The 134,461-nt window shown below is 40.1% G+C and overlaps 1 protein-coding gene across 1 annotated transcript; it reads left to right on the plus strand.

Annotated features, from left to right (window-relative positions):
* Positions 1-29,363: 29,363 nt before the first annotated feature.
* Positions 29,364-114,626, plus strand: LOC110967111 (roundabout homolog 2-like). Its single transcript, XM_022216623.2, is given in 31 exon segments — positions 29,364-29,917; positions 33,675-34,001; positions 77,306-77,463; positions 77,627-77,747; positions 77,903-78,041; positions 80,964-81,100; positions 82,987-83,111; positions 84,140-84,311; positions 88,011-88,103; positions 88,106-88,156; positions 88,159-88,214; positions 90,966-91,047; positions 91,169-91,334; positions 91,802-91,968; positions 92,058-92,179; positions 93,892-94,047; positions 94,050-94,094; positions 94,097-94,127; positions 100,113-100,237; positions 100,333-100,504; positions 101,627-101,803; positions 104,492-104,518; positions 104,634-104,673; positions 106,257-106,384; positions 107,007-107,279; positions 108,136-108,298; positions 108,608-108,865; positions 109,721-109,917; positions 111,847-112,008; positions 112,130-112,384; positions 113,121-114,626. Coding segments are annotated over 31 exon segments (4,182 nt in total). The 5' UTR covers positions 29,364-29,862; the 3' UTR covers positions 113,123-114,626.
* Positions 114,627-134,461: the final 19,835 nt, after the last annotated feature.

A 134,461-nucleotide genomic window follows, 5' to 3' on the forward strand; every position in this document is an offset into this window, starting at 1 on the left:
CAGGTAGGAGACTTGTAATCCTGAACTCAAAGGGAAGAAAAATACTTTGTCAAGCCAGTTTCTTTTACTTACTACGACTTTAATTTAGTTTTAAATCGACTAATGCAGAAATCTAAGTTGAAGTTACACACAGTATTAAGCCAATGCAAATACTAAAATTATCATGTCAACCCAACCCATCAGTCAGTCATATTCTTTGCAACTAAAAAAGGTTTATCTGAATCATTAAATTTGAATAGTATTTTGTCTCGCAGTTGTGTATTTATTTATTGGTGGGAACAAGTCTTGTAAAAATATTTTTTAGACTGTTGTAAAGCATTGTTCTGGTCTCTTATTTAAGCCCAGCCAGGAGGAATACTTAAATTGGCATTAAATAGGGCACACAGAGAAAACATAGTCTATTCAGCACAAGTGTCTGTGGGCCAGTGATGCCTGAGATACTGTATATAGATATGAAAAAAAGATTTTAAATATCTTGATGTTCTTTCTCTCTGGCTCTTAAGAGTTTGATTCAAACTTTGAGGCAGTTTTGTGGAGATGAAATTTGTAGTTTCGAAGGCTGTTGATTTTAGGTGGTAAATGACTTTAGGCTCAAGACGCCCCTAAGGTGCTGCACCAGCATTTTAACAAGGGTTCTGGTTAGGAAAACACAGTGTTGTTGTAGCAACTGCTAGGTCATTTATCAAGTGTTATCTACTCTGTTAAAGGAAAGGGCTGGGATTCACATGTACCTATCGGTGCTTCCTGAAATCTGTGTTTCTGTCATGTCGTGCTTGTTGAATCAAAACAACAACGGCACCAACAAAAATCCTCATTTGCTTACAACAACATGTCTTTGCCATGGACTATTTGTGCACTGCTGGAAGGCTATCAAGAAAATGATTATCAAGAAACACCATGAAATTTGTTTTGAGATTGCAGTGTGGGGAACCGTGAAGAAAGTTATAATTATTCAGAAGTTATCATTAGTAAAATCTATCCCTCTCATGGATGTAGCATAAAGACACCATAAGTTGTGTGAGTGTTTAATATTTAATCGTTTTCTAAGCACCTCATGCAGTCAATATGACTGTATAATGTAGACATTCATTCCAAATGTGGACAGCGATTATACATTCATACATAAACACACACCTCATCTACTTGTTTTTCCAGCACTGTGTATGGAAAATGCCAAAAAGAATGGAATTGTAACATGGTGAGCTTTTGATTGCTGCCATGAAAGAGTTGATTGCTTTTGTTTTGGCTTTTTTTTTTTCTGCTGCATGAGTTTAAGTGCACATTACCTACAGTACACACACAATTTAATATAGTCTGATTTGCAGGGTGTGGTCTGAGTGAAGGCTAAGTACACTATAAAACACTTCCACATTGTTATGTTCCCAAAACAATGTCAAAGAAAATGACAAAGCTATTAATGCACAATGAAAAACAACATCAAAAATGTGGTAGATAACGAGATGGAGGATGCCGGGTTTGTTGTCACACTACTCTGTACCATTTGCTACATCTCACAAATTAGGTTTCAAAAGGACACTCAGAGTGCAGTATTCTCCAGAACAAATTATTGCTGTATTTTTCGGTTGCATGTGTGCTCTTTTGTTGTCCATATTTCACTGCACAGTGTGCTTTAACCCTAGGTTCAAATATCCTGTGCTGAAAATTACCATAGGCTTCTTTTCTACTCTAATTGCTTAAGATGCTAATTGGACTGTGGAAATGGCCTCCTGAGTTTCATTTAGGAATCCCACACCCTGAATTCAAAAATACGAAGCAAAAAGGTTTTCCAGTTGCCACAAGACATCTGGATGGCCTTGCCCTGAAAGCATATTCATAATTAATACACAAAGTCTGGTGGAAGGTGGCTTTTTTTGATTGAAAGGTCTTCCTGCATTACGCAAGCTAAATATGAAAAGAAGATGTGAATTTAGCATGCAAGAATATGACATTTGAATTAGAACATGCAGCATGTCTCATTAAAATTAAAACATAGAGGCAAGATGTAATTTTTTCTGTGTGCAGCCTTAACAGTCCATTATCATAAAAGCTCATTACAAAAATCTGGTCCACTCTGTATCGCTCAAGATTCTGTGACCATGTATCTCAAAATACTCTAAACATTAGTATAGTAGCCAGACTACCTAAACCAAGACCAAATCATGACCATACAGCCTACATAAAAGATGGATGTAGCCTCTCAGTCTGAAGCATGAAACCAATGCAGAAGTGCCTGCATTCTTTCAGAGAGCCAGCAGGTGGTGATTTCTCTGTGTGCAAAAAAGAAGTCAGACTCTGTAGAAGTCTGAAAGAAAATTACTTTATTTCTCATTTCATCTCTTACCTCTGCAAACATTTCCCTAATGAATTTGTGGACTCAGTGGCTACTTTCTGGTGACCTTCAGTACAACGTAATATTTATTTTGTAAATTATGGTCCTATTTAGAGCAAAATAAACTATAGTAGTATACTATAGTAGTAGTGTGTGTTTTAGGGCAGGGCTACCTTGTGAGTGACAGGCTGCTACCATATCTCCATGCGTAGTTCTCCAAACAGATCTGATTGCTTGTTACAATGACTTAAAGAAGACAAAAAGACCCAAACTGCATGTCATACTTACAATAAAACAATAAAATTTGGAGCATGCAAACTATTGCACTGTACCACTGAAACTACTGCCTTGAAACTTAAAGTATTGAAGGCTAATATGTAAAACTAATAATTGCTATGTCTTTTCTACAATTCTACAATTCTACAATTTCATTTAGCAGACGCTTTTGTCCAAAGCGACGTACAACACAAGCAAGAATTCAGACATAAGGAAAAACCTGTAGTAAGTGCAAAAAGTGCTTCAAGTGCAATTGGTCAAAGGTGATTGCCATCAAGTTGCAGAAGAATTGCCAAACACCACCCCCACCCCCCCTTTTTTTTTCTGGTGAAGGATAAACTTTTTCACCAGATATAGACTTTGGCTATAAGGCTGCTACATTCACCTGTCTGATGTTACAGTTTTCAGAATCAGTTTTGCTTTTGGAAACACCAACAGTACACAACAGTAGTATCCTGCATGCCGAAAATGCCAAGGTTTGCCAAAGATTTGGATTGATGCAAGAAGGCGGCCATGTTTGGTTTTGTTCATAGACTGTATATATAGTGGACGTAGCATCTGGCTCCAGAATTGAAGCCAATCCGGAGGTGTCAAAAACTTGCAATATCCCGCCGTCCGCTAGGGTTGGCTCCAAAAAGCTTTTTCTCCATAGACCCCAATTCATTTTTGGAAAAAATAAAATTTGATAGACTGATGTTCTACAGTTCAGGATTTTTTTTCCCATTAGTTTTAATGGTCAAAATGAGAGATCAGTTGGCCGATCTTAAAATAAATCAATACTGAATTTTAAATAAATCATTAAAGTTGGCGGAGCCAGGGGGCGTGGCTATACTTGATGGACAGCAACAGAAGCCTCTGCGGTAAAACGTGGGCGGGATAAGAGAGTCTTCAGCCAATCCTTTTACGTCACTGGCTCCAAAAAATCCAAAATGGCGACCAGGAAGTAGCAAAATCCGGGCTTCATTTTCTCGGCGTTGAAACCAACGGGTGACGTCACGGTTAGTTTACGCCTGGTTTTGTTCAGTGAATTAGTCATTTTAATGACTGTGCAAATAGTCCACCTAAAATAGTTCATTATTTTGCAGGACCACTGCATTCTGGCCTTAGCATCGCCCGGAATGACTGTAATTGGTTAAATACATTAAAGCCATTTTTTTCCCCCAGTAGCAGAATGGTAATGAGGTGCAGCCAGACCATTCTGCAAAATGCTGACTCAGTTCTGTGGAGACAAGTCTGGCTATGTAAGATTAGGAATGAAAAGATTTCTGAAAAGTTTGTATACAGAGGATGAATACTAACATTAGCTAGCTAGCTTTAATGGTATCACTTACACTTACCTTTTCTTTGTTTCTTTTCTAAATGTTGGTAAAAGTTTGATGCACTCTAACACATCTCAGTAAGGACAGCACTGCAGCATTTACATACTGCAGGCTTCTACGGTTCCAATCAAGAAATTATAACTTCGAAATTAGGCAGAGTATTGATTGCATTTAAAGTAGGGAATTTACATTCGATTTCAATGAGAACGTCAACAAGTAAATCAGACAATGTGTGGTCGTGACTGGCCTTAAAAAATAAAAGCAATGAAAATCTCTCATTGTCTCAGACCAAGGCAAGACAAAGCAATGGAGTCGATTCTGAGATGAGATCAGCATAACTAAGACCGATCTCAGGTACTAGCACTGCTAAACACAAAAGTTAGTCCTATATAAAAACAAAATTAACCTATTTGGCCTACACTTTGTGCTTGCCAACATTTTGTACCTGGCTTTTCAGTTCAGTACTTTAATAACAAGCATACTGGAATAAAGCAATGGCCTTAATTCACTTTGCAAACTTTAAGGTTTAAATGCAGAAATAATGTACAAATCAACAGAAAGGAAATGTTTTCTCTGTTTGAAGTCTCTGTCCTTGAAATTGTAGAGAGCTAGTCAGGAAAGAAGGAGCAGGTCAATGGGAACGTGTTGCATTTGTATGTGGAAAGTCGTGCAGCCTCAGACATAAAGGTCATATGGTGTTGTGCTGCCATCGTTACGTTTTGAAAAGTGTGGCAATCTGAAAGCGATGGCTGCCTTGAATGACTATGTTACAGAAAGGCAAGGCAGCTAATGGAGACAAGCTCTTTCCATTAGAACACCATCTGTTCCACTGAACAGTACTGCTGGCAGCTGCACACATGTTGGAGCTAGACCTAGAAACCAGACAAAGGTCTGAGTCCCTGTGCACTGTGACGACCTGACTGAGAGTTATTTTATGGCAAAGATTTTAATTAGCAGAGCTGGAACATCTTTTGATTCTTTTGCCCAGTGTGTTTCGTGACACCACACAATGAGCAGCCTTTTTAGATGCTGAATTTGATTGACTAAGGTAAGTTGTCAAAGGCAGCAAACAATTATGCAGGAATATTAATATTTGTTCGACTATACGGATGTGGTTAGCCAAACTAATTGGATGATTTTTATTATAATTTGTCACCATTGCAGTAAAACATGACTTATATAATTTAACAATGTATTGTAATGTGTATGTGTGTTCCATATACTAGTACATTTTTCTCACTGCTACAGTAAAATAAATGAAAGCAATAAACTGAGGCTGTTGATTTGGTCAGAGGGATTCACCATGAAGCCATCCTTCTACATGAAACATTTATTTCTCCTAATTCTCCTTGCAGAACCTTTGAGTGGTAATAACATGTTTCTTTCCGCTTGGTCGTGCCAGACGAGCGACAGGAAGACTGTAGGCCATAATTATCCTGTTTGTTCAGAGGCCCAGTGCTTTTTATTATTTAAATCTCCTAGGGCTGTGAAAGTGCTGGGAGGCAATTCTTTCTCCCATTTTTCGCCATGCTGTGTTAGTCAGTGTTAATGCCGCTCTGTAATTTTTTGATGTTCTGTTTGCACAGTGTTCATCAAGAATGTGAACGATGCCTTAAACAAGAAAAAGAAGTGGCATGACAGTGTACACAAATAATTTGAACAAATTGCTTTATACAGACATAAGTACTGATGATAAAAGACAAATCAAATAACCCTACTATTATGAAGAATCAACTTTTGCTCTCAATGCACAATGAACTGATTCCTTTCAATAGTGCAAACACAAAGGGCTAACAAAGGTGGCAGAATAGCCCCCCCCCCCCCCCCCCCCCAGACACTTGTCGGTTTATGTGATTGTTCTGGTGCAACATTCATGGATTCCTATAACAGATGCGTCCTCACATGTGTTACCATGAAAGTTTCATATGTTGGCAACATGTCATAAAATGATGAATTTCTTCATTTCTTTCGCCACCTGCTGCCATGAAAACGGGTATTTACTCGTATCAAATTAATGGCTCAATAAGGCCACCAAGATTACATGACAGAATACATTGTTTGTTCATGCCCTCCAGATGTTATGCTGAAGATTCGGTCGATTTAGGTTTGAAAATTACTTCTTTAGGTTTTGGCTTATGTTAAGGGAAAAGGTGATGGTTTATTATGAAAAGACGTACTTTGTTTTCTTGAGGCAAACATTGTAGGCTGATTTAAAATTACTGTTGAGGGGACATCAGTCATCACGGTTACAATAAACGTGGCTAAAAATGACAACGCAAATAAATGACAATAACTGCTGGTTGGAAGCACAAAACAAACAGCTCTCCCCTGTGTTTAAATCAGAGCTTCAAAAAGTCATCCATTCATGCCAACATTCATCTTTCACACTGTTGTTCCATAATAGTGATCCTCAACTCAGGGGCCTGATTTAGCCTGAATATAGGGTGCCGGTACAATGAAAATAAATTGATTCACAAAGGGAATTTTTGTTTGTTTGTTTGCTTATGTACTGCAGTAAATGTTTAATCATGCTCATTGCCTCTACTCATTTAATATATAAAAAAACTATTTAAAATCTAAATGAGTTATGGGCTTTTTAATGCTTATTCATTTATCTGATATTGTTTGTTTATTAACTGGTCCCTGGCCTCTTGTCATTTGGAAATGTGTCCTCTGGGCAGAACAATTTGAGTATCCCTGCTAAGTTTACCTGATTTCCCCCTTTACTTTGCCTGTACTGTGGCTGCTAAAGGGCTTTCTCAGGAACATTAACATAATGTCATTTTGTGGCTTTTGCTGACATGACCGATGCTGCCATTCTTCTGAGGAGGACAGTCTTTAATTTCACTTGCTGACTGTAACCTAAGGGATTGTCATGTGGTTAGTTATGTACTTGTGTAGCTGTACATTTTTGCAATAATAACGGATATAAAAACAGTAACTAAAGTCACAATATTGATGTGGTTATATAATTTCCAGTCATACCTCTCCGTTTAAGCCAAATTCTTAACTTGGATCATTTCTTCATACTTTTCTGTTATGTTTTTGACTTAAATGGGATTTCTACATTGTCAAGAAAAAAAAAATAAACAAGAAAAGCACTCAGAGAGCGCAGTACTCCTCCAAGGCTGCTCAGTCGTTCTGACAGCTGAAATCTTGAAAAAATTCATGGCAGAAATCACAGCAACATAGATTGTGGCCATTTAGCATAGATGTACCCACAAACAAAATGACCTTGCGCTGAGCACAGGCATGTGTTATGCATGTGTACGTTATGGACGGATACCAAATTGCGTGACCTAAATATGTTGTAGGCGGCGGGAATTGATAGGACTTGGAAACACCCCCTCAATTTAATCAATTGTTCTTGCATCATTTCTAACGGAAAAGTCCCGTTACAATTCTGCCATTGCACATCTGGAATGGCAGATTTGTAGTTAAATGACAATCTTGTGATCTTCAGCAGACAGCTGACGTAGTGTTCACTTGTAGTCATAGTTATAGTGACACTGTGTCGCCATCTTGCGATGACATAAAAATCTTTAACAAATCTGTGTATCGAGAATGTAAGCCGCGTCACTGCCAAAATCTAATCACTTGGTCCTTGTGTCATTTCTGACATTCCCTGAAAATTTCATCCAAATCTGTCCATTTTTGAGTAATGCTGCTAACAGACGGACAAACAGACAAACGTACTCCATTCCTTGACGAATTTATGTGATGATAAAAGTAAATTCCTGCACACATGTCTAACCTCTTCATCAATTTATTAAAAAAAACAGGTCAATGTTCTGATCACAAGAATTATGATATTGAGAAAGGTCCTCATAATGGGAATGTGGCTTACTCTTTAATAAATCAGTACAGAGGATAGACATGCAGGAATTTACTCAAAGATCCCAATTAAGTCAAAAACGTAGCATAAAAAAAGCATTAAGAAAGAATTGTTTTAAAATAATTACATTCGTATAATTTCATTCCCTTTACCACAAGAGAGACCTAGCAATTGAAGTGCATTGTGCTTTCTACTTCACTGGCATCTCTGCCTCTGATCTTAGATGTATATGAGCTAGTATTCCATCTAATCAAAAATTTCCTTGTTTCATTTGAATAACTGTACAAGGCCAAAGACGGAACAAAAAAGATTTCAATGTATCAAAAAGGCAGAGACAAATTTGTGTACGAGGACTTAAATTCCTTCATTTCTCACCACTTAATCATCTAATGACAACTTTGATGTATCATGCAACCATCAAGAGGGCAAACTCTCATAGACTGAGAACCAGGAAACTACACTACTGTATATAAAATATTACAACTTTGCTCATTCCTGATCAGTAGAATGCTATTGTACAAATACATTGACTCATTATTACAATCTAAAATAAGACACCTTTTCACAGTGGCCAAGTCTTACTACTTCAAAATTGCATCTACATTTCGGTACACACACCTTTGAACTTGTACTGAAGTAAGTTTTACTAAGGAATTCTTTTACTTACATTTATTTATCTATTTATTTATTTTCACACTTCTGTGTTGATCTGAGCGCCTTTTCCATCGCTGCCCTGCAGTGGCTCCACAAAGCCACCAAACAGTCCCAGAGTCATATACATAATGTCAAAATATGGTGACAAAAATCTCAAGCGGCTCATGTTTCTATTTTTAACATTTAATTATCTTCTACAGAACAATCCACAGAAGTCCTCCCCGTGACTGTGTCTGTAAACACATACTGAACTGACACTACTAAGCAGCACTCTGAGACACTTTAGCTTTTTGAAAAGTCCCCATCGTTTTATGACAATATTTACTCCACACCATTAAAATATTTCCTTCCTTGGTGTCAAATTCCCCACAGGCTTTCTGTGAAAATTACTTCAGAGCTGATAGTGGGCAGCCGCGCTTAACACACAAGCCCATGCAAGACAACTGTATGCCAGACAACTGCAAGAGAAAGAAGCCAGGGCCTGTGAGAGCAGGGATATTTGAGCAAGCCTGAATAAAGCCTTGGTGTGGCTTATGGTGCTTGGAATAAGACCCGAGCAGGGCAGTGCGGTATCCTCTGTTAAGTCATGTGTGCACCAGTAAGGAGTACGACATTAAAGGTGCATTGGTTAAAATCTCCCTGTCATTTCTAGCCATGTGTGTCTTCCCTCCACTCGGAGTGCAGTTTTAGTCCTCTCCTGGCGACACTTTGCTTAAGTTTTCAACAAACTGATTTCAGCACTTGTTCAGCTGTGAAAGGAATTCATGCTTTGTTGCTCCTCATTAAGGGCTATTCTACTGTCTCTTGTCTATATCAGAGTCTCACCAGTATCAGCTTTTCATTACACATCAGTCAATTAGTGTTGCCGAGATTCCCCTTTACACAAAAACAGTAAAACCTGTAATTAAATTGCAGTTTATCACATCAAAGAATCGCTGGTTATGTCTCTTCTATGTTCCATATTTCCATGTAGCAGTGTGGTGATAAAATGCACACTTTCTCCTTTGTCATTTTTTCGCTGGAGTTTGGAGAACAGCCCATTCTCATATTTTTCACACACCTGTGTTGGGCAAACAGATTTTGCTTGTTTGTGTTTAATTAGAGGATTTGGATATTTGATATGTTTTATTTAAAGATGAATTCATGGGTTTTGCTTTTTTTTGTTATTTGCAAAATACATATTTTAGTTGTGGGCTCCACAGTGGAGTTGTGGTTCGCACTTTCACCTTGCAGCAAGAAGATCCCCGGTTCAAATCCCGGCCTGGGATCTTTCTGCATGGAGTTTGCATGTTCTCCCTGAGCATGCGTGGGTTTTCTCCGGGCACTCCGGCTTCCTCCTACAGTCCAAAAATATGCTGAGGTTAATTGGTCACTCTAAATTGTCCGTAGGTGTGAATGTGAGTGTGATTGTTTGTCTGTATATGTAGCCCTGCGACAGACTGGCGACCTGTCCAGGGTGTCCCCTGCCTTCGCCCGAGTCAGCTGAAATAGGCTCCAGCACCCCCCACAACCCTAGTGAGGATAAAGCGGTGTATAGAGAATGGATGGATAGATATTTTAATTGCATGGAGAAAATGCCACCTGAACTGCCATCTAGTGGGTGCACACTAAAGCATTTGACACTAAACAATTGTACAGCATTATCCTAGCGGGTGTGGTCACAATTAAAATATACTTTTGTATCCAGCATGATTAAATATTATCATAATATGTTGAAACTAGGTGGAAATATTGGGTAATTTACCAAAGAAACCAAGAATCAAGAGTCTGAACTTAATGAATCGAATAACTCTTGACAAAGGATGTCCTCCTGTCTTCTTGACCCTTTTCTTTGCCCGTTCTGTGAAACTGTCTCCAAAATGATACCAGCCTCATATTTACAACCCTTAAAAGCCATTTGACAGCTCACCGTAAATTAATGAGACATGTTTATCAGCAGTACCAGGCACCACCTGGCATATTAAATAAATAATCCTCAAAATATACAGATACATTCGCTATGAGCATAGGACTGCGCTTTGATAATTAGAATTTTATACATCATATGCATGCAAGTGGGGAAAAAAAACTGTATTCTTCTTGATTTGTGCTCTCATATCTCTGCAAATGTAGCAAAGTAAAATTAACCAAACCGTAGCCTTCACATTTTCCAACAACAGAGAAACCGACATGACACAAAATCTGAGAAGTGATATGTGTTTGTCATTTGGATACCAGGAGAAGCATAATTCTTCAGTCCTAAGACGGTAACTTACAGTATGACATTAAAGTATAAGACCTGAGGGTAGCACTGTCCTTTGGTAAATGCTGAGAAGGCACAATACCATCTCTTTCCCTCCAACTCTGGTTGTTTACAGTGGGCTGAGTAACAGAGTTTGGGATTTATAGGCAGTTGTGATATGGGCGAACACAAAGACATGAAAATGTCACAGTTTGTCAAACGGCTTGTGACCTGAAAAAGAGAGCGCTGTTTACCAAGCACAGGGAGCCAGTACAGTGTAACACATATGATCACGGCTAATTATTCCACCCTTTTTTGTTCTTGTTTTCAAATTGAAAGCTCACGCACACAAGTTGACATTGTAGATATATTTTTTGAAGCTGTTATAAATTTAAAATGTAGAAAAATACACATAATAGATGTAGATAAAAACAGTCATGCGGTCTTGTGAACAGCAGCTCACATATACTGTAACTACTAATTCCTTCATGCAAATTTCTTTGACTTTCTTTGCATTAACATCTATCTGTTAATTTCACCATTTGCATCGCAAACATACAACAGAACAATGAGAATAAAACTGAACTATGTACATACAAGAAAAGCACTCAGAGAGCGCAGTACTCCACCAAGGCTGCTCAGTCGTATCATTTCTGATGGCTGAAATCATGGCAGAAATCACGGCAACATAGAATGTGGCCATTTAGTATAGATGTACCCACAAACGGAAACTTGCGCTGAGCACAGGTATGTGTTATGCATGTGTATGTTATGCATGGATACCAAATCAAGTGACCTAAATATGTAGTGAGTAGCGGGAATTGATGGGACTCAGAAACATCCCCACAGTTTAATCAATTGTTCCTTGCATCTTTTCTGATGGATAAGTCCTGATAATCTGCAATGGTGAATTTGTAGTTGGACTGTAATCGTGATTGTCAGCAGACAGCTGACCTTGTGTTTACTTGTTGTCATAGTTACAGTGATGCTGTGACGCTATCTCACAATGACAAAGAAATCTTTAACAAACTTGTGGATCCTGACTTTAAGCCACATCACTGCCAAAATCTGATCAGTTGGTCCCTGTGTCATTTCTGACTTTCGCTAAAAAGTTCATCCAACTCCGTTAATCTGTTTTTGAGTAATGCTGATAACAGACAAACAGACGGAAAGACAAATGTACGCTCATCGTCACAAAACTCTGCCGTGTTCTTTGGCGGAGTGCTAAATGGAAATTCTGTATTAATAAGTGACTTCACATTCGTAATACCGTATGTAATCTTACATTCAGTAAAGATTTACTGATGGGATTTGCTGCCTGTAAACATCTGTTCCCTAAGCTCAGTGTAGATCATGTTCTTTCTCTGTATGTGCCTTTACAGAGACCCTGTTGCCACTTTACTCCCCTTCGACCTGTGTGTTGAAGTTGTGCAGTACATTTAGCTTGGTGATAGCAACCTCACACGTTAAAGTAAGCGAATATATATATTTATATATATATATTTAGACTATGTACATAAACACACATACACACACACACATATATAGGTACAAGGATATATGTCTGGTGCTCTGAAGAAGCACAGATCAGAGACTGTGTGTCTCCCACAGACAGAACGACGGCTCTAGAGGCCGGTTGTTGGAGTAATGTCTGCACTTCCACACTACAGCTTTTGTGTAACCCATCCTCTCCTTAGCTTTGGGGGTAAGTGACATTCTAAAAAATAAAATCCCGACAATAACAAAACACTGCATCATGAGTAGTAACTGTCTTGATTTCTACACAAAGTGCCAAAAGAAGCCATCATGAAGAAAACTTTGATGTAACTGCTAACCTCTCGTTGGTGTCATAAATGTTCTGGCATATTTCTTAATTTGCTTGTTGTGCTCCAATATGGTTAATGAATCTTGCTGAGTGGGCTGTGGAACTTAATGGGAGCCAGCTGTGCAAATCTTCAGTTTTAATAGCTGATTGTTCAGATGATTGTTTGCTTGCTTTAAAGCATGTCATTATTATAGTTGTGTGATGTAAATATTCAATTTAACATTTCCCTTAATTGATTTTAATTAAGTTTTTGTGAGAATAGTTTGGAATAAGGAACTGTTTCGTGTCAGATCTTGGAGGGAGTTGTGTGTCGCTTGAACATCTCAAGGACGATTATGAGCACTAAACATCACAACAATGGGGGACCTTATAAGTTTGAAAACCAACTGGCAATGTTGGTGACTATGTCATGGGGCTGCCGAGCAAAACTTTGATATATACTTTCAAAGCAACATGAGCCAACAGATAAAGCAGCAAACAGAGCAAATCCTCAGTAGCCAACCTGAAGAAGTCCACCTGTAGTGCTTTCATGAAGTATTTACATTATTTTGTCTACTTCTGAATATTCCCGGTGTAACATTTTTAATAGGGCAATATTTTCAGCTGTCGGCTCCAATTTCTTCTTCCCCCCTATCGCCTCATCCTTACATCTAAACCAATTACCTTCTGCGTCCCATTTGAGTTTAAAGGCAATTAATCGTCGTGAAATGTACACAAAGCAACAATCAACCACCTAGTTATGAACACTGTCCTCAAGGGAACACCCCTGCCGAATATTTCCCTGGATTTGTTCCTTCTTGTCAACAACCTTTGCCAGACTCGACTCCCACAATGACGTAGCATTCAATGATATGAAAAGATCTGTGCTGAAAGGTCAAGGCTACATGACTGAGTTTCATAAGTTTTTATTATACCATCAAGCACACGGTCAACAGTCATAGCCCATTTTGTGCAAAGCAAAAAAAAAATTGAATTACTGACTTTTTTTTTTTTTTTTTTTGCTATTTCATATCTATTTACAAATATACCGTGACACTGAGCAACATAAAATAATATAATTCTGCGGTAATGTATGTTAATATATGTATGCCGAAGACAAACAATTGCAGTTGCTTTGAAATTTGACTAATATATCTTTGGTAACTCGCATTTTCTTGTCAGTCAGCTGCAGTCTCAGTGGACATGCTTGGCAAGGTCAGCGCAGAGGCAAGGAGGGTATAAGTTCAAAAACATTTGAAATCTGTGGGTAGTGGAAATGTGAAAACCTACGTGTGTGCCAGAGCTCAAAGTAGCACCGCTGCAAGGTTTGGCAACACAGCTCTCTTCAGAGTTCAACAATGGCTCAAGCTGCTGCACAACAATTCGGCATTGACACTGTGCGTTGAGCCTTGATGTTAGTGGAGCTGGAAATGCTATGTTTTAATCATCGGTGTGGGTGGAAGGAGGGAAGGGAAAAGCTTACAGTGAATGTGGATATTCTAACCCTGAAAATGGACAGGCAGATGTTGAGCGAAGGTTGTTTGTGCACTTCCAACTCGACTCGTACTCCGATCATGCCCTAGATTCAAACCAGTCACTGCTGCATCCGTTATTTCTTGAGTAATTTCAGCCGGCTGAGCATTCAAGAAGTGAATTGTGACCTATAGTTAAGTGCACCGTTTTTCAAATGCAGAGCACAGAAGTATAGACTTGGATCTTTATTGCTGCTTAACAGAACTCAATTATGAAATCAAAGTCAATACTGCAATAAATGAGGCACATTTGTTATCTATAATGCAATAAGATGCTCTTACCAGGAGATGGCAGCAAAATTCATCCATACGCCATATTAAAATCATTTTCCTTCTCTCACTTTGACTGGTCTGCAATAAGAGATTGGCTTTATCATTATTTATTTTTCCATTTACTGTTTATTTTATTCAGATTCTACAACAAAGTGGTTTAAAGAAAAAAGGCACAGCACTGCTGAAACAGTCATGTTGAGTAAGGCTCATCTTTCTACTAATTCTTATATAGCAACATCAAACCACATCTCCAGAAATGTAATCCTGTATGACTCAGCTTTTATGCTACATTTTACTTCATCCCTTATCCAAAATATTGCAAGCTTACAGTTTGCCTGCATGATCTCCATCCTAGTATACAAGCAAGCTGTCACATTATATTACATTTTTCCTCTTTCCTGGTGGAATATTTCTCCAGCTTCCTTAAACGTTCTGCTCTGATTTGAGTTTAAGATATCGATATAGTGTATGGATCATCTGGGTCTACTGGAAAAGCAATATACTGGGAGCTGCGAGCACTGAAATTGAGACTGCAAGAACAATGGTTTTGTCTCGTTGAGCAGCACTCACCCAAAACACAAAATGATTGCCTTTCACCACTTGATGGCAGTGTAACTGTGGACATTTGTATTTGCTTTAGATGATGAAAGGAAATTCGCCTTTGCCGTGGAGAATGCTGCCCAGGTTGTATGCAGACAGCCAGTGAAAGTGAGCAGAAAAGATACACTGTGTCCATTCTATAGGTGAGATAATCCCACAAACATCATCATATCATGGACTAACATGGAAAAACAAAAGACAAGATAAGGTCCAAAAGCACCTCAAGAGGCCTGTATCTTTTGCACCTTGCCACGAGAAAAAGAGCATAAAGGAGAAAAAAAAAAAAAACAGTAGTGCTGTCAGCATGAGAGGCTCTGCTCTTCTACAACCTATAGCAGACTGCAGTATTTCTTAAAGCTGAGAAGCAAAAAGACAGTGAGTAAATAAAAAATAGCAGATCTGTAGGTGTCTGCATATTTGCCCAATGTGTCACCGGATGCGTGTGCCAAGTGTTTGCTTATTCCATGGCAAATAAGTGTGTCAAACAAAAACAAATGGCTTTAAAAATGTCAGAAGCCGCATATTTACCAGTATATTGTAGTATATTCAGTCTTTCCTATTCAGTAGAGCAGGAAGAAGTCCAGCTGACAGCACTGTTTGAAATGGTAAACAGCATGTTGCGAGACAGTCACCATCAGTGTTATGGAAACTAAAGGCAGCCTGCTGGCGAAGTTTTAATGTTAAACAAAGCACTGTGTACTGTGCTAAGATGAATATTTTATTATGAATGTCACAGCATGCAGTGAGATGACCCCGGCACTGTATAAAATCACCAGCATTCTGCGGCTATCTGGCCACTGCTTTGGCAGGGATAATTAGATGAATTTATGCCCTGAAGATGTTGGGTTGTTCTGGGGTCAAAGTGGTGTCCAGTCCGGTGCAAGATGAATATAATATAATGTAATTATGTCCCTAGTATGCAGTCCAGTGAATGTTTTTAGCTCTTGACATTCCTAAGTAGGCAACCCATGGGCATTTTAAGGCCACCAGCTTCTCAGCCATGCCTCCACACCAAGCCAGAATGTATGTCCTATACAGTACATGTCACTTTTTGGTCCCTTAGCCCTATTTAGACAATAACAATAGCATTAAGAAGACTAGGCAAAGCAAGCAGTCCTCCCCGAGTGATTATTTGATGTTTATGCAAGTGAAAATATCCTCTTTTTGCATTATATATATCTTCTGTTTAGATTCCCTGACATCCCTGATTTAAGCTGTGTTAAAACTATCTGCAAATGAACTTTTCACAAACTCTCCGACAGTGTCAGTCCAAGTTAGGCGCTTGCGGCTGTCACTCAGCGGGGAATGCGGTGAAGCTGTACAAGGTGTGTCAGCGAGATACAGCAGAGTCAAAAGCCCGGGGCACACTGTGTATTAAGGTTAATTTGAACTGATTAGATTAAGCAGTGGGGCTGTTGCTGTGGGGGAGCCAGAGCGTTGTGGTGTGTCCTGCCGTGACGGGTGTGTGTACCCTGCTTTATCTCCTCCTCCTAAGTGAGCTTGTAAGGGTGATACTTCATGCTAAGGGATAGCAGGTCTCGGGAGTTCAACTCTTTAGGTTGCATATATCCGGTAGCTTGTCACGCTCGATGGGTCAGTCAAATTGGCAGCAACAGGGAAAGCACTCTAGAGCAGTTGGTAAGCGCTACTTTTTATTATTAGTACAAACCTTGTCACTACTTTCCTGTTTCTGTTGCACTGATGTTTATTACACTGAGTTGTGTTTACTTTTCTCTGTATAGTGTCCTGATATTATGTGGTCTTTACAAGGTCAGGTCAAGTAATTTCCCATGTTTTCGTTCCTTTTCTCATTTCTTGGTTCCCGGGCTGCCGCCAGAGACAGAAACTAAGCTTACCACTTTGCCTGTCTACAGGTATGTTCGAGCCACAATCTGTTTGTCTTCTCCTCGGTGTTATTGCTGCTCATTGGATGCTTCAAAAAAAGAAGGAAAAGGATCCCCCGCTCTTGTGCAGTGTTTGTCCCTGGGCTTTTCGGAAGCCTAATTTTCCCATTGTCCGGTATTTGCACTATTAACACACTGCGTGATAAAAAATAAACCCAAACGGAGCGACCACAAAATCAAATATTTTAAAACTACATTTGGCCTTAACGGATTACAGAAACCCTTGATGGTTTCATAAAGAAAGAAACTCGTCTTTCAGAAATCCAAGGTAAAATGTGTCCAAAAATGAGTGTGCTGGGCGCTCTGTGAAGCTGTACTTGGGAGCAGTAGTGCTTTAAGCCTAAGCCTGACGATTTTATCACAACTAATGTTCAGTAGGTATAATATTTAGTAGTCTTAGCTTAATGTGTGCTTGAATTTGGTATACTAAATACAAAAGTACAGCTCAAACTAATGTCATTACTTCTACAGGTATTGGATCAATTAAACATTAATTCATCCTGTGGGGAACATGAAGATCTGTAACAATTTCTCGGCAGTCCATCCATTGATTGTGTTTTTAAGAGAATGTCTGCACCGAAGTCGAGGACCAACTGACAGACTGCCCCAAAAAATTGCATTTCTCATACACTAGCCATGATTCAGTGACCTAGAGAGTTATGCTTTTGCGTCCAGTATTACCTCAGAACTGTTCATTTGCATATTGGAGCAAAGGAGGCAATAAAGGCTGAGACAGCTCTGATTAGCATAGCTCAAGGCTGCTTTTCACAAATACTTGTGATTTAACTCATTAATTGATGAAAAATGAAGTCCATATGTGCACATTGTAACGCGTATTTGAAGTAAAGATAGGTGCAATAAAATAAACATGGGGAGAATAAATGGCAGCTGGTGCAAAAAGCAAAATCTGGAGGGAAATTATGGTGTCGGGGTGATTGTGTGCAAGCATCATGTAGAAAAAACAGATGAAAGGAAGGAAGGGAACATTTACCTGGTTTACTTAGACATGCTGCTGCGGGGAGGGGGGTGGTTAAGCTGACAGGCCTTGATTCTGTCTGTGCTGTTGTTTAGATATGCAGATTTTTCAGTTAAGAGGATGCGGCAAAATACTACCTGGCTGATTAAAAGGAAGTAAACAGCTGGCATTAGATAAAACAGTCGCAATTATGGCGCATCCAGATGTGATGCAAACTTCGGAAACAGACAGTTCGTCTGAAACTACCTATCAGATTTGGAGTACTTTCAATTTTAGCAACCTAATTACAAGTACTAGCACTTTTGCTTGCTTCAGGTGGGGAGAATGTGCTTTTCTGCATTTTGATGGGTTCATTTAATTAAAATGATTATACTGAATATGTATGGCAGACTTTCTAACGTACCACATAACGACTACAGTTGCATGGTAACATTTTGATGAACCAGTGGCTACAAGGCTGTTAAATAAAGCAAAGTAATTGAAATATGTGTGTCCTGCATAAGGAAAAATATGCTACTGAGAGCTGTATATAATGTTGCATAAGCTCCTGTCCTTATTCCTTCGTAATTTCTTGCCACTCTGATGGCATTTTTTCCGCAGGTAGGTTACTCATCTGCAGATACATACCGAGCTCTATGCCTTTGAGTGCCAACTTCAATCTGAATTCAAATATATATCACCTCGAGAAAATTAAATCTCATGGAGACATGGCTGGATATGGATGGTACACTTGCATTAATGTTAACATTGTGCAAAATTACATCAGCCAGGAATGAAAGTGTCTACATCTCCTTTCCAATTAAGCTCCCGTTACTACATATTAAGTGCTCAACTTAAGCTGCGGGCAGCAGAGGATGCATTTCAACGGAGCTGGATTTCCTTTCATTCCGCTGGCATACTGTATATGTGAAGAAATTACTAAGCCTCACAAGATTTTAGTTTTTTGGAATAAAAAAAAATAAAAAAATACCGCAGCCAAATTGAGACTCTCTTCATCTGTAAGCTCCTTTAAGCCTCACTAACGGCTTAGCTTTTCCTTATTAGTGTTGGCTGCTGTGTATATTCAGCAGACTGCCCCATTTCCCTCTCCTTGCCACCCATCTATTTACCTTTGATGCAACCTTGTGCACTGACAACTTCAAGCAGACGCCTTAAGCTCACTCGTCCTGTCACTGAGTTGCATGTTAAGTTCAGAGCACTGAGGTTACGTGATTATGACAAGCAGATCTTACAGACTGTTTGTCCAGCACATGTTTTATAAATATAGCTTTCAGCTTCACCTGACTGCACTGAATCAAAATATGTTTTATTTTAATCATATGAGCAATTTTATCAAGGAAAATGGCAAATTTGTCATTTTTTTTCACAGTGAATATTTCACCATTGGAGGTGACAGTACGGTGGATGAGTATTCCTCCTTCCTGAAGACAACACCATATTTTATGCATGTGAAGGAACATCTTTTTTTTCTGAATAATCTAAGAATAGGCTGATTTTCCAGCTAGATGTGCAGTGAGCAGCACCTCTCCTGGGAATGAATGCAAATGTGTTGGATATATTCCTTTGTAGCTTTGCAGTCTTGAGAGTGCCATCTATTGTATATTATGTATCAGCTTTTCTCCTGTCTGTTTGACACCCAAAACAACAGCACTGAATGAACAAATGTCTAGAGGCTGCAAGAGACACTGACAGCTTCTGTCATTTTTACTTTTGTACATTGTTTGGAATAGAATAGATGATTTTTATGGAAATGGAAAGATATGTCTGAAGTCTTGAATATTTAAAAACTGCAAACAAAGTCTACAAACTGTTTTCTTCAACTTAGTGAGCATCGGGGTGGTAGAGGAAGTGAATGTGTAGCTTTTTAGAAACAGATGTTTTTTCTCACCAACTGCATTCGCAAAAAAAAAGCAGTGAAATCCCTCCTATAGGGTTTGTTTACCGCAGACTATAAGTAGGGGGCAGCAGTGCAATACAGACAATGGTTAATTGCTGCATTGGAAAGGCGGTTATCAAAACAGCAAAGGGAGACGAGGCTGAAGCAGAGGTTGGACAAACACCGAGTGTGTTGCAACTGAAAAATGTAAATAGCTCCTGAATTTGCTGCCAAACTAACTGACGGACTGTCATATTCAAAATTGGCCTGCAGAGAAAACGTTAAGCTTTGTTTATAAATATATGCCACTTTAGAAATCCACTCACAGATTAGTGGAAAATATGATTTGGTCCAAATACGGAGGGGGAAAAAAAGAACTATAAGCCAATGGTGGCAACAAATATTTCAAATAAGTACTTCAGCAGCTGCCTAGCACCCACAGCTGTGCAACAATCTCTTTGATTACCTCCTTTAATCTGTCTGTGTGTTACACAAACATGTTCCAGTGCTATAACCATACAGTAGGTCCAGACGCATTCTAACTTGTACCGACTGCACTGTAAATTCACTGTCATCTGTGGTGCAGAACCGAAAGGTGACCAAGCGTTTGCCAACATTTGGAAATGAAATCCTAAATGAAATCCTTTGCTGTGATTCCTCATTCCTCACATTTGAATCATTTGACTTGCCATGCTGCACCTGGCCAGCACTAAAAATACTTGACAGTGCTCTTTATCACTGAAGCCAGCCATAGAAGCTGCCTCTGCCATTCACTGCTGGAATATCACTATAGCTAACTCTACTGTTAGGAGTTGACAAATCAAGTTATAACAATAACTGAGTTCAGCGCTGAAGATTCATATGAAAAATTCCGCTTCTCATCCCAGCAGAGACGTCTTCTTATTAAATGTCTCTCGTTTATGTATATGTTGCCAGTCAGACTGCTTCACAAGCACCTTTTATTCCACCTAAACCTAATCGCTCTCCGGGCAATCTAAGTTTATTACCGGATTTAGCCACAAATAATGAACTTCTCCTTGGGCATTGATCTCTTTAATGAAGACCTACCAAGACCTGTCTAATCCCCTCTGACTGTTCACCATACTCAAGCCTGACTTTCCCGATTAGGTTCTATTGGTACACATTTCCCCACAGAGGAATATGAAGGAGAATGAAATGAAGGAAGAGGGGAGAGTATGATGTGCAATAAAAAGTAAAAAGCCTTACTGTAAGCCACAATCATTTTGGTACAGTTTAATAACAAAGTGATGGATCAGCAAGATGAGAACATCGGGGAAAAGAAACTTTTTTTCTTGCTGTTTCTTTGCTTCTAAATGAAAAAAAAAGAAAAGAAAAAAAGCTGTGCCTGCCCTCCCAGCCATTGATCTTCTTAAATTTATGCAATGTGGTGAGAGTCAAAGATCCCATATGGTGGGTACCATAACACTGATGAAAAAGCTGATGTGTGATATTTTAGAGCTTTCAGTTGTAGAATAAACCATCTTCTGCCTATTAACAAGGGGGTTAATTGAGCTGTTTGTTCCATGTAGAACACTTACTGATATTTAGAATAGACACGTTATACAACGTAAAGTGTGGCTTCAGCCAGTGTATTGATTTTAGATGGTGCATCCTTTTCGAAATAAACTGGGCGCATTTAAAATGAGTGGAAAACCGCAGACTCTCAAAGCACTGCCTGACACCTTCTAGATCACTTCATCTGGTGATAGAAACCTAGAAGTGTGCCCTCTGTGAATGACTTTGATTTGAGCACTTAATTTGAAGTAGACCAAAAAGTGCTACGGGTGTGATTTTGTACCTTCAGCACGTAAAACTTGTGTGAGCTGCAAGTAATATAAGTTTCGAAAAACTCTGCAGGCGATTGTAACTCTTGACTCTCTTTCATTGGATGTGTATCGATGTGCTGCATATGCAAACATTACACAACTATGTTAGCACAGTAAGCATATGTCATCCCCTGCACTTGAACCCCATCAGCAACTGTGAGATCAGAAATAACACGGTTTAGTGTTGAGGTGATGCAAATGTTTAAGTAAGTTTGGATCGTGTGGCAGGTGAAGGCCAGCCGCAGACACAGCAACACTAAGCAACACACTGTCCTTGGCTGAGTGAGCCATTATATTTTCAAACACTGCGAGTCCAGAATGTTGAATTTTTCGCACCAGGCTTGTGTCAACTAGAAACTAAGCTCTATCTCATTCCTATGTTCAGTCATCACTTGATATAGGCTGTAATGTAATTCTTCAGCTGCAGTTATGACAGACTTGCTCTCTGCACCAAGATACTATCAGTGACTCCAAGATGTAGTGAAATAATACATTTTGAAAATGTAATTTAGAACAGGCTAAGGTCATATGTTGCATGTGATTTTATTACATCTTGTGCACCAAGCAGTCCTTTAATGTACGATCATGTTGCCTCAGATAAGTCATCTTAGCCTCCTTCACCCTTTTTTGCTGGAATGCATTTTTTTGTACAACTGTGAGGGTGAAGGTGACCAGCAGTTAATACGACATTCTTCGAATACTCTACACTGGAGATTGTAGCCTTACTTGGACAATTGCTTTACTGTAAGATAATTCTAATTTCTTTTCAAGTCAAGTAGAAATCAGTCAGCTGACCAAGATCTACCAGTGAATGCTATATTTACAAAATTCATGAAAATTAAATATTATTTGGATTCCTAAACCCTTCAGGTGACTCTTACCACACCACAACTGAAGCAATAATACTGATATTGTTGCTTGAGAAGCAAACATAACAATGCAACATTTTGGGAAAAGGGCTTAATTGCTCGCCACTCTCGTGTTCCATCACCCAGCCAAGAAATAGCATCTAACCCTTCATAAAACCACAATATGTTTTTGTTTCACTCATTGGTTTCCATATGGATTACACTAGCAAGATATAACATGGCAATTAGAGAGCTTTTGAGGTGCTTTTGTTTTCCTTGGACAGAGCCAGGGAAGCCGTTATCCCTTTGTTTTCAGGCTTTGTGCTATGCTAAGCTAGCCCACTGCTGGTTGTGGTCTCATATTTACCGTATAGATGTAAGTGGCATAAAAGAAGCAAAAAGTTTTTTTCCTCTTGGGATGTGATAGCAATAGTCTATAAAGAAGACTTACTTTTTTATTATAGAAAAAAATGTTTTCACAATATTTCCTACTGGACTGAGGTTGTTCAGGCTGCGCCCCAGGAGGTTTCCACCAATGTGAAGGAGCAACAACAATACCAAGGTCCTTTTGGATCACTACATCCCTCACCCTGTCACGCAAAGCGAGACCTTAAACCCTCAGTCACTTGTATCCACAAGCTCCTTCTCTCGGTCACTACCCGCAGACCTTCATGATTGTAGGTCAGTGACAAAGTGAAGACTGACCAGAAAATAGAGAGCTTCAACTGATGCGCAAAATCAGCCGTCGAACTCACTGTGCCTCTTACTCCCACTTCCTTACACACCTGAACTCTTCTGCAAAGATCATATGACCCCATTAATGGAGCAGCCCACCATTTATGCAGAAGAGAACCATGTCATCGGGAATGTAGGCGCTGCCTGACGCCTGACAGTATAAAATAAATGTATTTTTCCCCTCAAAGAAATTCAAATTTATGCAGCAAAAGTCCTCCAAAATCTAATCAGATCATCTACTACAGAGGGGTGCATGACAGATTTCTAAGGGAAACCTGTGGTGCAAGTATGAGGTTTCTGGCATGTATTGTTCTTGAGTTATTATGTCCTCAAGACTGTGCCCACACATACCACATACAGATGGCACAATGACGCATAAAGTCCCACACCTATTGCACTGGAACAAGAAACAATGTGTAGCAATGATTCCTCACATTATTACCACGCATCTATCATCAGGTTGAGCGCTGCTCTGCTTATGAATTGAAATCCTCGGGCTATATTGGTCAATAAAACTGTCAGACTAGCACTGTTAGGATTTGAGCAAAAGCATAGCCTTTAAATTTCTTATTATACTAATGAGTACAGAAGATAATAGAATTGCCACCACTCACTTGAATTATTATCAAATAAATTCATCTAAATGCAGAAAACAGATGATGAATGATCTTCACTGAGATCAGAAAAAACTATGTTTAGTATCTTTGCTTGTAAAAGTAATAGGAAAACTTTGGTATATTTTATGATGTAGTGTCTGTTTGAGTTTGAGCATTAAGCCTCATTTGGAGAATGTGGCTTTGGATGATATGCTAAGTAACAATAAAACATATTAGTTTTCAATTTGAAAATGACTAAATATTTGGCCATGGAAGCACTAAAATGAGTTATTGTTCATATCGTTCTCACAAAAGTAGGACAGGCATCTGCTTAACTCATATCCTGGTTAGCATTTGCATAACAGGTTGCTTATCTAAAATAAAATAATAATCTGTACTTCTGTTTTCTGAATTCTACAAGGAATATATTAAGGATTTCAATATTGCTATTTATCAACTGATTGGATTTAAATGAAGAGCTTTTTATGAGAATCAGAAGCAAGGTTATAGCATCTGTGTTCACCCAGTTGCTATTAAATATCCTATAGTTATTTTTTTATTTTAAAATATTGGATTTGCAGGGCAGTTATATGCAAATATAAGACTGAATTGCTCTCAGCTTCTTAATATTTATTAGACCTCAGCAAAGTGACAATTTCTAAATGGAACAATTGAATAAACGTTGGTATAAAATGAATTAATTTAAACATGACTTCTTGCCTATGGGCTGTCATTTCTATCAGACGAACTTTTATATTAAAATAAACTCTTATTGATTAACAGTTTCATATAGGTTGAAGCAGAGTTGCCAGCACTGACACATGGTTTCTGTCTCACTGCGTTTTTCTTTCTGTTCTTTTAAACCAGAAAACCAGTGCCATTTTAGAAACATCTAACAAGATTAAGAGGTGAGTGCCACATAACTCTCTCACCCATGGCTACCCGTTTGAAACACAGAAAGAGGCCATTTCTATGGAAATGCAATGTTTACACGCATGGGAGAAGTCTATTATCTGCCATTTTAAAAATGCTATGTGCACAGGGCTTCCTGGGGTTTCTACCTCACATTGCTCTCAGCATTTTGTTCCTTGTTTTTCTATTTTTTTCCTCCCCTGTGCTCATCCAGAGGAAAAACAAATGGTGTAAATGTCCTTGCGCCTGATTAAGCACAAACCTTTTCTTTCTCCTCCACATCTATCGCTAGAGAGATATCTCACTAGTGTCCCGCAAAGTACCTCTTACAGGAGCTGAATGGGGCCTTTTTCACCTTGAAAGCATTTAAATGGAGTTGGTAGGATTGGGCCCTTCTCTCTCTCCACTCTGGCAAGGTGTGTCAGGAGTTCAATGGTGTTTTGTGGAGCGTGAAGCTTTACAGAGGAAGCAATGTGTCCACTGCAAGAGAATAAAGTGATAGTAATGCATCGACAACACCACTCGTCTTCAGGAAAGAAAACTGTGTCTCTTGAGAAGAGACATCTTGTGATGTTTAGCTTTGATTTTAAGGGTCCTTCAAAAGTGTCTCAAGGGCTGTGGAGCTATGGGACACTTGGAGGCTTAAAGTACAGTTTTGTTACAGAAAAGCACAGGAGCACAGGAGCTCGGAAGAACCTATAAAATAGAGGCAGTTATTCTTGATGCTCTTCTTCCAAAGGATACTACCTGCCTTTGTAAAGTCAAAGATACACAGGGTAGCATTTCACAGTGAGGGGTCAATACCCTTTGCCCTAAAACAGGTGGGATGGCAAACAGTGATCTCTCCACACATGTGGTAGATGACAGCCTGTTCTGAGCTGTATGTACTTGTAAACAAATTCTGCAGCCTACTTGTATGTGCTCAATATTGAACACTCGGATTTGCAATTACTATCACCATCCTTGATGAAATTAATAGATGTAATTAAGCTTTAAAAAATACGAATTTCTCACAATTTTTATGTGTAATAATGAGGCAGCGGTCGTGTGATGGTAAACTGTTGTCGACCTACAACCTTTTTTCTGACCTGCCGCTGGAATACAGTGACCCAGCTTGTGTTGCTTTTTCCTCTGTGACATATTCCAGCATTAGAGGGATACCATCCAAGTGCAATAGTTAACCATTTGACCGTCGGTTCACATGGTTTGGTTCGAAGTCTGCTCCAGTGTGTTGTGTTGGCAGTGCTCAAGCAGAGATTCCCCCCAAAGGGATTTGTTTCTTGAACAGTCAGCTAGACCCTTCACAACTCTGCAGTCGGCTTCCACCATCTCGCTTTCATCAACCCCTCATGCTGCATTTGTGAGGAAGCTCAGATCACGTTCTTCTGACATCAATGAAAACACGCCCACACATGATCCTAATAACTTATGGAACTCAGCCAGCTGGAACAATAGGGGGAGACGACGGAGGCAGAAACTAACCACAACCATCCAAGTCGGTGCTGCTGATGGATAATACAATGTAAGAAATTACAATGTAGCATAAAACAATAAAGCTTCATGTATCTTCTACAGGGAAAGGACTCAGTGATGAGCATGCCAAAATGAAACCAGTATTCTAGGGTGCTGATCCTCAGAAGGAGCAGTATTATCAATCTATCAAATAAATGGTTTTAATGTTTTTGTGGAGTCTTTTCCACTGACCTGTATTTGATGGCTTTCTTTGCTGAAAAAAGATATTTAAATGAGGCATAAGAAATATAACAACGTAAAACATTATTAAAAGAAATGCCCCTGAAAAGGTCAATATTCCTGAAAGGTAAACACTTACTTAATTGGAGTACACTGCATGTCAAAACATGGCTAATTGGCTATTAATCTGCTACCTAACTAAAACACTGTGCAACCAACACACATTTGAATCTCCAAAACTGTTTTAATAAAACAGCAACAAGATAAAAAGCTCCTTGCCTCTTGTTTTGCACATTGCATTAGCATGGGAGCAAGTCTAGCATGAAAATACTCACTGGTTTGAATTTCAAGACATCACCACTGAACTGAGCACCCTAAGCTGTTAGACAGAGGTTTGGCACTTGTACGCAGGTTTGGACTTTGTGGTCAGGACACATGTCTACACTGTCTACTCTCAGTCAGCCTGAGCATGCCTGGTGTTGAACACACTGTCACACACACCATCTGTTACCCCCCAACACTCCTGGCTTGGACAAACACGCCTATGAGTAGGTAATGGTGCGGACAAAACTTCTGACCTTGACACTGTCTCCTATGTGTGATCAACACAGAGAGGGAGGGTAGATTGATGAGAGTCAGTAGTCCTTTTGATTTTGGTTCGTGTGAGAAAGGCTGCAGAATCCTCACGTTGCCTGGATACCCGTCTATCTCAGCGTGCGATGAAAGATGGGGTCTTTCTCTGCCTCTTATTCAACTTCAAAGATAAACATCAAATCACCTCACTCCATAAATGCATTTTCTTTTTTGACCTTATGCTAGGCACCAAATGCCACCACACATTTACCTATGCCACATGCCCTTTTCGCATGTGTTTTTATCTATGTAAATGCCATTTTAAATCTTCCATTAGGGATGTATTTTCAGATGGTATGTTTATTAGTATTGTATAACTGAGTTCTGTATCTATTCTGAGGATGATTTTTAAAATACCACTTTGAATTGATATAGCGTAGTGTTGTATACAATTCCAGTGTTACAAGAAAGTAAAGAGTGGTTTAAATGTCACATATTTCATTTACTTTATGCTTCACCTAGGCAGTATGTTTTGCATCATTGCTCAGAAATGTCATACTAACTGTAATTCAAATGATCTGAGATGAAACCACACTCCTACACCTCCACACCTGGCTTCTGACCTGTGATGGGAGATTTTTGCAAATCCGCCATTGCTTTTCGCCAATGAGATAAGATAAACAGTCACAAAGTCTGCAGAAAGAGCAGGATGTGATGGTGCAATGGGTTATGTGGAGGCCTTTCACGCGGGTGCAAATCCCAGGTGAAGCAAAAATGAAAGCTGACTTTGAGCTCGACCGTCTTTGCACGTTTGAAAGGCGTAATCATGAGGCGGGAGGGGCTTAGAACAGAGGGAGATGTATATTTTCAAATTACAGTGTTTGTTTTGCTTTTTCTAGTTTGTGCCTACTGCTGCTTTAGCATTTTAGTGATTATCAGCAGCATAACACAACACAGGTGATAGGTTAGGTTTGCCTTATTCCCCCTATTTTCTGTCAGAAGAGGTATACAATTCATGCCATTTTTCAATGCAGTCTAAGTGTTGATGATGAATTGCAGCATTACTGGGCGTCAACTCATTAGTACCATTAGCTCTAACCGTGTTCTTGCAGATTCCTTCTCCTGTCATTAAAGTTCACCTTGATGGATTTTGTGAGGTTATTAATTTCTTGGAAAGCCTATTTATTATCTCCTCATTGCACTTCTGAAAGACATGACTAGCAATGGGCTAAGGTCATGTTCAGCATGAAATCTAAATAAAACAGCCATTTGATATCAAGCCACTTAAATCTACCACTTCATTGAGGATTCAACAAATGGAAATATTTCACTGTTTATCCCCATTCATGCCCCAGTTTTGTTTAAGGTTTGCAATATTTGAGGCAAAAGCATATTGAGTTTAAAGAAAGCTCCCCAGCACCATGAGCAGAGCTGCTGCCATAGGAAAAACCCGACAGAATAATTCTATTGAACACATCATCGTCTGATGGATGAGATCCATCCAATTTAAATGAGTGTTCATTTTACCCCCCACTTCATACAGGCTGAATTTAGCCATTGTCCACAATTATTATTCGATCTACTGCTGTGAACACAGTGCCAAAAATGGTTTAATTTCCCTGTCTGGATCAATAGCACCTGACACAGCCTATCTCACTCTCATCTCACGTTGAGGCGCTGCATTTATAATGCTATTGACAATATTGAGTAGTATTGACGACAGCACAGGATAAGCACCTCAGGCGGGTGGGAAGGAATGAAGTGCCATTTCTTTACAGCTGTGCACCTTTGTTATAGCTTTTTCAACCATGAACATGAAAATAAAATGGCAGCCAGTAAAACTGGAGGGCTTTGTTTAAATTATTTTACTCAGCCCATTGTGTTTTTGGCAGGATAGTGAAGAGCTCTCAATAGAATTTAAAGGGTTAAGGCTAATAGGAGAAATAAAAGAAAAGGATCCAGCAGCTTTGTGAGATCTGCAAGATGAGAGGATGAATGTTTGCTTGCTGGATGCAAGCTTGGATGCACATATTGCAAATCTTTTTTTTTGGATATAAATTTTCTTTTCATTGAATTGTTCTGATTTACTAAATGTGTAATGGTTAACATTTCAGGTTTTGCACTGTACAGCATCCTGATGGTGCCTTTTTTATAAAATATTAGGGGCAAGTTGGAAAATCACTGTGAGGGAATCAAAAAGGAATCAAAATGACGGCAGGAGTTGCAATTAAATGCAGTGAAATAATAATTACGCACATCTACTATACTCTTCCGACGTTAGTCTATCCAGTGAACACTTAATGCCTGGATGAAGGAAAACGAAAACAAAAGAAAAAATGGCCAAAACGGCAGACTTTCATTTACATACATATTGATCATGCTGCAAAGACCGTGCCTAGTGACTACATCAGCAGTCTGCGTTAAAGTGTCTCCTTGGAAAAACTAAACAAAAGGGGAAACAAACACCGATGGGTCTCTTTATCACAATCCAATTGTCCAGAATCTAAAGTGCTCCTGAGTTTTAGTGTTCAGATTTATTGTGTATGTTCAATTCGACTCTCCCAGGGCAGAGCAGCGGGGAGGAGGGGCTGAGCTGTGCTGCACAGCGCAGCGACTCACCTCTGACTGAATCCCATCCCCACCTTTCATCCCTCAACTTGTCCCGCGTCAGGATGGATGCGTTTGGCTGTCGTCGGACCCGGTAAAAAAAACAAACAAAAAAAGTGTCAGAACAATGCGGTCGGACGGGAGAACCGTCAGTAACTGGAGCGTCTTTGGGCGTCGGTGATGTTTGCAATTGGTGACTGCAGAAATTGCCAACGTGTCCACAGCTTAGCTGCTGGTGCGCTCTTGGAGAGGAAGAACGGACATGTGAATGAGAACGGCTTCCCTTCAGCGCCTCACGTACCTGCCTTGCTTGTTTTAGTTCACTAACTCGAAACAGTAAATTGCCACAAAGTCGCGCAACTGAAAACGGGATCGATCGATTAATTGATTGCTTTTTTTTTCTGCTTGAGGAGGAATTCATGCGCCGATAGCTTACGAGGCCAATATGCCAGAATGGGTCCTCTACAGTATTTATTTCTCAGTGGACTTCTGTACACCCAAACCGATGGTAAGTTTATGAATGCATTTATTATTACTTTACATTATGGTTTCAATCATGTCCAAGCTGCAGGAAACACGCTGGGATGTGACCTGAAGCGTAGTCGACCCTCAGTCTTTCCAGCTCAAGAAGAACCCGACTCCTGACTCCTGCACATGATTTGCTATCAATTTGTTGTGTCTCCTGAATTCTTAGGATGCACCAAGTACTAGTTGGTTAATTTAGTCCTGATGTACGGGCTATTGTTCTGTGCCAACTACTGAATGGCTTTGGTAGACGAAAGTTGCTCATTTATTTATAAGGGCAGCCCTAAGTGAACACATTTCTTAGTAGAATTAAACCCTTGAGAGCCTTCAAATATGGGTGTGTTTTTTGCAGGTAGTGTTGAAATGTCTGCTGGCAATAAAAATGAAGTCAAGGCAGCCAAATAGATTTTTTTCTGTATTGTCTAAAAGGGAAAGGACATTATTTATTAATCAATTGGACTCCCCAAATCTCATATTCTGTTTGTCTTGTTCAGCCATTCCAAGTAGTGTTGCAAGCCTTCATTTATTCGGGCATAGTTTGCTTTAATTCTCTTTATCTGACGTCAGATCTATAGGTTGCCCTACTGTTCAGGTTGCTCAGTTAACTTAATGAAGCTTACTCTGTGTGTTTCATAACTGAAATTGCAATATGGATGGTGGTTATTCGTATAGCTTGGACATTCCCACCTGACTGTCTACGTCTGTAGGCTACACTCACATTTCACAGTGTACAAACACAAGTGTACCTGCACCTAAGATTCTGAACAGGAGGCGATATCCTTGTCATGAAGTGTTTTGTACTATTTTTTTTCCCTGCTGCAGCCCATAAAAACGTGAATGTGTGTCAGTAGAGTAAATGCGGTGCAGGTGTAAGCACTACATGGCACATAAAGTGGGTGTGGATTTGGGTGTTTCCTTGACACTGGAACTGCTGAGTTACTAGTTTGTTTGGCACAGCGTATCAGTGTGATCTAAACAAAGCAAAGAAATTATATTTATCCCATCTTTATGAAGCTCGTAGGGCTCAGTTTTTTGTTGACTTAATGTCAAGGGGCTGTTGATTGAACTGTGAAGTCATTTTGAAGGCTGCAGCTTGTATTGAACTGCTGTTGACAGGTCTTCCAATGTTTGGCCCACCGCGCTTCCCCATATATTTGTTGACAGTGTCAACAGAAACTGAATATTTAATGCTTAACAAACACAGCGCTAATTACAGGGCTGCTGCACTGGTCAATATCAGATTGTGAAGCTGTATGTAACAGACTGGTTGCTCAGCGTGCATTTCCACCTATTCAATTTTACTGTCAAAATTCAGTGAAACATCTGTGTGAAGGAGACACAAGTAATCCCTAATTGCACTTGTCTGACTGACTGCCTGTGGAAAAATACAGGCAATCTGTGATCTATTAGAGAGCATAATGATAAGAGTTTGCAGCTTGAGCACACTCTTATTTTTGATTCATGGAAAAGGTGCCTGTCTTGCTGATTTCAGTTTTGCCATGAGCAGACTAATTTTGCGATTTTGACATCCCAAGCTTATACCTAAAAAAATACCTGAATGGCAAGTGCCCTTTGGTTGACACTCAAATTAATCCTTCAGTTACAAACCTGAATTGAGTCCCGCTGAACTTTGCTGATTGAAAGTTGCCACCCTAAATTGACTTTTATCAGAGTTGCTCTCGGCTTACAAGCTTTTAAACGAACAGTTTTCTTGTTGCAAGACCTTGAATTTCTGCTTCAGCACCATGGACAGATCCCCATAAACAGGCGTACTTGTGGAGAATAATAAGACGCAAAGACTGATGTTTAACAGTCTGAGGCAGTCCTCCACTAGATAAGCCACATTTTGGCAACGTAAATATTTTAATTGTATATAAGAGTATAAAAAAGTCACTTTAAGAGTCTATTGAAATGTATATTGACTTTGTAACCCTCAGAACTGGACTGTTCAGCTGGTAAAATGTGCAGTTTTAAATTAAGGAGTTACATGAAAAAAATCCAAATGTATTCCTTCTGTTCCCACTCATTTATATTCAGGGTCATGGGGCGGATGGAGCAAGCACTGAGCAGAAAACAGGCAAACCCCCTGGATGGGATGCCAGTCCATCACAGCGCCAAAAGACTGACAGGACCCCACAGGACCTTCTTGCTGTTAGATTAGAGTACCAACCGCTGAACCAGTTTGCCAACCGCAACAAAAAAAAATTATCTAATTTAAATTCTGTTGTCTGACAGTACAAGTCTCGAACTCTATATTAGCTGCCGTGGAGACTGTGGGTAATGGGACAGCCAATTAGAAGTCAGTTGTCCACAAACTGCGGGTTTGTTTGTTTGTCATTATGAAACCACACAAATGTTATTACTCAAGAGACGTATGTATAGAGGGTTTTAAAAGCATTTTTAAAACACTATGTATCACCACGTTTGACGTGTTGGTGCCGGCTAATGGAATGCTTTTTGTCAACAAACCTCTTACATTACAAACTGTCATGTCAATTTTCCTCACATTTGCGACTTTATTCCAGTTGTTGTGTAGCAGCCAGTCATCATGGCTGCCTTTGCAATTTGTATGATTTGTCACCATCAAAGGCAAAAAGACAAGCCACCGTGTAACATCATTTTCACTTATTTATATCTTATTTATTCGTTTGCCTTGTGACAGTCCAAAAAGTCTGTTTTGGCAACTCTAACATCACACTCGTGGCTTGTTTGCATGCGCACGACAGAGAAGGTAGACCTTTTAACACAGTTATTATAATGTGCTCATCCACCATGAAGCAGATGAGAGTTGTGATGCTGTCACGTCTGTAAATAAACACCGTGCCACAACATTTGGGTCATTCCACTGTGACATTTAGAGGTGGAATTTATGAAACAGCACTGACTGGAGTTAAGGTGTTCACATGGCCAAATAAATAGAAAGAATAAGCAGGGTAAAGGTTGCTATCTGGGTTGTGGTTACACAAATTATGACATTATCCTTATCACGGTGGTCAGGATTAGGCATTCTTATGACATTTGCTCAAGACTGACTATCAAATACTTGGGTTCAAATTGAACTATTATGCATGCTAATGTAATGAGGTAGCATTTAAGGAGGAAAGAGAAATGCAAACTTTGTTTATCCTCAGTATTACAGCGTAAAGTGAAAAAACCAAATGTAGCAGCCGCTGTTCTACACCCACTGAGACAACTTGTTTGATGATGTCAGTGTTTGATGGAACGTGTTAATGAAAAAGCTAATGAGATATAATGAGTCTTCAGCTCCTGTCTGTGAAAGTAAACATGGAAGCTTCAGTGTAGTAACAGAGATTATAGCTCAGCCAGTAAAAAAAACAAAACTGATATTAATCAACTTTCCTTACAAGGACTGCAATGGAATTACACTATACATTTTATTCAGAGTCATAGTCACAAATCTGAGAGTGAAAGCATATTGCTAGAGATATTTTCTGAGAAATGTCTCCAATATGTCTGTCTGCTGTCTTGTGTTAATTAGCAGTTATGTGGTAGTTAACAGATTCCTTTTGGTGCACTTTTGCACTTTGCACTTCGAGTGTCTGTTGAGGGAGTTCAGTCATACTTGGCTTTGCTGCTCATGAACAGTTACTTGCGATTTTCACAAATGTAGTGCTGCTTCAGCGAAATCTGTTAATATTGAAATGCATTATTTAAGTGCATTTATACATTCTGATTATTACTTCAAGAGAGTATTTGGCTTTTCTTTCTTTTCCCTTCAGGGTCTCGCATTCGCCAGGAAGACTCTCCTCCCCGCATTGTTGAGCACCCCTCTGACCTCATTGTGTCCAGAGGGGAACCAGCCACTCTCAACTGTAAAGCAGAAGGCCGTCCAGCCCCCACGGTGGAATGGTACAAGGATGGGGAGCGTGTCGAGACGGACCGTGACAACCCCCGCTCCCACCGCATGCTGCTGCCCAGTGGCTCCCTCTTCTTCCTACGCATCGTCCACGGACGGCGGAGCAAACCGGATGATGGCAGCTATGTGTGCGTGGCCCGAAACTATCTGGGAGAGGCCGTAAGCCGGAACGCATCTCTAGAAGTAGCATGTAAGTCTGACTTTTCATCATATCCCGCTGGGCACAAAGGTAATACCATGGTCAGGGAAATCTCAGTGTTGCATGACAGAAAAATTGTTATGCAGTATGTATTGAGGTTGGTAACCTTTTGTGGGGTAGGTGAAAATGTGAAAATGCGTTAATGTTGCATCTGATAAAGGTAGAGCTCATGTTAAATTAAGCATAACATTTTGGGGCTGTTGTGCTACGAGATACATATATAACATGTCATCTGTCACAATATGTGCAACGTCACCTTTCCACTGAGCCTACAAGTGTGTGTGCGTGTGAGAGAGAGAGCATACTTAGCTGTGTGCATGGCATGTGTGCACATATGTGTGTGAATATGTTTTTCAGACTGTTAGAGAGACCTGTTTGGATGACCTGTTTGAGTAATGTATGGGCAGAGCTGTGAATTGCTCCAGGGAGGGAGAGAAAAGGGGGCAGGATTTTAACCTAGCTAACTCCCCTTCACTGTTTGGATTTGGAAAGATGCAGCCAGCTCCCAGCCAGTTCTCTCCCTGTGTGGGAGAGAGGCGCTCTGGGCTATTCGCATTTCCATTATGTGCTAAACTGAGCTGATTTCTTGCCATGAACAAGATGCACACACGCTCGGACGCACACACAGATATCCATGCGTGCACACATAAACACCCACAGTGTCTCTCCTGCTCTGTGTTTGTCATCCTCACAGATAGGGAATTCCAGGCAAAGAGTATGTTACAATGTGGTGATATATTTACATGATATTTATCTGCTCAGACTTTCTTTTTAATATTCTTCCCTGTTATTAAATAGGTGAGTGTAAGAATTATTCAAACTAATAACTTGACTGTGATGTACTATATACTGTAGTGATAAGAAGAAGAAGCCTCCCAGTCAGAATTATGGTTTCTATAGTGCTTTTGTGACTTCAGCTGATTTGTCACCCACTCTGGATCTGTAGTTTGCTTTATGAGGAAATCATGGAATGGAAAGAGAGAAAAAAATGGGGAAATGGAGATAAGAACATGAACCTAATAGCAACTCAGCCGAGACATTATCTGGGATCTTTATGCTTTTTCCTGCACCACATCATCTCTTTGTCTTTTATTGGCGTTTCCACATTAGACACTAGTGTTTCTGTTGTCTGCTTTTACTGGTGATTCCTCTCCTTTGTTTCAAACCACAAGTAATGAACTGTGTGTCTGTCTGCGTATGCATGTCTCAGAGGATATAGCATTGGCTTTCACATACAAAACGAGACATTGTGGTGTTTGATATTGCAGCTGATTGCTACAATAGCAGCATCCCTGTCTCCCTGTAATCAGAATTTACACTGCACAATACAGTGCATTTACATTGCACATCTTTAGCTGTACAGTTGTGTTTGAAGACGGTGAATAATTCTCTCTCATAAAGAACCCAGAGACCCAAAACTGTCGTTATAGTGTCAAGAGACAAATGTTATGGCTGCTTCACTGATTCCCTCGACTGAATAGAGGCCGACTTTATGAACACAATGACTGTGTCAGAGTGATTTTGTGGGGATTTTCTGGTTCTCCTTAAATACAATAAAGCTCATTTGTATTTAGTAGCTCAAACAGGCATTCTGAACTCATTTTCCCAGTTAATTGTCACATTCTTTGTGACTGTAGAGCCGCAATTATTATTGCCAAATAGTTTTTTTCCCCCTCTATTGTGGGAAGCGAGATCTGCTATATGTACCATCAACATATATGGAGGGAAAAATAACAAACGAGATATTGTATGTTGTTGTAAATGTGAACTTCCTAACATACAGGAGCTAAATTTAAATGTCAGGAAATAGATATGGAATGTGCTTTAATCTTCGCTCCACTGCAGCTTTAATGTTCCTTGAAATGCTGTCATGTGAGTAATGGATGATGTATTGCCTAATATTGGATCGTTCCTGAAGCCATTCCTGAATGCAAACCGTTTGGTTGCATTTGCTTTTTATATGTGAGGATAGTAGTCCCATAGTGTATGAGGACATCCATAAGGATAAATGTTTGCACAGTGAACTACATCTCACACTTTTAGCTCTGAATTCCTTTGCTTTTATATGAACCATGCAGACTCACCTAAGCCTAATACACCTAAACGTGAATATTCCCATTTCTAATACATGCAAATTCCAGTACCTGCTGTCTGACCACTGTGAAAATATTCTCAGTTGCCTCATTGTCAGATCTCTTCTACAGCCAAATATCTTCCTCACAAATAAAGCTATTTCAGTGTTGATCATATTTGCCAGTTAAAAAAAAAAGCCACTAACCTATTTTTTTTCCAGTGTTGTTTATTCATGTGCAGACAGTGTCAATAGGTTGATTTTTCTGGAGCTTCTCTTACATAAAAGACAGTATGACCAAAGCAGCCTTTAGTCTTCTTTGTGTAATTCAAAATATCATGGCTACAGGGATGCGTAATCGCATGACTCCTCCAGGGGCTGCAGGTTCCTGCCAGTATTGCTGCAGCCAAAGTTGTCATGCAATGCTCCGGGTGGGAGCAAGTGGGTAGATGAAAGTGCTGTGGGGAGGATCTGACAGTGAGTCTAGCTCAAAATGGTCTGTTTCTTTACGAGTCCACACACATCCTCAAATTTTCTAATGGGCTGTAGCATTGTATCTCAACCAGTGGCTTAGAAAATGTAGATAACTAGAGGGGTGCGACTCCCTCGGGTACATTTGTGCTGTACAAGCTCAATTTTGGTGGTTCGTCATGCATTTTGTGAGCTTCGGTCTGACTGAAATCTGAAGAGGCATTATTCATTCCAAACACTTCAGCTGTTTAAGATGGCAGCAAAGCTTAAAATATGTAAATTATGCAGATACGCCAGACAAATCTACAGCTGGCAGTCTGGCAAAAAGCAAATAATATACCTCATAACATTTGTTTGTCTTATAAATCAGCCACTCCTTACTAAAACGTTTATCTGTATGCATTTATTTTCACCACACGTTTCACTGTGGAGCTCATGACAAAGAATCAATACAAAGCAACCTAGCAAAATCATACCGTATGTCTTAGTTTGCTATTGATCCTCTAAACTGGCTGTGGGTAAGATGGCAAACAAGAACCAAAAAAGAAATAAATAGAACAAGCAACACACCCAAAATGTGAGTTTTCCTTAAATTTTAAGAAATAATTATATATATCTCACCATGTATTTATTTCCCCTCTTTTTTACTTTATTTTCCATTAACATAACTGCTACTATTTTAAAGCCATTTTGAATTCCCTTCTTGCGTCTGATCATCTTGCTTCAGGGTAACTTAAAACAAACTAACTATGCTGTCTGTAGGGACAATATTAACATATTTTTCTTCCATCTGCATGTTTTTGTTCCTCTGTGTTACATCTTTTAGCACATTGTAGATGTTGGATTTCCAAGGGAAGTATTTTACATTTAATACATGGCTTGCTTTAGCTGAAAAAGAACGAAGTAACCCGAAAGTATTCTTGACCCTCTATTTCTCTGACTGGAAATAAGAAAACCAAAAGAAAAAAAAAGACACTGGAGAGAAGCAAATTTGATCCTCGGGCCAATCTGGGAATATTTACTGTATCAGCTGGTAGTCCATCACCAGGCACAAATCTGAAGTATTTTCACCCTCGTTGAAATTCTATTTCCTGAGCAGTCTTCTTGGGTGGATATTTGACACAAATGATAACATCAGCCATTTCACCAAGAAATGAGGCCATGTCTGTTTATTATTAGAAAGGTCTTGTATTTTTGCTTGACAAACAGGACTCATTGTGTTGCCGCTACTGTTGCCGCATGTCACTTGATTTTCACAGCCAAGTATGTGATTTTAATAATCAACAGTCACCTGCTGTCAATGTGTACAATCACACATGGCCAACCACCGAGGCAGCTTTTCACATCTGTCTGTTAAGTCAGGCGCTGCAGCTGAGCGCTACTTCTGAGCAGCGTCGACAAACAACTGTGCAACCTCCAGGCCACCAGTGGACTGGCACTAATCATCAGAGTGAGTGGCTGCTGATGGAATTAGAACGGCTTCCTCAAACTATTAAGAGGGGACAGAAAGACATAAACAGTGATGTGTTGAAGGGAGGTGTGGGCGGAGGGGCGGCGGATGCAAGGGTGTTCATTAGCACAAAACTCAAGAACAAGATGAGTGCCCCTCTGTTCGACTGTGCTAAGAGAATTAGAAGTACAGTCACTCAGCCAGACAATCATCAATTAAATCCTCCCAGTCGCAGACAAACCAGCAACCTAAGCAGCCATAATGCTACATAAATCTAGTGTCTTGGATTGGGTTTGGTGGTGCACTATGGTAATTATTTCTGATGAAAGATTAAACAGAATGGACATTTATTTGGTATTTTAGCAGAAGGAATAGAACGAAAGCTTGTTATTCATTCTTTGAAGTACAGCTATGCCTTCTGAGCCAAGATCTACAAAAAGTACATGTACATCGCTTGAATGTAGTCACAAATTATGTTGTCAAGCTGCCAGTGCTTGACACGCAGAAGAGGAGTTGGAAGCATGAATTAAATATCTAAAACCTAGCCAAGTAAAACCCAGCAACACTAAGGCTATGTTCCAATATCCATACGTCCACACTTTATGGTACACCAGAAAAAAAAACATTTAGTTTGTCCCAATACATAGTACGTCAAATGCAATATGCAAAAAATACCAGCATGTCTTATTACATCCAGTCAGATTTTGCAGTATACAAGCCAGCATGCTTTTTGGCCATTCTGACCTACAATCCGCTGTGTAGTTACAACACATACGTCACGGAATCTCACGGAGTTTAAATAAGCTTAAGCCACGAAGAGGACATGGTCAAAAAACAGCTCATTTTGCACTGCAAACTGTGACGGTCAAAGCTTAAGGCGCAATATTACTGCACAATACTGCACAAAACAGGACATATGTAAAGTAAATATATAAAGTATGCAATTTAGAATGCAGCCTCAGTCTACAGCCATGCTAGTGGCTCTGTGAGGCTTAAATCTGCGTATAACACATGACATTGCAATTTATTGGATAGAAAATGAAAACTTGCAGGGTTTTCACTTTCCATGACTAATCTACAAGAGAAGTCAGACTGGCACAACATAACTTCCTCAACGTTAAGGGTTCTTGGATACACACAGATTATTTTTTTAAAATCTCTTTTTATGAGACACAGAATAGGTTGCACACATGTTGCTTAAAATACATACTCTGCTGATAGAAGACTCCAATTGGGTATATGTGACATTAAAAAGCCTTATTTCACTATTTTTTAAAGTAATCGCTTGTCACTAACATGTCTGAGCCGCTGTGCTACTGTAACTGAGTAAGGAGACTAGAGGCTTCTGTGACCACAGATGTCAAACTAATGTCCAGAGCACCCTGGCATTTAGAGAATATCTGGAAATTATAGTGTCTAGTGATAAACCGATGTTCAGCAAGTGAAGTAATTTGCCATTAAGAGATTAACTGAATTCAGGTAAAGAAAACCCAATTTTATGTCTTATTCTAAAGTGAAAGCAGGATTCTATTAATTTAAATGTGAACACTCAACACAAATGTTTTGTCTAAACTCAGCAATTGTTGTGGTACATTATCCTAATCTCAGTATTGATCAAAAATAATTGTGGCTATCATTCTGGCCTTAATTGATGCTTTAGATAGTTGTATGGGGATATTTTGGCTAGAGAACGGATGATGTTGATCAAAAACAGGTACTCTATTGGCAGTGTCTTGCAGTTGTTGGCACTCTATGAAGCAACACTAGTTATTTGTTTGACCATTTAAATCAGCACCACCAAGCTTTGTGTGGCAGTACAAAGCCAAATCTGAATGCTGTCCAGTAAAAAAAGACTATTTTTTCAGCTTTTATTAATAATATTTTATTTTCTACCTAGATGCACTCCCCTAGAAAACCACCCCAACCATTGTACAGTGACCCGTACCTGTAGACACTGTGGTCCCTTGAGCTAACTGCTAACAACATGCTGACACAAATACAGTAAAAGCACTCAGAGAGCACAGTACTCTGCCAAGGCTACTCAGTCGTTGTATCATTTCCTATGGATGAAATCTTCAATTAAAAAAAACTACCTTTTGGTGAGCACAGGTGTGTGTTATGCATGTCTAGGTTGTGTATGGATACTGAATCGTGTGACTTAGATATGTAGTGGGTGGCAGAAATTGATGGCACTCAGAAACGTCCCCACAATTTAATCGATTGTTCTTTGTATCATTTCCGACGGATAGGTCTGCATCGCTCGATTTGTAGTGGGATCGTGATCTTGTGATCGTCAGCAGACAGCTGATGCAGTGTTCATTTGTTGTCATAGTTACAGTGACGCCGTGCTGCTATCTCGCAGTACAGAGATCTTTAACAAATATATGGATTCAGGCTATAAGCTGCATCACTGCCAAAATCTAATCACTTGGTCCTTGTGTCATTTCTGACCTTCCCTGAAAATTTCCTCCAAATTCGTTAGTCCGTTTTTGAGTGATGTTGGTGACAGACAAACAGACGGAAAGACAGACAGACAAACAGCAGCACAAACGTATGCCGCCACGTTGATTGGCGGAGTAATATTGTCATGATCATGTTCATCAAGTGGAGCATTTGTCATTTCACCCACCTGAGTTTAACATCTAAGCATGCTAAAATGTGTTTCTTAGCACAGAACACAGACAACAGCTGTAGATGACAAGAATGTCATTAGTTAGCAGGAGATATAAGATAGAGAATCTGAAATTTTGACCTGTAGGTAGCACAACACATTTGTCTGTATCGAATGATAATGCATCCATCCTTTAGATGTTGACATGTTTCACAGGTTAAATGAAAACTCTTTCATTCTCATGGCACTAGCAGAACACTCAATGTTATAATAAGGTGTGGATTAATCCTTTGAGAATCATGAATTTCTGTCTGTGGTGGCAATCGCACTCAGTGTAACAGAAGGACTGATCAACAGACAGACACTGTCATCCATACAAACACATCACTTACATGGTTGAATATAAACAGTGACACCCCACAGATCAGTGTTTAAAAAAAAATTCATGCTTTATTTTGTTTATAACCAGTGTTTTGCCAAGTGTGGACTGTAGTGTAAATTTCACTTTGATCTTTGGGCAAGCAATTAACAAGATCAGGTTAAATGAACTACAAGTGATCGATCTAACAGCAATATTTATGACTTCATTCGGCAAAGTTCAGCACTCGCTAAAGATGACATGTCTGTTACCTGAGCATGTTATATGTGAGGCTTTAAATAAAAAGAACACGCATATAAACAAACATATTGGGAATTACTATGGCTTAAAATCACTGATAATGAATGCAGAACAAAACTATATGTGTGAAGGTTATGACTGGTAACATAAAACTGTTCCCCGTCACTCAATTTATACATTTCGCCAATCAAAACAAGCAGCACAGTTATGATCCATGCCTGTGCAAGCATGAGCAGGAGTCCTATAGCACTGAATTCGATCTCTCATTCCTACACCTATATGTGTACTTGAAGGCTTAATATTTCACAATATCAGCGGGGATTTTAGCACTCACTTACAATTAAAGGAATCAGAACGCCATTGCCATGCTTATCTAGTGTACTGTAAACTGTATTGGTAACTAATAAACATTGCTAATCTCCACATGCAAACTACCTGTGTGGAAAAACATTACTGAAAATATTTCAATGTAATACATTTCAGGCTGTAAATGTTATAACCTATTTGTATTTGGCCTCTAAGTGTGGTGTTTCTTCTCTGCTTCCTTGTCACTGTGTCCTTTTCAATGATGAACGTTCCTCTAAGCCATTCAGCACTGTGCACTATACAGTAAACAACATAGCATAGTGAGCCTAATTTGAGAGCCAAAGTCATGCTTCCTCCAGGCATGAAATATTCTTCTCTCACAGAGTGCGTCACATGGATGGAATAATTCATCCCCCACCCGACGGACTTGTGACTGCCGTAAACTGCACGGGCAGTTGATTAGAAGGTGTCTGTGTTTCCCCCCCAGCATCCAATAGATCTAGGCATGGGTCCTGGGTGAGTTTTTATGTTGTGATACCAGGAATGAGGTGGTGGTCAGCCATTACTATTACTAAGCACTTAGTGGTGGGGATCCAAAAAAAATCCTGCAGTACATCACCAAAGGTTCAGCCGCCTTTTCATTGGGCGACATTCTCTTGTGTTTTAGAAAAGTGGCTAGTTGGCATTAATCCTGCATTTCACTCTTACCGTTTGACAACATCCAAAGTTACTTCCTGCCAGCCCCGTGTGTTCCCAGGCAGCCTGTCAGTGTTTTGTATGAGTGGATAGGTTGGCCACATTGCACAATCTGTTACCAGTCCAGCAGCCCCCATGTGTACCTTTCCCCTGTTTGCCTTCCTCTGCCTTGCTTTCATTAAGCCAGTACAGGCTACTGAGCTTTCAAAATCCAGCTGTTCTGACAGGATCTTTATCAGCTGTTGAGTTGAAATTTGTGTTTTACTTATTTTGCCATTATTACTGTATGTCTTCAGCACTATGTCAGTGCAGTTCATTTACAATACCATTAGTAGTTATCTTCACATCTGCGGAGCCCCTTTCGGCTAAAAAATTTTAGAGATATTGCAATAAAAATGCTAAGACATATCATTCTTCCATGTTTTATCATAATTCAATCAGTGGTATCTGATCTTGTAAATGCACAGAGAAATACTGTATAAAGTCTCCAGCCTTGAGTCTCAGCAGAAGCATAAGGGGATGATTACACTGAAAAAAGTGATGCTTTCCACCCCCTACATTTGTGATTCCAATCACAGTGATGCTTTTTCTCTTTTGCAGGCGGGACATCTTGCTGTTGCTAGGCAGCCTGTAATCAGTCATCAATTACTTGTGTGCCACTGAGCTACATATAACTATTTACAGCTGCTACATTAAGGCAATCAACAACAAAGCAGGGGCTAAAACACAAACCTTCAAATTTACCCAGAAGTGCTCCATTAATGTTCCTCTTAGTGTGATGTTTGCTGTTTATACTATGTCAGTTTTATTCGTTAAATCTGATCATGTGCCTTTGGGTGCTCAGTACTACTCGCCTTTTTCTTAATATTTGTTGTTGACAGTGCAGCTGGGAAGGCCGATTCCTGAGGTTTTGCAACTGGACAACAGAGAAAAAGCCGAAACACCCTACAGCTTGGGTCAGAGTTGATGTTTTTCCAACTTAGGCCTCATTTCTATCTTATTCGTAGATGCATAAAACACCACAGATGTGCGCAAAAAAGCATATCATACCTTTTGAAATTGTATAGATAAATATACTGTCCAGAAACATGCCTGATGTAATTGAATTCTTTGATTAAAACTCTTTGGTTTGACAAAGAAATTACACTTTGAAGGCTTATATAATTGTTGGAATTTGTCTCATCGTTTGTTTTTGGGTCTTTGTGTTACTTTAAGACATTACATTTCATGGCATTTCATTCATCCGGCCAGTGGAACTACATAGACTTGTTTTCCTCTGCTTAAGGCAGTCTAATTTTACAACAGTACAAATATAGCGATGGCCAGGGCAGGCAAGTAGAACTAATTTATGGGTATTTTTTTGGCTGAAGACAGTGAGATATGGGGCTAGCATCTGGTGCTAACTGGACCATGCTCACTCCTTGGAGGTCTGTGCATTTTGAGGTTCGGTAAGTTAGCTAAGGGCTAGCATCTGGTGTTAATTGGACCATGCAAACACCTTTAAGAGCTCTGGTGCACTTTCTTACAGTTGGTTGGAAGAAACATATGCCTGGCGTGAAGAGGCACACTAACTCAATTTCCTCTGTTGAAGCTTGTTGTAGCTTTCTAATTTCCTTTTAAGTAGCAGCTGTATGAATGTGGAAATCTGAGATAGAATTCAACATGTTACATTTTCAGTATGTGTCCTTTTACTGCATTTACTCCAAGAGGTGTACTGAATTTATGTATTATACCCTGGTACTTTTAGAGCAGTTATGCCATTCTCTTGAGCATAAATATCTGGAATTCATCACAAATGTGTAGCAAATAGGAAAAACTTAATGAGAATATTTAGAGTTTAATCAAATTTCTCTCCATTTAAACTGGCACTCATATTTATTTATACTAACCTTAGGTAATTCATGTCTCCAGTTCGATTGATGTGCCTATTGTATTTTAGTTTCTAAAATACACCAGTTCATTGATACATTTGCTCCCACTTCAACAGGCAGTTGTAACCTTGTCAAGAAAATCAGTGACAACAAAAAATATTTTTGTCAAGAAACAAAGAAACAATTAGTCAATGACATACTTGAACACAACTTAGATAGAGACTATGTTTAGAAGCAAAAGAAAAAATAGGTGTGATTTGGATCAATTTTGTAGTCGATTGATTTGATTACATATGATTGTACCTTCCTGTATATACAGTATTATTGAATACATCATTAGCTTAGGGCTGCTATTTGCGTTGCTTTAAAGACATGGGTATGGCTAAACAGTAGTATCTGGTGAAAGGCAGTGTAAAAGAGTTCATACTAAAATTCAAAATTATGATAACAGATCGTCCATAGTTCTCAGACTGACAGTAGTAAGAAGATCAAAAGTGAGTGAGGTTAACAGTTTTTGGGTCAGTCTAATGACAGCAGCAGTCAGCATCATCCTTTAGCGGAAGCGATTGTGTTTAGAAAGTCACTGGCCAATCTCTGGTAAAGGTCACATTGGGTCAAGCTATTCACACCCACCTGTCACAGCCTATGACTGAGGATAGCTGTTATGAATAAACCAAATCTTCCTGTCCACCCACGGCGTGCTGACCAAAGATTGAAAATCTTCCAGCAAAATTGTGTTCAAGGGTGTGGCTGCTAGTTCCTCTAGTGAGGAAAAAAATATGTTTACTGTTAAAGTATCTTTGAGATTTAACGCTTAAGTTGCACTAGACAAAGACAAAGCTGTGTTGGAAAAATGTTTCTTTTAAATACAGACAATTAGGTAGCATCTATCTGATAGCCTTTGTCAGAATCATTCAGCCACTCTGCGCATACATTTCATTGTGTTCACGTTTTGGTTTGATTTGACAAAGACCATGCCACAAAATCCATTTCCAGTATGACGGATCACAAAATGATTCATTATGCACCGCTGTCTACTTTTCAAGGTAGTATATTGTGATGCCATGCACAGTACATTATTGGCTATAATTTAATGTGGTCGTGTTCCAACATTTGAATTTGAAATATGGGTATACATCTCCTTTTAGATGAGTTGGCGCTGGCTTAAGCTACTCCATTAGCAGACCTTGAATGAGGCCTTCACACTATTACAGATACAGCTGTAACTTATTGTTGCTGTCATCTGTGGAAGCTGAAGCTGGGTGTAGCCTTCTTCATTTCAGACAGCTACATCCGGCTATGTTCACTAACGTTTTATAAAATCATGTATTAATATTTGGCTGCACAGAAGGCATTTCCATCAGAATAGCAAAACACAATTAGTCATTTTTCAACTGACCCCTGGCGTGCTCCTGTGTTCACACCACGTGTGTTCTGCGTCTGTGTGCAAGCAGGAGTTTCTTTACTCGTGTGATTGTTTGTGCAACGGAGTGTGACAAAGCTAAGGCGTGTGTGTCTTTCAGCAAAATGATAATGGTTCATAATTGTAGCTGTGCAGTGATTGATGTGCAATCACTGCAAAAAGTCTTGATTTGGGTAAGAGAGCATCTTCAGGCAGATTTACTAATGGAAAAACAAGAAAACACACAGGGACTATGGAGAATTCATCAGAAATCGTATTAGAATATATTATAGTCACCCTTTTTTTGTTTGTTAAGCAGGACTGGGAGCTGTGTTACAATATCTGCCTTTTCATATTGCAATATGGCTAATTTGGGTATGCTTATCCACTCCCTTTAGTGGTGTACAGTCTGGCAGGGGTGATGAGACTGAGGAACATCACCAACCAGCCAGAGGGGCTCTGTAGTTGGTTTATTATTCATGTGGCCTACCCAACATTCCACCCAATCTAGGCCAAAGCGCTGTTATAGCTACTAAGTGTCACATCCGAGACTTCCGTTGGCCCGTTCATTCACCTCCATCGCATCAGTCTACGCAGCAATCATCAACAACTCCATCCACCTTATCTCCTGATTCACAAGAAGCGGAGAGTGCTGGAGCCAGGGAAGCACTAAAGTGACATCAGACTTCCCCAGTGCACACCTCAGTGAGTAAAAAGGAAAGGGAATATCCGGAATCTTGATTAATTCATGAAATCCGCTGAATGTGGTATCTTTCTTTTGTACAACCTCAAAAGCCACACACTCAAGCACCTGTTTCCTCGTGCTTTTTTACCTGGGTTAGGTGAATTCATAAATAAATGCTATCTACAAGACAGAGTGAGCACTGGTATGTGTACTGCCGCTGCCTTTTATATCAGCAGATCTACAAAGTGCTGCACCCCGACGTGTGTCAATTCATTCTCCACTGTTGTAAAGGGTGCAACTGCAACAAGGGAGCAAATAACATTCCATCCTATCTGACATGTGTCTGTTTGTGTAAAGCAAGCGATGCTTACTGTTTGTGTTGTATGGACAGAAGGGTTGACCGGATGGCGGACTCAGGGCCAGTGTGTCAGGGGTCTGAAGGGGGATTCTGATAATCAGACAGCTGCTAAACATCCTGCATGGCATGCCTCACTAATCAGAACCTTAGTGTGCTGTACTTTCTGTCCTTCACACCAAATAGCCTGTTTAGATTTTCATTCACAGAGTCCTTCACATTCTTCTCAGTAATATATGCTCTTCATTCGACTCTTGTTTATTTGCTAGTCTCCAACGCATCATGTCCTTAATTGTCTTCCCTTGCTATAATCCACAAACCTGCTAGACTGTGGCCCTTAAGCTTAGATGTTTATTTCTTTTTTATAGACTTTGGAGCCAATTTAGTTTCTCGGTTGTTGGATGATTGTGGTGCCTTCTACTTTTTGGATTTGAGTTGCTGCTGTACTGTCTTTTGTGAGGACTCTTAAGTCCTCGACTGCCTCTGTAAAAAACCCTTATCTGAATTAAAAGTGGTAGGAAACACATGTCGTGAGCTACAGGGTCTCTGATGGCTTAACTTCATACTTAAAGACACTTTACACTAGTTCACAATGAGGGATGGCATGCCGTGTAATTGCATTTTTTGTAGAAGTGAAACATTTTATTGCCAAAGACTCTCTAGACAACCAGTGTTTTTTAGTCTGACAAGAGACTGGCTCAGCTGCTCTAGACGGTAGGAAAGGGGCTATTGTAAGCCGAACTGACTGTAACTGTGAAACAGACACAAAAAAGGCTCAGAGAAGACTGCACAATAGCAGCATTTATATAGAAGCCACAACATTTGGTTTTTTCCTCTTCTTACCATCTACCTACAGTCACCCTTTTGCCTCCCAGCAAAGACTCGGAAAAGGGAGAGATGGCACATGAAAACTTTGACAGTGAGTCCAAATTCAAATGCATCACGAGGAAAATATCAAAACAAAATTGGTTCAGTAATAATAGATGGCATTAATTTGATTATACAGAATAGAAGCAATTCAAAAACCTTTTTTTTTTTTTTTTCTCAAAGCAGTTGTGTTCCTGTGTACAGCATGATTCTCCCATGGTTAGTGGGTTGGTCTCATGCTCCAGTAGTTAATGTGCACTAGGCCATCGCTGCAGATGTTGTCCGCATGGGGACCGGAGCTGAAGAGTGACCAACAGAGCTCGACATGGGGAGGGATGGACAGCATGTTCCAGAACAGATGTTTCCAGCCTTTGTGCGTTTGTCATTTGGGCCTTAATCTGGTCACTGAAGGGCATTAGAGTATACAGAAAGGCAAAGGGGATGGACGCCGCATGAGTGGGGTCCACAGCTGTCAGCACCCTTGAGAGAACACCCTCCGCTGCCACCCACCCCCACCTCACCCTCCACAAATCCTAAATTCACTCCCACGTTCGAGGCCTTCCCACAGCACGCAAACCAAACACCACGCACTTAGTAATTGGCTCAGAATTAGGGCACATGGTGTATTGTTGAACCTGCGGAGATTATGCGTTATGCTTGAATCTGTGGAGATTATGCAGCGCTGGGATATTATGCCTCCATTTTCTCTGATTGCCTCTCTGCATTATTTCCCTGCTTGTGCCATGGTGAATATCCCTCTCATTTCATCCTTTTCTTTCCCTTCTCCCCCCTCACTAATATTGCACCTCATTCTCTTTTCACTTTCCTCTCAGTTCCCTTCTGTTCTGCACCCTCCACTCCTCTCCCTCTACTGTTCTCTTTCATTCTCCTCCTCTTCAACCCCTCGCCTCCCCTCACCCTCCCCTCCCGTCCGCTTCTCCTCCGTAGGGCCTCTGGCTGTCTCCCCACAAGTGATGTTCTCCTGGCCAGATGATGCATGCATATCTCTTGTGTCTTCTTGATGCTAACTCACGCCGACGTTTGCACGGCATTGTGGGATTCTGCTCTCGGTCATATTTCATGTAATGATGGAAATGATGATGGTGATGAGGAATCAGGGAGAGGCGGGGCATGTGTGAGGGGTTTGGGGTGGGGGGGGTGCTTCTATTTTCTGTCCTTGTCTTTTCTTCAATATCAATCAGCGCTGCGAGATAAGATGGAAGATAATGGTCACAGAAAGAGTAGCCTGTGATAAGTTTTGGTTTGAGTTTGAATGAGTTTCTTTTCACTTTCCATATCTCATGAGCAACCCCGAGTGTTATACATCAGGAAGCGGCTTTCATCATTATTGGTGCTGTGCATCAACCTTGAATTGTAAGCTGCACCTGCAAAGCCCAGGGTCAACCGTTTTTGTTTTTTTTTAGTTTGCTTCAAGAGAGACTGATGTTTACTTGAACACCGTGTTCCGATGAAGAGACAGGAAGCGAAAATCATCCCTAATAGAATAGCATTTTCCTTGCAAGTGCACTAACAAGGGGAAATGTGTTCTAAGCAAAAGCAGGGTGAGAGGAAAACAGGGAGGATAAACACATTGGGTGGTATCATTATTGGATGAGTCGGAGGCCATGGCAGACTTTTGGCCCTTCTGCAGTGTCTCCTGTCTGTGTATGTGTGATAGATTTAATGCATGTCTGTTAGAGAAAGAGATGCTGGTGGTTGTGTGCACATTTTAGGAACCTGCCGGTATGCAAAGCTGTGTCAGTGGATATAGCATCTATGGAAGAGAGATTTCTTCACAGTCTTTGCTACACCCTAATTAATCTGCTTAAACCTGCTAGGCCTGTCTCCAGCACTCTTACACATCAGAAAAGCCAGGCAGCTCTGAATCCAACCAGGATTTTCTCCATGGATGCCAGTGGAAAATCACTCCAGCCTCACAGCTGACAGCTTTCTGTCAGAGTGTGCAGAAACGCATGTAAAGTAGAGACAAACATACACCTCATCATTTCCTATGATGGATGTTGGATGGGGAGGCATTTATCACAAAGGGTCATGAAGCCCCTGAAACAATCAGGTTGTTGGTTTATATTGCCTATCTGCATCCTCTGCCTTTTAGATGACAGACAGACGCCAGATGAAGCAATTTATGGGCAGTGGTGTTCTCTCAGCCTTGCCCTAGGCCATGGCTGTGATCTGGGTTTGAAAAAAAAATAGCAATGACAAAAGGGTGACAGTCATTTTTTTCATCTCTTTCACTCGCTGTTACCACTAAAGCTGTTGTAAACAGCTCTCCTGGAATTTCCTAATGCAGCCAAATGTTTGTGAAAGCTGTTGTCAGGAGCTGTCCAAACTAAACTCAAATCCAACTTATTCACCTAGCTTCATTCAAGTCAGCTAAGCAACATGCTCTTAAAGAGTTTTTGCTTAGCGCTTTTTCTGCATCTCTTGCCTTCTGCAAAATCCCACGCTGAATATCAAATTGGACATGGGAGATAAGGTTTCAGGGTTTTGGTTGCACTTAAGCAGATTACAGTGTAACGATTGGTGAATAAAGGACTCCTCGTTGAAGCAAAAATGAAATGTCCAATAGTTTCTTGGCAATGTGCTACAGTATCTACAATATGTGGACTAATATAATGAAGTGCATCCAGGGATTCAGCAAATTAAACTTAATTGAAACGCTGTACAGAGTAAGCAAAAATATTTACTGTTCAGTTATTTAATGCTGCAGTGCAGTAATTTCTCTTGATGATTTGCTCTTGATGCCTACCTAGTAAACAGAGATATTGGATATAACATGTTGTAACAGTAAAAATTGTCTTTGCAGCAGTATTTCATGTCAGAGTTTGGATAGTCAGTCAGATACTGGACCTAATATGGTGCAAGTCTGAAATAATAACCCAATATGCTACTTCTTAGCCTGATAATATAATGGTTTTGGTATGAGATGTCAAATTAAATCAAATATATGAAACAAACATACATGTAGCATGCCGTTCAAAAGTGTCGGGTCATCCAAGCTATTTCATGTTTTCCAGGAAAACTCACACTTTTATTCATGTGCTAACATATTTGCACAAGGGTTTTCTAATCATCAATTAGCCTTTCAACACGATTAACTAACACAATGTAGCATTAGAACACAGGAGTGATGGTTGCTGGAAATGTTCCTCTGTATCTCTATGTAGATATTCCATTAAAAATCAGCCATTTCCAGTTAAAATTCACCACATTAACAATGTATAGACTATATTTCTGACTAATTTAATGTTGTCTTCATTGAAAAAAGCTTTTCTTTCAAAAACAGCAACATTTCTAGGGGACCCCAAACTTTTGAATGGTAATGTACATACACACATGTACACATACGGATGCATAACCATTTGTAGTAATTCAAAAAAATTGCACTTATAAGTAAGGGCTATAAGTGTTTTGTAAATCAAAGCAATTTCCTTTCAATCACAAGACAATTAACACTTGTGCTGATTTGGAATTTAGCATCCCTTTTAACTGTTTTGATCCTGAGTAATGAAAAAAATGGCACAAGCATTTGCAATCATACTTATTAAAGTTTGAGACAGCGTGCTTGAGCTTGATTAGCTAATATCAGAGTTAGACGTTGAAGTGTTTTTGGTGTGTTGTGAAATGACGAATCTAATTTAGCATGCAAGTGTAGAAACAATTTTTGCACGTCTATTATATGGAAGGAACACAGACGCAGTCCTTTTTGGGTTCTTAACATAATTGATTTCTATTTTGAGGTATGCCACTTGTTGAGTGCAAAATAGATGAGAAGATTAACAAAATGACTCCATTCCTGCAATTTGCTAAGCCAAAAAGCAGTGTTTGTGTGGATTTTAGTGATGTATTTAGCAACCTGCTTAATGATAGTGCGGTTAAACAGTAGTAGCTAAAGGAAAGGGAGGAAACAAACGCTTGAAAGGATATTTTTCTCCGCTTTATAGTTTTGTTACTTCGATTTGCAAAGTACAACTCTTTAGTGTCTATTCTCTGTGTGGAGAAACCGATGTGAATCTTTATGTTTTAGTGTTCAAAGGTGATTCAAAACGGACACTTCCATGTCATTTTTTGTCAGTGTGTGCTTGATTTAAAGCCTGACCACCAATTATTTCATTGAAAACTGTGGTAAGAATTCCTGTGCTCGCCAAAATGGTAATAATTACTACATGGATGCAGTTCTTTTGTACTATGACCATTCAGTCGTCCAGATTGAAATCATTTTGTCATCTTTGTTTTATGCCATCAAAGTGCACAATTGATTGCGCACACTTGTTATACACATATGACATGTCAAAGTGAAAAATAAGCTTTTGACCCAAATGAAAACGAAATGGTAAGCATGACTACATTGCAGTTGTTGACTTCTTGACATTGCGATTTATGATATCTGGTAGAATAGAGGTTGTTGATGTAGGGAGATGTGAGCCATTGTAAATACAGCAGACATATTGCTGTCTTTTATACCTTTAATGAGCTGAGTAGATTTCAGTCAGACTCCATCTAAGCTCCAGATAGTAGAATACAGCTGACAACATTTGACAAAAGGGGCTTTTTTTCTTACCATTTAACGTAATGTCTACCTTCCATTGTGGAGTTAGGGTTTCTCATGAAGCGCAGTTAAAAGTGTCGATGTAAAAATCTTTGTTTACTGCTCAATAAAACTTACAGGCAACTTATAGATGCCACGCTTTGCCTGTTTTTCTGTCCAAACTGAAGATGATGCAATAGAAGGTCATGACCGTTGATTGTATGAAAAGATGGACCACCTCTCTGTGACATCACACATAGGCTTTCTAAAAAGTGGCTTTGTAACTAGCTTAAGCTGTCCTCATTTTGATTCGGCGCAATTCCCGTCTCGTGCAAAAAAATCAGCAATGAGGTGGAGCTTGAGAGGAGCCCAGGTGTGTCAAAGAAACATCTCTGGGTCATCGACTGTCCTGTCATTCAAAGAGCCACACCTTTAAAAATGTATAATTTTAAACCTTAGTAGAATTTAAACAGCCAAGTTACACAAAATCACCATCTGTACAGTTATTACTAACAAAGAAATTAGCTATAGAGAACAGAACCATTTTATGCACCTGACTGTAGACATGTATATTTCTAGTGTAAATTTGGATATTTTAACACGGGCGTTCATAGAGATGTGGAAGTTTCTGCTTGGTCATGACTCAAAGATCGCCAGTTTTCCAAGATACACTCATCAGAGACATAAAACGTAGAATAATCACAACAGACGGAGGAACTGATATGACCCAGTCGAAAATTCTCCAGAAAGAACAGTTGGTTTCATTGGTACATACTTAGAAACTCACAGACATTGCGGCTTTGGGTTCAGGTTTGTCTGAGTGCACTGTTAAAGAGGCCATTCCTTTTCTCTGATGGCATACCTCAGTTTGCCTTAGATAACCAGCCTCTGTCATGACTCAGCTAAGTCTACCCTTGTGCAGTCATCCTCACATTTTTTTTTTAATCATCAAATATGAACATATTTTCTTGTCTGGTTTGCATATTTTATTGAATTAATTCATGTTTTCATGAAGTATTTAAAATATTAGAATTTTCAATGACACAATTACACTTAGTTGAGTTCCCTGTGCCACACTGCTGGAAAAAAAAAAGAGAAAAGTGTGTAAATATGTAGTTCTGTTCTTAAACTGGATTCAGGCTTAGTGGGACAAGGGACTATTATAAATAACCAAAATAATTATTCTTGCTTGACAAATTTTGTGTCGTTTAAGAGTGGGCGCACTTGCAGAAGAGAGGATTATTAAGATAATTTATGTCTTTTGTTGTGACCTAATTTTGCTAAGAATTTTTAAAGCTTGGTTAAACCAGTCGAATAAATATTTCTCACATTTGGAAATCACAACAGTTTCTTTTCAGAAGGCTCTCTTATCTGTTCTGTCGTCTCGTTTAAAGGCCAGAGGTGATCAGGTCTTTGACATTCTTTCCAGAATGCCTTACCGGTGGCAACTTAGGAGGCAGTGTAAGTTATTCTCATATTGACCTGATGAACATACAGGCTTATAAGTAGTCGCTGATATTTTTATTTTTTTATTGGGCAATCACCTTTTGTTTTATTTGCTCAATATCTTCTTTTGTTTCATTGGAAATTAGCTGAGATGGCAGTATGCTGTGACTGTTCTTGCAGCTGCTCTCTGGAGAAAATAGAAGTCAATACCATAAAAACAGGCCTGTGACTGCAAACAAAACCTGGTTAAAAACCCTTGACCTTGAAAACAGTAGCTGGCAAAACAAACTCAACTCAAGGTCCACCTACTTGTTTTCTCTGAAGCTTTCCGCAATATCACATGTGTGCCTGATCAGTGTTTTCTCTGTTACTATGGCACTGTAGATTTGAAATATGGACACACGGCTTTGCCACCGCACTCACAAACAGTTATATTGAACAGGCAGGCAATCAATTAAATGATGTTTTAATTGGACTTAGGACAAATGCTAAAGTAGAACAATTCCAAAACCATCCTTCTCCTTCTGTGTTAGCTCAATTAATCCCTGATTGGGGCTAATTGCTTGTGCAAAGTCTATTTGAAATAACGGTGGATATAAAGTAGGCTGCTTGGCGGTGTCTCCTTCGCTCTTTAATGCAGCCTTCCTGCCAAACAAACCAAATATTTGATGACGGAGTGTCTAATTGCCTCCTTTCTATCTCACTCAGTCTCTCTGCATTTGATTAACAAGCACGGGCAGGTGCATACTACAATGATGTGTGTGGGGTTTAGATTTACATTCACACTCTATGGTTTATACGTTGACTCTGCAGTAGTCGTTCTCCCATCACTAAATCACCACCCACCAGTCCAATAGGCATACTTGCTGTTTTCTAGCCATTAAAACACTCTAGTCTGGCTTCACTCAAGCTATTAGAAGCTGTTAAGCAGGCTGAATAAACTGCGAGCTAATGACGAGAATGCATCTGCGAAATCTGAACTCCATAGCACCACATTTAGCAACACTTAATTAATCTTAATGGATTCTGAAATAAGCCAGCCAAACAAATATCTTATCCATAAATTACTTTTCTCTGTTCCATACCACGTATTGCCACAAAGCACTCCCCTGGGATGCTGTAACTCTCACAAATTAATGTATACGTGTGTGGTATATATGTGTGCAAGCAGAAGGACTTACACTAGACACCACATGAAACACACGTCCTCTCCTCCGAGAAAAAAATTTTGTTTACCCCGATATTACCTCCTTAAATCAACCGCTCTCTCCCATTTTTCCTTTCTCATCATTTTCATTCTCGTGTTTTTTTTTTTCCTTTCCATTTCTTACGCCATAATTCTCCGTCTGTCTCCTTGCGATGCTAGGGAACAGAAAGAGTTAGAGTCTGCACCAGTGCAGGCTCAGTTATTTGAAGGGCTGCCATTTAAATTCGGTGTTGAAGTTGAATGAACAGTTTCAGTATTTGCAGGAGTATGTTTATTTGTTTGCATGCGTGTGTGCACATGTGTGTGCAGCGCCTGCCACAATGTTCTTATCACCTCCTCACACACCTGCTTCCCCCGAAGACTGAGCCTCCCCTCTTCTCATGCCTCCTCATCAAAGCCAGATCCAGCCACAGTTGTCGCTTCCCTTTCCCCTGCATGCATTCCCCTCCCCCGTCTAGCTGCTTTGGCTTGCGTTCAACAACCACCGCTCCCCTTGTATCACTGTGTTGTCCAGGCAGTCAGACCTTGCTGGTATCATACCATCCCTGAGAGGAAAATTCATGTGGCTTGGCGGATGTATGTACTGGTGCTGTAACTGTTGGAAGGGCTATTAAGGATTAGGAAGGATGAAAAGCTGCTAGTGCAAAGCCTTAAGTTGCTGACGCTGGAGGGAAGGACATTTTACAACAAACTACAGGTGTAAATTAGATGCTTTAGCTAACAAAGCTGCTGTCAATTCATGTGCAAAACCTCATGTAAACAAAAGAAATCGAAGAAAACAGTGTGTGTAAATGAATGTTGGACAATGGGTTCAGAACAAACCAGGAAATTAGAAGAATAGAATTTTTTCTCATTCATTTTCCTCATTTTGGAACAATCATGGCCCCTGTGTAGAATATGCTACAATCTTGACATGTGTTTTTCCCCGAAACAAAACCAAAACAGTCACGTGGTTCAGCCCTATATCTAATTAAAAGGCATGTGTGTAGGTGGGAAAATTTTAATTGGGTTTCCAGTCAACCTTTGTCCCTTGTTGTAAACAAAGCCTCTCATAAACAACAGTGCATTTTAGAGGTATGGCAATGTTTAAACGAAGCCACACATTTAAACAAATCCATAAGGAAGCAAATTATACTCACCTGTAAATTGCATAAACTCATCTGAAGGTATTTCATGTAAAAGTGATTCTTTAAGTCTCCTCTAATAGCCGCATTTCTGATATTAATGTACAGCATGACATTAGCATGTGCAGCTTGCGTCAAATGGAGACCAAGGTTCAAGGCCGTTCGTCTTCACAGCGACATAGAAAGGATGCATTCACACAATTAAGCTATTAAGTTTTTCTGCTCCTGCTGAAGCATTTCACACCATTTTATGGACACAGTGAGGGGTTCATATGGGTGGAAATAATGCAAATTCATCTTCGTTCTGTAGCATGGCAACATATTTAATTCTTTTTTTTTTCCACTTCACCTCTGTCTTTCACCGAACTGACAGACCTTCAAACAGCCAACCTCTAATTGCCTTCCTGTCTGCCATTACTGTACATGCAACATGAACGCCATTAATTTCACTTCATTTTCAGCCTCTTTCACTCCTCTCCTACTCTTGTGTTTATCTCTATGTACATTTTCGTAGTAGTGGTAATTGCGCTCATTCTTAATTAACTCTGCCAAAAGAGGGAATGTCTTTGGATTTCTAATTAACCGATGCTGAGGTTTGAGTATATTAGAGAAGTAAAATGAGAATCTCATTTTCTTTGTTTCCCCCTTGAGGCTAGGATTTTAGGAGCAATTTTGTTGTCTCATCAAGCATCTAGTGGTGGGTTATTGTATCCAGGTACTCACCACTTTCCTGATTAGTTTGATAATAATGTGTCTTTTGAAGGGATTACTTTTTTGGGGTGCATTTGTCCTCACCTAACGGAAGTTGTAATTTTCTTGTCGCTGAAATAATGCAAACCTCATCCACGCATGTAATATAAACAATCCTACCTCCAGTCCGAGCTTTTATACCAACATCTGTATGTGTGGTGTGCGTGTCCCCCTCCCTCCCAAGCTGCCTGCTCTGTCCTCCCTAGAGAGCTGCAGCATTAATAACTGTAAGTGGATAATGCCCTAGCTCGAATTCCGATCAAGGTTTAATAAGAGCATGATTCAGTCGGCCACTGGCAGCAGGAGGCACTTTGTGTGTGTGGGTTGCGTTTTCAGGAGTGTGTGTGTGTGTGTACGGGCCTTAAAGTAAAGTGCATTACTACTGGTGCAACCAAGGGTTTTGGTGGTAACGTTCTGACCTTTTGCTTCACATTGAAGCAAACCTAAATGCATTTCTGTGTTGGAGTCAGACTGTGGTCAGTAAAAAATTTGCAAGCAATATCATGATTGAGATATGAGCCGTTAATAGCATAATCTAGAAGGAGGGGATAGATTTGCGCGCACACACCTGTCCTTTATGTGGTTTCTAATCACTCCAGGACCTTGAGTCTACATTCTGGGCTTGTGCCAGTGTAGCAGTAGGTGACTAAGATGATTTTATCAGGGCTTGTTCCTGTGTCTAAACATTGGCTCCATGCGTGCAGCTGGAGATGAAGCATTCCTGCGCCACAGTCGAACTTCATATATAATCAACCGCCATGCAACTCAGCATATACAGTTTCCAGTGAAGTACAAATGCAGCTCAGAGTTAGTTGGAGCGTTGCTTGGATTCTATACGGGCATCCCTTCAACAGTCAGTTATCTAATACTAGCAGACTGGTAGGCACTGTAACACTGAATAACATAATACATTACAGCAACACGAACAGGGAAGTTCAAATGTACTGCAGTGTCACATGGAAACACTTTAGAATTATTAATGTTTTTTATGTATTATGTAATTTTAAGTTCTCTGTGGAAGCCAATGGGCAATACGGCTGGAGCATTATTCATGTTGAGAAGACGCGTGTTTTGCTGAGAGTCGAAGCCATTAAACATGCTATCTGTTCATTGCCATTAGCTGCAAATGCTCAGAGAGAAAACCTGACTTTGACATCTAATCCTCTTACTCGGAAGAGGACTAATGCATGCAGAGGATGTAGTACATCTGACAAACAGATCCATTTTTCATGTGCATACGTTGAATGGCGCAGTATCGATGAGAGGCCTATTTTTGTGGTCTCCCCGATCTCTTTTGACTCCTCGTCTCTGTTCTTGTCTCCCCTCCTCCCTCCCCCCCGCCAGATGGCCTCCCTCTAACAGAGCATTGACACCAGATGTGCAGTTCCAGTGTCAACTCAGGGACCAGCTGGGCTGAGTGTGCCAGTGGTTCTGTTAATGAAAATGGCTATGCTGTGTGTGTATGTGTGTGTGCGTGTGTGTTTGTGTGTGTGTGTGTGTTGTTTACTGTGGTTCAGTGGCATGTGACAGTTGGGGAACTCTCTGTGGGTGAGGGTTTTTCAGAGTGAGCGACAGCGAGTTGCACTGCAGCTCAATTCAGCCGTGTAGTGCTCAGCAGCACACCCACCAAGGTTGGAACTATACAGCTACCCATCCAGAATAAACCCTCTCTTTCCCTCTCCATCTTGCTTTTTTTTTTTATCTGTAGAACTGTCTGTCACAACCTCCATCTTACTTCATACATAATTATATATTCTTTCCTCTAACCTATTTAGTAGCAAGGGGATCACTGGGCTTATTACTAATTCATACATACTCCTCAAACAAAGAAGTAAGAGTACACAGTGTCTAGGGTGGAATTTTTCCATCTATAACTGCCTACAATGAAATGCGTCCATCTTTTAAGAAAAATTATGTTAATTTGGATTGGTCGCAGATAGGATCATGAATGCAAGGTAGCACTATAATGAACATTTCATTCCGATAAAAACCTCAAGCCCCAGCTAATGAAGTTGTTACTACATGCTGCGCTCTGTCATTTATGAATTTGCTCAGAAACAATTCATTATTACAGATCGCTCTGCTGATCAATTAAATGATAAGGAAACAAAGAAATAGTGTTTGCTTGGCAATAATTCCGACAGCCTCCATAGGATGAAGACAAATTAGCTAATTGAAAATTCTGTAGTTAAAAAATCCTTTTTTTTTCAAGTTGTGACTCAAAAATGATAGATGTGGAAGCCTACACTTCTGTGATAGCCTAGTTATCTGAGCTGATTTAGTTTTGCCCCTATCTGCACAGCACAGAGTATGAAGGGAGGGGTAGCTTAATACCTACACTGAATGGCATTCGAGTTGGATGAGATTCCTCAAGCTTTAGCATGGTCTGAAAGAAGATTCTTGCACTTTCAGGATAAATCATAGGCTTTTGAATTTCTTGAATAGAATGTGGAGCCCGCTCACCTTCGTAGTGTAATATTTTAAGCGTTTGTTGAGCCAGAAGTGGTTCAGCAGAGTGACACAGGAGTGAAGGTTCCCATAGGATTCAGTCCATTAAGCCGATAGGGCCAGAGATGTGATTCCAGATATTGGACACTCTACAGTAATCTATCTGGCTGCACCACAGCACATCCGTGAATAGTTCTCAGCGGACTTTTTCTGATGAAAATTCCCCAATTATCTTTAAACCGACTGGTACTTATCACACTCCTCAATCAATGGAAGCATGTCGTGTTGATGTGTCAGTCACATTACCAGCCACAGCTGTGAAACATTTGAGGTGAGTGCAGACATACATGACGTATAAATCGTATGCACAGCAATCAGCCACAATATTAAAACCACGGAGAGGGGAACTGATTAACACTGATTATCTCATTATAATGTAATGTTCTGCTGGGAAGCCTTGGGTCCTGGCAATAACATGGATGCCTCTTTGACATGTAGCATAAACCGAAATACTGCTCCAGAACAAGCACACCTCCCCATGCAAATCACATTCCCCAAGAGACAGGAAAGGCTAGAGAAACACGACAGAGAGCCCCAGGCATTGACCTGGAATTCAAACTCCCCAGATCCCATATGACTGAACATCCACCGGATGCACCAGAAAAGGCCTGATTCATTTAGGCACCATGCCGCAACCTACACCACCCAGAGGTTCCAGTGCCCAAGTCCCAGTGCCAGACACCACAGGACACCCTCAGAGGGCCCTGACCCGTGCCCCGATGGGTCAGAACTCTTTTGTCAGCAAGAGGGGATCCAACACAGATTTAGGCAGGGAGTTTTAATGCTGTGGCTCATGGGCCTGTACTTTACACTTCCTACTCAGATGTTCTTGAATATTCAGACAATTTACAGCAGTCCTGAAACTCCAATGCAGACCTTAGTGTCGTAGATATCCTAAAAAGCTGCTCTTGTTAACGGCAGTAAAGGCATTGTGTCTCCTTCCCACAGTAATTTTATATATTCCTACAGACTGCTTGTTAAACATAGCAGAAACTTAACCAGCTTACATAAACCAGCCATTTAGCAACAGCAAAATACTTGACCATCATTAACCTCAGCAGTTACATTAATTTACTCCATAATCAATCAGTCAATTACAGGGTCACCACTTCTTGATTCGATTGTTAGCACTAGTTTTCCCTGGCCTATGGCAGTTGCATGAGTCATCAAAAACACTTTCAAATTTTCACAGTGTAGTATAACTGCAACAGTTGCCCCGTGAGGTTGTATAGAGACAATCTGAGCAGAGATTTGGGATGAGGAAAGGTCAGTAAGAATGCGTGCTCATACTGCCAAGGTGTAGTGTTTACTACGTTCAGCACCTCAGCTTAGAGAGTTTGCCTGCTATCATTTGCTTGTCACTAGTAAATAGGTACTACACCTGGGCCACTTCAGGGGTCAAGTGGTGTCAGTTTCACAAAATGAAACATCTGATCTAGTAATGGTGCAAGATGCAAAGGCAAAGTTTACACCCTAATCTTGGGAGGGGCTTAAGTGTCATTGCAATCAATCCAGTAGTTGTTGAGATACTTCAGTGGTGGACAAGCAAACAGAGTCCATGGAGCCCATATTGCTAGCGTGGCTAAAAATAAAATGATACCAAACCTAATATAAAAATGATTTTTCAAATTGCCCTTTCTGGTTGGAGTCCATCCCAGCACACATCTTGTGTGAAGCACGATGGTTCACTCTGAACATGCCATCAGTCTTTTATTAGGCTAATACACATAAGATTTGCAAATGCATTTACACCTACAGGCATCTTAGAGTTTTCAAGCCACCTGACTTGCATGCCTGTAGACTGTGGGGAGGAAACCGGAGAACCCAAAGGACTAACACAGAGATACAGGAAAAACATGCAAACTCACTTCAAGCCCAGTTTCGTCTTGCTGTTGTGGCAGTGTTTACCACTTAGTGCTTGGGCTGCCCCAATAGTCTTTTTTTTTTTTTTTTAGCAAAGTACACTTTTGACACATTGCTCACCCTGTGGATGTCATTCAGACATAAACCTACATAAATATCACAACTTTAATACACAAACACTTCATTTTCATGTAGCCTTTGATTCAAAGAATTAGAAAAAAACAGCATTAGTGATATATTGCTGCTTAAGACCCAGTGTGTCAGTCTGAAAGATGATTCCTCTGCTGCTGTGTGGATTAGACTGTCTCCTGAACACACTTTGAATGCAGCTGTGTTTACTCACATCACTGCCTCCAGGAGAAGTGAAATGCTGAGATGTGTAGGCATTAATCTTCACCCCAAAAACTTAAATTGTTACAATCAAAATTAAGCCCTATGTGATGTTTTTAGACAAAAAAGAAAACAGAGGTTCGACTTGTGTTTGCATATTTTCAACAATAGCATCTCTGTGTTATAATTTAGAGGATATAATGACAGCATGTTACGATATAGTCAGGGACCAAATATCACAAAAATGGCAACCAGGTAGACTCCACACATACTGTAAGCCAAGCAATAATTTGCTGAGGGACTGGATGCTCCAGTGGGTGTGTTGTTCCATGGTGTCTCATCAATTACATTCCCTGAGAGAAAACACCCGGCTGTTTTCTGTTTCTTCGGATGCCGGGGTTAATGGTGCTTTTCTCAAATGCCTCTGCCAGCCAGTAATTGGAGCAACTTAACAATCATAAGTGGAGTCTTTGTAGTGTAGGGAGCACAGACTGAATGCAGCTTTATTAAGTATAAAAAGCAACCTTATATTGATTAACCCCTTCTTCATTCCTCAGTTCCTTGAAATCTATTGCCCTCGTGGCTTTTGTACTATAGATTTTTTTTTTTTAAATACCCCCAACCACAAAAGAAGGATATTGTAATTTATTATGTTCCAGTCCTTTATAACAGTGGTTCTCAACCCTGTTCCTCAGGACTCCATGTCCTGCATGTTTGAGATGCTTCCCTGCTCCAACACACCTGATTCAAATGATCAGCTCGTTATCAGGCTTCTGCAGAGGCTTTATGATGAGCTGATCATTTGAATCAGGTGTGTTGGAGCAGGGAAGCATCTAAAACATGCAGGACATGGGGTCCTGAGGAACAGGGTTGAGAACCACTGCTTTATAAGATGCATTTCAAAGCATCTGAGTGCTTCCAGACTGTAAAAAAAAACAGCAAAAAAACATTTTCATTGGTTTTCTGATTGATCGAGTTTTGTGGTTTTAAATCATTTTTAAGGCATTTTCCCACCTGCACATATCAAGTAAGTTTGTCTAAGCTAAAGATTGGGTTAATCAGTGTCATCCCATTTCACAACTGCTTAATTACATTTAAATTTCCATATAATCTCTCCTCAATGAAATTAAACCAACTGAAAGTAAACACAAGATACAGGGAGCTTGAAGGATTTTCCTCTGTCCACTTTTGATGCCACAGTTTTGGTAATTATCTTTGGATTTCAAGCGTAAAATAAAGAAGAGCCTGTTGACGACAGGGTTCATTTTGTTTGCTCTACTGTCTGTTTGTGTGCTGTGGCGGTATTGGTTGATTTTTCTTATCCAGAAGATTGAGACGGGATTGTCAGTTCCTTCCGCCTTGTACCTAGAGAATATAGGCTGGCATCCATGTCCGTGCTTCCATCTGTCAGTCATTTATTGCACGTCTTACACTTGTGACCTTTCTACTTACTGATACGTGACACAGATGCTGTCTTGTCTCTTTCCGTCTCTTCTTCATCTGACCACAGACAATTGGGTTTGGCACATGGCGTCATATGCAGATCAGACAGTAAAGTCAGTGCAGGCTGGCTCCAGTGTGTCAGCAGCAGACAAGTACAGCACTTCATGCTGCAAAGTCAGTCTCTCACAGCCGTCATTTTCACCATGATTTAAAGGGTCTTTACATTGCCTTCAGGAAGAGGACCATCCCCGTTGTGCACCGTATTTCATCAGAGGGAGCACTCCGTGATGAATGATAGTGTGTCAGTTTCAACTTTGATTGACAGATTGTGAAAGCATCAACAAATATGATTTAAATAAGAAAGTCAGATGAAACACGGGACTACAAAATCAAATGGGTGTGATCCTTCTTTATATGGAGAACATCTGAGCTAACTGTACTGATAGCACGTCATGTGTAGTGTGTGTTTACTTCCAGAGCTATGTGCTGTGTCTGCCTGTCTTAAAAGGATTTTCTTAGTATTTGCAATATAAAGATAGGAAGAAAGAGAAAGAAACGCAGCTGATAAATCATAACAATAGTTTACTAATTAGGTAGGAACAGCTTGGTTTTGTTTGTTGCTTCATTCAGTCATATGTAGAGAAGGTATATATTGGCTGTGGTATATTCAAACTGGAGCTATATTTCCATTAACTATTATTATGGAAATAGTGTGACCTTACAGTGTAGCAAATGTAGCTTTTTAAAATCAGCATCTAATCTATAGCTCTGTTTCAACTTTGTATTCCACTGCTGTTTATGGTGAATTTAATGTGTTTTTAAAGAAGGATGCTTTTCACAAGAATGTACTGCATTTTTATCACCCGCTCCTGTTTTCCGTTACAACTGGGCTCTCTGTCAGGACAGGCGTATGTAACAGCTGTGATAAAAGAACAAAATAAAAATAATATTGCAGGGATTTCAGAGTTTTGGTGTGAGATTGTAGCAGAGCCAGCAATATTTAGTCAAAAGGCTGTGTGATGCGCCACAAAGACTGTGCTGTTTGGAGCTGCGCGTCAGGAGCCACAGATTCACAGCTTATCATGTCTAAAAGTGAGCGTCAGGCCAGTCTGCTGCCTTTAGCCCACTTGGCAGCCTGGTGGCTGTTGCTCATCTGTCCCCAAGCCAGTGTGAGCACATCACCGATCTGGACCAGGATTAAAGGACCTAATACTAACAGCTGTGCTGAGATTAGCCATGTCAGTATTTACAGTTATTTTGTCAACCAGCGCACCACACACTCTGCTCAAATAACGAACAGTGATATTTAAATTTACTCCTCTGTTACCTTGTCATTAGATTCATTTTGCATACATTTTTGGGTTTAGGTTGAGATGAGGGAAGGGATTCATTCCACATAGTTTGGTGGAGATTGACAAGTTTGATTTTTATGAAGGAGAATGATGGTTGGAACTTATATTGAGGTATGTGGATAAACAGAACTGTCTGAGGAGTTGAAGGAAGCCATCTCCTTTGTTTCCACAACAGCTGTACTAGAAATTGTGGATGTGAGGGAAAGACAACAGAGAAAGAGTGAGAGAAGATGAAGACAGAAATGATTAACTTGAAACGTGAATGGCTGCAGTGTCAAGATGTTGATGGATTGAGGAGTTTTATCTTTAATGTGTGTGTGTGTGTGTGTGAGAGAGAGAGAGAGAGATGTTCGGTCTGATTGTGTTTGCACACGTACCTCCCTGTGTGTGTACTTTCACCAGCAAGCGCATGAATATGCATGTCTGTTTTCACACAGGGAGCGACGTTCTCTCTCAGTGGAGACTGATCACCCCATGATGGGCTATCACTGGGAGATTGGATTGATTCTCCATACCTATCTGTCAATGGAAATATCATTTATTAAAAATGGATGGCATTTTCTGAAGTGGCAGTGCTGTCTATCCTCTGATATATGGTGCTTTTTAATCTACTCAGAAGCTTCATGTGATGGAAGACATAGAAAGAGATCCTGGGAAGGTGTTGGAGGCAGCAGGTTGGTCACCAACAGCTGCTCCTTTCTGGTGTCTATACCTACAGGATGTGTGCCGGGTGGCCTTGAGCTTACCAGGGGGTGTGCATAAATGTGATTAACAGAGATTTGGGGTGAATAATCTTCTAAGCTGCTCAGTGGAGCATCGGTGTTGGGGGCTGGGGTGGAGATTGGAGGAGCTTACAGTTACTGAAAGATATACCTGGATGACTATCCTTCCTTGTGGAATGTGACTTTTGACTTTTAAATGCTTAACTAAGTCCTGATCAATATATCTGTATGTGGATAGCCAGTCTTAACTCATCAAATTTATTGAGTCGGTCAAAATATAACCATTGAATAACAAGAATTTGTGTTTTCCCACCTGGCAGCACTGAATGATTTATTTTTCAGCTGTTAAATGGCTAACACAGTCCATATTTTGGTGAAAATTCTTAGCAGCTTAAAAGGAAATTGAAGCATGAGGCATATTTTCAGTGGAGTGCCGTTGCCGTGGATACGTGCAAGTGTGTGTTAATGTTTAGAGGAAGACAGACGCAGTACATTTTCTGACTGAGGATATTAAAATCAGCAACAAGCTCATCTGCTGCTACTTGGTCAAAACTACAAAAGTGGAAAAAAAATACTACAAGTTTGACCTGTATGACCATGTAAATAGGATTTTTTTTGTGGTGTTTCGGCCAAATTACGTGTCACGTTTCAGATACAGATCTTTTCTGTCCTTAGAATATGCAACTGCCTGCACCGAGCATTTGCTTTCATTTCCTTGCAGTCACAAGTCAGTAGTGCTTTATTTGCTGCTCAGTTTGCACAGAAGCAAAGGGAGGGATGAAAATAACTGGAAACACCAAAAGCATTTAAGAGATCCATATCAATATCTTGATCAATATGGGTGTGTGACTAGTGCAACCTTCAGGCCACATGGACCTCATGTATTACACTAATACTTGATCGCTTCAGCTCATTTTCTCATTTAGAGATCAAAGGTCAAATCAGCGCAATCAAAGCCACAAAGCCTCCCACATATTATCAGTTAATGTGGTAGCATGACATTACCATATGAATTAGTTTTCTTTTGTGCTGAATGCCAGCAGTGGTAGAGGAGCTGTGCCCTGCTTCATAGCTCCGAGCATTTATTCAGATGCATTCATACATATCTATGTACTATCCAAACATGCACATATTGTGGCCCATCTGTATGTACCCATGCAAAGGCGGCTATAACCAGGATGTTGTGGTAAACACAGCTCAGTACCACCATCTCTGGTGGCCATCATGAGATGTGTTTGATCGTGCTAGATGGTGCAGACGCGCACAGATTATCTCAGGCATTTTTTTTTCTTTCTGTATCATCACTTTATTTCATTATATCCCCGGAGAATCAAGGCGTCGTGGAAATACCATATAGCGCACTCCAGCAGCGAAGATTCTCATACAGCATCACTCAAGGCCACAGAGAGGAGAGTAAAAGTGGTTGCTGGAATTACAGGAGAAGAGTAGAAAAACAGATTAAACCTTTTTAACCTTTAAAGGTCTGTGAAACAACACGTCCATTTTTATTTATTTTTTTGCTTTCTACCATGCTCAGCATTGTGATGATGACTACGATGATGACTGTGGAACAGAGCAGCGTGCATAATTTCAGTTTCAGAGAAGCCGAGAGCCTGCAAGAAAGCCCTCTTTCCCTTGGTGATCGCTGCCTTAGTGAAACAAGGCGGATAAAACGCTATATTCTGATCCCTGACTCATTTTCCGGCTCATGTTGTACATCTCCACAATATTGCTGTAAGGGCCTATGATATCCTGGTCTTTGAGAAAAAAATAATGTGATCAACCTTTTTGACGCTTTTTTTTCCCCCATTTGTCTTTCTCCTTATTCTTCATATTCCTCTAGCAGCTGCCGAAGCAGTATGAAGGTTTAGGAATAAGGGACACATGTACCTCCCAGCACCAGATTTGAGAATACTCAAAAAGACAGAACATTGCAATTAATGAGTAGAAATTAAGCATCAATATATGCAAATTCACGAACTGAAAGCCATGTACAAATGTTTGCATGATGCTGTGCACACAAAAGCACATCTGGATTTATAGGTGTACATAGATAAGATTGAGACGAAGAGGCTGGGGAGCAGAGAGAAGCAGATTTACATAGGTTAGTCTGAGAGATAGAGGAATGTGTTCTTGTGAAGAAATGCATGGAGACAGGAGTAATTAATTATAGATGTGGCAATGTGGTCTGAGGGAATGCTGTTACAGTAACTAGAGGCAAGGCAAGTGAGAGATGAGGGAGTGGAGATGTGAGGAAAGGGAGGAGGGGAGAACCCTCCTATACCATCCACAACTTCAATTTACATTACATGACAAGAGAATGGAGGCTAATTAAACATGACAATGGTGGTGCGTTTATTGTTAACCCTTCGTGAGAGCTGACTGGCTCCTGACTCAAAGGCCAAATAATGAATATGTGTATACATCTAAATATAGATCCACATTCAAGCACCTCATAGAAAGGAAGAATATGAATATATGTGGGTAAAATGATAGAAATTTGGATATAAAGAAAAAGAACGGACTTTAAAATTGGTCTGGAAAACAGCATTCATTATTAAATTCTGCCAGTGCTAGCTACAGTTAAAAAAAAATGCAACTGAAACTCTGCTAAATTTTGTGTTGCCACAGGCGCGCTCACATTTCAACGTGCATCTATTTCCAACCTTCATATTGACGCTAATTAGACATGACGCTAATGATGCCACAAAAGCAAAACGAAGCGGTGCTAGGTTTACGAGCTGCCTCAATATACTTTTGGAGACTGCTGACCGTGGAACTCTCAATGTTACACTGCTCATGAGATTTATGTCTGGTTTCAAAAATGGAAATGAATTTGGGTCATAATTGGTCTCAATACTGTAGCAATCTGTGTTAAATAGATTTGAATAAAATAAGGCCATGTTTTACCAATGCACACACTCAAGCAGTGGCTAAGAATCCAAATTTGAGTTGGAAATTTTGCATATACAACCAATAAGCTGTTTCTTTTAATATTAACTGTGAGTTTTCAGAGTATTCACTCATTCTAAACCGATGCAGATTGTCATAATTTTCCATGTTTTATGCCATAGATATTGTCATGTTGGAGATAAATGGCAACAAATAAAATGATTCTCTTTCTATATGCAAGGTACCATATTGTTTATCTAAAAGTGGGCCTTGATTTGCGCATGTTGCGTCCTGCTGTTGGAAAGGCAGAATTATAATAGGTAATGCACGTCTGTGCTGGGTTCTTAGCCTCAGGGGACATTGTGTAAATGCTCCTCATCTCCCTGCTGATCGTAGTCCTGACTGATTGCTGATGACTTTTTTAGGGCACAGACATGCTAAGTTGTTTATTTATTCAAAAAAAGAAAAAGATTCCCCAGTCCAAATAGCCCTTTCCACTCTACATTTATTTATTTATTTTTTGTCGGCATATCTGTCTGGGCTTCTGTTACAGTCTCTTGAGCAGTGATGATGTGTTGTGGTCATCAGCAAAGTTTGTGATATAGGAACAGGGCAGCTGTTTCTCTGTTTGTTTGTTTATGTGTGTGTGTGTGTGTGTGTGTGCACGCACGTATGTGTCATTGTGCATTTTATGCATGTGACAGATATGGGACATCCTTGAGTGCTGTTGAGAAAGTGACACACCCCTACAGGCTGTCTTGTTCAAAAAGAATTTTCAGCAAAGTCGAAAACACAATTTAGCAGACCACTGTCGTAAGAAATCACTTAACTGTAATGCATTTTCTGACTCTGCATCTCTGACTGTATAAACCCATGCGATATTGTTTTGGTTATCTTCACATCCCAGTTTTTGACAGTATGCTCAAACACAATGCAGTCACAGGAAGAGAGTTGCTATTGTGGCAATTTATATAAAAGAAGACCAACTTCAATCTGCATGTTGCCTGTATGTGGCAAGCTTTATTTACATGCAGCGCCTCACTTCTTCATTGCATCTGTGATTCCCAAATGGAGACACAGCCATCTGTTACACACAACAGCTCACAAGGTGTTAGCATCTTCATCCCTCCTCTCTGCTCATATACAATTTCCCCTTTGTCTGTGGTGCTGCTCTGCTATCACCACAGTTTTCTTTTTGGTGAGTTTGTAAGTTCTTTATTCATTCACTGGACCACTAGCTAGTTGCACAAACATGCAGTTAAAAGGCACACTGAAGTATGTGCAAGAAAACAAGCAGATTGTGACAAAATCAACAGGCTGCTGGCTGAGTTAATTTTGTTGTAATTTCATCACCCATCTCCATCTGTTTGTCACACCTTGTTTATTTACCACTTTGGATAATGAAGAGAGCAAATGTCATTTTTGATTAACCAATGCTCTGAACTGACTCAATTGTAGAATTAGTAGGTCAGACATGATTAGAAGATGCAACTCTTTATGTCAGAGTTAGCAGGTTTTTGTTTTTCCAAGTTCTTTGAAATGATTGAAATTCCTTAGATATTCCAAAAATATGTAACTATTTATCTAATTTTGGTTGAATTACAGACCACTTAACAGATTTTCTAAGCTTACTTGGTCATATTGTAGTGGCTTGGCATTACACACGTGGACAAAATTGTTGGTACCCCTCAGTTAAAGAAGGAAAAACCCACAATTCTCACTGAAATCACTTGAAACTCACAAAAGTAACAATAAATAAAAATTTATTGAAAATTAAATAATCAAAAACAGCCATTACTTTTGAATTGTTGATTAACATAATTATTAAAAAAAACAAACTAATGAAACAGGCATGGACAAAAATGATGGTACCTCTATAAAAGATTGAAAACTATTTGACCAGAGTGACATGATTAACTCAGGTGTGTCATTTAATTGACATCACAGGTGTTTCCAAACTCATAATCAGTCAGTCTGCCTATTTAAAGGGAGACAAGTAGTCACCCTGCTGTTTGGTGAAAAGGTGTGTACCACACTGAACATGGACAACAGAAAGCGAAGGAGAGAATTGTCCCAGGACATCTGAAAAAAAATTATAGACAAACATCTTAAAGGTAAAGGCTATAAGACCATCTCTAAACAGCTTGAAGTTCCTGTGACAACAGTGGCTCATATTATTCAGAAGTTCAAGACCCACGGGACAGTAGCCAACCTCCCTGGACGTGGCCGCAAGAGGAAAATTGATGACAAATTGAAGAGACGGATCGTTGGAATTGTATCCAAAGAGCCCAGAGCAACCTCCAAAGAAATTAAAGGTGAACTCCAAGGCCAAGGTACATCAGTGTCAGATCGCACCATTCGTCGTTGTTTGAGCCAAAGTGGACTTCATGGGAGACGACCAAGGAGGACACCACTGCTGAAAAAAACTCATAAAAAAGCCAGACTGGAATTTGCAAAAATGCATGTTGACAAGCCACAAAGCTTCTGGGAGAATGTCCTTTGGACAGATGAGACCAAACTGGAGCTTTTTGGTAAGGCACATCAACTCTATGTTCATAGACTCAAAAACCAAGCATACGAAGAAAAGAACACTGTCCCTACGGTGAAACATGGAGGAGGCTCAGTAATGTTTTGAGGCTGCTTTGCTGCATCTGGCACAGGGTGTCTTGAAAGTGTGCAAGGTACGATGAAATCTGAAGACTATCAAGGCATTCTGGAGAGAAATGTGCTGCCTAGTGTCAGAAAGCTTGGTCTCAGTCGCAGGTCATGGGTCTTCCAACAGGACAACGATCCAAAACACACAGCCAAAAACACCCAAGAATGGCTGAGAGAAAAGCGTTGGACTATTCTAAAGTGGCCTTCTATGAGCCCAGATCTGAATCCCATTGAACATATGTGGAAGGAGCTGAAACATGCCATTTGGAGAAGACACCCATCAAACCTGAGACAACTGGAGCTGTTTGCTCATGAGGAGTGGGCCAAAATACCTGTTGACAGCTGCAGAACGCTCTTTGACAAATACAGAAATCGTTTAATTGCAGTGATTGCCTCAAAAGGTTGTGCAACAAAATATTAAGTTATGGGTACCATCATTTTTGTCCAGCCCTATTTCATTAGTTTGTTTTTTGAAATAATTATGTTAATCAACAATTCAAAAGTGATGGCTGATTTTGATTATTTAATTTTCAATAAATTTTTATTTATTGTTACTTTTGTGAGTTTCAAGTGATTTCAGTGAGAATTGTGGGTTTTTCCTTCTTTAACTGAGGGGTACCAACAATTTTGTCCACGTGTGTATATGGTTTAAACTTACAGTATTAATACATTGATGCAATACCAGTGCGTAGTCCGCATTGTTTGTCACCATGTACACTACTGTTCAAAAGTTTGGGGTCACCCAGGAAATTTCATGTTTTCCATGAAAACTCACACTTTTGTTCATGTGCTAACATACTCACACAAGGATTTTCTAATTATCAATTAGTCTTCCAACACCATTAGCTAACACAACGTAGCATCAAAACACAGGAGTGATGGTTGCTGGAAATGTTCCTCTGTACCCCTATGTAGATATTCCATTAAAAAAATAACTGTTTACAGTTAGAATATACATTTACCATATGAACAATATCTAGACTGTATTTCTGGTTAATTTCATATTATCTTCATTGGAAAAAGAATGATTTTTCTTTCAAAAATAAGGACATTTCTAAGTGACCCCAAACTTTTGAGTGACAGCGTACATACTTGTGAGGTTATATTTGTGATGCAGGTGAATGTCATGGAAAGATCACTAGTTTTTTTTTTTTTTAAGTTCTCAAAGTGTCCGACAGTAATATTTTAACCTGAATATGGTGTTAGGAAAAAAATCAGAGAAGCCAGAGTTTTTATTCATCCTGAGGATGTTTGTACCAAATGTCAGGGAGTTCATCCAACTGTTGTTACTGTTTTACTCAACCAAAAATGTCAGCCTCACGGTGCCGCTAGAAGAAAAGTCAGGGGATGACCAAATTGATCTCCAGAGAGAACACTGTGTGCCTGCACCAAATTTTGCGCCAATCCATGTTTTGCATGTTGACATATTTATACGCAAAACCTCTTGCTGTTGTTAAAATTAGGGGAGGATCAGCGTCAGTGGGGCTCATCCTCTCAGCAGCACATGTACCAAATTTGATTACAACCTATCCAATAGCTGTCAAGAACTGATATTTAAAAAAACAAAACAAAGTGAAAATCAGCCTTACGGTAGCAAACAAGAGAGGGTCAGGGGATCACCAAAGTCTGTAGATTTCCCCCTCTGGAGACCATGAACATCACAAAACCGCATCTTCAGTCCAGTGCTTGTAGAGCTATTCAGTTTGGATCAGACAACTAATAGACTAGCATTTCCACCGAGCCTAGCCGCGCTAGACAACCCACGGCAACGAATTTAATTCTCTGCCAGGGTGGGTCTAGTTACCCTCCATAAGGCTCGAGGCTGGATGCTCCTAAAACTGGCCGGATGAATCACCATGAAGTGTAGAGTCAGAAGGCGGGCGTAACTAAGTGACGACAGAGGCACGACGATTCTGACAGAAACAACCGGCGCACAATAAACAGTTATCTTTTGACTCGGCTTTGGCCACAGCCCTTAAAGATTTGAAGCTAAAATTCAACTTGAAAGATAAACAAAGGACGGCACTGAAGTGTTTCATTGAGAAGAAAGACGTATTTGGACTTATGCCGACGGGATATGGCAAATCCTTAATATACCAGTTGGCTCCGCTGGTTGGGGAGCTAATGGGACTTAGCCACAATCCGCTGGCGCTCTAGGAACTACCTCAGCCTATTCGTTGCGCTGATTGGTTGTATACCTACCCAATTGCTGCAGAGTGATTTGAAAGACAACCTTGTAGCCCGCCTCCCTCCCTGTCGAGTGGCCCTAGACCCTTGTGCCTTCAGAACATGGGTCTAGCGCGGCTAGGCTAATTTCCACCCTCAACAGCCTAAAAACACAGCTATTGTGGGTGCCAGAACAGACCTTTGCCACCTGTGACTACCAGACAGTTAAACTGTCTAAATCTGTCCTTTTTCTCAGTCTCAAGTGAACATTATCAGCCTCAGCGATATATAAAATGCTGATTCTAGTCTTGAACATGGTGTTAATGGCTGATGTTAACTTCCTAGCATGGTGACATTGAGCATACTGTTCATTCTTTGGAATCCTGTGTTGTCGCAAAGTACAACTGAAGCTTACAGAAATTCTGTCCTTTTTCAGACGTAGATGTGACTAAAATGCAAACGAATCACAAAGCACAAGCACTTTATTTTTTTTAATGTGACTTGCATGCTTGAAGCTCGACTCTGCAGTAAATGTACGCAAGCTTAATGGATATATGAGACATTAAATGTACCAGATAATGCATTGTTCTGATAATGCATCTGTCTGTGTAAAGCTAGGGCTTGTTTTGAAACATCACCTACTGCATAGAAATAAACAGGCTGCTTTAAATTTGTACATTTGCTACCAAATGGAGATTTTATTTTATTTATTTTTTTACTTTTGAGTCATCTGGGGAGCTTGCAAGCTGAGCAACACCGATCGAGGTCTCAAGTGGGATCTTCACAAGTTTGATGTGGTGGTAAACAGTGAAATGCAATTCAGTTGTGGAGTGCTGCTGTGGAGAGTTTCAAGAAATCCGAATGGTTAGATGGGATATCTAAAGATTTACAACAAGCATACTGCCCCCCTTCTCCTGTTAATCATATAATGAGTCCCTGTATAGTTATTTGTATTCAGATACCTCCACCTTGTCACATGTTTTTACCACCCATTGTGCCATGAAATGAAGCCCATTTACAAATCATTCTCCTTCTGATTTGATAAATGTAACTGGCAAATGAGTGAGTCCCCTGAATGCCTTGTTTGAATAATTGAGCAGTACTCAATCAGACAGCATTAGGCGGTGGCGGCGGCCATGCCATCTGAAATAATTACTACCCGACAACAGACTACACATGGATGCTGCCTCTACGGGGGTTCCACATTTGAGACCAACAGATTGGAAAAACACGACCTCCACTCTGTGTCTCACATGCCATCGTGTGCACCACCTACAGAAAAGTAGTGAGAACAGGGAAGGAAAAGGGGACACCAAAAGGGGAGTAGTGTTGGGGGTGTGGGATAGCAGCCATTGCAGTGGGCTAATGCATACTGTCAGGACTGAATAAATCACAGCCACAGTGTTGACAGTGTTTGTGCATTTGACCCCACCCCCTAAGATTTTCAAATTTGCAGTTCCCTATTACCAAGAAATTGTGTGTAATAAGTTGTTCGTCTTCAATTTGTTTAGACAAGATTCATATTGTACACCATCAATCATAAGCCAAAGGAATAACTAGATAAAAACAAAAACCCTGTATTTTAGTAATTTTGGGGGTGTTGTGAGAATTGGGAACATCCCAGAAATTTAGACAATAAATAAAATGTCTAAGAGGAGAGAAGAATTTGGAGACTTGGGGATTTAGATAAAACAGGAAATGGCCTAGATCTAATTAGCACCTGGAGCAGACATCATATTATAATTTGTTTCTTTTATTTAGACTAGTGTCACAGTAATACACTCCACTGTTCTGTTTAACTGTCAGCACCATTTGCAGTCTCTTTCCAGTCATTTAATAATCCCTTAAAAAGTCTGTGTATCAAAGTTGTATACTTGAATTTTTCCCCCCTGAAAATAATCCCTTCATGCATTAAAATGGCTTGATGCATCTACATCATTTCATCCTTTAGAACGTACAGATCTATGAAGTCTCCATCCACCACTCATTGCAGCCTGAGCACACCAGTTCACCTATAACTCAGTGAAACTGTGAAACTCTGCTATTACTTGTAGTCATGAGGCATAAATACTCAACCATGGTGTTGACTGATAATTTTATTCATGATGTTTTTTTTTAGCACACAAATAAATCAACATATGGACATTTTGACGGGGGGGGGGGGGGGGCTTGACTTTTATCAGAAGACAAAATGCCTTTTCTTTGCCTTTCTTCTCTGTAATTGTGTTTTCATTTCATGCCTTCAGTTATATAGTTTTTCTATTTTTCCTTTGTGTGTCTGAGCTTCGCAGTCTCTTGAGACAAGCGTTACTGTTACAGATGCGTCTTGAATGTGACAACATCGGAGCAGGAATTCAGTTGTGCGACTGGATGAGTGCAGCGTTGCCTTCATGGAATGGGTCACTAAGCGTATAGTACAACGTGACAGCCAGCCAGGCATATGTCCGTGCCAAAGTAGTGTCTGCAACTGAGACTCATTTACTCCAGCTACTGGATGTGATTGACAGCTGGGCCAAAGGGCCGCTGGCTCCTTCCTGGTTTCTTTTTCTCTAGAGGTGTCCTCTGGGACTTGAAATTCATGCCACAGTATATCAGCAGAAGAGCTTATGGCGGTAATGAGGATGAAAAGCAAACTCAACACCGAGCCACTTTATTTCAGTTTATGCTACCCTGAGTTTTGCAAACTATCATTTAGCCTGAGATGTAATTAAGCTCACTGGTTTTTCATTAATTTGTCACGTTAAAAAAACAAAACAAACGACACTTAACAGTTAATAATAATTCACAAGCAGATTTTTCTTTGACACAAATGGGAAAAAAAATAATAACATTTTTTTTTTAGGTCTTTAGCTTCAATTTTTTGTTATTTCATTTCAACAATCATAATTGTTGTCATACGGAGCACTTTGTGTTTTAAATGGGCCTACAGCAAAGACTTTTCACAAAAACAACATGTCATAAGCTATAAATGCAAAGAGGCCACAACTCTTTGCTGGATCCAAATCATGATCTCTATTTTTAACCATAATTCCGCTGATGGCTTATACTACAGTCATTCCTGCAGCTACTTAAAGCAGTTGCTTTTGAACTGATATTTGGGATAACAGTTGTGACAGAATTAGGAAGTTTTGAAGCTTTAACCTTTTACCTTAGCAGCAGCTACCTCATACATCTTTTCAGAATGCATGAATGTGACTTTAACAGGCAAAAGCTTGACAACTCTTGATGCTCTTGTTCCTTTGAACACACAAAATCAAGCACAGATATCCCTGCCATGGATGAATTAAAATGTTGACAACAGCAGGAGAATGGAAGAAATGGAATTCTAATGAACCAAAAGCGTGCAGATGAAAGATTGAAAAAGCAATTGTGGCATATTTCACCTGCCGTATTTCATGAAGTTGTCATAATTTTGGACTCGTTTTGGTATTATATGGTAGCAGGTCTGTTTTTAGCTACAGGGAAGCTATGGGGGATTTTCAATACACTGTAACCATATAACAGCAACATCTCTGTGAAATTTGCTGAGCTATTTTGAAAAGTTTTTACCCTTGGTCATAAATGACACACTGCACCTCTTCCTTTGTCATTTCATAAAGCGTAATGAAGCACTGTTTGATAGTCAATATCATTCATCACTTGTCCTTTCTATTTTAATGTGCACATGCACTGATACAATCTCTTTTCACTAAACCAAGGTCTGACCTCCTCTTTACAACCTCTTCTTTAAACTGTCATTGCCATCCAAGGTTTCAGAAAATAGAAAAAAACAAAAAAAATCAGTTGTTGTCAAACTGGTATGAGTAAAATAATAAGTCTGAAACTGCATGTCTGAATACCTCATTGACCATCATCAAACGTGTCTTTGCAGTTGTTCAAATAGCTCAGAGAGCAGCCTTTGATATGGTAGAATGGACATAACAGTGATGGCTTGGACTTTAGTCCAGATATTTTGTTGTTTAATAAGTGTTTCCACTCATCACAGGCAGAGATTACATTCACGTTTACACCTCACATGAACATCCAGTATTATCCTTAACCATAGTATCCATTTTCTTTAATCATTTGTGAGACAGCAAATGGGTGCAGCTTATATTCTTGCTATGAAACCTGTGGAGATGCTCAAGATTCGCCTATACAGTTTGTGTTAAGTTACAGTTTTTAATAATATATTCAGTTGCAAATTTAGGCCAATATTTGCTATTTTACTTGTTCTTAAGAAAATAAATTTAAAGACACTGAATAAAATCCACAGTCCTCAAAGCATGACCCAGTACCACATGTCTTCCCACTCACATAAGCTTCAGGTCAAATTCTCCACCTGCCTGGACACTGCTGTTGTGTCAGATATCAACTATCGCAAAGTGTTTTGGAATATAATGGTCAGTACTTTCACGTTGTGGGAATGTATCCTCCAGGAAGCTGCCGGTTGGGCTTTATAGATTTGGTGTAGGTTGAATTTTTAATGCCTGATCTTTCACTTATTGTCTAGGCCTCCCTGTTTGTATTGCTTCCGTAGTTTTACTTTGCTTTAACTTCTCGTGCTTTCCTTTAAGGTGCATTTCCTACGCGCATTGTGCTGTTAATCCTACCTGGATTTACACGCTGTTAGATTTATCTGCTGAGATCAAAGAGACCGCACCTATGCCCTCAGGGGACAACTGTATTATTGAAGACAGATAGATTGCTGAGGGTCCTGGGAGGCCGTCTACCTGATAGAATTATTCTTGCGCACTTCAATTAGAAAAAGGTGGTAGAGTTCAATCAGCCTCTGAGAGCTCAGTCTCAGAAAACGTACTGCTTCACATAATGGAACAGCAAGGTGAAAATTCACAATAATCACTTGAATCACGACCCCTTCTTTCCTTTTTTTTGGTTTCCTAGTGTTACGGGATGACTTCAGGCAGAACCCGCAGGATGTGGTGGTGGCGGTCGGTGAGACTGCCAGTTTTGAGTGTCAGCCTCCACGTGGGCATCCTGAACCCAACACCCTTTGGAGGAAAGATAAAACTCAGCTTGACCTCAAGGACGACAGGATCACGGTGGGTTAATCCCTCAGGGGGGCACGCCTCTGCTTTTTACATGACACCTAGGCCCACTCTGAATCACACACTCAACTGCTCACATTTACCTGGAACTGTCACAAGGTGATGGACTTTCTATTGAACTGGCTGATTCTAATTACAAGCACTTTTTCTTCCTCAGGTTCGTGGGGGAAAGCTGACTATCTCGAATACCAAGAAGAGTGATGCAGGGATTTATGTGTGTGTGGCCGCCAACATAGTTGGAGAGAGAGAAAGTGAAAAGGCTCAGCTCTCAGTGTTTGGTAGGAAGTCTGTCAGCCCCTCCTTAAATGGTCCAAAACTGTATAAGAACATGACTCTTTCGTCAGACATTTACTGCACAGTAGCGTCTATATGTTTAACCACTCTGTCAACAGTGTACTTAACATCTTATATTATGTGTACTACCCAAATCCAGAGAGACCAGCTTTTGTGCAGCGACCTGTGAACCAGGTGGTCTTGGTAGATGAGAGTGTTGAGTTCAGGTGTCAGGTCCATGGTGACCCTCCACCTACACTGCGATGGAAGAAGGAGGACGTGGATATTCCCCGGGGCAGGTGAGGACTGTGTGTAGTGCACATGCCCGTGTGCACATTTCTGTTTGTGTGTACGTGTATGAATACTGTAAAACGATAATGGATTAATGCTTAAGCAGAGCTAATGAGTCCCATTAGAAAAAGAAAGATTTAACATATTACTCATGGAAGGCTCTAATCAGTGTGGCAAAAATCATTTATTAGCTGCAGAGAATCTCATTATTTGCCGTTTGAACTACTTTGCTGAAAAACAGATGAAAGCGCGTCCTTGCTTGCTTTCGACTTTCAAGTACGACTGATTTTCATGTGTAGCACATAAGGCACTAAAAGGTCCGAGAGACAGACACGTAGCATTATCATATAATAAAAAGCTGTTCAATTCATTAGCCCTTCGAGCAGTAGTAATTGTTTGAAGTTTATAATGTCCAGTAAACTGGAAGGATGTTGATTTAATTCCATGGTCATTTCTGAAGCCGGTTTACAGTGCACTTGCATTGGATTGCATCATACTATGAGGTGTTCCTGCAGTTTGTGCCACACATGTACAGTATACACACATATCTCAGACCTTGCTTATATTCTCAAAGAGCATTCCCAGATAGCAAACTATGGGTGAATCAATGTTGAATCTATGTTGAGACCTAACGTCGAAATTATACAGAAAGCGCAAGGTTGATAAAATGTTGAGTCAACATTTGCTTACATAGATTACATGTTTGCAAACATAGATTCAACATTAATTAAACATTGACCTGTCAAATATTTTAATTAAACCAAAATACAATGTAGATTCAATGGTATCTTTTAAACACAAACTTCAATGTTGACAAAATGTTGTTGAATCAACGTTGATCCAACCATCAGTCTTCAACCGTAACCACAATTCAATCTTCTTAACCCTAATTCAACATTGATTTGACATCTTTTGCTATCTGGGTAAAGTGTGATTTATGGTTGAAAAGCAAACGTTGACTCAACATTTTATCAACCTTGCGCTTTCTGTATAATTTCGACGTTAGGTCTCAACATAGATTCAACATTGATTCACCCATACTTTGCTATCTGGGTTTCTACCAGAGTGTTGTGCAGGATTTAGAGTCTTAATGGTTAATGCCCAGTGATTTATGCTTTAAATAGAGTATGTTTCATTGGCCATCATTTAAATTTCATTACTAGTTTTTAAGTAGTTCTCCCAGTTGATGTACACAATCTGGACATGATGTGTAATTTCTGTATTGAAATCCAAGTCAACTTCCAGTGCTTTTACAACACAACTGGATAATTTAATCGATTTACAAAACATGCATTAGTACTCTTTCTGAGAATTTAGCCTTGTCCACAAATAAACACATAATCAGTTCATTTTAATTCAATTTTCAATTCAATGTCATTCATGCAGTGCCAAATCATGTCATCTCACTGAGGTCAAGCCCTTCGTAAACCCAGTCTAACAGTGAGAAACTCAGTTGGCTGATTTATTTGTAGCTCTGAACCGCTCTTGATTTAATAACATATGGCAGGTATTTTGTAAAGCTAATTGTAGAACCAAATGCTAATTATAGATCATGTTCTTGGCAATGTTTTCATTTGCTTTTGGAATTGATATCAAGTGTGACAAACGTATCAATTAATTAAATCATTAGGTGTAAATGAAGCCTGTCAACTGTAACACCTAGTGAGTCACCTCTCTGAAATCAGATTTTTCTAATGTAAAAATAAATACTGAAAGATGGATAAAACTATTTGCTTCACAAATGTTGCACCTGTTACAAGCAATTGTTGCTATAACAAGTGGTGCCTTCTCAGGTGTGCCACTGTTCAAGAATATATTGTGAGGATCGACTTTATTAACTGCCTGTCTCCCAGTCTGCCAATCTGTCTGCATGCCTATGTGGTGCCCTCTACCTCCGAACCCCTTGACTCCAGAAACATGTCCTACTTTCAGGCCTGTCTCGCCTCACTTCCCTCCTTCCACTTCTTTCATTCTTTTCCTAAACCCGTCAGCCTCCTGGGAAGTCTGTATCTGGGTCAGGGATGTGCTGTGAATGGAGTCCTCACCACACTCCGGACAGAGCCCACAACCCCCATCGATATTCTGCCCAACCCTTTGGAACATCTATTTCAAAAGTGACTTTTTCTCACCCCTTGTGCCATTTCTCTGCCTGACTTGTCTCCCATCTCTGAATCAGTATGGCTGGCTAGACAATTTCACAGGATCTCTCACGCCAAAGGGACCCCAGAGAGGGAGAGCCCGACTCCTTGCTCCTCTACTCATTCTGTTTGTTGCCCCTCTGAGGCGCTTATCTAAACTCTGGTAGCTGAGATGTTTCTCTCCCTCTAACTGCACCACTGTTGCCTTACGGTATGCTGCACTGGTGGAGACACACTGATGCATGGAACATCTCTATGAATTAGTCATTTCTTACTGCTCGGCTCATTCATCAAATTCAGTTTGGCAGACTGTGCCACTCCCTTACTCTCAGACTGTTTGTCTACCTCTCCCTCTTTCTCTTTCCTTGCTGTCTCCCCCATGCATACACTCACACACACGCACATATAGCTTAGTATACCGCGCAGCCCACGCCACAGTGGGTGGCTCGTCTTTATAAATATTGAAATAGTGGAACAGCCAGGGTTCCAGCTGAAAGCACCTTTCATTTTGCCATGCCTTCATCTCAGTATAATTGCTCCTCTTCTTCTGCCACTGTAGCATTTGCTTTCCAAAAGTCTGGCTTTATTCTATCAAAAATGACACTGCCTTCATAAAGCTTCCATCTGAAACATCACACGCAAATTTATGCAACCTTGATACAACTTAAGTGTTTGCTGTTTTTATTTACTTTGTTAAAATGAGCCTTAATTTGCATATAACTGTCATCCAGTTTCATTAAATCAGTTGGAGATGTTACTCGACTTGATGCCGCTGTTAATTTCAATTCTCAGGTATGACATCAGATATGAAAAAGAGGACTTCCTTCTGAGGATAAAGAAAGCATCCATGAGTGATCAGGGAACCTTCACCTGCCTAGCAGAGAACCGTGTGGGTAAAGCCGAAGCCTCAGCCTACCTGACCATCAGAGGTGGGTAACTGCCTGTGGACTCACTCGTGGCAAAGCTCATAACCCATCTTTGATATTTTTTTGTATCTCCCAAAGCAGACCGCAGGACAATCAGTCCTTTATTGCCCACTTTATGAGCATTATTGCCCCCCTGCTGAAAGGCTGGGCCTGGCCTCAGCTTTTCTTTCATATAGCAGCGCTGATGTAGTTGATTGCTCCAGATCTCCAGCTAGGCTCCAGATATGAACAATCTAACCAGCTTTAAGTAAACTTTTATAGCCTCTCCTGGCGGGAGCTCATTCTCCATCCAGAGCACTCACTCCATATTTACACCATATCAGTCGTAGTAAAGTCTGATATGTGATTAAAAAAAAAACATATACATTGCTGCTGCATGTCAGATTTCCTTTGCTTTCTTTACATTGTCCTTTTAATTATGAAAACATTGAAAACACATCACACAACTTGAAATGATTAAGAGCTGACTTGGAGCCAGTAATTTTCAACATTTGAAAGTAAATCATACATCATACATATTGTACATCACAGATCTCGGAAACATTACCATTTCATTCCAAATTTAATACACTTTTAAATTAGATTTTTATTCTCGTACCTTTTAATCATACATATTCATGCACATTTATACCTGGAAAAGATGATATTACCATTCCTAAAGTTAATGTTCAGGCATATTTTGAGTAAAATATTGTAAGAACTGTACTGCACGACCAGTGCAGCATTTACTGTAAGATAGTAAGCACGATAATTTTTCCAAAATGCATGAGAATTTTTCAAAGGAAATGCTGACACACTGATGAAGTAAAAAGCAGACCTTGATCAAAAGTCACTTCAGAGGTTACTGTTGTTTTGTCTGAAATATTTTCACTGATTACTTTTGTAATTTGGCTGATATTGAGTGAAGAGAGGGGCAGCTCAAGTAACACTTAAAGTAATAATAGTTATAATTTTCACTTTAATCAATTTAATTAAATGTGTTCTAAGCGTGCCCTTGCCAAAAGTCTGTTTCGCACACTTGACACAAACAGATCTATTAACTGTGTGAATGTGTTATTTTATGACATAAGTGAAGTGTTAGAGATAAATCTGTTCAGTGGTTCTTGGCATCGGTTTCCCTTCCCCCTAACATTGCCAAGGTGCCATTTCCTTGAGGCCCATGCCATCGCCTGCTTCGGTGACCGAGCATTACCCTCCTTGTCCCTGAACTTCATGGATGGAAACCCAACTCCATCTCATTCATTTCTGATTTTCATTCCTTTCTTTTTTCTGTCCCTCTATTCTACTCCTCTGCTGTCCTTCTCTCTGTGTTGTGTGTTAATCTCACCCACACCATTGTTGTGTCACCAGCTCGTCCCGTTGGTAAGTAGGAGCTGATCCCATTGTGCATGCGTTGCTCTCTTTCTGTTTTTTTTTGTTGTTGTTGTTCTTGTGTTTTTTTGGTCACACACATGTACAGTACGCATGTACTGTTGTGGCATTCCACAAACACGACCATCAAACTAATATTGGACATGCATATTCACATTGTTGCTGTCAACCCCTGACTTCCCCCGGCAGTCTTTTGTAGAAACTGTGGGTTTACTACTTCACTTCTTTCAAAATGGTGGTCCAGATATGGTTGATGTGCCTTAGCTCAAAAACTTGGACATTTAACTTAGTCAGTATCATTCATTCTGATGTTCTGGCAGCTGGATGAATGGCTTGTGTGACTGGCGTAGAAGAGAAACAGTTCCTCAGTGGATAGCAAAGACCCGGTGCATGAACCCCTTTAGCTTGCAACTAGACATTCAGTCCAAGCATTTTTCTACTTGTCTGTAAAACGCACTTAGAATTCTGTGCAAATGTGTTGCTATTTTGTTATGGTTTATTTTTACCTTTAAAATCAGAGGCACCTCAGTTTGTGGTGCGACCCCGTGACCAGATTGTGGCTCAAGGACGAACAGCTACCTTTCCCTGCGAGACCAGAGGCAAGCCTCAGCCCACTGTCTTCTGGCAGCGAGAGGGCAGCCAGGTGAGGATATCGATTTTAACAAAATGGACTTATTCATGTGTGTCTGAAGGGATACATGCATTATTTCCCCTTTTAAGTCCAGATTGCTATACAGACATAAATTCTGCAAAGACTAATGTATCTAAAATATAAAAAATGGCCGACGGATCTGACTAAAAGGATCAAACCGGGGAACAGCTGAATACAGTTCTGTTCAACATACATATAACGAAGTGGTCATTTATCATTAATCTACACCGGTCTGACTGGCCAATTCACTTAGTAAGAGACAATGTCATGTGCTGCATTAGAGTCATTAGACATAATGAAAGCAGGCTAATGTCCTTTCTTGCCCATCAGCTTGTCTGCCTGGAGTGCAGAAAAACGGACAACGCTGATGCCTCAATTTCATGACCATGACTGCAGGTTATCACAGCAAGATTATCACTCTGGTGGTAAACTGCTATTCAGACCTAGTACAAAAGAGACATTGACCCACTTTCGTAACTGAATTACACATAATTGTCCTTATATTGAAGTACATCAAAGGCATGTCTTGAACACAGCAGCCATTACTTTGAAGCTGGTTGTCCAAAGATTTAAAATTAATATACAAAAACCTCAATTTTTTTCCTAGCGAGAAAATTTTTAGACATTTAATTTGGGAAAGCAATTATTTAGAATAGCTTAGGTCATCACGACTGAAAAAAATGTGTATCATTTGCATAAAAGGAATATGGTGTATGACAGGGGTTCCTAAAGTTTTCAACCCCTGACCCCCAACTAACAGGGAATGAGACTCACAAACCCACACTTGGAGAAGTTTGTGTAGCTCATACTATCTAGTCTCAAGACACAGAAGCTCAAAACAATTAAATTCTGAAGTAATTTTCTAAACAGTATCCCAAGCTGAAGAAGAATATCAGGAATTTTGTCTCATTCAGATGGAAAATATGCTTGTCATTAAGAAGATTAAAAAGCAAACAAAAAACAGTCTTCTTTTGAAGTGTTTGCAGTGTCTAGATTTTATACCTTTCACTCCCCTGCAGGATCTTCTGTTTCCCAATCAGCCAACACAGGGGGATAGCCGCGTGTCTGTGTCTGTGAATGGAGAGCTGACCATCTCATCTGTACAACGCTCAGATGCGGGGTATTATATCTGCCAGGCCCTCACTGTGGCAGGGAGCATCATGGCCAAGGCCCAGCTTGAGGTTGCAGACGGTAAGGCACACCGCCCTTACACACACAGGAGCAGAAATGTTTATAAAATGTTTAAAAAATGAGATATACCTTTTGTAATTGTACGATTTACAACAGTCTTGATTGCGTGGCTCAATACACAAGTAATATCACCCGACTTGAGCCACTACCATTCCCATCACAACCCCAACACCCCACTGCTTTCTGATGTAGTAAGAGGTGAACATGGGCAAATAGCACTCTGTAACAGGGCATGCATATTCATATATTAACAATGTAGGTTGATTTTAAGTGTAGGTCGCACAGAAGGTCCACTTTCAAGTGACATTATTCACAGAACTCAGTCAACCTCATCCTCATTCAGACTTCAGGCAATGAAAACATAAAACATACTTTACCCAGCTTCTTGAATTTACACTGTTTTAGCAGTGTTTTTCAAACTGCAGCAAAGTACTAACAACACGCATTACAATCTAAGAGCATTGTGACTAGCAGTCTGTTTTTAATGTTGGTCCATTTTATGATGTGATGCACACTGGGCTTTGCAATTATTGAAAACATGTTCATGTGATGTCCTTGCATTATCTAGACATTGAATACCAGCATATGAAAGACCATTTATCTGCCCACACTTACACTGGCGAAGATGCATCCGTATGTTCTAAAAGCCAATCGCCCATCATCATCCTTTTCATTTTCACCTCACTGTGGTAAAGTCTGAAAATAGAGAAACTGTGTAGAATAAAACTGTCTACTTGATGGAGAGACACTTTGCACTTTTTTGACAAAGCTTTAATGTCAGCATTAAGTGCTCAGCCGCTGCCAGCTGGGAGCTGTTTATGCCCTTCTCTCCATTTGTTTCTTGGCTTTTTCTCCCACACATTATTAAATTAACATCTGTTGAAGTGTTTTTTGGAGAGGAAATGACTCCTGTTCTGTCACTCAGAGGAGATGGATCAATATCAAAATGTTAGGTGCAGAGCGCAAGGAATGGGAGAAATGTCTTTGACTGATGGCTGTAAACAACAATGGAGAAAGAGTTGGCATAATGCCTGGTGGAGTTTTGGAAGTAGTGCCCTTTTTAGCATTACTTGAGCCTGGAAGACCAGTTTGCATCCAACAAGGAATGCCAGTGGATGAAAACTTTGTAAAGGGTCAGCTATGGACTAATGCTCTACCTTTCACACTGTGTGACTGACAGCTTTAATAATAATCCATTTAGACTGTGCAGCTTGGAGTTAAAGCTGCAGTTACTCTTGTGTTGCTTTAGCAAGTAAAGGGCAGTTCTCCTGGCCGGTATAAGAAAAAAGGTCATGTAATTTAATGCACTCACAACACTAAGTTTCAAGCAGTGAAACTGTAATATCTAAAGCGTATTCAGTCATATTGTGCTTATTGAAAATACAGATAGAAAATTACTGCAGAAGGGGTTTGAGAATTTTCTAAGGACATGTGTATAACTGCAGTGGCGTCCGTATAGCTTATCGGGTTAAGCAGGCGACCCATGTACAGGGGCTGGTCTCCGACGCAGCGGCCCAGGTTCGATTCCTGCCCGTGGCCCTTTGCTGCATGTCTTGCCCATACTCTTCTCCCCATTTCCTGTCACTCTTCACTGCGACTATCACAATAAAAAGGCAAAAAAAATAAAATAATGTGTATAACTGCAGTAAATCCAAGCTGGCCAGTCTATGCCCTCCACATTGGGCAAAGCTACTCATTTTCAGAGCTGTATTACAATCCTAAGTCTTTAATAGTCCTGAATATTTGATGCCAAATAGACTTAGTATGCTTCAACCCATCTGACTGAATACAAATCAGGACCTTTCAACTTAGGTGTATGTAGAAATCAATGTTGTCAACACGTACAGTTATCCAACCAATGTTTTCATGGAATTCACTAAAACCCGTTGCGCTTCACCGGCCCGCCCGCGGGACGCTTTGAGATCTGCATAAGCATTTTCTTAAATGTCTGAAGCTGCAAACGTGATTATACAAACACTATACACCGATGGAAAGCTTAGATTCTCATGAATCCGCCGGTATAAACCACTTTCAGATGTGATTACCACAGCGGGTAATATAAACACATTTCTCCAACAAACAACAAATAATGTAAACAGCACAACTCACCTTTGAAGGCTCATAACTAGTCACAGATGAAAATATTCCACAAAAAACGGCCATAATCCAACCTTGGACATCCAGACAAAACAAGCCAGTAAAATAATTTGTCCAAAACATGTCTTGAAATCAGTAAACAATCCACAAATAGCTAGTTTTCGTGAACGTGCACCTCGCGCTGCGCGTCCCATATTTGGGATAGGCTACAGCACCCCCCGCAACCCTAGTGAGGATAAAGCGGTGTATAGAGAATGGATGGATGGATATTGGCGAACTTCAGTAGAAATTTCAGGCGGAATTGACTGCAGTGTATAGGGCCACGAGCAGGCATAAAACTACTCAGTCTCTCTTCAAAACAACCTCGCAAGGTTTCATTTTGTTGTTACCTTTTCCACTAAAGCTGCAGACTATGACTGCATTTCTTACAAAATCACGTCTAAATCAGCAAAAACGTTATGATATTTTTGTTTGCTACCTAATCACTTGGGATAATCATAGCCTGCTGCACAGTAAATGTAATATTTTCTTGAAACGGCCATGCCAGGCTGTCCTTCTTTAGCCGCTACATATACTAATCTTATGTCCACCTGAAAACAAGTAATAAAGTCAGCTCCCCGTGAAAGGCTGATTGGTGAAGCATTAATTTCATGGTCATAACACTCCCACATATCTGCCAAATCCCTATAGACGCTTGTCCACAACACAGCATGGATGATGTTTATGTTGTTGCATGAATCCAAACAATTCCACCTCTTTAATAAGTGGCATATCATGTGTGGTTCTGCTTACTGTACGCCATGCTGCACCCAGTTGCACCTGATTTTTCTCCTATTCTGCCTGAGTTTCTGTATTGCTCGTTGTGCTGAAGGAGGTGTGATGAAAGATAAGGCAGGGGTAGTCTGCTGTAAACACTTGTGTGAATGGAGACAGACCTGATAACAGTGGAGAGCAGCAGTGAGGAAATTGGAAGCGAGGGGTAGTTACAAGGCCTAGAGAGATTCAACACTCCAGAAATTACTGCTTTGGAGTGGCGTGGCTGTTTTCTGGATGGTATAACATGTTCTAAAAAGCTTTAAAAGAGATGTATTGTTGTTCTCCTTGGCACGCTAATTCAGAGTTTAGTTTTGTGTGTGTTTGCGGGGGGGGGTTGCCAAGAGGGAGGTGGCGCAGCCATGAGTCACAGTAGGAAGAGAGAGGACAGGCATGAATGTGTTGAGAGGTGTTATAAAGAAGGTATGGTAATTAGCACCACGGGTGAAGCATCGTTAATCCTCACCTAGTAATTAAGCTCAAAGGTGTGATGCAGTGCCATGAGCACACCGCCCTGCTGTGGAAAATGGCTCACAATGCAGTCACTTCCTCTTACAAAAAAAGAACATCAGACTGAACCCTAGCATCTTGGGCCCGCAACCACTAATGTAATTATTGCAATCACAAATTAACACCTTGTGATAAGGTCACACATCTTTCTTTCACATATCTTGCAACTAGTTAGAAAAGAGAGTTATTGTTACATGGCAAGACCATGACATCAAAATTACAGTGCCAGGAATGCATTCGAATAATAACACTGTTTCTTGATTATTATCCTGATTATAGCCCTGAAGGACCGCCCACCACCAATCATCCGGCAGGGCCCGTCCAACCAAACGCAGGCACTCGGAGGTGTATCCCTTCTTAGGTGTTTGGCAACAGGGACCCAGAGCCTACAGTCACCTGGCGTAAGAATGGAGTCAATCTGCTTGGAAGGACTCACGATTTTCCCTTCTTGAGCATGGCAGCCTTCAGATCCAGAGTAACAGGGTGGGTTAAATGAGAGAAATGAGAGATACATATACAATAAAGTTAGCATTCTACCTATGGAGTGCATTTTTGAACACCAAAGCGCTTTACTGGGAGAAGGTAAACAGAGGAATTCACTGGCACACTCATTTAAAGCTATGAACCATCATAATCAAGTTTCATTTTGTTTTTTTAACCTGATTAACATGTCCATATAGCGTCTTTATATGCTTGAAGACATATTATGAGCCAAAAAAGCAGTCAATATCACGGCTGAGCATTTCCACCTGGAATTTAAACATTATCAATGACAATCTCAAAAGCACAATTTCAGACCTTCCAGAATTTAAATTTAAATTTTCTGAAGTAAGCAACAGTGTAGAGTTATGTTTAAGTCATTTAAAGTTTGTGTAAAATTGTGTAATACTAACAGATTACAGCTGCTCTGTTCCCCAGTGTCAGCAATTGACTTGGTACCATCATAACATTATCAAGACAAGAAAAGCACTCAGAGAGTGCAGTACTCCGATAAGTTTGCAAAGGGGGATTTGTAGTAGGACTCACAATCGTGATCATCAGCAGGCAGCTGACCTAATGTTCACTTGTTGTTATAGTTACAGTGACTCTGTGGTGCTATCTTGCAATGAGATAGAAATCTTTACCAATCTGTGAGTCTACACTATAAGCCTCATCATTGCCAGAATCTAATCAGGTGGTACTTGTCTTGTTTCTGACCTTCCCTGAAAATTTCATCCAAATCCGTGTGTCCGTTTTGAGTAATGTTGGCGCACAACAGACGTAACAAGACTACAGGACAATGTACGCCGATCGTCACGTCACCTCTGAATGCGTTCCTTGGTGGAGTAACTAGAAAAACACTCAGAGAGCGCAGTAATTCCACCAAGCTGCTCATTTCTTGTATCATTTCCAAGAGATAAATCCGATAAGTCCACAACAATATTTTTTTTGTAAGATTGCAATATGTGAATCATCAGCAGGCACTACGTAGTATCACTGTAATCATAGTTAAAGTGATCCATGCCACTGTATCGCAATGGCACGAAATCTTTAACAAATCCTAGATCTAGACTATAAGCCACATCACTGCCAAAATTTAATCATTTGGTTCTTGTGTCATTTCTGACCTTCCCTAAAAATTTCATCGAAATCCGTTTGTCCATTTTGAGTAATGTTGCTAACAGAACCAGACAGACAAACCACGTCCATTGTCACATAACTTTGCACATAACTGGATTCTCTAACCTGTTTTATTCTTGGTAGACATTCTGCTGAGGAGCAGTATGTTTGGCCAAGCATCCCTGCCATTTTGTCATACCTGAAGTGGTAGACATAATTGCAGTACTCAAGTCTCAGTTGGTTTTTATCAGGTCCAGAGGATTAATTAATAAAAACAAAGGGTTGTTAATTAATCTTTTAGACAGTGTTTTATCCCCAAATTAAAAGACAGTTGTTATCAACCCAGCATCGTATCAGTTGAATCTCTTGCAGATTTGTGCCTGCAATCATTGTACTGCAACACGTTTTCCACATTCGACAGACCTGCTAGTTATATCCACTGTAGTAGCACATAAACTAAAAGATAGATAGAGAGAATTCTTTATGTCAGTGTACAAGTAAAACAAATTCAGACAGGCATCTCCCCCATGCACACAAAAACCACACGAAATCAACACAGACAATGCACATAGTCAACAACGGCATTCAGAACATTCATAAGACGGTAAACAGTCCACAGGATGGAAGATTCTGTAGTATTGTAATATAAACTATAATGCACATATGTACTTCATTAACACATGATTCATAATGATGACAATAGTTTGAGATGTGCTCATCACATCCTGTATTGCATGTGAGTAAAGACAAATTTGCTCATCCGCCAAATGATGTCAGCTGAATGTAATTCAAATGGACAAGTGCAGTCAGGTTTTTAAAGATGAATAGCGGGTATTGATTTTTATAAGTCATTAAACGCTGCTATTTAGTTGGAATCTCTGAGGCAGCAGTTAGACTCAAGGACTCAAGGACAGGAACCAGTCAGAGGAGTCTACTGGGGGTAATATAACAGAGCATCCGCAATATACAGTGTCCTGTTTCAGTGTCAAAGTGCTTTCCCTATGTCACTCTTCCACTTTCTCTTGAGAGAAAACACAGTTGTCAGTGGCTCCTAAGGCAGAGCCAATATAAAACCGGTTGTCATATCTCCTCTTTCCTGTGTCAGCACTGGTGATGATAATGTCGATGACTCTGGGAATGGCGGGTCACCATTATTGAAGGAAATCAATTAAGAAAATTAATGTAAGCTTTTACTGGGATCTTTTTTTCATTGGCCAGTGTTAAAGTTTCCACTCATCCACTCTCTGGCTCTTCTCGAGCCAAATGCAGGCCATTGGAGGTTAATGCATTTTTACTGTACTACGAGCTGCGAACCTCCTTCAAAAGCCCAGACTGACGTAAGAGCTTGTAGAAACCATCTGGGATCAGAGTTACAAAGGCTATTGGATTCAGCCAAACACAGCATCAGAGAGCCTTAAAGCTGTATTATTAGTGACTTGGATAAGCAGAGGAAATCTACAGATCTGTTTAATAGACACAGCACCTCCTCATGTTTGTTTGTTGTTTTTTTTTTCGGTGCTGAATTCGCTTCTGTTACAACTCTGAAATCAGTCTAATTGCTCAAGTTGTCATGTTGCAGATTGATCTTAAGCTTGTTTGAATGTGAGTTATAATATCATGATTTGTCCTCCTTAGCTGTCTGATTCAGGGTTGTACACCTGCGTTGCTACCAGCTCCAGTGGAGAAACATCATGGAGTGCCTACTTGGATGTCAGAGGTCTGCTTTAGTAGAAATAATTCATATGAGAAATTAACATAATTATATGCATATCAAGCCTAACATTGCTTGATATTCTTTGCTTTTGCGGGTATTAATTTTGTCTCTCTCACCTCCTCAGACTCCACTGACCTCATCGACTTCATGTCTCACAATGCAACCGCCCTCCCAGGGCCACCCTCCAAACCAGAGGTCACCGATGTTACCAAGAGCAGTATCTCGTTGTCATGGGAACCGGGGCCGGAGGCGGGCTCCCCAGTGTCCTCCTATGTCATCGAGGCTTTCGGGTACGTCTGTGACCTATGGCCTCCAGCAACATTTAGTGACCCCGAACTTTCATGGCAGTAACAGATGTGGGTGTTTCTGTGGGCATTCAAGCAAGCCAGTTTGTATAAGCAGAATAATCTAGATGCTTTTTCTCTTACTGATGTACAGTTTGATTAGAAAGAATGAAAATAATAGTCTGGTATTTATATTATTTGATAAATAAAAGACAGTTTCAAGCAGAATTTGATTGACACACAGGATTTTGCTTTTTTCCCCGCTTTGTCTCATAATTGTTCAACTGATTACTCGTTTTGATGATGACAAGAAGAATTTCAAAAGGCTTCACTGGTGATTTTTGGCATGTCATTATTGCGTGACATGTCATTTTGGCTCCCAGTGTCTAGAAGTATGGCTAAACTGTCTGATATGTCTTCTACAGTAAGAAAAAATATTGTTCCCTAACTTATTAGATTTGTTCTCTTTACAGTCAATCAGTGAGTAACAACTGGCAGACAGTGGCAGACCATGTGAAGGCCACAGACTTCACAGTCAAGGACTTGCGGCCCAATACTGTCTACCTGTTCATCATCCGGGCAGTCAATGCTCAAGGGCTCGGGGATCCAAGCCCAATGTCTGAGCCTGTTCGGACTCAAGGTACTGAAATAGGAAAGAATCGTACTGTATTATTAGGGATAAGCACCACTGTTCTGATCTACATGCCTCTATTTCCTCCTCTCTCCCAGACATTAGTCCCACAGCTCAGGGAGTGGACCATCGCCGTGTGCAGAAGGAGCTGGGGGATGTAGTGGTCAACATGCATAATCCTGTCGTTCTTAGCTCCACTTCAGTGCAGGTCACATGGACTGTGAGTACTTGCAACGTTTGAAAAATGTACTTTCTACTAGTTTATAGCGGTTGTGCTTCTATTACCTTCAGAGAAGTGAAACAAATCTGGTCTAAGCCTGTTTGAGAACTTTACACCTGGCATGTCACCGTGTTTTGGATTAGTTGGCACCCTCACAGAGTAAACATGATGGGATGGATACACATTCATAACTGAACAGCTGCTACTGCATCAATTTAGATTGGTTCAGGATGATGTAGGAATCAAGACTAATGTTTCTATTCAGGACAAATACATCACCATTAGGTGCTACATGTGTCACTTCTGGAAGCAGTTTGCAGCCAGCGCTTTATCTGGGAAATGTTATTTCTGTCTGTTGGCAAGGTGTCCCTACTGCCTGCTGCTGTAGGTTAATAACACACCTAGGATGGGCTTACACTTGTCTGTTATTTCATGCTTGTCAGTATGACAACCATGTCCTGTGATACAGCTTTTAGACTGACACAGTGACAGGCATAAACTGCCTTTGTGGTCGATCTGAATGGGTCCACAGACGTTATTTGACCTGGCTCCATTTCGTGGGAAGAATACTCATTCATAATTCTGTAAAAGTTTCTCTTTTAAAGTGGTTTATGGGCACGTCAAGATTAGGAAGGATTTTTCAATAGGTGTTTGTTGCCTTGTCTATGTCCTGTCAGAACAGTTGCACAAATGTGCCTTTCCCATTTTAGTGTTTTTACGACAGTCAACTTTAATTGGACAATCTGTTACTCAACTAGATGACACGGTGATGTTCGCCGGGTTTCAGGCTGTTACACTCGTTCCGGACTTCATATCAAACTCACACCTGATCCTGGCCTGTGTACCCACTCTATCTACAGTGGAATTTCTGAGACTATATTCACTGGAGGGGAAGGATGAATATGCTTTTTTTTTCTAAGAAACTCCCACAGGGCAACAATACAAATAAATCTGTAGAGTTGCAATCTAAGCTCTTTATAAAATAACAGGATGATGGAAGTACAGGTGTGCAATCACTGTATAGCAGGTCATGAATAATTTCGCAGCTCCTTTCTAAGACAGTAGGAAAGTGAGCAGAAAGGATAAGTGTTTATTGTGATGCACTCACTCAACTACATGAATTATTTTTAAAAGTGTGAAGGGAATGAAAAAGAAGGGAGAGCTGCTTCTTCTGTTTATGGAGCTTTACGGTGCACAAACCATTTTGTTAAGGAAATACAGACTGAGGCTACACAGCGAGAGAAAGGAAGAACAAAAGAAGAAAAAAGGATCCATCTTAACATGTTGGACTAGTCCTGATGATCAACAGCTGCTTCGTATCACTTGTAAAGCTTTTTCTGCTTCTGCCTGTTAACAATCATTACTATGAGTTTGTGCCTGTTACATATTTTACTCTTCTCCTGAACCAGTGAAAAAAAACAATAGGAAACTGAATAGTTTGATCCAATATTCAGGGCCCAGACTGTGCTGAGAGTCTCTCACTCAGGGGCTCTGTGCAAACTTGGCAAAAACACCCAACTCCCATCATGAGGTTCTTGCAGCTCTGTTGCTAATTAACTGTCTGACTAACTAAGCATGCAATTGTCAGTGACAGAGGGCACAAGCTGAATGCTGATCCAAGCCAGTTTACACACAGATGCACGACATCTCCCACATCATCACCATACGGCATGTCTTTTTCCCACTCTCTGCCACTTTTCCTCTCCTCTCAGGTGGAGAATCCATCCCAGTTTATTCAAGGCTACCGCGTTCTGTACCGGCAAACTTCAGGGCTGCCCTCCCCAGGGCCGTGGCAGATACAGGACTTGAAGGTTGCTTCAGAGAGAGACATAACTCTCTCTGGTCTGAAGAAGGGCATCGTCTATGAAGATTAAAGTGGCGGCCATACTTCAATGAGTTCCAGGGTGCAGACAGTGGAATGCCATGACCGCCCGCACCATGGAAGAAGGTAAGTGGCGAATTAATTCACATTTCTAACAAAAATTTACTTCTCTGCTGAATTAAAGTTGGAAAGAATGTAAGGTATAGTTACTTAAAGATGAGCTCTTGTGTAAATTTTTCTACCTACTATGCTGCTTAGCTGCCGCTACTAATGGCTTCATGGCTAGATAGTAATGGATAATGGCATTTCAAGTACACCCACCCACACACGCACACTGCTGCTGTGCCATGTCTTCTGCGTGTGGAAACAGGTCTCCCAGACAGCGCAGTGGGGTTCTACTGACAACCCTGGACCTCTGTGGGTTGGTGTGCAGAGGGGGAGGTTAAAAACGTCTCCTTTGACATAAACACAGCTCTCTCTCTCTGCTCCTCAATGGACCCCTGCTGCCATGTTTCTTTCCAGAAGTACATGATATGACCCTCCCTCACTAACATCACACACACACCAATGAGCTTCATGGGTGCTTTATGGTGTCCTCTTCGTCCTCCTGTTGTGCAGGTCAATTGATCAGATACTGATTCTCCTTGGGTTAATCAAACATCATGGGAAAACAGCATCTCTTGTAAGCCTAGAAGTTGCCTCAACACTATCTTTTATTTTTTAAATTTTCTTCCATATTCAAGTTGCCTGGTGATAGTTCCTGGTACATCCATAAGCTATAGCTAATTCGCCATAGCTTTAATGGAATTTGGCAAAATTTAATTAAATGCAGTGTAGGCAAACAAATGGGGTGAAGTATGCTAAAAGCCTGTAAATAAACAGAGAAAAATAGCAACCAAAAAAGCCCTGGGTCACCATAGTTGAGTACAAACCTAATGGTAACTTGATAAAAGTTTTCAACAAAAAACATTTGCATTCCAGGGTCTGCTTATAGGCTTTGTCTGAGTTTCTACCACATCACTTGATCTTCATCAGCAGGCAGATTTGCTTCAACAGCTACTGACATTGATCTGTTGAATATTTTTGCTGAGAGACGGTTGTGATTTAAGAGGTCACATGCTTAGAACTCAGAAATGAATCATCAGAGTTTACTCTTGACCTTCGCAGCATGGCAACTCATTTAGTAGCTTTTCTCAGGAGTCCTCGCCAGCTAGTCAAAAAGTACTCACAGTCCGATGATAGCATCATTAACAGCTATTGGCATCTCATTGCAAACATTCATCTCCATAACAAGTGAGCAAACTCGATCCACTGATGAAGCTTGAGCCAGGTCCCCTTCCCAACTCATCACATATGGCTGCTTTGGTCAGAACCCGCTGGCATCACAGCTGAATGCACTGGGTATTGTTCATCGTCATTTTTCAAATGTAATTTGAGAGACCTATAAAAATCTGTTAATGCCATGTGTCTGTAGCCAAATGTTCTCTGCTGCTATCGTGCATTCAGGCAATGAGAAATCGGCTTCATTTCTAATTGCGAAAGGTTGAATTTTAACGAAAACCATAGTTCTTTAATGAACTTAACTTTGAAAACTAAGTGAAAAAATAGTGGCCTGACACCAAGGCATGATAGTTAGTCTCCTGGGGTGGAAGTCTTTGGACCTATGTCACAAACACCCCTCATTATAAAGTTGTGTAAAAACTAGAAAAACTCCTATATGCCTCTTGGTGTCAAATCTGGATACCAGTCTCCAATGCCAAAGGACAAACATGTACATATTTCTGAAACACCAGCAGCCTTGACAAAGTAGCAGTAATTTGACGCCCTGGGAATGAGAGCATTTGATAAAGTCAGCTCATGTCAGTGGCCCTTGAGGTAGAGTTTTTCAAACTACTGTTTATATGGTCAAGAGTGAACTGTCATGATTCATAATTCATGTCTCTGGGGCGACAAGAGCGGCTCTTAATGTTGTTCATTGCATTCTGGGGCTGCATCCATTGGACTGTATGGAACAGCGTTTGCACTGAGAGCAAGTCATGACGAGGCCATTAATGCAAAAGAAAATGTTCGGCCCAAAGCATCTGTGTTTGATGATGAGAGGATCACAGTGCTGCATCTTCCTCCCAGTAGGAAGATAAGATCGAGGCTAAGAAATAGATGATACAACTGGTGGAGAAAGAGAAACTCACCTCACTGGAGCCCAATTAAAATGGCCACATAGGATCACCTGAGGTTTTTTGCAGACTGGGGAACATGCTCTAGTTACTTTGGGTCATGGAAACAAGGCATCGTGGTACCAGGAAAAAATTGGCTTGATCTACCAATTCTCTAGAGGCTGGAAATGTGCTGCTCTGCGGAATTATGAGGACAAAACACTTGTTACCAATCAAAGGCAGATTGGGAATGTGCCACTGCCTTTGTGAAACCCCACCAGAGGGTATCTTAGGGGTTATAGATGTCAAAGCATCTAACACCTGCCACTGTTTAAAGCAATAAATGTATTTTAAGACTAATGACCCCTCTAAACATGAATAAAGATGTTGCTCAGAGGCAGTGGCTTCTGCCACTCTCGTCTATAGGATCGTCGGACTCCCCACCACTGTTGATGGCAGATTACAGGAATTATAGTATGTCATACTTAAATCCCATACTAGTTAAGAACAGAATGTAATGATATTAGTGTGTCCCAGACCAGAGCTGGAGGGTCAGTGAAGGGAAAGCTTACACATATGTTATTTGGGGACAGATATGTTGACATAGCAATGTTTGCTAATTCATGAATTAGCCTAATTTATGCAGCCATTTGCATAACACGTTATGTTTACTACTTCATATCCTGTATGGAAGAACATTAAGCAGCTTAAGTGCCTTTTGTTTAATTGCACAGCTGTGAGTAAAAACAGAAATATTTTGTCAGACACTGCAAACATTAATTGCTTTAAATTACTCTCTAGCTACAGTGCTCATCAGTCTTAATATCAGTATTCGTCACATTATTAAGTGCATACTCTTCGACCTTTTCTGTTGTTTGGACCATTTATAGTGATGTTATCCTGAGTCATTACTGGTATTGTAGCAATTATTTATCCTTTGGGATTGTTCGCGTACTCACGGAAAAAGCAGAACTACACTTAATGGTTCCCGTCTTCTCCTAATGTAAACCTTTGACTGGCTGAGAAAGCTCCATCTGTTTGCTGAAGCAGCACCACTGAAATAGCATCTGGAAAACTGGAAGTTATTGCATGATGGTGCACTCATTTTAGCACAGTAGAAATACATATAGTTTTGAGTTAACTCTCATCTGTGGCAGGAAGAATTATGTGAAACAGAAGAGTTCACGTATTTCAGTTGTTGCTGTTGTCACTGCACTTCTGTTATCTTTTTGTTTTCAGTCTTTTCGTCTAGATGCTTACTTCTGTCTCGTGGAGAATGTTGGAAGCTGTATTATGGCTATTACACAGTAGTAACAGACTACTGTTTAAAAGTTTAGCATCACTTGGGCAATATCATGTTTTCCATGAAAACTCACACTTTTACTCCTGTGCTAACATAACTTCACAATTGTTTTCTAATCATCAATGAGCCTTTCAACACCATTAGATAACACAGTGTAGCATTAGAACACAGGAGTGATGGTTGCTGGAAATGTTTCTCTGTACCTCTATGTAGATATTTCATTAAAAATCAGCCATTTCCAGCTAGAATAGTCATTTACCACATTAGTAATGTCTGGACTGTATTCCTGATTAATTTAATGTTATCTTCACTGGAAAAAAAACAGTTTTCCTTTAAAAAATAAGGACATTTCTAAGTGACCCCAAACTTTGGAACGGTAGTATACATCCAGATCAAGAGACATACAGTGATAGAAGGATCTAAAGAACATTTGAAATCCTTTTACTGCAAATGCAGCATAACCAGAAATTTATATGAGATTTTAACAGCCAGTAGTAGGTTTTAAGTTATTCTAAAAACTGGTAGCCAGCTAGAAAAAAAACATTTACTTGTTAGTGCAAAAGTCCAACATCTGGATTTTGCAGCTAGTCTGTTGAACGGCTTTGAATTCATCCTTTTATTCAGAAAATCAGATCTCAAAGGAAAATAAACAAAACAGATGAACAAACTGTTCCTGGCTGACATTTCATAAATCCAGAAATGCTAAAGCAGTGGTGGAGGTATGTTTTTATTTGTGTGTTTGTTCTTCCCTCTGCAGATTTATGATCATGACTTGATTTTGTGAAGTTAGGTCTAAACAGATGATAGACTGCCTTAGACAGAATGAGCCAGAGATCCATATAGAGCCTTGTTTATTTAAAATCTTGATTGGCAGTCTAAATGATTTGTAAAGGTTGAATTCCTTCCACTGCAGTCCACCTGCATTCGCACTGGTTAGAGCCTATAATAAGGAGAGAGGTATGATTATTTATGTCCATGCTCGGAGGTAATACCTTCGTCTCACAGGTGTAATATAATAAATTGGGTTTTATATTTGGCTGGCCTGCCATTAAATAAGTTTTCTGAACAGCAGTGTCATCTCAATATTAGAACAGTACATCTGTGAGAGTCTGTTTAACAGTAATTGCTTCAGAAAGTCAATACCGTCGAAATGGCTGAATATAGATATCCTCAAACTGGGTTGAGTTAATTCGTTAAATGTAATAAAAATAAACTGCATCTCATATGGCAGATTTAATTCCTTTGCTCTGCCAGGCTGTCAAATATTTTGCAGACATGCCATATCTGGTTAGAGTCTCCGTTTTAAGTACGAGCTAAATCATAGAGGGAGGTTTGTTTCATCTGTCCAACTCTAAAAAAAATCTATTCTTTTGCCATCTTTTGCTATGCCAGTTAATTAAGCCAGATGTTCAGCTTTTCAGATGTTTGAGGACTGGCAGGGGTCAGCGTCAGGACTGTCACAGATATCCTTTCAATATGGCATACCTGTATTAATCATATAAGCCAGGACCTGCAGTATCTACATGGCTTGCCGTTGCTTCAGTAAGAGATTCTGCACGCATTTGCTCTCCTCACCGACTATTTACAGAACCAAGCCCATCTGGAGGATTTAACTCACTCTAGCCATGCTGCTCTCGGGCCAAGACAATGGCCCACCTGCTTTGGCTTCTCCACACAGCTTTGGAATTCAGTGCCTTGCTTATACGGATGCGCCGCAGTTAGCATTATTATTTTGCAGTCCCTTAATTGGGTTCAGAGTAGTTATTTCATCCACTCTGTCAGAACGTAATGATAGTTTTAATGAGAATCATGAGAAACTATGTGCCCAGAGCTCATCTATTCAGTGGGAGATGATGATTTGCACAGTTGCATAGACACCGTGTTTGCCTCCTGCTGCCTGCAGTCTCTTTAAATCTGTGATCCGTCCATGCAGGTTATCAGGCCAGTTTGGTAAATTTAAAAAATGACCTTTTAAAGAGGGAGCTTGAATTTGGCACCCTGAGGCCCCACATTTGTGGTGACAAACCATCTCAAAACCCTCATTACAGGACGTAGTGATTGACCATTTTCATTCCAGTATGACATGCTAATCTGAATACAGCTACTTTGGAAACATTTACATGGAGCCAGAATGGTGGTTATCCATGATGGAAGTGATGTTCGCTACTGGGCTCAGCCATTTTTCTTTTTTTTTTCTTGGCGCAGGAACATCCACTCATAACTAAACTTGATGATTTGCTTGGAATGGTTATCATTTGTGCAAAGTGAAAATCAAAATTTGGACATCAAATTCTTCATGTGTATAACTTAGGATGCCAGTAAGATATTGGAATCTTAAACTCAGACTTGAGGATTTTTTTTTTTTTTTATTCCCTGTGCATCTCAGTTATGCAAAAAGAATCTCACTACTGAGATAAAAAATGAGATGAAGTGCTCTGGTAGCCATCTGCCAGGCTGGCTTAGAAAATACCTTGATGTATGGTTTGCTTTATGAATATGAATTGAGGTAGAGAGTGAGACAAATCCTTCTTTGACTTAATAAAATAAACATGAGACACTCCCTTTTCTATTGCAAGCAATATGCTAATAATTTAATTTTTTTTCTTATGTGTAACCTTTGTTTCTTTAATCTTTTTACACCGTTTGACCCATCAGCACCCAGTGCGCCTCCAGAGCAAGTGACAGTGTTGACAGTGGGAAACCATAACAGCACATCCATCAGCGTGTCGTGGGACCCTCCTCCTTCCGACCAGCAGAATGGCATCATCCAGGAGTACAAGGTAGGCACGGCCTCCTCTGCACTGAATGTTTCAATCACTACTATATACTATACAACCTTACAATGAAATCTGTCTACTGTGTCTGTCTTTTTTAGATTTGGTGTTTGGCCAACGAAACCCGCTTTCATGTCAATAAGTCTGTAGACGCAACCATCCGTTCAGTGGTGGTCGGGGGTCTGCAGACTGGAGTGCAGTACCGCGTGGAGGTGGCTGCAGGCACCAGCGCAGGAGTGGGGGTCAAGAGCAAACCCCAGCTCATCATCCTGGGTAATCCACTCACACACACCGAACCTGAAGTCAAATGAAATGACCTCATAATGGGGGGCCTAGGTCTCTCTCACAGACTGGGGGTCTGGAAAAATGATTTATCAATTTATCGCACTTGAAGAAAGAAGATTGCGCTTTACAGCGCAGACGTCTACAGAGAAATCAATAGTGCTTCATTAAGTGTAGTGTCTGGTAACACTGTGCCAAGTACTGTTAGCCATATCAATAATCCTCTTCAATATGTGGGCAGCTGGCGCTAACAAAGTAGACAGTGTTTTTGTAGGAGCTTATCAGCCTATCACATCTTATGAAATAGCTAAAGGATGCTCAGAGTATATAAGCCCAGAATCAATATGGGGGCCCAGGCCAGATGCTCTTCATCTGTGACTTTTGACTGATATATAATAACACCCTTAACACCCAAAGAAAAGGGGAAACAGGCCTGTGGACTGAAGCTTAATGATAGGGGGGTGGTTCCTCCTGGAGACTGTGAATCTAATTTCACAGCACAGTAGCCGCAACAGAAAATCAAACTCTGTCAGAGCTGCTCTGTCAATCTCGTGTCTTGCAGCTCAAGTTGATAAGTGCACTGCTGAATTGATTAACTCTATATTGGATGCACTGATGCTGTTTTTTTTTCTCTTTTTTTCTTTCCTTTTTTTTTACAACAGTGTATTGTTTGTTTGTTTTTTTTTCATTTATTCATGGTTCCATCTTTTGGCTGTCCCTGTAGTCAGTGTGTCCCAATGTTTGATATGCAGTATGTTCCCTGCTGTCTTGATTTTGTTTCAAGTGCATTTTTCAGTCTTTTATTGTTTATACGAAAACCATCTATGCAGTTCCTGGTTTTTGGTGTTTTTTTAAATTTTATTTATTTCATTTCAGGTCTCATATATATTGTGTCCACTGGTTTTGGTTGCATATGAGAATGTCTGACTCTATGTCATGGACCATGATGAGAAGCAGAGGATTTTTCACTGTTGTATTTTGATCTGAAATTCATGCTCTTTCATGTACAACATTAATTGAAATACAATCACTTTTTCATTCATGTGGCAATTAAGTATTTCATTAGTTTCTTCCCTATGTATGTGAATGTGTATATGTGTGTGCTGCCCCCAGGTGCAGAACTGAGGGACGTGATGACAGGATCGGAGGGCAACAATAGCATCTCCGACGTGGTGAAGCAGCCGGCCTTCATCGCTGGCTTGGGAGGGGCCTGCTGGATTGTCCTTATGGGCTTCAGCGCCTGGCTGTACTGGAGGAGAAAAAAGAGGAAGGGACTTAGCAACTATGCAGGTAAAAACTCAATTTCCACGGCCATGCATCAACGCTGGATCTCAAAGTGCAGTAGGTCTCTCTCTAGTGGAAGCTGATGTCATCACAGATGTGACTCCATTTGAGCTGGCTAACATGCAGAACAAAAGAAATATATTCAGCACAGATGGAAATAGGCCCTATTTACTTTAATTCACTGTGCAGTGATGTGCATCAACTGTGCTGAGTTCCATCAGCACCACACCTCAACACTCTAATACATTCATGCGAGATAAGTAATTTAACATCCCCTTCCATTATCAGACTATGGCTGGTGTTGTTTGCACATTAACATGAGGTACGTCTAGGTTTAGGTTTGGAGTATTCTTTTATCCCACTGTGAGTCAAGCATATAGCTGTGTGCAATTATCATAATGTGTATTGCAGCTTTCATTGCAGTGACTAGGGGAGAGAGAGCACTGTGATTTCCTAATTCAATAGGGATTTATATGATTGAGTGCTGCTTCTCTGATCCCTCCTCTCAAAACAAACTGACTTTAATTCCAAAACATCACATTCTGCTTTGAAAAGATTGGAATTTTGGATATGTATAGATGTAGTAACCATGTTTTTTTCCAGTAACTTCACCTCAAATAATAAACAATAGCTGTTTAATTGCAACATTATTAGATATTTTTCATTGTATTTTGAGAGAATCACATTAGATTATTACAAATTTGGGCTACACAATATCAGAAAAAAGTGACACTGCAGTGTTTGTTTTTCTGCAATATATATTGCCGTAAAAAAAATACAACATGTTTCACCAGATGACTTAATCTATTTGGAAATATTTACTAATTCCAGATAGCCTAGCCGCGCAAGACAACCCACGGCAACGAATTTAATTCTCTGCCAGGGTGGGTCTAGTTACCCTCGGTATGCCTCGAGGTTGGATGCTCCTAAAACTGGCCGACGAATCACCATGAAGTGTAGAGTCAGAAGGCGGGCGTAACTAAGTGACGACAGAGGCGCGACAATTCTGACAGAAACAACCGGAAACAACTAGCCTAGCCGTGCTAGACAACCCACGGCAACGAATTTAATTCTCTGCCAGGGTCGACAACAAAAACGACAACAGTCGTTGAGCTCCATTAGCACCGACTCTGAATAATCTTTCTGTTAACATGTCTGTAATATACTTGAGCTTCACCCATTGACTGTATAAATAAGGCTTGTCACCGAACTCCCACATCCTCTGATTTCCGGTGCTCTAGGATCTCCGTCAGCCTATTCGTAGCGCTGATTGGATGTATACCTACCCAACTGCTGCAGAAGGATTTGAAAGACAACCTTTTAGCCCGCCTCCCTTCCTGTCGAGAGTTCCTAGACCCTTGCGTCTTCAGACCTGGGTCTAGCGCGGCTAGGCTAAATTCCAGAATGATTGGGGGGAATTTGTTGTCGAGGGTATGTGCATCAAAAATATTTTTACAAAATCATCTCAAAAAAGCTGCCTGGGTCCTTTCTCATATGTTGTAACACAGGCAAAGGCGTCATAAATAGTTTTTTTACTTTTCATCGCATTCAGGTCTGACATTTCAGACATACAGACCTTGGTGGTGTTGATTTAAATGGTAAAACAAAATTAGTTGTGGTGCCTCATGGGGTGGCAACAATTGCAAGACGCTGCTGACAGAGCATCTTATTTTGTTCAATATCATCCTATTTGTGACCAAAATATTTTGCTGTGCGCATGTGGAGCCTGCGTATCAACCAACTCTGTGCCTTGTAAATACATTTTAAAAATCCAATGTACCCCAAAAAAAGCCTGAAATCAGAGAAAATTATGTTATCAGACAGACTTATCTTGCAAATTAGTCACAGAAAATGAGAATCTTGTAAGCTGTCATTGTGCATCAAGCGGAAAAAAAATAGTTGTAGCATGATGTGTTTGAGTTATTTAGCCTTACACGTTGCACTTGTGATGGGACTAACATTGTGCACATACAGCGCCCTCCATAATTATTGACACCCCTGGTTAAGATGTGTTCTGTAGCTTGTAATAAATTCAGTTTTTTTTCTAAATAATGTAGGACCACAATGAAAAAAGAGGAAAATCCAACCTTTAATCCAAGTGCATTTATTCAGTGGGGAAAAAATCACACATAAAAGAAATAATTCTTTTACATCAAATCATGTGTACCAGAATTATTAGCACCCTTGATGTTAAAACTTTGCACAACCCCCTTTTGCCAACAAAATCTTCCCGTATAATACATTTTTCTACAAATTTCAGTGTGAGAGTATGCTTCTGCAACAAAAATTGAATTTATTTTAAGGCTTTCAACACATCTTAACCAGGGATGCCAATAATTATGGAGGGCGCTGTATATTGTGCAGCCTTAATTCAAACTCTATAACCCAAAAATGCATTTTGGATGAATTCCATAAATAATTGCAGCTGTGATGAGGACACAGATGCTTCAGGGTAAGAACAGGTTAAAAACGTTCACCTTCATTTGAGCTTTACCCCTCAGGGCAATCAGTCTATTTCAAAAACTGGTTAAATGCATTACTGCTCCAAAAAAAGAAAAATAAAAGAACAATTCACATGTCTATACCCTATTTCATGATTTTTTTTCTTTCATTTTTTGGTGCATGAGAATATGGCTTCAATTTTGTAATTCACAACCCTGTTATTCACCTTCTCTCTGTCTTTTTGAATTGCAGTTCAGTCCTTCACCTTTACTCGAGCAGGTATGTCATTTACATTGTGCCGTTATTGATAAAAAAATATCATCTTAATTCAGCTGCCTCCATTCTTGACAGCAGTTTAATCCTTCCTCTCTCTTTCTACCCTTTTCCCCATAAGTTACATTCCAAAGAGACAGAGGCCTGATCAGAAATGGAAGGTGAGAATTTAACTTATAAAGCTGAGAGTTCAGTCAGTTTGGTGCCCCGTCTGCCGTCTCAATGACACGAGCCTTTTGTAGAACCTGTAATGAAGAGTTCTGGCGTGATGAATGGAATTTGCCTACATGTTCCAATATTCCCCTCTGCTTACTCATACAGTATCAGAGGATGATTTGTGCCCGTGTCTACCTCATGAAATCATTAATCACTCCTTTGAAGTCGGTGCTACCAATTAATGCAGGTGGGCAGCTGCTGCATTCACCAGCTCTCTCTCGGTTCATCTCAGTTGCTGGCAGAGGGAGAGGTCACGGGAGAAGGGGAGAGGTGATGAATGTGCTGTTTGGAACGCTTGGCATAGAGCACACAGTCATGGGTCATATGCGGGGTTGGAAGAACAAAGTGTTGGACCTCCAGACTCCGCTCAGTGGCCAAGAGAATTTTCTTGCCTGCTCAAAATGTCCAGAATGAAGCCTACCTTTGTACACACTGAATATCAAAGTGTTGCCTGAAACAACAGGAGAACGAGGTGAATTTGCTTTGCAGAAAGTGGATTTCCTTCTTTTTCTTATTCCTCCGTGTTCCCTTGTTCCTTTTTGTCACACCTAAGTGAGCAGATAAGCCCACAGCCAGAACAAATGTTGCAAGTAATAGACTAAAAATAAACAGTTTCTTGACAAACCGTTTTGCACAAGTGTGTTTCTGCGTACTGAATATGTCCACATGTGTTACTGTGTCTGGCATTGGCATGTTTTTTTCCCCAAGCAAATGTATGTAAATGTATGTATAAGCTTGTGTAGTTTAAAATGGAAATTATTGACGTAATTGTTTGAACACCTTTGAGCCATCACCAAGTCAGCTGTGAACAATTCCCTTGGCATTTGGCAAATCAGCCTCAGTGAAAAATTCACTGTGTAGCTGCACATTAAGTCAACATATGCGAACAGAATATGTTTACCTAATGCGCAGGCATGTGGATGTTTTGCCATTTTCACCGCAGCTGATATGAAGAGGTTGTAAATTGTCTTTTTTTTTTTTTCTCGCTCCCTGAATTGCTGCCCACAACTTTCCTACCTTGAAGTCAAAGCCTGTATTCATGACCGTTGTATTTCACAAAGACAAAATGACATGGTAGCTTTCCTAAACCACCTAATGGGCTTTTGCTGTCTCTGTTGCTATGGAGACGGTGCACCAGTGTAGCTGATCTGCCAGAGGCTGTCCATGATTCTCAATTTAAAATGTAAATTTCTGTTGTGCGAAGGCTCTAAAGTGGATTTAGTGTGTATTTAGGCCTGCCTTGTTTCTCCGAGGGGAGTTCGTGGTGGTAGAGTTAAGGGGAGGCAGAAGTCTGATTTATAGACTTGCCATTTTATGTCTCTCTGTTGTTTATTGTTGCCTGTGTGCTGGGCTGCTCCACAGGCGAGAATATGCTGAATGAGTTTTCACATCAATTTGTTGTTGATGCAGCAGGAAGAAAATGAGCAATACCGTTACAGGGTAGGCTGAATATTTAACAATGTCACCGGTTCTCTGTCTCCACCACCCCTCTGCCCCATTCTCATCTCTTTCAAACATCCTCTCACAGCCGTCCAGGGCTGTTAAAGGCAGGCGATCCAGGCCTCCCCTGGTTGGCTGACTCCTGGCCTTCCACAAGCCTCCCAGCTAATGGCGGTTTAGGGAGCCCGAAAGGCGGAAGCAACTTTGGCCGAGGAGGTAAGAAACATAAACAAGCTGTGGTGGTGAAGGGCACGGTTTCAGCAATGCCCAGTAGGACAGTTTTGACGTTCATCCTTTGGGAAGCACAGTGACAGGACATAACACATAGGCACACACACACACAAATTAAAAGAGCCTTTGAGGGCTATATTTTACTAATTTGATTTGACAAGCTTGATATTTGGCTTAAATTCTTAGTGTGTGGATATACTCTGCCTGTCATTCTTTGTCAAGCACTGCCATTGTGCGTTTTTTCGATGTTGTTTAAGATTACGAGTCCACGTGTATGGGTTTGCATATCCTCAAAGTCCAGTGGAACCCTGGCGAGCTGTAGGCTTTATGTGTAGACAGTAGAGCTGAAGGTTAGCGTTGTTTGAGTATCCTTCTTGTGAACACTCCACCCAGCTCCCACAGAGTGCTGCATGCTAATTACGGTTGTTGATAATCACTTTCATTTATATCAAGTCCATTTGAGACCTGTATTTAACTAACAGAGAGTGCCGGAGCAGCAGGGAGTGTTAATGACCTTAAAGATCGCTAACTTCATGTCAACTTATCTCTCTATGATGCCTTTTTCCATTTCCCTCCTCGCACTGTCTTCATCCCCCTTTTGTCTCAGATGTTTTACCGTCTGCAGCGGTGGAGAAAACGGGCACCATGCTGTCTGATGGTGCCATCTACAGCAGTATTGACTTCATGGGGAAGGCAGGCTACAGCAGCCCAGCGCGAGGCAGTCAGCCCACCCCCTATGCCACCACTCAGATACTGCAGTCCAACAGCTTCCACGAGCTGGCTGTGGATAGGCCAGATCCCCGCTGGAAGGCTTCTCTCCAAGCCCAGCAGGAAATAGCAAACCTGGGCTACTCGCTAACTGACAGACGCCCTGGCAGTGGTAAGAGCCATGATGAAAGAAGCTAGATCTCAATTTATTTTTTCTCCCTCTCTTGTGCTGTGCTGTTTTCACTCTTGTGAATCTGTCTTTGGTCTCCGTGGACTGTAGCGGTGTAGTAGAATCACAGGCCATAGTGTTTTTCTATTTTCTCTGTAAAATTAGTTGCATGCTAAACCAGGGAAAGAGCAAAATGGAAAGCAGGGAATTTATTTACATATTCGCTAAAAATTGACCCTTAGGATAATGTTCTTAATTACTCTTCTGTCTTCATCACAATTCTACCCTGGGAGCTTATCTAGCCCAGAAATGTCACACAATCATGATGCATTTCTGTGGGTTAATTTGATTAGTGATGGCAGAAAATCCCTCCACGTTCTGAGTTTGTTTATTTGGCTTATATACATTTAGTAAAGTCACGGAGGCATTTCTGTCTGTACTTTTGTAGTTTTGCACAATAGGCCGTGTGCTCAGCTAAATGTCAGGCTTAGCGGAGATAAAGTAGAGCAAGTGGGGAAGCTGTATGGAAGCAACTTAAAGTGGTTTGCCGCAGGTTTTGATGCCTCTTTAAGAAATGTCAACATTTAGAAAATGTTCTAATGTGCTGTCAGCACACAAAAAGGGAAATAATGAACATTGAGGGGAGGGAGACAGATTTAAAAAAAAACTTCAGATAGTAGAGAATGATAGAAGATGGCTTTCAAAGCAGTGCTGCATATGTGTGCGTGTGTGTGTGTGTGTGTGTGTGTGTGTGTGTGTGTGAATTCAATGTAGAATAATATTGGTGTGTAGGGATACAGGGATTTCTGGATTTCTGTGGTGAAGGCTTAACATCCTTCCCTCTCTACCTACCCCCCAGGTGCAAAGGTTGGGAAGAAAAAGAAGGTGAAGGGTGGAACAAAAACCTCTAAATCAAATGGGACATGTTGGGCTAACGTGCCCCTGCCTCCACCACCCATGCACCCTCTCCCTGGTACCGAGGTTGACCTTGACCGTTACCCCCAGGAAAACCACGGAGGAGGGTAAGATACATTCATATCTCATCAATCTCTGCCCTGGAACACACAAACACGGCAAACACACATCAGCAGAAGAACTGCACCCAAACACAGAGGTCATAATGCATGCACCTGTGCCCACTGTGTGGATATGTTTCTATCAGGGAGCTCAGACAAAGCCTCCACATGTAATTTGCCTTAATAATAACATTTAGAGCATTACATTTAGCTCAGACAAAAATGATTTGAATATATCAAAGACTAAAGATTATTTGGAAGATTTTTTTTAGATTTCTAATAAATTACTTCCATATTTCTTCTGTCTTGTCATAGATATGACAGCAACAGTTGGGCCCCGCCTTTATCTGTCCAGACCTACCACCATCAGAATTTGGACAATGAAGTAGAGGAGGACAGAGGTCCTACTCCACCTCTGAGAGGAAGATCCTCCTCGCCAGCAGCAGTTCCTTTCAGCCAGCCCTCATCTTCTGCTCTCAGCACTGCCCACCATGAAGAAATGCAATCAATTTTGCAGGCCCACTTGGATGAGCTGACCAGAGCGTACCAGTATGAGGTGGCGAAGCAAGCATGGTAAGAATGTCTTTACAGCTCTAGGCAACTACATTTGAAGACCGCCTTTGTATATATATATATATATATATATATATATATATATATATATATATATATATATATATATATATACACATATATGCATATATTTTCTAGCAAGAAAAAAGACCTGTGTGTGAAATCTTTTGAAAGCCTGTATGCAGGTGTTATAATTTCATTCAAATATGTTTGCTTTGCACAATTCGAGAGATATCTGTAATTTTATTCATTTTCTACTGTTGATAGTTTGAGTTTTGCATATCAATGGCCAATGTTTGAGCGTCTTTTAATGCTGGTATTTACATATGTCAGGCCAAACCTGCGGTCCATGTGCCTTGCGAGCGATAAAAACATCTCTCCATTGATTACACCTTTGATGGAGCATTGGAAAACTTGACAAGTCAGTGGCGACATGTGTTGGAGGGTAATGACTGGGTTTAGTCTTACATGCTGTCCTGACATCAGTAAATAGAGTTGGTAATTATGCATGCATCTCCTCTATGGTGGGATGTGAGCCATCATGGAGGACAGCTGTGCGGGAGATAACAGGCATGTTGGTGACAGCCCTGCCCATCCAGATATCCTTTATCCAGTCCAATTACAACTCCATTGTGTTAGCACAACACACACCAGCACTGAGAAAGTAATCAGTGAAATCACTGCAGGCATTCATAGTCTCTGTGCATTGCATCTCTACTCTTCTGAATATCCACTGATTTTACATTCTAATATTTGTTTTGCAGCATTTTCCCTGCCCATTATTCGACCTTCATTGCTTTTTTTGAACATTTAATTTGTTTATTAATACACAACATTTCCCACTCATTTAATTAGGCATATGAAGAGCAGCCCGAATGTGTCCAGCAGTCCAATGGACTTCATGTCCAGCACACTGGGCTCGGATTTGGGAGCCACTCTCCTCTCTGAGGAAGACGAGGAGGAGGAGGATGAAAGATACGCTGTGGTGTCGAAAAATCTGTGTGGCTTTGAATACACTCCTGGTCACAGCGTGGATAACCATGAGGGCTCAGGTATGTTTTTAAATTGATTGTAGTCATTGCTTTTAAATGAACAGGACATAAAAGCGTCTGCAAAATTAAATAGTAGGACATGCTCACAACTGTCCTGATGATCATGGCGTCATTTCTAAACACACATCAATAATAATTTAAAAAAACTGTCCATTAGTCATTTGCAAAATACTGAAAGCTATAATGGAGTATTATTTTATGTACATCACATATTTTTTTTCTCGATATTATTCTGTTTTTAACTTATATGAACGGTAAAGGAGCAGATTTAGACAGCTCAGATGGAATGTTTTTGTTCTTAGCTTAACTTGCAAATTAAGAAATGCAGTATAAACAGATTAAAGTGGTAAAATGTAACAAAAGCAAATGTGTTTTTAGCAGAAATTTTACATTTGATTTGCAAAATTCTGTGCACTGCCCATATAAAAGGGGAGATAGTTCTGCTACCTCCCCTTGTACATGTGGCTTAAGAGGCCACTGTTGATAGGAGCTGCATTCATATTGGACAATTTTGTAGTACACACTTACCACTCCATTGACAGAAGTGTATTCTTTATGTTGCAAAGCAAAAAGTAATTTCCTGGTGGGCAAAAGGTGATGGATGCATGTGTCTATGACTAACAATGGTGGCTTTTTTTTCTATCAGTTATAACCACTTTCTTTCACAAAATAAGCATTTCATTTAGCATGCAGAAGGTAGTAATGTAAAATAGAATAAAAGTAGAAAATAGCAGAAACGTGGCATTCAGTATTAAAAAAAAAAACATCATCTTTTTTAACTAATCCGAGGTTTAGCAGACTCGTCCAATATCAACATTATGTCTGCCAATGGGGTTTGGGCTCACTGGGGGAGAAAACACTGTGCAGTCTTTTGGCTGGCTCAACTATCACCTATGGACACACTACATAGAACAAAGACTAAGGCACACAATAGAGCATTTAATCACATGCGTGCAAGCTGCCCACAGCACACACTAGTCTAATTTTATGTAGGACACAACATAATATGTCAGGAACATGTTTATGAAGTCAGAAGGGACAGCGCTTGACATTCAAAAGTGATGCAGAAACTATAATTGGTCAACAGTTCCTAGGCTTATAATTATTCAGATATTCCAGACTGAATCACGGGCACCCTTTTATATCGGTAGGTAGATATTCAGACAGTCTGATAAAAGTTACTTGAAGTCCTTCTTGGATAGACATTGAAGCCATATCATATCATATTTTTACTGCTTTAGTAGTAACACATCTAACATTTAAGGTTTGATGCATTTATAAATAGGTTTCTGTCTGAAAGTGTTTCTTTAGAGAGAAACTTGATGGCTTCTCCCACTGGGACACAGCTGTACCATTTTTAGACTCTATTGTTTGATAGGTTAACACTGGCTTGTGCATTGAGAATATGATTTTTTTTTAACACTTTTAATAACCCATTGCAGGGCAAGCTACAGGTCAGAGCGACTAAAAATATTCACTAATATTAGCAATGCAAACATTTTATCAACTCATATTTAGCTGTCACATATTGTAAGTCGTTATTTCAGAAGTGCATTTTGGCACCCTTGAGAGAAGTTCTTCAGTCCAGTAATTTGAAACATGAAGGAAGTCTTTGTGGTGGCAGTATTTCCACAGAGGGTGCCATTTTGCAGATAGTTAATGTCGCTTTAAATGACACGTTTACGAATACATATTCCATCTAAGTTACTTATTTTGCTCTTGCGAATAAAAAGAAAACTACAAAACTTTTCTTTTCTGCTGTGATTTCTATTTAGACGCTAGTTCTGTTTTGTTCGCAGCACACACATCTGGCTGATTCTGTACATTTATGTCCCACTCATAAATGTGTGACCTGAGTCAAATGCTTATTTTGTGAATTCTTAGCCAAACCTTTGCCTTTAAATACGGTCTCTCTGCTTCACCTCATAGGTAAAGCCTCCCAGCAGTGTCACTCAGACGCCTACAGTGCAGCGGACCATGGTGCACAGGGCTCACATAGCCTTGGACACAAGAGGGCACCACTCACTGGCCACAAACCGCAGACAAACAAGGTTGGAACTCTTCCCAGACGAAGAGACACCAACACAGACGGTGAGTTCAGGCTTGACATTATTTATCAAAGAATCAGCCTGTAATAGTAAATTCCGTGTGTCATTATGTCTCATTTGCACCCTTTGCCAAATACCCTCATCATCCACCATCCACTCAGCAGTCCACGCACCAGCCATGAAGTCCCTGCATGGCATGGGCCCCCACATGCACAGCTCGTGGGCATCTGCGGCCTCGGACCCCTCTGAGGAGTGCATGGTGACCGTGTCGACGCTGGAGCGGCAGCATATGGCTTCCTGGAGTGGTACAGCATCATCCGGCAGGGCCACCCTGAGCAGGGGCTCCCACAAGAGACCTGGCACAGACCCCTCCCACAACGGACATCCTTCCACAAACGGCACAGAGAAAAGGGAACACTGTAAGAATTATTCCTCATGGGGAAGTATCAGTGCGCTAGGCATATGAATATACATATGGATGTTTCTAATAAAGCAAACAGGTTTTATGGAGAGCAAAAACATGGCAGTTTTTACTAAATAATTTATTTACCATTTAATTTACTCTCTGAATAAACCTGATATGTACATAGATTTTTCCAAATCCTTGCCTTTGAGCTCTGAGCAAACACAGATGACGGTATATTAATAGCCACATTATTTAAATTAATTCAGAAGCCTTGTATTGTAATGAACAGTTCTGAGAAATAGAAGAAGCTGATAGGGGGGAAATAAATTAAATTGTACCATTTAAAGCAGCAAAACTTTAAAAAAAAAAACGACAACACGGTGAGGCCAGAAGAAAAAAACCTCAGGAAATGTGTGATTATTGTAATTAAATGTAGGACTTGTGTAATTTCATTGCAAGTTCTGCTTTTGAACTCATTCAATTTAGGTTAAATTTATTAGTTTTATGCTTGAATCTTGGTAGATTTTCTTCAGTTATAATGACACAGACTTTATTCCATACTAAAATCTGGAAATAATTACAATATCTGCATCTACTTTTCACAGCTTTGATGTATAGAATATTAAATAAAATCTCGATACATCCCGAGAGGGTCAAAATAAAAATGCAGATATTGAAAGTGAAGTGTTCAGCATCCTGCTTTAACACTGTTTTTTTTTTTTTCCCGTGTCTTCCTGCTTGTCTTTCAGAGTCTATGTGAAGCGTCATCCCCTGCACTTGCTGCCTGCCTGTCCCAGGACACCTTGTTTATAAGCGCTATGAGATTTGTTTTTTTTCTCTGCGAGTGACACAGAATGATGTTGGGAAGACAGAGAGGAGACAGAATGAAAACCAAGAAACAAAATTGTGCGAGATGAAATGCAGAGCTGTAAATGTCATGTACAGACACAGACACCACTCTCACAGTGTTATTTTCATCCCCCTCTTCAAAAGAGTAAACAGTATGTTATATGTCCGCTTCTATTTTCTGTCACATGGTGTACAACCGTTCACACAGTGGAGATGAAGACGAAAACACACAAACAAAAATGACTAATTAAATTGAAAAAGGACTTGCATAATTTGTAAATATATTTTTTAATGTTTTTTTTTCCTCTTTTCTTTTGCTTTGCTATGCAAGCCAAACCCAATGTTGTCTCTTTTTGTGATTTATTACTGTGAATCATTTTTCATTAATGCTCAAACTGTTAGCTTATTTCGATGAAGCTACTGTATTGTTGTACTTTGCACAGAGCGTTTTTGGTGAAAATAAGCACAAACTCATTGTCAGCTGAGCTGAGGAGGAGAATCATAATGGCAAAGAGGGACGTCTATGTTAAACAGAACATAAACAGAAGATATATACTTGGCTGTGCTGTAATTGTTTTGAGAAATACTCATATATTGAGAGTTACAAGGCGAAAAAAAACACAGGTAAATACTTGGAACTAATATGCCAAAATCACTAACTCTGTTTCATACTTTTTGCTGGGAATCCTATTATGCATTATACTAACAATGGTTCTCAGCAGATGGTTACCAGAACATTTTTTATGGTAACAAAGCAACGCATCAGTTGTGATATCCAAAGCAAAGAAATAGGAAATAGGTACTTCTCTGCCATTCCCAAAAAAGAATATGTTAATAAATAATATATATTTGTTTCCTTTCCAGTTACATCCAGTGACATGATGATAGTGCAATATTCAAGACAGTAAAAGGAAGTCGGAAGATGAAAGGGACTTCAGTCACATGCATTACCTTGGTGCAGCAGAGAGAGATGCATTTAAATGTTCTAATGGTACCTGCAGACAAATAGGATGCGAGATGTATTGACAACTTTATGTGATGTTAAACATCAAAGAAATTATACTGATTTGTCTTTGTGCTCTGTACCACACTGCTGAATCATGGTTATGGATTTACACTATCATGTTACAAAGGTGTATAGACTTAAATGACTGCCAAAATTTAAAGATGCTTTTGCAGAGTTTTAAAGAAGCAGCCAATTAGCATTTTCTGCCAATGAGATTCAGAATGCGATGTCTTTACACTTGTTTGAATGGTTATGTTCTGATCGTTGTTCTGGTTCTGGCTCTCCCTTTGAAGAATCTTTACATGCCAGATTGGTTTGCCCTCAGGAATACACAGCCACATACAGTAGGGCCATTTTTTCAATCCTTTGATGCAAAATAAAATGTGTATGTGAAAATGAACCAGATCTCCTTTTACAGTGCCTGAAGCCTGAAACACTGTTTGTATTTACCCCCAAAAAAGGTGGAATTTGACAGAACCTTACCTCCATTTACAGCCAATTGCAAATGATTCTAGATATGAAATATACTCTGTACTCACAGCTAAAAGGAATAATGTAATATCATGTATATTTTTTGTTGCATACTTAGATAATCGACACATTGTCACCTTTGGCGAAATCTTGAAATCTCAGTGTTAGAAGTTTGTGCCACCAGAAGTATGTTTTGAAGAAAACATGAGCATCAATTTAAACATTTGGCTCACACCAGTGCAAAAAAATGAAGAACTATTCTGCTGGGTTGGCCTGACTATAGATTTAATCCTCTATTATTTTGACTAATGCCCCTACTTTAGTTGCATTTTATAGAAGTCTCCACACAGTCATATTGCAGAGGCCATGCTTTATATGTGATATTGCACACCTAAGCAGACACGCAGGAATAGTGCATCTGCGCCAGGAATCGACTGACTCGCTGTTTAAATATATGGGGATGTCTCAAAAAAAAAAAACTGCCCTAATTGTTGTTTAAACTTTGGCCGACATTTTGCAGAGTTTCAGATTTATTCCACCTCGTTTATCTCTGGGCCACATGACAGCTCCATGTTACCTGAAGATAACATTGTTATTGCTCGTACGGATCAGCACTGTCGAGGATAGCTGCGGGCGACGATGCAATATGTGTTACAGACAGAGTGGGACAGCCTGTCAATATTGGTATCTGGAAATGAATGGACAGGGATTAGGACAGTGTGCAGACACTGTGCAGACGGGGGACACAATGTGCAATCCACTGTTACAACTTTATATCCCATCTACTTCCAGAAGTGCCATGAGGACAGAAGATTTAGTACAGTGTAATCAATTCTATATCACTTTGAGTCAATTTGCCTAACACCCATTACAAACCCCAGCCCTTCCACCCCAACTAATTTCCCCAGCTTGTACTACATAAGAGTTTAATGGAAGAACAGAAACACATAGTCCAGCCCACAGAGCCCAATTACAGAGCCCTGCCTGCATTCATATAGCTGCAGTCCTGTCTTAGTAGGATTTAGCTTAATATACTGCTCTTGGAATGGTGTGCTGACTTTGTAGGTTGTTGTGGCTTTGGTTGAATGAAAAATCAGTTTACTGTAACACATTTATTGCTGAGGTACTTTTTCAGCCCTCGGGGGACCAATTTGGCCTCAAACTGCTTCACTTCTTCAGACATTGCAACAAACAACTGACAAAAACACTTGTAATGGAGGTCCGTTTTTTCCATGAAAAGCACTTGTAGTAATAATGACAATAAAGCAACAAAAGCAGCTTGAATTTTTTTTACAAGTAAATTATTCATACTGAGCATTACAAGCATAAATTTTTGATTGCGGGCATTAGTTGGATGGTGTAATAACGATGTGAAGGGCCAGGAGTGAACACATTATACAAGCTGTGTTTGCTTTTTAACTAGAAGGGCAATATTTTAGTGAATATTTGGGTTAAAATTAAAGGTGTTTATACGTTTAAGAGAACTACTGATGGTTTGGAGGTTTGGATTTGTTTGTGTCTATTTTATGTGTTTACTTTTTCAGGCTTTATGCAGGGGCAGATACAGATTAATTTTAGTGGGGGGGCACAGTGGGGTACAACAGATATTTTTTTGGGGGGGTGGACCAAAAAGTTGTAAGAAAAAAATGAAAGCTGCTACCAACCTCTCGCTTTTACAAAGTATTTTTCATGTTTTTTTCTTTGTTTTTTCTGGCTCTTTAACCCAATAGGAAAGCTGTACATGACCTTTTCATTTTGGACTGTTAACATTCAAAACCGGTAAGCTCAACGACAGAATCCTGAGGGCAATTAAGTGACAAATATTGTGCAAGAACAGCACTATATACAACCCTGTCAATTTCCTCTTCTTAGAATGTTTACTGACAATTATCACACCTAAAATAAGAAAGAATATTCTGTACTTTTAGCAACTAGTTCTCAGCTGTAAACCAGAAACATCATAGGGTTCTGGATGCTAATCAGTCTAAATCAAAATGAGTACTACCCAATACACAGTGAACAACAACAGTCTGTACCCCTGATCTGTGGTAAAATAATCTGAAATGTTCTGTGCAGAAATGTAAACTTTAAAATACAGTAAGTAGCACTCTGTACATTTAACAGTAAACCTGAGAACAATCATAAACAGTAGCAATATTCCATATTCTTAAGTCATTTAATAGTGCACAGCTCAGCAAACATCATAGTGTTCTGCATAGAAATCACAAAAAGCTGCTCTCAGTAATATTCCACAGTGAGCAGATGTTCTTGTGTTGCAGGTACATGGGCCAGACGTGGCCATCGAACAGGCCGGGGGGGTCTGGCACCGTGGACTTTTGCATTCTTTTGCATTCTTCATATGGGATGGAAATAAAGTAACGTTGGTTTAGCACATCCATCAAAGGCCTGTAGGTGTGAAGCAGGAAGCCCTCCACAATGAGGATGTGAGTCTCCTCCTCCTCCTTGTGGTTCTCTGTGTCCAGAGTTTTATTAACGCCATGAGACTTCTCAAACTTCACCGGGTTCTCCAGCCACGCGAAGATCGTACTCATCATGGCGTCCATGTCCAGAGCAGTGATGACATCGTACTGCTTAAAGCCATCTTCACCAACTTCAATCTGATCTTGGGGCTTGAAGAAGTCATCCTGATGGACCACACAGCAGTTGGGCAGGTTCTTGATCAGGCAGTTGGTGAGGGTGGTTTTCCCTCTATTGGTTGCGAAGCCAATGCCGATGATGTACTTCATGTTCTCGGACTGGTCAAAGCTCGGAAAAAGGGTCAAAAACGTCGACAAAAACCGGTCGGGAGTGCTCGGACGTGGAAGAAAGCTGAAAAAAGAGAAGGTTGCAGCAGGAAATGTCAACTACTCCAGTCCTCCATGGCACTTGAGTTTAGTGAGTAAGGTAAGAGCAGAAAGCGTGTTCTTCTACCGAGAGAGGACCTCTTTTGGTTGTTGCTGCTACACATACTGCCCTAGTTGAGGTTTTAGGTGGAATATTCCTTTTAACCAGCCCCTCAGGTCTCTTTGAGGATTTTGGATGGACTTCTCGGTTAAACCAACATTTTAGGTTAACATCCAGGGATTTTTGGTGGAATGTTCCTTTAAGGTAGATGTGTAAGGACCTTGTAGGTGGACTATTTCCTGAAACCAACCTTTTAGGTCAACATTCAAAGATTTAAGGTGGAATATTCCTTTAAACCAACCTAAATTCCATGTTTTGATCATTATCAAGTGAGAAACCTCAATCCAGACTCCTCATAATGATGTATGAGATTTATGCTGCTGTTATTTGTTTAGTCCAGACTAAATGACAGAAATCCACAACTGTAATTTTATTTCAGGATTTGGTTATTAAACATCAAAACAATCCATGCGACTCTTAAAAACTCAGCAGCTTTACAAACTCTAAGATTAAACTCTCCACAAGGATCCAAAATAAGCTGAACTTTTACATGAGAGCTGTAATTATTCTTCATCTACTTCCTGAAAAGTTTGGTCAATAAAAAAGAAAAAAATAATATTTTCAGCTGAATTAAAGACAGACTTTGTGATTTTTCTGCTCACGTGTTGTGTTGTTGTAAACTTACTCTTTCAAATAAGTAGCCGCCTAACCCCCCGGAAACCAGCGGTTGTCCTGTTTCTGTGTTGCTCCTCGGCGACCATAGACAGTCGGTCGTAATGTTTTTTTGAGCAACACACCATACTATGATGTTTTTACAGTGAAGGTTCTACTATGAAACCAGTTTGACATGTTCAGGTGTTCTTTGTGTGAAAACTCAAGAGATTTCAGGTATCAGAAGGTGGTTTTCAACTTTCTGCTTCAACTTTAAACTAAATTTACTTCACTAAGCCAGCCCTCTAGACTTCCAATAAGCTGTGTTCCCATTGGCTGTCCAGGTGGCTGCTTGGTGTTATCAGGAACACCTGAGCAGCTCAGTGTCTTCTTGCTTTATGTCTGCAGTCAAACATTTCCTCTGCTTCTCTTCACTGAACTGGGTTTGGCTCCATTGCTTTAGTTTGTTCTTTAGGTGTTGTCTTGCAGCTTCCAGCAGTAAAATCGTCTTTAATGTGTTTCCTGGTGTGTTAGGACTTTGTACTGGATAGTTGTCTTGGTAAATGTGGTTCTTTAGCCACAGTTAGCACATGGTGCTAACATATGCAGTGATTAGTGGATTTGGTGCAGCTGAGTTGTCTTTATCTTGGCTGTAGTGAGTCTTTAGAGGTTTTTGGTCAGACACATTCTGTATTCTTGTTTGTGAACCATCGTTGGTTGTCCAGAAGGTAAGAGTTCCTGTCCTGGTTCTCTGTTTAAAGAGGTTCACTGGTAGGCTGCAGGAGACTTTAGCGTTTGGATTGTGCTAGTTTGGTTTTTGTACGGTTTCATTTGGACAACTATCTTGAGGCCCCTCCATGTGATTTAGTGAGGTTTTCTGTAACAGTTCTACAAAGCAACCTGCAGCAGAAGAGACTTTGAGAGTTTTTAGGAAGTTCTGGAGACCAGACTTTAGAGCAGCAGAAACATTTGTCAGCAGTTTGAGCAGGAGAAGCTGAGCTTCAGAGTACAAATGAGAAGGAAACCTTCTTGACCTGTGGTGAGGTCCTGTACCAAGAGTTTGAGCAGGTTGTAAAGAGTCTGTAGTTCTTTGGTCTGAAAGCACCAGCAGAGTCAACTCCTTAGAGGAGAAAACAGGAGATATTGTTGGTTCTTCTGTCGCTCTGCAGTTTCCTTAGACTGAATATCAAGTTTCTATTTTAAATGACTTGCAGTGTGAGCCCAAGAAAACGTCAATGAACTCCCTCCATCCCCTGGGCACAACACATTTTATTACCATGATAAATCTTTTTTTAAATATGTTTTTGAGTTTTAGTCATAGTTGTAGCATAGTTTTTTTTCTCTTTGCTTGTGTAGTTTTGTCATCTGTGTGAAAGGTTCTAAACAAATAAAGTTGAATTGATAAACTGAATAATTGACTAACTCATGATTGTGACAACAGGAGTATTTTTATTGTGATTTAAGGGTTTGCTTCATTTTAAGGTCGGGGTTAAAATTTTGACAGAAAAAAGATTAAAGAAATAAAATACATTAAAAATAGCAATTAAATCAAAGCAAAAAACATTTAATACAATACAACTTTTAAAAAGAAAATTAAACATTAAATATAATTCACTTATAATAAAGCGACAAAATATTTAAATAGCTAACTAAACAGAAGATATGAACCATGTAATTATGAAATTAAACATTTTTTTCAACCAAAATATTAAACATTAAAGACTGAATATTTTTGATAAACATTTAAAAATACATTTAAACAAGAACAATAATAAATATTTAAAAAACATGAAATGTTTAATTATATTATTAAACCTTTAAAAAGACAAAACATTTAATTAAAAAATTAAATGTTTAATTAGAAAATTAAATCTTAAAGACAATAAAACTTTAGAATTAAACAGAAAATACAATGAAGCATTTCAAAAGAAAATTAAACATTAAAAGGTGGTAAATTAAAAAGAAAAACCTTAAAGATTTAATCTAAAAATTAAACATTGGGAAAGAAAAGGACATTTTTCAAACAAGCAGATAAAACATTGAAAAAAACAACAATTAAACATTAAAAAGACAAAACATTTCAAAATCAAATCAGACATTAGAAAAGAATAAAAGGTGAGAAAAGAGCAAAACTAAACATTTAAGGAGAATCAAACTAAAGACAAAACATTTGAAAAGACAACTAGTTAGACTTTAGAAGATCAAATTAAACAGAAGAGCCAATAAAACGATCAAAAAGAGCAAAAACAGATAAAGGTCTTAAAGCGTTTTCTAGTCTGAAATGAAAACATCAAATTGTTTCTTCAAACATTTCCTCTTTCTATGTTCTTGGTTTGATTGGGGCAGATTTACTAAGAACTCATTTCAGAAAACTGCTTTCCAGATAAAGTCTACTAGTAGTTGAAGGCATCGATCAAACTAATGTTACCTTCTGATCTCCACAAACTTTACTGTTCAGTGAAGAGAATCAAAGTTTGTTCAGGATTTCTAAAGAACCCACAGGTGAAGGTCTGAGAAGAACTCAGATCTATGTTCTAAACGTGAAATCAAGACTCATGGTCACAAGTTTTAAGGTTTCTGTTAATCGGAAAGTTCAAACAATACAGAACTACTCAGGAAATTAGAAAATTTCAGTCCTTAGACTGTCGAAAGGTTCAAACTAACAGTGAACTACTCAGGAACTTAGAAGATTTCAGTCCTTGGACTGTCTGAAAGTTAAATCTAACAGAGAACTACTGTGGGACTTAGAAAATTTCAGCCCTCAGACTGTGTAAAAGCTCCAGGTCCTGAGGACTCGGGAGGTGTCGAGGCTTTGGAAAGTCTTGGAACTGAAGGTTCAACCCTCAAGCACAAAGGCTGAAGTCCAACCTCCTGAGAAAAACGGTCGAGTTGAGACGTGTTTAAAAAAAAAAAAAAAAAACTCGAAAATGGCCAAAAATCGATGATAAATGCGCAAAAAAAAGAGGAATTAGTATCTGAGCAAGTAGCTCAGGGGGATAAGAAGAGAGACTATGAAGTGGAAGGTAGTAGGATTGAGTCCCACCACTGGCATTTTTCTTTCTTTGTCTGTCTAAGCTTTTCAGAAAATTTAAGAAGGGCCTGGTCTTGAACTGGCAACCTGCAGCTCCATAGACAAACCCTTAACTCACTGAGCTACAGATCAGACAAAAAGAAATAAACTCGTCGTCCCTTTGACATCGTAGTTTCTGTTCCTAATAAAGTGACCACATGGGCGGAGTAAGGGTGGAGTCAAGGTGGAGTCAGGGCAGAGGATAGGCGGGGAAGTGGGTGGCGGCCTCAACCCTCTACTCCCCCACCTCCCCCCACTGCCCCCCTTCACTCCCCCACCGCCCACCACACCTTCCCCTGCCCGACGAGTTTTTCGAAAATCCGAGTCTCGACGGGTTTATTGAGTTTCTGGAGTTTCCACGAGGTCGGAGGCAGAACAAGTTGTCATTAAGAGGTGTTCAAGTCAGCGAGGATGGAGTGACTTTTTACAGCAACTAGAAGGAAGACGACTAGAAGAGCAGGTCTTCAACCAGCATCCCTAAAATCCATGGAGTCGGCTCCAGAGAAATGAAGGTCAACTTTTATCAGCCTCCATCCAGATGTTTAAATTTAAACTTTGAGATTTTTAGCCCCACAAACTTTTAGTATCAGACTTTATCATTTATTAGGACTTTAATGGAATCCATCAGTAGATTTAGTTTTTGTTGAGAAACATTCTTGCTGTCGTGGGACTGCAGTATTTAAAACTGTTCCTTCTATTTGACCTCATGTTTATTAGTTTTAGTGGAGAAAGTTATTTCAATTGTCGATTAGTCTCTTAAAAACCAAATAATAAATTGCATTATTCAAGAGGTCATATTTTAACCCTTTACGCTTCAGTGCGTCGTAGGTGTACCGCCGCCGGTACACCTACTAATTTGCATAGGAATTTCAAGAATGTCCGACGGCTGCAAACACGATTATACAAACACTATACGCCGATGGAAAGCTTAGATTCTCATGAATCCGCCGGTATGAACCACTTTCAGATGCGATTACTACAGCGGGTGAGAAAAACACATTTGTCCGACAAAAACGAATATTCATCCATCCGTTCTCTATACACGGCTTCAACGCACAGCGCGACTCACATTTCCGGGTTCATTACTACACACAAAAAAAAAGATTCCACAAAAAACGGCCATAATCCAACCTTTTACATCCAGATGACACAAGCCAGTAAACTGTTTTGTCCAAAACATGTCCTGAAGTCGTATAAAATACCCGAATCGGTCATTTTCAAGGAAATGCACCTCGTGATGCCCGTCCAATATTCCCCGTATTTTTCGTAATTTTTTTTATTTAAAAATAGAATATTAGCGATTTTTTGTACTGAAAACGGCTGGAATTGACTGAAGCTTAAAGGGTTAAATATGACAAAAAAAAAGCGTCTTGAGACAATTTGACCTGTAATTGGCGTTATAGAAATAAAATTGAACTTAAATTTTATGTATCCTGTAATGGAGTAATTCAGCTAAATATGTTGGAAAACACATTTTCTTTGTCCATTAATCTGTTGATTGTTTTCTCCAGTAATTCATTTCTTGTTTTCATTCATCAGATGTCAAACCCAAATATATTCAGTTTACTGTCATAAAAACCAAAACGATTTACATTCATGATGCAGGAATCAGGCAGCTTTTCACTTTTAATCTTAGGGGCCGTTTACACGAGGACGCTTGCAGGTAAAAACGTCAAAATATTTCAACAAAACGCCCTATCGTTTATACGAGGACGGCATTTTGGGGGCTTGAAAACGCCAAAATTTGAAACCGGCCTCCAGAGTGGAAAAGTTGAAAACGCTCCGCCGTTACGTTTCCGTCTAAACGGCAAAACGCAAAAGTTTGCCGAGATCTGACCACGTCGCGTACGCGATTACGTCACATACGTGCGCCGGTGCTTTGGTTTGCCGGCCGGTACAAGGAAGTAAACAAAGATGTGTGATTATTTCCATCCTTTGTACCTTCAAGCAACTCTGGCAGCTCTATGTACACTACAGGAGTCGTACCAACAAACGTACAGAATCTGTACAGATTCCATTCATGAACATTTACCGCGGCGGAGATCCGAAAAGGGAGATAGTACGCATGCGCGTAGACATGGCGGAGTTTTATCACAGCGCCACCCAGCTGCCTGGCATGCATATCCAATCGAATTCCATACACTACAGAGTCACCGTATATACGCAGATTTCCTTCAAAACCGCTCGTCTAAACGTGAAATTACAAGACGCCACTTTTGCATTTTCTGTTAGGATGGTCCTCGTGTAAACGGCCCCTTAGTTTAGTCAGAAAGATAGCTGACAATGTGTGAACTGTTGCAGCTTGTGAGCCGTGAAAGGTTTTAATCTTTGGGGCCGAGTGTCAAAAAACATTTAGAAACCAACATCAACAAAGATTTGAACATCATTAAAGGGAAATACAACTTTTGCATGACAATGTCTAATAAAAGGACATTTATTTCCAACGTAAATGTGTGATATTCATCTTCTGGAGCTTCTCTTCACATTGTCTTCTACCTGGACTGGTTTGGTCAGGAGCATGTGCAACAAACATGTGAAAAACTGCACTTTAACATCAATGAATGACACTTAAGTTCAATCTCTACATAAATGAGACTGAGTGTGGATGTGCTGCTCTGTCACCAACTCCTAAGTTTAGGGAAAGTTCAAACAAAAGAGGACAGTTCAGATAAGACTTGAGAATGAGCTGATTTTGAACAAACATCTCAGACTTTCTGAGCTTCAGCACCTCCAGCAAGATATTTCAAAAACAAGCAACTCAAGAGATCCAGAAGTTGGAGAGAGTTAGCTTTAGCTGAGCCAAAGAACATGTGGGACGCTAACCTAGCAGCAAACATTTCAGACTTTTCTCTGTGAGTTCTGAGAAATAATTTCCTATTTAATGACAGAGTTACACATCTGAACTCAGTCTCATTAAAACAGACTCTAATTCAGTGTCATCCATCCATATTAAAGGGCAGTTACCCAAAATGTTTGCTGCATGAGCTCCAACAAAACCTGTCCAGGTAGAAGGCCACTTTGACAAACAGGAAGTGGAAGATTCCAAGCAGATTTATAGAAGGGAGAACTGGACTGTACTAAGTGTGGTTGAGTATAGAGGGGTGTTTTGTGGGTTTTTAAGGCTGATTATTAGTGAGACATTTTGAAGAGATATTCATTTGCAGTAAATGAAAGTATTTAAAATCTTGGAGTTAAACTTAGAAGAACACAAACTCTAACAGAAAACTTTGTTGATATGTTTTTGTTTTGTTTACAGATGTTAAGTTAAAGGAGTTCTATTCGTGACGTATAACCAATCAAATCACTCCAGAAGACAGAGCGACCACAGCTAGATAAAGGTTCAGAGCCAAAGTAGCGCCATTTTTAAATTTATTTATTACCATAAATCAGTAAAAAATAAAATACTGATAATCACTAAATCAGTCAGCCCACAATTATTACAATTCTACAATGTATGTCTCTTTCCTTTGACTTATTTGTACAGTATATGATGTATATGGTGGTGTTTTTTAACCAAAGGCTATACTAAACTGTTCAGAAAGGAAAACAGAGAACCCATTGGTAGTTTTAGTTTAGGGTGCTACTGCAGTGTGTTTTCGGGCTTTAAGAGGTGAACAGGAAGAGTTTTTCTTTCGTATTGATTATCTTTTATTTTGTTCCTGGTTGGAATGCCCATCAATGTCAACGTGAAGTTCACTTGTAGTTCTGTTTATTTATTTTTATTTTACTAACATACATTTGCTTTTAACCCTCTCACATGTTGTGTTGTTTTAAACTTACTCTTTCAAATAAATACTCGTCTAACCCTCTGGAAACCAGCGTGTGAACTGTTTTTGTGTTGCTCCTCACCTACTTCTGACAGCCAGGACAAAACAACATTTTGTGGACCAAAGGCTAAATTCTGACATTTTTAGAATGACATGCTATACTATAAGGCTTTTTTAATTGACATATCAAATAAATATTGATTGATATTATGACTTTTTTGTCTTAGTTGTTTTTGTTGTTTTTAGCAACATATAAGAATTTGAACAGTTTTAAAAATTACTATACTTTTACTTGTGTAATGAACTATTATTCTATGGTGTTTTTTTAGACCACATATTAAACTCTGATGTTTTCTTGAGTAACACACTATTTTGACAATATACTGCACTTTGACATTTTTGAACCACATATCATACATGACAATTTTAGGCAACATCCTATCATTTTTGCGCTTTTTGAACCACATAATAATCTTTTTTTTGTTGTTGTTGACATGCTATACTATGAACTACAGGCCATACTATGTTGTTCTTGAAAAGTAAACTATACTTTGACATTTTCTGAACTACATCCTATACTATGACGTTATACACAGAGTGCTTTGGTTACATGTTGATTTAGAATCTAGATTTTTTTCTGTTTTGTTTTTTGATGGGATTACCACAGACCTGACTGTAAACACCATTGACACCCACCTGAGGGAGACGCTGCCTAAGATCTCAAGGCTGCTTGGTCATGGTCTTTCTGGTCCTGCTAGAGAACATCTTCATCAACTACGTCTTCTTTCGAAGAGGCCCTCAGATGCTGCAATCTCTGACCTGAAGGAGGAACTGCTACTTTCACTCTGTAATGAGACGAAGGTTATTTTAAAGACCCAATTCCTGGCGGCTTTGAGTGAAAATTTAACATCCATCAGAACAGAACTGCAGACAGTTAAATCTGAGCTGTCGGTCAGTATTTCAAACATCAAGTCAGACCCGGGTGCCCTAAAGCACGCTGTGGGTGAAACGGAAACTTCACTCTCCACATCACTGATGACATCGTCACACTTTAAAGCAGAGCACCTGTCTGCTGAACTTTTAAAAGTGGACTATAAAGGTGAAGAATGTGAGCAGTGGAACAGATGTGATCAGAAAGAAGTCATTTTCTTTTTTCTTTTCTTTCTGGTTGACTTGATGCTGTCAGATGCAGATGTTGGAGCTGATTCTGATCTTTCAGAATAAAAAGCTGCTTTTCCTTCATAGACTTTTCAGGAAATTATTCTCTCAGGTTTTCTCTGCTATTTATTTTTATTATCTGTGATTATTTCATTATTGTAAAAAGAAGTTGGAGGCATAAAGACTCATTTAGTTATTTTATTCCTGAAATCTTTGACGTAGCAGAACTAAACTTCCATTTTCCTTCTTGTACTTCTGATACTAGAATTAATGTTTCTTTAACACGGATCATCTGGTTTGAATCAGGAGCAACATCACAACAACAAATGAGACAATTTTCAACAAATTAATGAAACTGATGTCATTTAAAACTATCAGAGTCAGTTTTAGTGTCAAATTAAAGCTGATTACTGACAACTACAACATTAACGTTACTGTTTTAATCACATTTAAGTTTCCTGAACATTACATTAACATCAACCAGCCACAGTTTTATGAACTTAATGAACCACATTACAGGAACACAACACACTTCAGCTGCTGACAGGAAACAACACAAACATCGTTAGCTTGATGCTACATTTAGCTGCTAATCAGGACTGGTCAGCTAGCTTGGTTAGCATCACTAATTCACATTAAAGCTAATATTCACTGGATGCTAACTCTCTTCTCTGGTCAACACACACACAAATAAACTCCACCAAATCCTGGGGTTCACTGCTCGCATTATATCTGACTCTAAAGTTGAACATAAAGTTCATTAAAACCAGCACCGATCAGTAAATTATCATTTATTACTGACCAGCTGTCGGAGTCCTGCAGTGTTTGTTGGTCCAATCAGGCAAAGGACTGAATTACTGAGCTGAAAACTGATTAAAACAAAACAACAGACAGCAAAACTGTCTGTGGAAAATGTGCTGCTGCTGCATCGATAAATACCGACAAACTAAAACAAACTTGGTGGAAACCTACACCTCCAAGTGCATTGATGATGTGACAGCCACCAAGACCATTACTGTTCGGGCTAATCAGAAGCCGTGGCTGACAGGGGAGGTTTACAGGCTCCTGAAGGTACGAAACAATGGCTTCCGAGCTGGAGACGAGGCGGGCCTGAGGAAAGCTCGGGCCACCCTGTCTCGTGGCATCAGAGAGGCCAGCGAGCAGTACTCCAGGAGAGTAGCTCATCGCTTTAGTGACAGCAAAGACACTCGGAGCCTGTGGCGGGGGAAACAGTCCATAACGGACTACAGACCTCCACAGCAGACCCCTGACTGCACCATCTCTCTGCTGAATGAGATGAATAACTTCTTTGGCAAACAACAGCACCTCTGCACAGAAGACTACACCTCCTGCCAGTGACCAGGTGCTGTCACTGTCCCTGGAGAGTGTGCGGAGAGCCCTTAGCAGGATCAACACAGGCAAAGCTCCGGGTCCTGACAAAATTCCTGGCCGTGTATTGAGAGACTATGCTGGAGAACTCACAGATGTCTTCACTGACATTTTCAACATTTCCCTGAGGCAGGCTGTTGTCCCCACGTGCCTCAAAGCAGCCACCATCATCCCGGTACCGAAGAAGTCATCTCCCTCCTCCTTCAACGACTACCGCCCGGTTGCACTCACCCCCATCCTGATGAAGTGCTTTGAACAGTGAGTCATGCACCACATCAAATCCCTCCTTCCACCCACCCTGGACCCCTACCAGTTTTCATATCGGACCAACCTCTCACCCGATGATACAATCTCCACTGCACTCCACTCAGCCTTCACACGCCTGGAAAGCAAGGACTCTTATGTTAGGATGCTGTTCATAGACTTTAGTTCAGCATTTAACACCATCATCCCCCAGCAGCTCATCACAAACTGGACCAGCTTGGGCTCAACACCTCACTGTGCAACTGGCTACTGGACTTCCTGACAGGGAGACCACAGGCAGTACAGGTCGGCAGCAAAACATCAAGCACCATCATCCTGAACACGGGGGCCCCCCAGGGATGTGTGCTGAGCCTCCTACTCTTCACCCTGCTGACCCATGACTGCACATCAGCGCACAGCTCCAATCTTTTCATAGTTTGCGGATGACACAACTGTGGTGGGTCTCATCAGTAACAGGGATGAGACACAATACTAGCCTAGCCGCGCTAGACAACCCACAGCAACAAATTTAATTCTCTGCCAGGGAGGGTCTAGTTACCCTCCATAAGGCTCGAGGCTGGATTCTCCTAAAACTGGCCGGACCAATCACCATGAAGTGTAGAGTCAGAAGGCGGGCGTAACGAAGTGACGACAGAGGCGTGACGATTCTGACAGAAACAACCGGCGCACAATAAACAGTTATCTTTCGACTCGGCTTTGGCCACAGCCCTTAAAGATTTGAAGCTAAAATTCAACTTGAAAGATAAACAAAGGACGGCACTGAAGTGTTTCATTGAGAAGAAAGACGTATTTAGACTTATGCTGACGGGATATGGCAAATCCTTAATTTTCCAGTTGGCTCCGCGGCTCCGCTGGTTGGGAAGCTAATGGGACTTAGCCACACAATCCGCCGGTGCTCTCGGAACCACGTCAGCCTATTCGTTGCGTTGATTGGTTGTATACCTACCCAATTGCTGCAGAGGGATTTGATAGACAACCTTTTAGCCCGCCTCCCTCCCTGTCGAGCTTCCCTAGACCCTTGTGCCGTCAGAAACATGGGATCTAGCATGGCTAGGCTAACACAATACAGGAGTGAGGTGAGCAACCTGGCCAGGTGGTACAGCACCACCTGGCCAGGTGAACGTGAGGAAGACAAAGGAGATCGTTGTTGACTTCAGGAGAGGACACACCCAGCATGCTCCTCTCAACATCAACGGTGCAGCTGTGGAGAGGGTGAGCAGCACCAAGTTCCTGGGTGTTTACATCTCAGAAAATCTCTCCTGGACCAGAAAGACAACGTCACTGGTCAGGAAGGCGCAACAACATCTCTACTTCCTGCGTAAGCTGAGAAGAGCCAGTGCCCCGGCCCCCATCATGTCCATCATGTCCATCATGTCCTGCACCTCCTCTTGTCGCAGGACCCTCCAGCGCAGGGGTATGAAACATGTGGCCCGTGGGCCAAAACCAGCCCTCCAGAGGGTCCAATCCAGCCCTCAGGACAAAAAGTGTTAAAATTACAGAGAAGACATTAACTGCAGATTGTAAATTTGTAAAACTTTAAATTTAAAATAATTTCTAGACCTTGACAAGTTATTTTGATCATAAAGTAAAATACTAGATTGCTTATTGTTCTTTTGTCATTTTGTGTCTCATTTTTAAAATATTTTGTCTTGTTTGTCGGTTTTTGCCTTTTTTGTCGACCGTTTTGTCTAATTTTATCTTCTTTATTTTTGTCGTTTCGTGATGTTTGTCTAATTTTTTTGTCATTTTGTTTCTCATTTTTGTCATTTTGTGTGTAATTTTTTGAATATTTTGCCTAATGTTGGTAATTTTTTTGTCTCCTTTTATGTTGTTTTGTGTCTTATTTTTGAATATTTTGTCTTTTTTTATTGTTTTTGTCCTATTACGCTCCGATTTTACTGGTCCAGCCCACTTGAGATCAAATTGAACTGAATGTGCCCTCTGAACTAAAATATGTTTGACACCCCTGCTCTAGCGCGTCATGAGAGCAGCAGAAAGGATTGTCGGTGTCCCTCTCCTCTCCCTCCAGGACATATACAGCACCCACCTCACTCGCAAAACACTAAGCATTGCGGGTGACCCCACACACCTGTCCCACCTCTTCAGCCTGTTGCCATCAGGGAGGAGACTGAAGACTCTGAGGGCCATGACCAACCGACTGAACAACAGCTTCACCCACCAGGCTGTCAGGAAGCTGAACTCTCTCCCCTCTCTACCACCCCCTTCCCCTGCAAACTCTGGTCAATAACCTGCACTGTAACAGCACATGGTCTGTTTGACACGAAGTCACTTTAATGCCAATTTACACTCCAATTTGCAATTTGCACTCATCTTGTCTTCCATTGTACTTCAACACTCAGGTTCTGAATAACAGAATCCAAATCTGTGCCTTATGTAGATTAGGGTGTTGTTGTCTTTTGTTTTTCTCTTATGTTTGATGGTATTTCCCGTTTTAGGGTTAGACAGAAATGCAATTTCAGTTCTCTGTATGTGTATCCATGTAGCAGAATCGACAATAAAGCTGACTTTGACTTTGACTTGAAGTATTGCTTTTAGTGATTTTTTAATAAATTGCAAATATGAGGCTTTTATTTTTCTGGAAGTAAAAGGAAACGTTGCTTACCCATAGTTTTGCTCACTTAACTTTACCTGCACTTTCACCATGTTCTAACTGATACATCAATTTTTTTTATATTAAAATAGCAGCACTTCCTTTGTACATTTTGCCATTTCTTATGTTGCTGCTGTTTCATTGAAATTATATTTTAATAATATCCCTTTAAATACAGATAATTGAAAAGAAAAAAAACTGACTCTGAAATACTGAATGAACTGATGCGTCATTTAGTGTTAAACTTAGAAGGATTCTAATAATATAAAATGTAACTGACTGAATTGTATTAAATAAATTGAGATATTTCAAATTGAAAGAAACACAACACTGACTGAAAGATTTCAGTCAATTAACACTAGAAATCCCAGATTTTACCATGTTTTTTTTTACTCCCAGAACTGTGCCAGATGGCTCTGGCTACTATCTATTCATTTTGAAATGAGGACCATTTCTGAGGAATGTGTCCCTGATAATGGATGGTGATCAACACTTGAAATCCCAGGTTCAAGTGGTAATACGCACACTAGTGCCTCGTTGTCATAACAAAAGTGTCTGTAAACCAGGGATTAGTGCCAAGTGGCTCTTCTCTGGGGTGCAGAGATATATGTGCCAAAGGGCTCAGGGCTGAGATTTCTAGAGTTAAACCTTAAATTCATTTACCTAAGAAAAACATCATTTAATGTATTTCCTTAAAATGGCCAACATCTTTAAAAATATATATATAGGTGTAAAGTAAAAGTTTCATACTAAATATGAATCACTGATGAACATTTAATGGCATTAACTCAATTATTATGAGGAAACAGATATCCATTTCTAATATTTCTATCAAATATGTCTATAAAATATACTGGACATCGATAAAAAAAAATGTCTGCATAGTGAAATATACGAAGTCCATCTGCATTTATACATCATATTGATGTTTAAATAACGGGAACTGCGGCCCACGTTCAGTCAAGTTAGCGGAATTGGGGATAAAAAACGTTTCCAGGTTTCTCTGACAAAATAAAAGCCGTGATTTGTTTTACGGAAAAATTGCATGATTTAAAAAATATGACTTTGAAAATGTAAATCAAACTGTAATAAGCGTTAGCTAGCTGCTCCACTTGCTCTGAATATTTTTGTTCTCGTCTTTGTCAAGCCCAAACGAAACATTCATCCATATTCTGGCTACATTACCAACAACAGCGTCATGGAGTGACCGGAAGTTAGCCGACCTAGCGGAAGTACTAATGAGGTCTGCTGTGGCACGGATTATTACTGTCACACATGTAGCTTTGAAAATAAATCCAGTCCAAGACACAGAGCTGTAGCTCCGTTTCAGTGTGACATCTAATGTTTCTCTGTGTGACTGTGTCTGACTTCCTCCAATAAAACCCTCCTTGTTCACTCACTGTGAGCTGCAGCCATAGATATATATATCTATCTACTGATTCATATCTATGCACACTTGTCTGGTCCGATACAGTCTGATGATGACGTTTCACGAGTACGTGAGAAGGAAAGTATAGACAATTACATACTGAGAAACAGCCACAGTCTTCTTACCGCAAAGGTACAGAGCTGCTCGTCTTCTCCTCCGGCATCAGGAAACCTGTTCAAAGCTTCTTCAAATCCAAATGAAATACAATCAAAAGATCAAACTAAAGTCACTGGTGCATTCAGGTGCAGTCGGACAACGAGGTTGCGTTCAGGAGCGTCGGAAATCGGAGTATCAGTAATATAAATTTCCAACGAATTTTTTTATTTTTTTTTTTTTTTGGGGGGGGGGGGGCACACGGGGTGGCCAATCAGATCACAGAGGGGGCCGCTGCTCCCCCATGCCCCACGGAAGATCCGCTCCTGGCTTTTTGTAAAATTCATGCTGCATCTTCATACTGGAACACCTGGGGCGAGCAGGGTCAGGGGCAGAGTTGCTGTTCTGTAGCCCACCCCGACCTTTTACCCCTTTGTAAGTGAAGTGAAAAAGACAGTTTCACCTTTAAGGATGCGGATTTGCCAGGTTGAGTGTTTTATTATATTTCATGTTCACAACAACAACAACAACAACAACAAAGAAGTAAAATATGACTTCAGATATTTCCTGCAAACCCACATATTCTCCCAAAAAGAAGAGCGAAATTTAAGACCCACTTTAAGCTCCGTGTTTTATCTTCGACCAAGTGCATCTGCCATCACAAAACTGCCAAAATTAAAGTAATTTGGACTCAATTTGTCAGCGTGCCCTGTAGAAGCCTCATTGTGGATGCAAAAATAAAATAATATTTCCTGGGTACGTTGTCTAGAAAATGAAAAATAATGAAAGGCTGTTTGCATGAACAAAATCAGCTTCACACAGCTATTGTCAGTATACATATTTAAGATATAACAACAAGTGAAACAATATTAGCATACTTACATATGGATGCCAATAGCTGCAATGCTTCCACTTCAATGTGGAGCCAATTTTAGACACAAGTAGTGTCAACAAAGTAGATTACAGAGCTTGGAAAGATCCACTGCAGTTTGAAACATGACCAACATGATCTAATCTATAGCATTTTACAGTATGAAGCTTTGGCTAGTAAACCACATTCACCAACCTGCATTTTTACTCTTTTTTAAGTAAGACAAGGAACTTCACTCCCTTGTTTATTTAGATCCCAATTCAGTATGAGCTGTGTCATTTCATGAAATTTTCCCAACATGTGGTGGACAACCTTTTCAGTATGATTATGTGTAACCTTGCCTGGAAAAGGCTGATTTGTGACTCATGACATTTGGTTAATTGCAACATTGAAACAGTGTGGTGGTTTGTATGCGCCCCACCTGAGACCAAGACTCCCGCTCCATGGCTCAGCTACCCTGAGGGTAAGCTAAAGGCCAGTGGTCTCATGGTCTCCCTCAGTGACCAATTTATTTTCATCTTGTTCACCCTGATGGTTCATCTACTCCTTTTGTGTTGCCACTTCACATTGTGCCACTGACATGAAGCAGCAAAGTCTCTCCTCGAGGTCTCTGATAGGGAGTATTTAAGTAAATACAGATGCACGCCAATATTGATATGTATCTTTGTCCATGCTTTCTCTGACTCACAGCCTCCCAGATGTCTCAGCCAAGACAACAGTTTAATTCTGGCACCAAAATCTATCTCTAGTTACTGGAGGCCTCCCTGGAGAATACATCTGTATTTTAGCCTTTCTACTTTGGACAGGTTCTCTCTGCACTATTGCCCAATTTTTCTTTTTTTTTTTTTTTCTTCAGAAACCTTGACTTTACACATTGTCTGCTGGTGCTGTCATGGGAATTTCACTGAGCCAAGGCAAGATTGACATGAGAGGTTTTCAAATTCATGCGCTGAAGGGGAGATGTTTCTCTATGCTCATCTTGTAGTTTCAGGTGTGTACATACAGTGACTATTCACAACCAGTCTGGAAGGCAATCATGATCCAATAAGCAAAAACACACACGAAATCAACATACTTTTTTTTCTGGTACTTTGCATATTGAGTGTTTGTGTATTAATTGGAAAAATCTATTATACAAAACTTGCTATTTTTAATGTACATATCACAAACATGTCCTAAATATGGCAAAAACTCTTTTTGACACAGGAAAATCCCTCACTGAGGTTGATGGCGGTCGATTTCCTTTGCCGGTGCAGTGTAACAACTAGCACATTATCACAACCTTTGTCCTTCAAAATGCAAATTCTAAAACATTTTTGCTCAGCCATGTTTCTACTTTGTGGCATAATTTCCTTGTGAGTGATTTTAAATTGAAGTAGCACAATTTTTTTCCCCCATCCATTTTTAAAATCCCTTTAACTCCCATTGTGTTTAAAAATCTCACTTGATAATCCTCGTAACTAGTTGCCAGTGTGACTGTGTGCTTTAAAAATGTTGCCCCGACGCCATGATGAAGCCATGGTATCATCCTCTTTGCCTTGAGTGCAGCTTCTGACA

This window comes from Acanthochromis polyacanthus, chromosome 17 (genome assembly GCF_021347895.1).
Source record: "Acanthochromis polyacanthus isolate Apoly-LR-REF ecotype Palm Island chromosome 17, KAUST_Apoly_ChrSc, whole genome shotgun sequence".
Taxonomy (NCBI): domain Eukaryota; kingdom Metazoa; phylum Chordata; class Actinopteri; family Pomacentridae; genus Acanthochromis; species Acanthochromis polyacanthus.